The 143,675-nt window shown below is 37.2% G+C and overlaps 11 protein-coding genes, 1 long non-coding RNA gene and 2 pseudogenes across 15 annotated transcripts; 3 read left to right on the forward strand and 11 right to left on the reverse strand.

Annotated features, from left to right (window-relative positions):
• Positions 1-42,214: 42,214 nt before the first annotated feature.
• LOC113310004 (NAC domain-containing protein 72-like) lies at positions 42,215-42,861 on the reverse strand. The gene is made up of 2 exons (XM_026558539.1): positions 42,615-42,861; positions 42,215-42,501 (listed from the first exon to the last, which is right to left on the reverse strand). The coding sequence occupies exons 1-2, from the start codon at positions 42,859-42,861 to the stop codon at positions 42,215-42,217; spliced, it is 534 nt and encodes a 177-aa protein (XP_026414324.1).
• Positions 42,862-46,275: 3,414 nt separating this feature from the next.
• Positions 46,276-49,470, reverse strand: LOC113310609 (CAX-interacting protein 4-like). Of its 2 annotated transcripts, XM_026559329.1 has the most exons (3): positions 49,350-49,431; positions 49,156-49,236; positions 46,276-47,622 (listed from the first exon to the last, which is right to left on the reverse strand). In XM_026559329.1, the coding sequence occupies exon 3, from the start codon at positions 47,605-47,607 to the stop codon at positions 46,645-46,647; it is 963 nt and encodes a 320-aa protein (XP_026415114.1). In that variant the 5' UTR covers positions 47,608-47,622; positions 49,156-49,236; positions 49,350-49,431; the 3' UTR covers positions 46,276-46,644. The 2 variants fall into 2 exon arrangements, with proteins under 2 accessions (XP_026415114.1, XP_026415113.1); XM_026559328.1 differs by lacking the exon at positions 49,156-49,236 and having other exon boundaries at positions 46,283-47,622; positions 49,350-49,470.
• Positions 49,471-62,935: 13,465 nt separating this feature from the next.
• LOC113310008 (putative disease resistance protein RGA3) lies at positions 62,936-64,712 on the forward strand. The gene is made up of 2 exons (XM_026558545.1): positions 62,936-63,900; positions 64,583-64,712. Exons 1-2 carry the CDS (start codon positions 62,936-62,938, stop codon positions 64,710-64,712), a joined length of 1,095 nt encoding a protein of 364 aa, XP_026414330.1.
• Positions 63,681-66,903, forward strand: LOC113310011 (putative disease resistance protein RGA4). The gene is made up of 2 exons (XM_026558547.1): positions 63,681-63,900; positions 64,583-66,903. Exon 2 carries the CDS (start codon positions 64,749-64,751, stop codon positions 66,309-66,311), a length of 1,563 nt encoding a protein of 520 aa, XP_026414332.1. The 5' UTR covers positions 63,681-63,900; positions 64,583-64,748; the 3' UTR covers positions 66,312-66,903.
• Positions 66,904-73,117: 6,214 nt separating this feature from the next.
• On the reverse strand, positions 73,118-74,503 carry LOC113310015. Its single transcript, XM_026558551.1, has 2 exons — positions 73,874-74,503; positions 73,118-73,756 (listed from the first exon to the last, which is right to left on the reverse strand). Exons 1-2 carry the CDS (start codon positions 74,501-74,503, stop codon positions 73,118-73,120), a joined length of 1,269 nt encoding a protein of 422 aa, XP_026414336.1.
• A 5,925-nt stretch (positions 74,504-80,428) lies between these two features.
• LOC113310570 (serine/arginine-rich SC35-like splicing factor SCL30) lies at positions 80,429-83,368 on the forward strand. The gene is made up of 9 exons (XM_026559291.1): positions 80,429-80,493; positions 80,586-80,620; positions 80,740-80,940; positions 81,029-81,106; positions 82,065-82,232; positions 82,331-82,374; positions 82,485-82,563; positions 82,655-82,828; positions 82,915-83,368. Exons 3-9 carry the CDS (start codon positions 80,747-80,749, stop codon positions 83,039-83,041), a joined length of 864 nt encoding a protein of 287 aa, XP_026415076.1. The 5' UTR covers positions 80,429-80,493; positions 80,586-80,620; positions 80,740-80,746; the 3' UTR covers positions 83,042-83,368.
• Positions 83,369-83,797: 429 nt separating this feature from the next.
• LOC113310572 lies at positions 83,798-85,671 on the reverse strand. Its single transcript, XR_003341241.1, has 3 exons — positions 84,243-85,671; positions 84,027-84,121; positions 83,798-83,939 (listed from the first exon to the last, which is right to left on the reverse strand). It is a non-coding gene; the product is annotated as an uncharacterized LOC113310572 (long non-coding RNA).
• A 9-nt stretch (positions 85,672-85,680) lies between these two features.
• LOC113310019 (putative disease resistance protein RGA3) lies at positions 85,681-87,437 on the reverse strand. The gene is made up of 3 exons (XM_026558554.1): positions 87,152-87,437; positions 85,847-86,536; positions 85,681-85,730 (listed from the first exon to the last, which is right to left on the reverse strand). Exons 1-3 carry the CDS (start codon positions 87,435-87,437, stop codon positions 85,681-85,683), a joined length of 1,026 nt encoding a protein of 341 aa, XP_026414339.1.
• Positions 87,438-88,050: 613 nt separating this feature from the next.
• Positions 88,051-91,075, reverse strand: LOC113307652 (probable dual-specificity RNA methyltransferase RlmN). The gene is made up of 10 exons (XM_026556101.1): positions 90,850-91,075; positions 90,649-90,724; positions 90,345-90,442; positions 90,018-90,119; positions 89,827-89,913; positions 89,622-89,738; positions 89,432-89,535; positions 88,958-89,097; positions 88,716-88,852; positions 88,051-88,569 (listed from the first exon to the last, which is right to left on the reverse strand). The coding sequence occupies exons 1-10, from the start codon at positions 91,057-91,059 to the stop codon at positions 88,390-88,392; spliced, it is 1,251 nt and encodes a 416-aa protein (XP_026411886.1). The 5' UTR covers positions 91,060-91,075; the 3' UTR covers positions 88,051-88,389.
• Positions 91,076-93,757: 2,682 nt separating this feature from the next.
• LOC113310020 (receptor-like cytoplasmic kinase 176) lies at positions 93,758-96,050 on the reverse strand. The gene is made up of 7 exons (XM_026558556.1): positions 95,899-96,050; positions 95,834-95,847; positions 95,251-95,537; positions 94,870-95,005; positions 94,646-94,788; positions 94,411-94,537; positions 93,758-94,206 (listed from the first exon to the last, which is right to left on the reverse strand). Exons 1-7 carry the CDS (start codon positions 96,048-96,050, stop codon positions 93,872-93,874), a joined length of 1,194 nt encoding a protein of 397 aa, XP_026414341.1. The 3' UTR covers positions 93,758-93,871.
• Positions 95,790-98,871, reverse strand: LOC113313150 (annotated as a pseudogene).
• Positions 98,872-106,094: 7,223 nt separating this feature from the next.
• On the reverse strand, positions 106,095-111,564 carry LOC113313146 (receptor-like cytoplasmic kinase 176). Of its 3 annotated transcripts, XM_026561876.1 has the most exons (15): positions 111,332-111,564; positions 111,014-111,134; positions 110,207-110,273; positions 109,986-110,072; positions 109,803-109,879; positions 109,623-109,723; positions 109,185-109,325; positions 108,946-109,088; positions 108,279-108,523; positions 108,126-108,180; positions 107,631-107,917; positions 107,229-107,364; positions 106,991-107,133; positions 106,756-106,882; positions 106,095-106,542 (listed from the first exon to the last, which is right to left on the reverse strand). In XM_026561876.1, exons 9-15 carry the CDS (start codon positions 108,477-108,479, stop codon positions 106,208-106,210), a joined length of 1,284 nt encoding a protein of 427 aa, XP_026417661.1. In that variant the 5' UTR covers positions 108,480-108,523; positions 108,946-109,088; positions 109,185-109,325; positions 109,623-109,723; positions 109,803-109,879; positions 109,986-110,072; positions 110,207-110,273; positions 111,014-111,134; positions 111,332-111,564; the 3' UTR covers positions 106,095-106,207. The 3 variants fall into 3 exon arrangements, with proteins under 3 accessions (XP_026417661.1, XP_026417663.1, XP_026417662.1); XM_026561878.1 differs by having other exon boundaries at positions 109,628-109,723; positions 111,014-111,564; XM_026561877.1 differs by having other exon boundaries at positions 110,172-110,273; positions 111,014-111,564.
• A 5,920-nt stretch (positions 111,565-117,484) lies between these two features.
• Positions 117,485-120,438, reverse strand: LOC113313149 (annotated as a pseudogene).
• Positions 120,439-122,764: 2,326 nt separating this feature from the next.
• Positions 122,765-125,708, reverse strand: LOC113313148 (receptor-like cytoplasmic kinase 176). The gene is made up of 7 exons (XM_026561879.1): positions 125,403-125,708; positions 125,079-125,181; positions 124,611-124,936; positions 124,172-124,307; positions 123,939-124,081; positions 123,709-123,832; positions 122,765-123,470 (listed from the first exon to the last, which is right to left on the reverse strand). Exons 2-7 carry the CDS (start codon positions 125,128-125,130, stop codon positions 122,995-122,997), a joined length of 1,257 nt encoding a protein of 418 aa, XP_026417664.1. The 5' UTR covers positions 125,131-125,181; positions 125,403-125,708; the 3' UTR covers positions 122,765-122,994.
• Positions 125,709-143,675: the final 17,967 nt, after the last annotated feature.

A 143,675-nucleotide genomic window follows, 5' to 3' on the forward strand; every position in this document is an offset into this window, starting at 1 on the left:
TAGAAAATGCCAGGATCACTAGTGATTCGCACTAGTTATTCGAAAATAAAGGGAGAGTATACTACAAATGAACCATCTTGAAGAAATACAAGAAGCTCGTTGAAGAATTGTCAGCGAAAATCCCAAAAATAAAATGGAGGCACATTTCAAGAAAGGATAACAGACTCGCAGACGCTTTTGCTTTCATCAAGCATGATGACAGATCCAACTGCGAGATGATAAAAATACAAACACTTATATCACCATATCAATAAAGAAGAAGAAGAAGTGGATGTGATGATAATAGACAATGAAGAAGAAGAACAAACGAACAATATCACAGACTGGAGAATGGAACTTCATGCATATTTGGCGAAAGGAGAAACACCAAGAAATAGATTGGAAACACACACAAGTTAAAAATCCGCGCAACGAATTATGAATTAAGAGATGGGCTGTATACCGAAAATCCTTTAACGGACCTTCACTCAGATGTTTGACACGAGAGGAAGGAGAAAAAGTGCTAAAAATGTTACATAGTGGGGATGCTGGCAATCATAGCGGGGGAAGATCTTTGGCACATAGAGCAAAAATGCAAGGCTATTACTGGCCATACATGCACGAAGATGCAAAAAAATATCAAGGCGTTGCGAAGATTGTCAGCGGCATGGAAAGAAAATACATGCACCTGGAGCACCGTTATCATCTTCAACCAGTGTGTGGCCTTTGGAAAGTGGGGCTTAGATATTGTGGGGCCATTTTTACCAGGTTCTGGACAAAGAAGATATTTAATAGTCGCAACAGATTATTTCACAAAATGGACAGAAGTGAAGCAGTACAACATATTGCGACAAAGATATCTTTACATTCATATTCGAAAATATCATTTGCAGATTTGGAATTCCTGCAGTTGGTATCTGATAATGGGAAACAATTTGAAGGACAAATATAGAAATGATACTTAATGCATTCAAGATAAAATGTGGAAAGTCTACTCTTTGTATCCACAACAATGTGGAAGGCATAATATAGAAAGCTAATGGGCAGGTAGAAGCAACAAACAAAACAATTGCAGATATATTAAAGAAGAAATTGGAAGGAATCACAGAGCATGGTGCGAAAAGTACATAATGCAGTATGGCTTATAATACAACTAGAAGAGAAGCTACTGGAATGTCACCTTTTTGTTTAACATATGGAGTTGAAGCGGTGTTACCAACAGAAGTTGTTATTCCAACAAAAAGAGAAGCTTGGGAGAAAAATCTTAGTGCGGGTTTGATCTTAAATAAACTTGATGAATTAGAAGAAAGAAGAGAAAAGCTTTAAACTATGGAGAATTATCAGCGAAGATTAGCCCGAAAAATAATAAACGTGTCAAAGTACGCGAATTCCAACCAGGAGATTTAGTTCTGCGAGAGACACCAATATATCAGCGAAAAATGGTGGAAAATTAGCGAAAAAATGGGATGGACCTTACATCATTAAGGAGATAGTTGGAACAGGAGCTTATAGATTAATGGATCCAGAAGGAGAGATGTTGGTCATAGACTTGACAGACCATGGAACAGGTTGTATTTAAAAAGATATTATCCGTAAGAAGCTTTGAGAAGTTATGGATTCTGAAAAATAATTGCAAGATTATTCATATCAAAACAAGATCATGATGTGCGAAATTTTCGCAGAGATAATCACAGAACAATGACATAAAAGAAAGGGGCGAACCTTTATGGCGTACACCCTAGTTCGCGAATAAAATTTCGCAAGAGGAAATATAAGACCTAAAGTACGTCATATTAGGGGGTACCTGTTGCATGGCTCAGGGAAAGGCTACACCGCCACGGAACCTGAGTCATGGAGATTTGGGGTCAATAAAGCCCATCCGGGAGAGGCACCTTGGATTCTCAGCTTAAGCATATGACTTAGGTTGGGCGACTAAGGTAATAAGGACTCTCCCAAGGAGTGCAGATCTGATCAAGGCGCCGAGGTACACGGTTGAGTCAAGAGTGCCAGGGACGTTTGAAGCGTACCTTGCCATTCTTGACAAGTCTTGGCTTATACTGCACTCGGCCCGAAGAAAACCCCACTTAGGGTGCAGTCTCGTAACCATAATCCCTATAGGTAAAAGGGATAATAGACTGCGAAAACAACTGGTTGTTGTTAAGACTGGATGGGAGGAGCTAACCTTGTATGGTAGAAGTACGCCTCCTTGAAGGGGCAACCAGGGGGAAGATAAGGGCGGCACCCTCCATTAGGGAGCTGATAAGTGTCATGAGGCTTTCTATTCGCAAGAGTATTAAGGCTTGTCATATTTGTGCAACAATCCTGAAGAGGCAATAATACAAAAGAAAAAGATAAGACGAGTCAATGGGTTTTCGCATGAAAGTGCGAAGACGTCCTGCGATTTCGTCGCAAGACGACAATGTCATGGGGCTTTATTTTCGCAAGAATATTTAGGCCTGTCATATTGTCGCAACATTCCTGAAGAGGCCATAATACAAAAGAAAAAAAAGTTAAGGCAAGATCATGGGTTTTGCATGAAAGTGCAAGACGTCCTGCGATTTTGTCGCAATGACAAGAGGTGGCATAATAAGACCTTTAATTAGGAAGGCAAAATAAGACCACATGATAAAACAAAATATTTATAAGTATTCGTAACAGATTATTTTTGCAAGAAAGATAATGAGAGGCAAGTATGGGAATCAATAAACAAAAAGCATTATCTTTCTCATCAGCAAAATACTAAAAGGAAAATTGATTCCAAAGTTGGTTGAAGAATATTATTCGCAAAAGTGATAAAAGTAAGACAATTCAAGAAGATAAAGCTAGTAAGAAGCTCAAGCTTCAGTATTAATTCCAGTAGTAGAAGATAACAGACGTTCTTCGCCAATGTTCTCATTATCGCAAGCCTCTCCTTCATTTCGGTTCTGATCTTCGCCTTGACTAGCACCTTGATTATCACCAGCAATTACTTCTTCAGGAGAGATTTCTTTCTCATTTTGATTAACACCAGCAGATGCTTCTTTAGAAGGAATTTCTTCTCACCTTCCAAGAGATCATCCTCTGCACCACTTTCATAATCATAATCACTATCAGCAGGACGAGGAACTTCACCATCATCTACTTCCAAAGGTTCAATTGATGTAGGAGGAAGAGATTTGGACAAAAATAGCATTTACAAGGACTTCAGCCCGGAGATGAACTTGACGAAGAAGTGCTCTCTGATGATTCCTATCTTGAATATCCTTAAAATAAGCAAGATAATCAAGTTTTTCTGCTCGGTCGCGGGAACCAGTAAGGGTAGAGACGAGCAATGCATTTTCTTTGCGAATTTTGGCATATTTAGCCTCCAAAACAGAAATGGAGGAATGAAGATTCTTCTCAGACTCTGCGAAAGTAAATACAAAATTTAAATAAGATGAAGAATTCAGAAAGATATGACAAAGAAAAGATAGTTAAGGCAGTCAAACTATTATGACTACCTTCCTTTTGCGAAATAAGGTGTTGAATCAAGGACAAAGAACTATTCTCCCAACGGTCCATTGCGTCATCAAATTTATCTCCAACTAAACCTTTAAGTCGAGATTGAAGATTTTTCTCTTTAGAAATAAGAAAGGCATTTTTCTTCGTAAGAGAAGAATAAGATTCTTCTAATTTGGAATATTGTTCTTTACGTTGATTCACCTTTAAACTTAAAGTTATTCTACCTTGAATGAGTGTATCTCTTTCAGCGGTAGATGACTCTGTTACTTCTTTTAGTTCATTTCTCAAAGAGCGAAGAGATTGCTCTTGGTCATCACATACTTTCTGAAGAATGCTAAGTTGTTGCGAAGATATCGCCATCTTTTTTAAACAAGTTCGCTTCTCTTGAGATAAGGTTTTATTCTCATATGATAAAGTTTCAATCCCTAAATTATCTTTAGTTAAAGAATAAGAAAGGTGAGATACTTCATTACTTAATAAATATTGTCTCTGAACTAATTGGGTATTTTCATTGGTAAGATTATTTATATGATCAAGAGAATATGAATAGAAGTTATCTAATTGGTTATATTGATCCATCAAAATTTCTTTATCAGCACGTGCTTCTTCAACAACAGATTCAAATTGATATCTCTTCATTATTCCTTTCTGGTTTAAGGCTTAACATGCGAAAGAGGGATTTCAAGGATAATTAAATATGGGAAGGATAAAACCATTAAAATGGAAAATTGAAGACACAGATAAGAAAATCATACCTCTCAATTCATCATTCTTCTTGCGAAGATTGTCAGGATCCAACAAAACATTCTGAAGCTTTTGATTTTCGAGACGAAGAGCATTACACTCTTTTTCCAAAGCTGTCTGCGAAGCAGCTCTGTCAGAACCTAAATTCTTTCTCAGAATTTGGAAAACATTAGACTTGATAGGATCAATAGAAGAATTCTTTCCATCATCCAGGACTTCAGATAAAACTTTAAAAGCAATATCTATTCCTTCCACGGTTTCTTTCGAAAGATGAAGAGACTCAGGTAGAGAACTGACAGTGATAGAAGGTTGAGAAACATTCTCAATAGGAAGAGAAAAAGTTTCATTCATAGAAGGATCAACAAGGGGGGTTTCAATCATTGAAAGGTCAGCTGAAGAAATTAAGTCTGAGGCAGCTTTTTCGCGAATGGGAGATAAAGGTTTATCTTGCGAAGATGTCGCAGGAGATTTAGAAGAAATGAGTAAGTGGAATGGAACGGAAGTTGGAACAGTTTTAAGGTTGCGATATTTCTTAAGAGGTTTATTGACATCATTATCACCATGTGAATTACAATCTAGATAAGAAACAAAGGCAAAAATATTTTTATTAGAAAATGATAGTGTTTCTTACTACCTTCTCATTCGCAGACTTTCTTTTATGCGCGACAACCTTATGCTGCGATTTGGGAATATTAGGGTTATGAACTTTAAATTTAGTATTAGAGGCGCTTTTGCTGAAATAACAAGAGTATGGGAATCACATAAACAACATCAAATAAGGAAATAAACAAGATCAATTTCAGCAAAACCCATAAAGAAGAAAAAAAAAAAGCTAACCTTGATGAATCCATGGAAAACAGTAGCAGGAAGATTATTTGGAAGAAAATTACGAACGATGAAGATATGTAGAAGAAATAGTATGAAGATGAAGAAGAACTTAAAAAGATTGAAGAAGAAAGAAGAAAAATTGCAATAACGGATTTGAAGAAGAACGATGAAGTTGCAGAAAAAATAAAAAGAAAGAAAAAGAGACTGAGAAAGAATATATATATAGAGGGAATTTTTCCTCGAGAAGATAAACACTATTAATACGGAAAAATATAAACGGTTAAAAAACAACGGTTACAAAAGACGTGTCAAGAAACAAATGGAAGAAAAAGTACATGTGATAAATGCAGAATTTGAAGAAATGAACAGTTGCGGCATTTCTTACATCATTCTCTACTTCGCAGAAAAGATATGAGAAGAGGCAAGATGTAGGATCAGAATCTCGCAACAATGATATCTTAGCAAAATTATCTACAACACAACACGACAACGTCGCAGAACAATTTTAGAAATGATATGATAAACGACGTCAGCTAAAATCATGAGAAAGATGTGATGGTCCTGCGAAAATTAGAGAGTTTTCGAGATTAACATTTGTAAGGTTGCGAGAATGTCGCAAGCCATATTCGAAAATAAAGGACAGATTAGATGTCATCCACTTTGTACTTTCCTATAAATAGTCGTTCAGTTGTAAAGGAAAGAGAGAGATCTTTTTGAATAATAAACAAGTAAATAGGAGAGAGAAAGTCTAGAGCAGAAGTCATTTTTGATTCCTTTATCTTTTCTTGTAAGAACATTCAAAGATTGATCAATAAAATTAAAAGTGTAAACATAAAAATGAGTTGAGTAATAATGAAATCATATGAGGGGTGTAGTGTAGGATTTCCTGCAACTACAAGGATGTAACTATAACCAACTTCCACGTCATATTCACATTTCTTTTAGAGGTTCCCGTTGGAGATGATTTTTTCTCAGAATATCCTAAAATCCTATGTGTCCTACAATTTAGGAAGTGAAGAAAGTCTCGTTGGAGATTCTCTAAGACCAAAAAAGGGAAGTCGTGGATTCTATTTGGAAACCGGTGGTCCCGGCTAAATGCCATAACAAAAACGTCATTCAGGGGATCCATCTAGAGATTTTGACCACAACCTCAATACGACCACAACCTCAACACCCTCTAGTTACCTAGGAATTCAATTGAAGCATGGAAGATCCTCTCGTCACATTTATGAACCTCTGCGAAATCGGTTAGCGCGCTAGGCTAAGGGATGGATGACGAAATGTCTAAATCCTTCAGAAAGATTAGCTCTCATAAAATCTTCCCTAACCCCTACGTCAAATAACATAATTCAAGCACAACGTTTGCATGTCAATGTGAATAAGAAAATAGATCGTATCACCAAACACTTTTTGTGGGGACATGACTCCTCAATCAAGAAGCTTCACCCACTGGGTTATGATAAGTTGACTAGGCTCGAATCAGAAGGCGGTCTGGGAATATTCGAAGAAACATTGATTATAATAAATATTATACATGAAGCGAGTCTAGAACATCCATGAGAAACCAAATTCAGTCCATGCTAGCCTTTGCAACGAAAAATATCTGAAGTAACAACCTATCTTTTTAGGAACGTCGGCTACCCTATCTTCAACCAGTCCCCAATTGAGGCATTTAGCATCCCTCATCCCCGTTATCAAACAAGAACTTTTCCATAAAATCGGATATGGATTAACAACCCCTATTCAAGAAAACTGGATCCCAGAATTTGATAACACCCTAAACCCAACGAGCTATTACCCAATCCAAACAGTGGATGCCTCATTGATCCTTTCACTCAGACATGGAATCATGATAAACTAAACCTCCTGCCACCCCACATAATCCAACGAATCGTGAATATCCACCTCCCCCAAAACCATCCCGCTGATAGAATCATCTGTCCTTTCACCAAATATGGAAGGTACACCACATCATCTGGATATCATTGCTTATCCATCTCACGAAATCATTCCCACCAAAACCCCTTACCACCATCTAAGTTTCTCTACACACTCCCATGTCCTCCAAAATTACAGCTTTTCTTGTGGAAAACAATCAACGAAGGCCTCCCGGACTTCACCATTCTAAACAATATCCACCTCATCGATACTGACATTTGTCCACAATGCAGTTCTAGTCCGGAATCTGTTACCCACATTCTCCTCTATTGCCAAGTGGTTGTGGTATCCTGGAACAGTCTTTTCACAAGTCTCCATACTCAATCTACCACAACCCACAATCTTCCAAACTTTCGAAACCCGAGATGAAAATCACACAACTTTTACAATTGAAAACTTACAATACTTTCAAAAAAGCCATATGTTTCCTTTTCTGGTCCTTATGAATAACTAGAAACGACTACATTTATCGAAAAAAGAAACCAAACCCAGGTAACATCACCCAAATGGCTCTCTCTCTTCAACAAGAGTTCTCCTGGGCACAAGAAAACCTCCCTCATGTGCTACCCGGAATACCATCTCCCTCAAATTCAATAAATAGAGTATAAATGACTATAACAATATTAATAGGCTAGATCAAGATCCACACAGACGGAGTAGAACGAGGACACCCCGGAGTAGCTGGAGCAGGTTTCATTTGCAGGGATGCTTCTGCCAACACCTTGGTTGACGTAGCACAACCAATTGGAATTTCCACCGCCCTCACGTATGATCCTGGGTAATGCTCATAGCCACTAGGACGACAAAAGAACGAAACTAGCTAAAGGTTCAATTCGAAACCGTCTCGGAAAACATACTTCGATTCCTGACCTCAGAAGCCGACCCGCCTTAGTACATTTCAGGATTGATCTCTGAAATAAAAAAACACATGGTTCAAATCCCACACTGCACAGTCAACCACAACTACGGAGAAAGCAATCAAGTAGCAGACGGACTGTCCAATGTGGCAGTAGACAACAACCAATAGAGAACCTTGCAACTTTATTTTGGTACCACACAATCCCACCATGCATCATGCTAATTGTAATGGATGACTCCTTGGGTATCACCTACTCGTGTAATTGCAGCTTAATTTTAGTAATATCATCATGCTTCAAAAAAAATATAGAGATTTTGACAAGAAAAAATAATTAAGAAAAAAAAATCACAAGAAAATTACAAGCAATCTAATTTTTGGCAGGTTTTTACTTTTCACTTGAAAGAAACATTTTTAATTTCATTAGTACTTAGGTTTATTCCTATGAGGGGTGGCTAAACCATCCATTTTCCATGCCAGCTGGCAAACTGGTCGTGCCACCATGGGAAAAGAGTTAAGCGATCGAGTCTCAACCGAACGGTAGAGACTAAACCGGTATCTCTCTACCGTTCGGATGATTTTAAATCTCCAGCAACTCTTTCTCCATTGCTATAAAAATGTGACATTCAAACACAAAAGTTACACCAAATTTTTTATTTTAAAATTTTCATATTTTCTTACAAAACGGCAAAGTTTGAATCCCAACTTGACTTGGATACCCATTGATACATGTGTATCTTCCTCTCTCCGGGAACTAGTGATCCTCAACATGGATTGAGGATAGATTTCTACTTTGGGAAGGAATATTGATTTTTAGGCTGTATTCTTAGATAAAGAAATATTCTTAGATAAGGTAATATTCCTAGATAAGGAAATATGCCCAGAAAAGGAATATTTCCTTGACAAGGTAATATTTCTAGATATGGAAATATATACCTAGATAAGGTAATATTCCTAGATAAGGAAATATACCTGGACAAGGAATTCTTTCTAGAAAAGGAATTATTCCTAGATAAAGAAATATACCTAGAAAAGGTATTATTCTTAGATAAGGAAATATATTCCTAAGAGGTTTTGGAAACCATTAAAGCTATAAATAGAGATGTTTAGCTCATAGCTAAGACATATAGTGTGTGGTTTGTGATACAGACACACCTAGATCAGAGAGGGAGGTTTGTGAGACAAATCACCTTGAGAGAAGTTTGTGAGGCAATTAATTATTGTAAAAGCAAGATTAGAAAATATTTTAAGGTTATTTACCTAGAGAGATTGTGAGCGTAACAAAGAGAGAATTGTAATAGTTTTCTTGTTCATAATCTATAGAAGATATATTTCTTCGGAACTGGTTTCTAGTGTGTTCTGTTTTCTAGTTTTCGTCTATTATTATACTGAATTCCACCTCTATAATAATATTCACCAAGGTACAAAGATCAATAAGTATCAAGTTGGTATCAGAGCAAGTTCCTTTATTTAAGGAAGATTCCTGTGGTTTATGGTCGTCACTAGATCTTTCTACAAACATCTTGGTGAGTTACTCGAGAAGCAAGAAGACGTTTAAAGAACAAGGGAACCAAACATGGGAAAGTCAGTTGATGATCCTAAGCAAAGCGAAACACAAACTACGGAAGAGAAGGTGGCTGCGCTACAAACAAACATGGAGTCTTATACACCCAAGCCGAAGACGAATAAAAATACTACGTTTTCATCTGGTGTTTTTGAAGCAAAGAACGAAGAATAAGAACCATCGAACAAGATTGTGTTATGGAGCGAAGAGTGACTAAGACAAGACGAAGAGATATGGAAGCTTTTCAAATTAGACGTCAAGGTCTAGTTTCCGGTAAAGAGAGATGGTTCAACAGGGTGAAAGGAACCCTCGAGCTCCCTAACCTCCAAATCTAACTTTCACGGGAGTTCAACTTCTTGAGTGGGGGAACATGATACATGTGTATCTTCATCTTTCCGGGAACTAGTGATCCTCAAGACGGATTCAGGATAGATTTCTACCTTGGGAAGGAATACTGATTTTTAGGCAGTATTCTTAGATAAAAAAATATTCTTAGACAAGGTAATATTCCTAGATAAGGAAATATACCTAAAAAGGAATATTTACTAGACAAGGTAATATTTCTAGATATGGAAATATATACCTAGATAAGGTAATATTCCTAGATAAGGAAATATACCTGGACAAGGAATTCTTTCTAGAAAAGGAATTATTCCTAGATAAAGAAATATACCTAGAAAAGGTATTATTATTAGATAAGGAAATAGATTCCTAAGAGGTTTTGGAAACCTTTAAAACTATAAATAGAGATGTTTAGCTCATAGCTAAGACATCTAGTGTGTGGTTTGTGATACAGACACACCTATATCAGAGAGGGAGGTTTGTGAGACAAATCACCTTGAGAGAAGTTTGTGAGGCAATTAATTATTGTAAAAGCAAGCTTAGAAAATATTTTAAGGTTATTTATCTAGAGAGATTGTGAGCGTAACAAAGAGAGAATTGTAATAGTTTTCTTGTTCATAATCTATAGAAGATATATTTCTTCGGAACTGGTTTAAGTGTGTTCTGTTTTCTATTTTTCGTCTATTATTATATTGAATTCCGCCTCTATAATAATAGTCACAAGGTACATAAATCAATACGTATCACCCACCTTGATTTTTCTGGATTAGTGCTCGAAGCCGTTGTTAGTAAGATATGTGATGGTTATAAAGAAATAGGTAAAAACCAAAGAAGTCTACAAGTTTTGGATATTAACCAAATTAAACCTCCAACTATAAAAAGACAAAGAAAAGTTCAAGGAAAGGAAAATTTGAAGGAAAATAAGAAGATAAACAAATGAAACTCCGTTCATGAGCGCATTGATTGGAAGTTTGGTGAAATGAAGAAGATAAACAAGATGAAGAACATTTGTCCCAATTTTTTATTTTTGATTTTTGTTAAAGGGAGAGCAAAACCTGATCCGAGGAGAGAGAAAGTCGTGTTTGACTCATTAACTAGGACCAACTCATATATTTCCCCGATTCAGACTAAAATACCCTTACTTACCATATCTCCCAGCACACTTTCAAAAACATTGATCATCTTCTTTTTGATTTAAAAAAACAAACTTAAAAACCCTAGATAACTTGCCTTGCTGCAAAAAAGGAGAGGAAAATACAACAGCCATGATGTTTTTCATCATCTTATAATAACTATACAGATTATAGTCGCGCAATCGCCCAATCTTTGAGTTCAATCGCATAAAACTAGATCTCCAAAGGATCCGAAATTTGGTGATTCTCTTTTGTTCTTGTTGGAAATATGGGCACCTGATGAGTGCCAAATATTGTATATATTTATCCCTTTTTGTTGGCATTTAACTCATCTTTTTTGCAGTAATTCTACATTTTATCCCATATTCTGTATTTTCATTGTTTTCAAGAATAAATATTTTTCTTACTTAATTTTGCATTTTTAGGTAATAAATAAAGTCTGGATAACTTGCGGAGCGGAAAAGAGCTGAAGAGTGGTGAAAAGCCGGAAGAAATTACGTAAGGAAGCCGCAAAGAATGGAGCGCACGTCCAAAAAGCTAGGAATGGGCTCAAGAAGGAAGAATTGTTCTTAAAGAAGATATGGGCTTGGCATACCGAAGGCCCAAAACCCTTACCCAAACCCATTTTCTATATCCATACCCGCCTCCATTCTCAGCCGTTAGATCGGATCCATCTCATCATCCAATGGTCGCTTCTTCATCGTTCATCAAAATCTGAAGTCCCTGCAAAACACCATAGTGCCTAAATTCCAAGCCTTCATATTAGATCACATTTAGATCCTACGGTCGCTTCTTTGCCTGTGTATCAAATATCGATACTTCCGCTTAACACTACAACACCTAACCTCGATCTTCGCCGTTAACTTTGTTGTATCAAAGCATCCGACGGTCGCTACCAGCCTCTTCAGGGGTAGCCATCCGATTCACCTACCAGCTTCGCATCCAGTGACTCAGATTCGCCAACATCGAACTTTGATATCCCGCCTCACACACTAGCAACCTATACCTATTAACCTAAAAACATCGACCATTCTCTTCTCTTTCTTCTTCTCCCTCTTTCTCCCCTACCCCGACAGTTGCAGAGCCACCACCACCTTCTCCACCTGCTCTGACTCCATCACCACCTCTACCTGTCTCACACCATCCCTAAACTACCAACCCATCATCACCCCCTAACTATCTAGCCCCCTATTCCCTCAATCTCTCACGTTTCTTCCCTGAAACCCTAAGCGTGATAGGTTGATGAAGTAGGTGACCTAGAGATGAAATTGAAGCATGGGAATTACGCAAGGGAAGCAGAGAAGACATGGGTCGATGCTAATTGAAGAGAAATCGCATCAAAGAAGGTAAAATCTGAAACCCTAATTTCTCTGCCAAATTAGGTATTTGGGAAATTGTCCCCAATTTTCAATTGAAAATAAAAACACATGGAGAAGAACAGAGATGATAGGGGTATGGTTGAATTAAGTGAATTAGGTGAGAAATCCTAATTATGTACTGTTTGATTTTGGGGATTTTTGGGGAAGAACCCTAATTTTGTAATTTTGGGAAATTGGGTCTGTGGGTATAAATAGGAACTGTGGTGTGTGTAATGTGTATCTCTGGACTAGCCAGTGTATCCCCATGAGGGCTGGACTAGCCAGTTCCTCTTGGGTAGATTTTTCTTCCCTGTTTTGTATTTGTAGACTTAATTTTAATTTGCAATTTTAATTCCAAATTCAGTTTTAGTTTGTCTTGTTTTCAATTCATGTTTTGCTATCCATGTTTTTCCATGTTCTGTGTATTGTTCAGTTTCTCCATTTGATGTAATGTTCTGTACTGTTTCTGTTATGTATGTTATGAATCCCAAATGCTAGGACTAGATGAAATCATGAACCAGCTGAGATAGTCTTCATCATGTGCAGCTCATGTTCAGTGTTGCTAAGCCCTTAGACTAGTTGTGCTTTAATCAGACAATTAGCACTTTGGTAATTCTCTTAGCTGTGAGTAGAATATCCTTTAGGTTAATGGTGGATTCAACATCCTAGTGTTCTTTCATCACTCTTGATTACTGTCTCCCTTCATTGCTGTTTTCTCAATAGTTCACTGATAGTTTAATGTTTAGTTTTGTGTTTAATGTTAGTTCACTTTTAGTGTCAACTGTCAGTTCACTGTAGTGTTTAAGGTTTAGTTCCTCAAATGTTAAGTTTGTTCATTGTGAAGTAATGGAATGTTAGGCTAGAAGCCTTAGAGCATTGTGTTGATTGAGCAATGGGGAGAAACTAGTGCTCACTAGTGACTGTGAGCAAACTAGTTCTCTTCCCACTCTAGTTGTATGCCTAGGCTCCCAACTTTGCCTTGCATTTTTTTTGTTCTTGCTCACCTTCACCATCTCCACTGCCCTTGGCTCATAGCCTTGGTTTACTTCAATACCATTGCTTCACATCATCTTCACTGCCACCTTTCTTTTACCACTTTCTTTTGTAACTTACTTTGCTTCGTTGGCACTTTGCCACTGTTAACAATCACCATTTCACTGCCATTGTATATGCTTCCATTGTTTCATTGTCTTTACCACTGTCACTTTAGTGTTTTTGTCTCACTGTTTTCTTATTCACTTCATCTGTTTTCTTTCTCTGTTTCTTTTCTGTTTTCATTTCACTGTCACTCTTTGATACACTATATCTTTGTTACTCTTCACTACTGTTTCTTTACCTTCACTGTTCTTTCTTTGCCATTGTTTTTTTTGTCCTTCCTGGTTTGTTCTCTGTTTCTTTGTCATTGTAGACTGTTAGGTTAAGGCCAAAAGCCCAGCTCATTGCTAGGGTGAAGCAAAAGCCCAGATCACTGTTAGGGTGCCCAAGGCTCAGTTCAGTCCATCTGTAGTCCAAAGGCCCAAAGCCCAGTTCATTCTTATAGAATAAGGCCAAAGCACAAACTCAATCAAGAGCCCAGTGCACTTCAAAACCAAAGCCAAGCCCACTGTGCCTAGAAGTTACCAAAGCCCAATAGCAATTTAGAGCCCAAATAGCTAGAAACTCCAAACACCCCCAGTCTCTGTGGATCGACCCGTACTTGCACGAGCTACAACTGACGACCGTGCACTTGCGGTATTACTGTAGGCCCGTTTTCATTTCACTTCAATTTTATACGCTTTCCCGGGTCCACCAAGTTTTTGGCGCCGCTGCCGGGGACTGGTGCTGTGTTTTTCTTGTAGTTTTCTTGGCTATTTTGCATTTCACTGCATAGCATTTGCATCTGCATCTGCTTCACTTCATTTGCTGTTAGACCTGCTGTTCTGAACCAGTTTTTCCTCTGCTGGGACGCCACCAAGGAAAAGAACCAAAGCCCAACTGGGTTTTTGCAACAATATCAGAGCAGCTGGGCTGTGCTTAAAAGGTAACCCATTTAAGAGAACCCGAATTGTGGGCTTCCAATTTTTAATTGTGGGCTTGTAATATTAAAGCCAATTTTTGGGCTTTTTATTTTCTGTTGGGTTTGTAATTAATTTTTGTGGGCTTGTTTGTTTAATTTGTGGGCTTGTTTAAATTCTTTCATTGGACTTGTATTTTGGACTCTGGGTTTAAACCCAGCTGAGCTTGTAACCGATTGTGGGCTTGTTTCCACTCAAGAGTGGACCTCAAAACCAAAGTTTTAAAACAAACGTCGGGCCTTAACCAACTGGGCCAAATTAAACTTTCAAAATTAAAACTTAGTGTTTCGTGGGCCGCAGCCTTCCTCCCATTCCATTAGAGGACCAACAGTGGGCTTGCTCCCAATTTCAAAAACCAAAAATTTCTCCCATAAAAACCAAAGTTTTCCAAATGTTTCCCTAAAAACCAAAATTTTTCTTTTTCCCATCAAAGCCAAATGTCTCCCGACAAAACCAAATTTTCCCAAAAAGTCCAATCCCATTAAAAACCAAATTTCTTGTAGATAATGTGTTAGTTAAAATTCCTTTTGTATATATTTGTGCTCATCCATTGTGACTCCGAATATGTTGGAGTTTTGCCTTGGATAACGGAGTTTTCACTCTGCTTTCGCCGAAATCGGGTATTCTCTCTCCTTTTACTCTACTCAGCATGTCCCTTTCCATATGTTGCATTCTAATTCTTTTCATATTTTGAAACATTGAGGACAATGTTTAGTTTAGGTTTGGGGGTATAGAGTAGATACCACGATAATATGCTATAATTGAAATTGAACTCCTTCTTCTTTTGAAAAAATCGAAAAAATTCAAAAAAATTAAAAAATGAAAAAATGAAAAATCATAAAAAATGGAGCTCATTTACCTTGAAATGTTGACTCTTGTGCAAATATGTAATTATTAGGAGTCTTAGTCTAGATATTTAGGCACCCTGATTCTAGCACAATTCACATAGTGATAAGAAATTTGCACGCGCACGATCTACCAATACATGTATGGCCTCGATCTTCAAGGTGTTTGATAGGAAGTTACGATTGCCAATCACTTTAGAATACTGAACGAAACTTGACTAGCTTGTTCTTTGGTTGGTTGGGATAGAAGGTGGAGGTTACATTAAGAAAGACAACCATCGAATTTAACTGGGTGCATCAAAAAGGGCTACCTCTTGCAAAGTGTCATGTAATTTTTGTTTCCTTTTGTATATGTATCAAAAGTGTTTCCTTATTCAAAAAAAAAAAAAAAAGTATCAGAAAATACAAAAATACAAAAAATCAAGTATTATCAATTCCATTCTCTCTTGTTCCAAAAAATAAAAGAGAGTAGTCAATGTAAATAAGAGTCATGTAAAGAGTCATCTTTTGTGTTTATTTAATAAGCAAGGAGGGTGTATGCCGTTGATGTACAACGCGAGTAATTGTGAAATACCTCCAACTCATTCACAATTCTCGTAAAGTCCGGACAGCTAGCTAGATTTCGACCTTGGTTCTTAGCCTGAGAAACTATCTCTTGGTGATTAGTAGTCATAACTTCAGATCTTTCTTTACACATGTGTAGATACACTTTACACTCTTATCACATGTCTTTTTTTTGTTATCAGTGCTAGGATTGTGCCTTACATAGCTAGATTGACATCTCCATTTTGCTGTGAGCTTAAACTGTTTTGCACATGTCACTTTGAGGAATATGAGCTTATATTTTGACCTAGAACTTTGTAGGTACGTTCTAAGCAAACCTTCACGAGACTTCAACTCGTCCACTAGGGACACTTAGTGGTTTAAAAGGCTTAGTGCATACGCTCCAAATGCATTCGAGAGACCAGCGACAGTGGTATAGTTAGGATTCCTTAGTTTTGTTTTACTTGAGGACAAGTAAAATTTGGTTTGGGGGTATTTGATGAGTGCCAAATATTGTATTATTATCCCTTTTTGTTGGCATTAACTCTTTTTGTGCAGTAATTCTACATTTTATCCCATTCTGTATTTTCATTGTTTTAAGAATAAATATTTTTCTTACTTAATTTGCATTTTAGGTAATAAATAAAGTCTGGATAACTGCGGAGCGGAAAAGAGCTGAAGAGTGGTGAAAAGACGGAAGAATTACGCAAGGAAGCCGCCAAAGAATGGAGCGCACGTCCAAAAAGCTAGGAATGGGCTCAAGAAGGAAGAATTGTTCTTAAGAAGATATGGGCTTGGCATACCCAAGGCCCAAAACCCTTACCCAAACCATTTCTATATCCATACCCGCCTCCATTCTCATCCGTTAGATCGGATCCATCTCATCATAATGGCGCTCTTCATCGTTCATCAAAATCTGAAGTCCCTGCAAAACACCATAGTGCCTAATTCCAAGCCTTCAGATTAGATCACATTTAGATCCTACGGTCGCTTCTTTGGTGATCAAATATCGATACTTCCGCTTAACACTACAACACCTAACCTCGATCTTCGCCGTTAACTTTGTTGTATCAAAGCATCCGACGGTCGCTACCAGCCTCTTCAGGGGTAGCCATCCGATTCACCTACCAGCTTCGCATCCAGTGACTCAGATTCGCCAACATCGAACTTTGATATCCGCCTCAACACTAGCAACCTATACCTATTAACCTAAAACATCGACCATTCTCTTCTCTTTCTTCTTTCCCCTTTTCCCCTACCCCGACAGTTGCGAGCCCCCACCTTCTCCACCTGCTCTGACTCCATCACCATCTACCTGTCTACACCATCCCTAAACTACCAACCCCTCATCACCCCCTAACTATCTAGCCCCCTATTCCCTCAATCTCTCACGTTTCTTCCCTGAAACCCTAAGCGTGATAGGTTGATGAAGTAGGTGACCTAGAGATGAAATTGAAGCATGGGAATTACGCAAGGGAAGCAGAGAAGACATGGGTCGATGCTAATTGAAGAGAAATCGCATCAAAGAAGGTAAAATCTGAACCCTAATTTCTCTGCCAAATAGGTATTTGGGAAATTGTCCCCAATTTTCAATTGAAATAAAAAAAACATGGAGAAGAACAGAGATGATAGGGGTATGGTTGAATTAAGTGAATTAGGTGAAAACCCTAATTATGTACTGTTTGATTTTGGGGATTTTGGGGAAGAACCCTAATTTTGTAATTTTGGGAAATTGGGTCTGTGGGTATATAGGAACTGTGGTGTGTAATGTGTATCTCTGGACTAGCCAGTGTATCCCCATGAGGGCTGGACTAGCCAGTTCCTCTTGGGTAGATTTTTTCTTCCTGTTTTGTATTGTAGACTTAATTTTAATTTGCAATTTTAATTCCAAATTCAGTTTTAGTTTGTCTTGTTTTCAATTCATGTTTTGCTATCCAGTTTTTCCATGTGTCTGTGTATGTTCAGTTTCTCCATTTGATGTAATGTTCTGTACTGTTTCTGTTATGTATGTTATGAATCCCAAATGCTAGGACTAGATGAAATCATGAACCAGCTGAGATAGTCTTCATCATGTGCAGCTCATGTTCAGTGTTGCTAAGCCCTTGACTAGTTGTGCTTTCAGACAATTAGCACTTTGGTAATTCTCTTAGCTGTGAGTAGAATATCCTTTAGGTTAATGGTGGATTCAACATCCTAGTGTTCTTTCATCACTCTTGATTACTGTCTCCCTTCATTGCTGTTTTCTCAATAGTTCACTGATAGTTTAATGTTAGTTTTGTGTTTAATGTTAGTTCACTTTTAGTGTCAACTGTCAGTTCACTGTAGTGTTTAAGGTTTAGTTCCTCAAATGTTATGTTTGTTCATTGTGAAGTAATGGAATGTTAGGCTAGAAGCCTTAGAGCATTGTGTGATTGAGCAATGGGGGAGAAACTAGTGCTCACTAGTGACTGTGAGCAAACTAGTTCTCTTCCCACTCTAGTTGTATGCCTAGGCTCCCAACTTTGCCTTGCATTTTTTGTTCTTGCTCACCTTCACCATCTCCACTGCCCTTGGCTCATAGCCTTGGTTTACTTCAATACCATTGCTTCACATCATCTTCACTGGCACCTTTCTTTTACCACTTTCTTTGTAACTTACTTTGCTTCGTTGGCACTTTGCCACTGTTAACAATCACCATTTCACTGCCATTGTATATGCTTCCATTGTTTCATTGTCTTACCACTGTCACTTTAGTGTTTTTGTCTCACTGTTTTCTTATTCACTTCATCTGTTTTCTTTCTCTGTTTCTTTTGTTTTCATTTCACTGTCACTTTGATACACTATATCTTTGTTACTCTTCACTACTGTTTCTTTACCTTCACTGTTCTTTCTTTGCCATTGTTTTTTTGTCCTTCCTGGTTTGTTCTCTGTTTCTTTGTCATTGTAGACTGTTAGGTTAAGGCCAAAATCCCAGCTCTTGCTAGGGTGAAGCAAAAGCCCAATCACTTTTAGGGTGCCAAGGCTCAGTTCAGTCCTCTGTAGTCCAAAGGCCCAAAGCCCAGTTCATTCTTATAGAATAAGGCCAAAGCACAAACTCAATCAAGAGCCCAGTGCACTTCAAAACCAAAGCCAAGCCCACTGTGCCTAGAAGTTACCAAAGCCCAATAGCAAATTAGAGCCCAAATAGCTAAACACTACAAAACACTCCCAATCTCTGTGGATCGACCCGTACTTGCACGAGCTACAACCGACGACCGTGCACTTGCGGTATTACTGTAGGCCCGCGTTTCATTTCACTTCAATTCACACGCTTTCCCGGGTCCACCAGCACCCATTGTGTGTGTACATGCCCAAAGTCCATCTTGGGTGGATGAGTAAAGTCATATGGTTGACTTTGTCAAACGAAAAATCCTTCTCCAACTTACCAAGCCATGGTGAAACATGTGTCTTGTTTCTTGCCACCATGTGTTTGCATGATGCTAACAAGTGTTTGATCACTTACTCCATGTATTTGATTTTTGCTTCCAAAAGCTTGACACTTGCCAAGAGTAGAGGCTTTAAATTCAAGTATAAATATACTCATAATTCTCATATGTTGAAAAGTAACTAAGGTAGAAAGAAATGAGTTTAGCAAGTAATAAGCTAGGTATGGAGATCAATCAAACTAGCTAGAGAGTATGTAAGTGAACATTATAGTTAGCTAGAAAAATATTTTATTATTCAAACATTAGTTGTTGAATCCACCAAAATCCCTTAGTGTCCTTTGAAGAGAAAATTGAAGTTCAATACGGTACTTAGTTTGTGCTCGTTTTTGTGCACCTACTCACCGCCGAGTTTGGAGGTTCAAGAACCCGAAATGCAAGTGACCACCGGTTCTTATTCATCCGCTTTTGGAGCAATTACAAGGCATGAATTAATAACCCGCTTCCGCATTTGATTTGTTCAATTTACGTATATATTCGTTATATATGACTAACATTGGTATCAGAGCCCTTTTTTATGCATTTTAGTTTTTTTGAATGAACCATGGACTAAACGGCCACTTCCCGAAAGGACCATGACCCAAAATTAATTATGTGGAGACATCACCTTTGTGGTTTAATGTGTTCCAATTTCTGGCCTTACACAGACCATCCAATGGACCATGGACCAAATGGCCTCTGCCGGAAAGGATTATGACCTAAAATTAATTATGTGAAGCCATCACCTTTGTGGTGATTTAGTTAATTTCATACATTACCTTTGTGGTGATTTAATTAATTTCATATAAATATAACATGATATTAATATTTTTAAAATGATTAATTTGTTGAATCATGTTGTTTAATTTAATATCATAAGTTTGATCATAAGTGTCTTGGTCAAGAAAAATACTTAGTGTATGTGTTTGCGTATATATTACTTTGTGTATTTTCAGAATTTTAGAAAAATCTAAAAGTGGATTTTTACTTCTGAAACGGGATATTTTTATTCTATTTTTCATTAGTTGAAAAATTATTTACTTGTTTTTGCATTAGCTGAAAATACTTTCAATGATATATGTTTCCGAAACAGTGCATTTTTGCTTTATTTTCGTTAGTTGAAAATAATTCGTGAGCGAGGTACTTTGAAAATTAGTAGCAAGAAACTCCTGATTTCGTGTCCGTTGTTCCACATGATGTACTTTGTTAGCTTATTTATCTATGTTGATAAATAACTAATCATCATATGTTGGTTGATTTTAAGTGGTTTTATTGGCTTAAGTTATGTGCTTTACCAATATTTCTAGTTCAAATTAATTGATAAAGGTTATATTAAAATGCATATTTAGGTGATGATTATGAGCCTAGCGAAATTTTGGATCTCGGATTTGTGTGTAGATGTGATTTTATCATTTAGATTTTGAGACGATATGAGTGTGTACACATAATAATAATGTCCAACTTTGTGAAACGAACGTGTAGAAATGGCTAGCAACAATGTGATTGATGATCTCAATAAGGGTGACAAACTTAATGGGAAGAACTATGATGTGTGGCATAGAAAAATCCGATACTTTTTGGATGAAGGAGGAAAAATGGAACTCCTAACAAATGAAATGGTCCGACCCGCAGAGGGTCATACTGCCCAACACCGTCGTGATCTTGAAGCCTACGAAGCTTGGTTTAAGAAAGATCGTAGTGCATGCCACACTATGTTTAGTAGCATGCACAATGATCTTATTGGAGAATATGAGGATTTTCCTACTGCCAAGCAAATGTGGGACCAGCTAAAATTTGACTTTGGTGGTACGTCCACCACTAGACTTCGCAGCTTAGTGCTTTGAGGTCTACCGAAAGGATCCAAAGCATTCAATGACAGAACATCTAAGAAGGATGTCGTCAATGATTCGTGAGTTGAAATCTGTTGGGAATGTTATAAGTGATGAACAACAAGTTTTAGATGTGATAAGGTCATTGCCTAATTCTTGGGTGCATATGAAGCAAATTCTGACTCATAATGAAAGCACCAAGAATTCTCTGACATCTCTCGACACGTTGAGCTTGAAGTTGAGCGCCAAGAGGCGGCATGTGTGGCTACCTTGTATGCTCAAGGTGAGCGCAAACCATAGGGGAAGCGCAAGAACAATAGCCAAAGGGATGATGAAAAGGAAGAAAAACCAGCTAAGCGCCATCGTGGCAAGCGTGCGATAAAAGAGATAAATCTAAGATGAAATGATATAACTGTGGAAACAAAGGAGATTTTGGCCGTGAGTGCACTGAGATGAAAAAGGTACTTGTTATTTAACTCTGTTTACACATATGTGTGTTCACATGTAATGGTTGTTCACTCTCTCCCTGAATGGATTTTAGATACGGGAGCAACAAAACATGTAGCTCGAGATCGAGCGGGGTTCATAGATTATCGACGTGTTTCACGTGGTACATATAGAGTTTAGATGGGCAATGGCACATGTGAGGATGCTATGGGAATTGGCACATATCAGCTCTCTATGCGCTATGGACGCATTTTAACACTTCACGATGTGTTATACGTACCAGGAATTCCTCATAATCTACTATCAGTTATTTCTCTTCTTAGTTTAGGATACTCTTTTAAAATAGAAGACGGTAGGTTGGACATCTTATTTTATGGTACATTGTTTGGACATGGCTATTTATGTAATAATTTCTTTAAATTAGACTTGTTTAATTCTATTTCTTCTGAGACTTTAGTGTCTGATGCTAGTAGTAGTAGTGTTATTGACTGTGTCACTTGGCATGTTAGACTAGGACATATTGGGAAATATAGGATGACTCGGTTAGCTCGAGAAGGCATCTTGGCTCACTCGCTAAAGTTTCCTTACCCGTATGTGTGTAGTTGCAGGAAATCCTACACTACACCCCTCATATGATTTCATTATTACTCAACTCATTTTTAGGTTTACACTCTTAATTTTATTGATCAATCTTTGAATGTTCTTACAAGAAAAGATAAAGTATCAAGAATGATCTATGCTCTGGACTTTCTCTCTCCTATTTACTTGTTTCTTACTCAAAAAGATCTCTCTCTCTTTAAACTTGAACGGCTATTTATAGGGAAATACATAGTGGATGACAGCTAATTGTCCTTTATTTTCGGGTATGGTTTGCGACATTCTCGCAACCTTACAAATGTTAAGAACTATCACATCTTTCTCGTGATTCTAGCTGACGTAATTTATCGTATCATTTCTGAAATTGTTCTGCGACGCTGTTGTGTTGTGTAGTTGATAATTTCGCTGAGACATTATCGTTACGAGATTCTGATCCTACATCTTGCCTCTTCTCATATCTTCTCTACAAAGTAGAGATGTGAGAAATGCCTCAGCTGTGCTCTTCATATTCTGCATTTATCACACGTATTCTTTCTTCCATCTGTTTCTTGACACGTCTTCTATAATCGCTGCTTTTCAACCGCTCACATATTTTCATCTTAATGATGTTTATTTCTTCGAGTAAAAAAAATCTCCTTTATATACTCTTCTTACTTCTTTCCACTTTCTTTTTACTTTCTCTTCTCTTTTTATTCTCTCATCTCTGCAACTCTGTTATTCTTCTGCAAGTTTGCTACTGTAATTTTCCCTCCTTCAATCTTCTTATTTTATTCATTCCCATACTCTATATTCAAATATGGATCCAAGTGGTCATAGACATGAGAAGAATTTAAAAGATGTCCAAAAAGATCTTGCTGATAAAGGTTTCGCACTCTCTACCATTCCTGGTGAAAATGCCAAATCAATTCTTTCTGTCAAACTTTTCTCTGATCAGTACTGTGATGATCAATCAATCACAATTTCGCTAGGTCAGATTCTCGCAGGTCTCCCTATTCCTCTTTGTGACCCAGATCTTCCTTTATTCTATGAAATTCTCGCTCACCCAGGATTTTCGCGAGCTATCTTCCAACTGAGTGGGGATTGCATCCGTTGATGCTAGAGTTCGCTAACGTGGTGCTGGTAAAGGATCTCTGTACTCCAAAGAACTTAGGGATCCTAAATTCGCAGACCTAGAGATAATTGCTGAGAAATACACAGTAGCGAGTTTCTTTGAGAACTATGAACTTATCTCCATGAAGAAAGAGAATACTCGCTGGGGTATTCGCTTAAAAAGGAAAGATAACATTGATGAAGCTAAAATTCTCATGCAAGATATTAGATGGAACTCTGGTAAAAACAAACTCCTCGCCAATCCAAAGATGATAAATGGTGTGTTTTTCCTTTAATGCTAAAAGGACCTTACATTGCTGGGTCAAATGTTCTTCCTGCGAATCTCGCTGCTTATCAACCTTGGGTTTTCTCTTGGCCCGAGAAGGAGAAAGAGGTATGTTTCTTCCCATTTAGTTCACTTTACATTTCTTTATTTGTCTTATTTTGTTCGCTAACTCTTGCGACATTCTGCAGATCCAAAAACTGAAAGATAGTTATAACAGGACTGGGAAAGCTAGTACTCTGTTAGCTTCGTTCATACACAGATGATGTAAGAAATTTTTCTTATGATTTTAAACTGTATACTGTTGCTTCCATTTCTTATTTCTATATGTGTGTGAAGATTATTGCTGAAATAGAAGAGCTGCTGATGTTGCGAAGACTGGTGATAAAGGTAAAGGTGCTCTTCGCAGAGAAAAATCAACTGCTCCTCCTCAAAGAAAAGGAAAGTTCGTTCTTCCCTTCAAATATTCCTCCTCAAGAAAATTCCGAAAGTGACAAGGATGATGAGGAAATGATGATCTTGTCGCAAGTGAAGATTTTCCACCTGAATCTTCTATGGCTAAGCTCTCTGGCCTCTTTTCTGATTCTCTGCAAGGAATGGGAGATAGCCAATTCGCCAACACCTGCAAGGCTCTCGCTACACTTTGCGATGTCCCTTTTCTAGATCAGTGACTCCCGACTTCTTGCATTCCCTCAATAGTCTGGTATATTTTTATCCTTTTATTTCTTCATTGTCAACTCAAAATTTCTTTCTATATTAATATTTTTATATTTTCTCGCAGGCTGGAAAAGCTTCTTTCGCTGTTGCCTCGGATCTAGAGAGGAGACGCGAAAATCTTGAAAAGAAGAATCTTCAATTTCGCACAAAGAATGAAGAATTGGAAGCTGAAGTTAAATGTCTTCGTGAGAAAAAGATTCTTCTTCGTATAAGAACAAAATCTCTAGTCTTCAGCAAGCTAATAATCAGCTTTACGGTATGTTACTTTTCTCTTTTCCCTTCATTCATTCATCCTGTTGTTTTATCTTATTTAAATGATCCTTTTTGCAGACATTTATGGTCTGATGAAGCTACCCTTCTTCGTTCATTTCCTAATGCCTTGGTAATGATACCCTTCTTGACGTCTTAACAATTCCTTAAATAGCTTCTCAAATGATAGAATTTCATCTCTTTCTCTAAATGAGCTTAGATCTAAATTTCGCCTCTTAGAAATTGACCATAGATCTAGTTTAGGCTTAGCCAACCGATTTAAGCGTCTTTCTTGATTCTAAAGAGAAAACCAATGAGTTAAGAACCAAAATTAGTGGTCTCATAGATGATAAGGATCGCATCTCTGATCAAGGTGCTAAGGCTTTGGCGAAATTCCAAGAGACTCTTCTTGAAGTTCAACTTGAACGAGATGAAGCTAGCCGCAAGAACATCGCTCTGCGAAAGAAATCAAATTCGTTCTCGTCTTCTTATAAGATGAGGATGAATTTGTTTGGGATGCGAAAATCTTAGATGATGCCAGAAAAGATTTAGGTGTAAATGTTAGTCTCCAAGTTGAGCATAAGCCTTGATTAGAGATATGATTTCTGACATAGAAGGTTACTAACTTCTTCTTTACTAATTTTTGCTTCTTATGAATTTTCATCAAGTTAATAATTGATTGTCTTTTGCTCGCAGATTCTGAAAGTAGATATCGTGAAAAGATTGAGGAACTCGAAGCTGAAAAGGAGGAACTCGCAAAGAATCTTTCTTCTCGCAACGACAAGTATTCAAGATTAAAGAATCAAATCAAGATCACTGTTGCGAATTTTAAGAATGATGCTATGCATTTTCGCAATCAAACTATCCAAATGGTTTGTGACGATCATAATATCCCACATTCTGATTATCCTTGTCTCTTGGAAGAAATCCCACAAATACTAGTTTGATTATCTCTGATAGCGAAGCTGATGATGAAGAATCTGATGGTGATGAAGGTTCTGATGGTGATGAAGATTCTGACGCAGACGAAGAAGGGAACAAGTCTGATGAAGATAATGAAGGATCAACTAAGAATAGTCTTTATTTCTTTTTTGATTCTTGTAATACTTGTACATTTATTCCTTCTTTCTGTATATTTGTGTTTCTTTCATTTTGACCTGCATTCATTAAAACAATTCTTCCTTGCAATACAGTTAATCAATATAATCATTAATTTTTGAATCTTTGAGTAAATCTATCATATGGAGACAAATAACATTTTCTAATTTCATACATTCCCATACTTGCCTCTGTTAATTGTATCCAAATGAGAGATTTTATAAATTTCGCAGTTAATTATGTATAATTTCGCTATCTTATGCGAAGTGAATTTTGATTATTTTCAAAATCTCATTCTTGTGTGGTCTTATTTTGCCTTCCTAATTAAAGGTCTTATTATGCCACCTCTTGTCATTGCGAAAAAAATCGCAGGACGTCCTTGCACTTTCATGCAAAAACCCATTGATCTTGCCTTAACTTTTTCTTGTGTATTATGGCCTCTTCAGGAATGTTGCGACAATATGACAGGTCTAAATATTCTTGCAAAAATAAAGCCCCATGACATTGCCGTCTTGCGACGAAATCGCAGGACGTCTTCGCACTTTCATGCGAAAACCCATTGATCTCGTCTTATCTTTTTATTTTGTATTATTGCCTCTTCAGGATTGTTGCAAAAATATGACAAGCCATAATACCCTTGAGAATAAAAAGCCTCATGAAATTTGCGTCTTAAGACACTTATCAGCTCCCTAATGGAGGTTGCCGCCCTTATCTGCCCCCTGGTTTCCCCTTCAAGGAGGCGTACTTCTACCATACAAGGTTAGCTCCTCCCATCCAGTCTTAACAACAACCATTTGTTTTCGCAGCCTCTTATCCCTTTTACCTATAGGGCTTATGGTTACGAGACTGCACCCTAAGTGGGGTTTTCTTCAGGCCGAGTGCAGTATAAGCCAAGACTTGTCAAGAATGGAAAAGTACGCTTCAAACGTCCCTGGTACTCTTGACTCAACCGTGTACCTCGGCGCCTTGATCATATCTGCACTCCTTGGGAGAGTCCTTATTACCTTAGTCGCCCAACCTAAGTCATATGCTTAAGCTGAGAATCCAAGGTGCCTCTCCCGGATGGGCTTTATTGACCCCAAATCTCCATGACTCAGGTTCCGGTGGCGGTGTAGCCTTTACCTGAGCCATGCAACAGGTACCCCCTTATATGACGTACTTTAGGTCTTACATTTGCCTCTTGCGAAATTGTATTCGCGAACTAGGGTGTACGCCATAAAGGTTCGCCTCTTTCTCTTTTGTCATTTTTCTCTGATTATTTTCTGTAAAATTCATTATCTCTGCGAGAGTCTCGCACATCACCATATTGTATTTGGATTTCACAATCTCAATTTTGTCATTCAATCAAATGTATTTTGAGAATTTTACTTATTGCGAGAGTGTCACAACAACTTAATCATTCATACATTTCTTGTTTTTATTACCTTTGTCATCCTCTGCTTCTTTATTATTTTCTGCTACTGCTTCCTTGGTAGTGGTATGTTCATCATTTTTATTCTGAGCTAGCATTAGTTTCGCAACATCTCTTCTCTTTTTTCGATTGCATCCACCATCAACCTCTCACTTCTCTGTGTATCTTTGATTTTGTGTCGCCAATTTTTCTTGTTTGCTTTCCTTCGCAAGATTCTATCTCAGTTTCGTAACACCTCTTTCCTTCAACAATCTCCCTTTATGATACACCTGGGGTGAGGGAATTTGATCACTGGTGGAAAGTTGAAGCTACACCTAGAATCCCATGTAGCCAAGGTCGACCAATTAACGCATTGTAGGGTGATTCTACATCAACGACACATAATAAGATTTGGAAGATATTCCCTTCAATGGAATTCGCATAGTAACCTCCCCTTTAGGCTTGTTAGCAGTACCATTAACCATATATCTATATGTTGATGGTATAAGATCATCATCTCTTCCTCCCATAGTTTTATAAGTATGATAAAATAAGATGTTACAGAGCTTCCAGTATCGATTAATTCTATTAATTCCCATGAATCTTCAGCTTCATCATCCTCATCTTTCGGTTTTGGATTAATTTCTAATTTTACCACCAATGGATTATCATGCACCTCTTCACCTTCGGGAATCTCTTCTGTGGTAAAAGAAATAATTGTTTCTGCCATTCCTCTAGTGGCGAGATTTTCGCAATATTCATAATTTCTCTTCCATCGTTATCTCTTGCGAACACTCTACTCAAAACATATCATGAAAATCAATGTCTTATATGAATGTACGATAGAGTGACAGAATAGATTTTTTGCTTTTGCACCAACTTCTATGAAGAATGTTTCCTTCTTTCATCGTGTTCACTTTGTGATACTCTGGTGGTGGTGGCAGTGGTTGAGATTGTGGATGCCCTACCAAAAAGTGGTTTAGTTTTCCTTGATCTATCATTCTCAAAATAATTCTTTTTACATTTCTGCAATCATTTGTTGTATGTCCATGAAAATGATGATAAGAACAAAACTCATTTCTGTGGTTTGGAGGTGGTTCCGTTCCCATGTTCCATGGTGTTGGTATATTCTCCATCAAAATTATAGTTCCCATATTTTCTCCACACTTGCATTTAGAGGTGGCATCTTGATTTCTTCCCATACTACCTTGTGACCTCCTTGTCCTCTATTATAGTTTTGTCTTTGACCTCCATAAGTTTCTTGTGGTTGATCGAGTCTTTGAATCTTGTTATTTCCACCACGATTGTAGAAATTTCTTTCTCTTTCATACTCTTGATCTCGGCTTCCCATAGCCACCAGTTTCTGTTGATTGTTACCCGTCACCTTTCTTGTTTTTGAAGTATTCGCTACTGTGTTTATTAGCTTGGGTAATAAGCTTGCATTAGTTGTTGTGAGTTGGTGTTCGCAACTGGATATGATTCCATTTCATTTTCCTTTCCTCTAGAGCAATGTATTCTTCTTGAAGTTCTCGCAATTCAGTCATTGTGATCGTATTCTTGACTCTGAAAATTTGGACATACAATAGGTTTGTTGCAAACATAGCATTGATAAATGATAATATAAGATATCTCTCATCTACACGGCCAGCCATTTCACTACACATTTCTCCATCTTTTAGTCAGGTGTTTCAAACTTTCGCCAATCCTCTGTTTTAATCCAAACACATCTTCTATACCAGGTCGCGAAGAATTATTACTTATATATGCCCCTAGGAATGTAGTCTGCAAATGATTGAAGGATGTTATTGTATCTTTGGTAGACCTTCAAACCATTTTAACGCCTCTCCTATTAAGCTGGATGCGAAATATTTGCACAATACGACATCATGATTTTCCCATTGTAACATGCACCTCACATAGGCTTTAATGTGTTGAATTGCACAAGTTGTTCCATCAAAAATGCTGGTTAAGCGGGAAAATTGCATTTCGGTGGTATTCCTCCTAATTGTACTTCCCTTGTAAATGGAGTTTTCGCAGCTTCTTCTATTGCTTCATCCAATCTTCTGCCTACTTCTCCTCTATTATTTAGCATTCCTCTCATTTCTTCTAATTCTTTGAAGATTTTTTATTTACACCTGAATCTTGATCCATTGGTCTTTTTAATTTCGCCCCTCTTCTTCTGCGTTCATGTCTATCTTCTCTCGCGAAATTTTTCATTTCTTCTTCATTATCCTCATCTCGTCTTCTTCTGCGATTTTCTTCCTCATCTCTATTTTGAATTCGCATATGATGATGCCTTTCATTTTCCCCTCCATGATTTTGTTCATTTCTTATCAATTCCATTCGCTGTCTTTCAGCCATCCTCTGTACTCTATCATACTCCTCATTGAGATTACCGTTATTCCGGTTTTGTGTACGCCTTCTTTCTCGATTGTCGTGATTGTTCTGGCGAATTGTCTCCTGAAGCTCTTGTTCTTCCATTTTCGCTCTCAATCTTTCACGTTAGCAGATCAAACGTGCTTGTTCAGCATAATGTCTATCAATTTCTTCTTCAATTGTCTGTTGATTTCTTTGATTTTCTCTTTCATGTAAAATTCTTCTTCCTTCCTCTCGATTTCCTTCGCTATCTTGGTCATTTCGTCCCTGACGTTGTCCGTTCTCTTGGTTTCCACCATTTTTCCCATCATCAAAAGTTTCATTTTATGGAACGTAACGATCATCAGCTCTTTCTCTATTTTCCCGATATTCTTCATTAGGATTTGATATTTCTTATTGAATATTGTTTCCAGCATTGATTGTGGGTGAGTTTCGCCTCATTTCTCTTCTAGTCGATCTTGAATATGATTTTGTAATACTTCTCGATCTTCTATTATGTAGTCTTATATTCTCCATCCTTAATTCGTGATTTTTCCTTGTTAGATTTGCACGTTCTTCTGCCTCAGCTCTTCTTTCTTCATGTATTCTTCGTCTCAATGTTTCTAATGCTCCAATTTCCTCATATCCATGAATTATTCCTTCATCTGCTTCTTGATTTCTCTCTTCCTGTCAATGGTTTCTGTTTTGTTGCTCTTCTTCTACTTCTTCTGCCGAATTGGATTGCCAAGTGTGTATACTCACCCTATCATAATCTGTATTCCTCCCTTGAACTAGTGTTTGTTGAATTGGTGGTTGATTTTGATTTTCTCTAATACTTCTCATTCTAGTATATTCTCCCATTTCACTTCTTTCTCTCCCAGCAATTCTCTTGCTTCTTCTAACAGTAGTCGGTTGTTCGGATGTATTTCTTCTTCTATCCATTTCTTCTATGTTAACAATATTGCAAGAAATTATGGAAAATTCTTAATCAATCACTCTAAATCTTCATTCACAAATCTCAATATTAATTTTCAGCTTTTTCTAGAATAATATTCAATAATCTTCCCTGTTTCTAGCGCCATTATGTAGTTGCAGAAAATCCTGCACTACACCCCTCATATGATTTCATTATTACTCAACTCATTTTTAGGTTTACACTCTTAATTTTATTGAACAATATTTGAATGTTCTTACAAGAAAAGATAAAGGAATCAAGAATGATCTCTGCTCTGGACTTTCTCTCTCCTATTTACTTGTTTCTTACTCAAAAAGATCTCTCTCTTTCCTTTACAAATGAACAACTATTTATAGGAAAATACATAGTGGATGACAGCTAATCTGTCCTTTATTTTCGGGTATGGTTTGTGACATTCTCCCAACCTTACAAATTTTTATTTCACAAGCTTTCTAATTTTCGCAGAACTATCACATCTTTCTCGTGATTTTAGCTGATGTCGTTTATCGTATCATTTCTGAAATTATTCTGCGACGCTGTTGTGTTGTGTTGTGTAGTTGATAATTTCGCTGAGACATTATCGATTCGAGATTCTGATCCTACAACGTGAACCTTGTCTAGAAGGAAAAGCTTGTAGAAAACCTTTTGGTAACGCCAAACGTGCTGCTCAACCTCTTGAGCTGGTACATTCTGATATTTGTGGACCTATGAATGTTAAAGCTAGACATGGTTATTCTTATTTTCTCACATTTATTGATGATTATACGCGATTTGGTTATGTATATTTGATTGCTCACCGCTACGAAGCCTTGGATTGTTTCAAGAGCTTTGTTGCAGAAGTTGAAAATCAAACTGGGAAGAGTTTGAAGACTCTTCGTACGGACTGTGGACGCGAATATTTATTCGATGTGTTCATGGAATTTTGTGAGAGTAAGGGAATAACTAGACATCTTACTATTCCAAATACTCCGCAACAAAATGGTATTGCAGAGAGGAATAGAACATTATTAGATATGGTTAGATCAATGATGGCGCAAGCCAACCTCCCAATATCTTTCTGGGGGGATGCTATTATGACTATGGCCTACATTTTGAATCGTGTCACAACTCAATCGGTTCCTTATACGCCCTATGAACTTTGGAAAGGCAAAAAACCTAATTTAGGTAATTTGCGCCCATGGGGTTCAGTTGGTTATGTTCACAACGCTTCTCATGTGTATGGAAAGCTAGGTCCTAGAGCAAGAAAGCTTGTCTTTATAAGATATTCTGATTGCTCAAAATGATATGTGATGTATGGTGAACATCCAAGTGGAGGGATGACTGAGATAGAGTTCATAGATACTGTTTTCATTGAAAATGATTTTCCTCGAATCAGTGACATTAACAAAATCTTGGAACTCTTTGAAATAGAAGAGAGTGAAGATATCTTACCATCTTCGAGCGAAGGTAGAGAATTAGCTTCTCAACCTATAATCGCTGAAGATAGTAGGAGTGGTCTACATCCTAGTGGGAGTGAACCGCTAGAGACACGAGTTTTTGAACCACGCAGAAGTAAGCGTGGAAAAGTACCCCGTCGTCACTTTGAGATTGAAGGGGAAATATTAATGTACGTTGCGAGTATTGAAGATGAGCCTACTTCCTTTAGAGAAGCCATCTCTTCAGTCGATTGCAATAAATGGTTTTTTGCAATGCAAGAGGAAATTAAATAAATGGATAAGAATGACGTTTTGGAGTTGGTTGATCTTCCGCCTGGGGGAAAGGCCATTGGAAACAAATGGGTCTTTAAAATTAAACGTAAGGCAGATGGTTCAATCGAAAAATACAAAGCTCGTCTAGTGGCAAAAGGATATACTCAACAAGAGGGTATTGACTATGAGGAAACCTTCTCTCCTTTGGTAAGGTTTGCCTCAATTCCCCTCGTGCTTGCTATTGTTTCATATTTGGATTTAGAATTGTTCCAAATGGATGTTAAAACTGCATTTCTCAATGGGAAACTAGACGAAGAGATTTACATGTCTCAACCAACGGGTTTTGAGGTCAAAGGACAAGAGCGCAAAGGTTGTCGTCTCAAACGTTCCATTTATGGCCTTAAACAATCGTCTAGACAATGGTATATGAGCTTCCATCAATCTATCACCTCTGCTGGTTATGAAATGATTGAGGAAGATCATTGTGTGTATATTAAACGATCCCAGGAAAGCATTCTTATCCTATCTTTATATGTCGATGACATTTTATTAGCAGGTAATGATCCAGAAGGAATTGTCGCCACTAAGAAGTGGTTGTCCTCTAATTTGGAAATGACGGACCTGGGTGAAGCTAATTATGTGTTAGGTGTTAAGATCACGCGAGACCGCTCAAGAAAGACTCTTAGTTTGTCTCAAGAGACTTACATAAAAAGGTTACTTTAGCGCTTTCGAGTGCATGATTGCAAACCCATTTACACTCCTATGGACAAAGCATGTGTCTTAAGTAACGATCAATGCCTTAAGAATGAAGAAGAAAAGAAATACATGTCCAACGTACCATATGCATCTGCAGTTGGGAGTCTTATGTACATTATGTTGTGTACTAGATCCGACATAAGTTTTGCAGTAGGGATGGTAAGTCGTTACCAAAGTAACCCTGGACCAGATCACTGGAAAGCAGTTAAAATGATATTTCGTTATCTTAAAGGGACTGCTAATGTCCCTCTTTGTTACCATGGTGAAGACATTAGACTCAGAGGACTTCGCGATGCCGATTGGAGCAACGATAGAGATGAGTTTAAATCCACTTCAGGATACGTTTTTAAACTTGGAGGTTGTGCAATCACTTGGTGTAGTCAGAAAAAAAAGTATATTGGTCTGTCTAGCACATCAGCTCTATCATATGTGAAAGATCTCAAATACCATGGAAAAACCAAACACATTGGTAGGAGATTCCACTTTATACGCGAGATGGTTGCACGAAGAAAGGTTGTTCTTAGACATATCTCCACAAATAGAATGTTGGTTGACCCTTTGACTAAGCCCATTCCGAGAATTTCTTTTCAATCTCACATAGAGAACATGGGATTAAACAGGATTTGATATGTAGAACATATGATAATGACATTATTATTATAAGTATTTATGCTTTCTTAAATGATTTTTTTTGTATAAATCATATACTTTTGATGTGTACACAGATATTAAAGTTGTCAGCAGGAAAGAATCGGCCTACTCATACAGGTGATTCGCCTTGGCGCTTAGTATAGCGTGCAAGATGAGACAAAAGAAGAGATTTTTTTTCGGAAGATATGTTTTTCGAAAAACCACATGCTTTTAATAGCAAAATCTTCTATACAACTATAAGTCCCCTTAATATGTTTAAGATGAGATCTCACAAAGAGATCGATCATTAAATGTAACCACCATTCAATGAAGCCTGTTACAAAGCCAGATGTGATTTTCTGAACAATTACTATGTGAATGATTGTTGGAACAGAAAGTCAAGATAGGCGCCTAAATGGCGACTAGACTAAGATATGTATGGTGTATGCTTTTTATTCTGGACATGCCCATTTGAGTGGGAGAAACGCCATAGCATACACTTTATGATGTATGTGCTAAGTCAACCGACTGTGAGAGCAATGAATGATTCCCTGCTTCATTGTTGTGTGAGCCACTGGATTAATATCCTATTCATTTACCCTTTGATTTGAGTTTATGTCATGAAGAGGATACTTAATGATGCTACTTTAGAAAGTTTTATAATACGATGCAACTTCCCTTATGATGATACATGTCTAGGAAAGTTGTTAAGTTGAATTTGAACGGTATGAATTTCTTGGAAGAAAATTTGATGATACACCATGAATTGCGACTTATAGCTGGCCAACGTTTTTCGTCTGTCGAAAATCATGAGTACAATTGATAAAATGTACATGGGTGCAATACTGCTTTCTAAAGGGATTAAGAGTATTGTGTCAGGTGTAGTCAAATTATCTGAGGTAATGAGTTACCAACATTCTTAGTGAAGGGTTGATGTCTCCATGCTGACTCGTAATGAGGTTCTAGTACGGAGCTCCCAAAATGAAGGTATCTCGGGGGTCGCACAAACTATTTACTAATTTGAACATTTTTCTCTTAGGATTTTGATAGAGAAGCATGCTGGTTTTACACACACTATGTGTGAGTGGGAGATGTTGGAAATATGGGCACCCATTGTGTGTGTGCATGACCAAAGTCCATCTTGGGTGGAGTAAATTCATATGCTTACTTTGTCAAAGGAAAAATCCTTCTCCAACTTACCAATCCATGGTGAAACATGTGTCTTGTTTCTTGCCACCATGTGTTTGCATGATGCTAACAAGTGTTTGATCACTTACTCCATGTGTTTGATTTTTGCTTCCAAAAGCTTGACACTTTCCAAGAGTAGATGCTTGAAATTCAAGTATAAATAGACTCATAATTCTCATATGCTGAAAAGTAACTAAGTGGGAAAGAAATGAGTTTAGCAAATAATAAGCTAGGTATGGATAGCAATCAAACTAGCTAGAGAGTATGTAAGCGAACATTATAGTTAGCTAGAAAAATCTTTTATTATTCAAACATTAGATGTTGAATCACCGAAATCCCTTAGTGTCCTTTGGAGAGAAAATCAAAGTTCAATACGATACTTAGTTTGTGGAAATATAGTTTGTGCTCGTTTTCATGGCACCTACTCACCGCCGAGTTTGGAGGTTCAAGAACATGAAACGCAAGTGATCCACCGGTTCTTATTCATCCGCTTTTGGAGCAATTACAAGGTATGAATTAATAACCCTCTTCCGCATTTGATCTGTTCAATTTACATATATTCGTTATATATGACTAATAGTTCTAATAGCATGCAATTTTTCCTTGCTCTTAAATGTTGACAATGGCAACTAGATACAATACCATTTCCCTCTTAAACAATTGTTTTTAGGGCAAACGTTAAAGAAATAATATACAAACATAGATATATATATCTGATAATTATGATGGTCGTATAGTTCTCATCACAACAAACCAAGCATAATCACTGAGCGTAAATGATTAATTTTTTTTCTTGGTTGATTTGATTGATATGGTTTCATGAATGTTGATTTTTCATTTTTGTTTTCATTTTCTTTGGATTATTCTTCTTCTGTTTTGTGGTTTTGGAGTATTCTTGACATCTAGCTAAAGGAAATCAATCAACAATTTCACTTTCCTTGACTGATTCATTATTTTTGGTATGGCTCCAGTATTTTATTTGAAAGTGTGCGAGGAGCACAGGTGGTACATAAGGGTGTTTCAGTTTGAGTTGGAAAAATATATCGAGTTGACCCTAGTTAACGAGTCGAAAACGATTTTTGCGCTCCTCGAATCACATTTTGCTCTCCCTTTAACAAAAATTTTATTTTTAAAGTCTTTATTGTAATTTATGTCTAGTTTATATTTTATTATCTAGATTAATGAAAGAGGCACTAATGTAAATTATCTAGACTGATGAAAGAGACACTAATGTAAATTAACAAACTTAATGAAAGATGCACTGGTTTATATTAATATCTTAAAATTAAACATTGATAATAAATGTTGATTACATCTAAATGCATCATATTACAACTGAAAGATGCATCATACAAATGCTAATCTAAATGCATCATATTTGGGCAACACCCTCAAGATAAGATAACAACTATCTAATTGAAAATTGTTTCCCACTCTGTCGCGCCATTCAGCCCAACACATTTGCTCTACATCAAATTCTTTTTGACCATTTACTCGATTTCGATTGCCTTCAATAAGCGCAACAACAAACAAGCTCACATCCTTACCGATTCCTCCAATGCAACGACCCAAAGTATTTGCATCTAGATTATTGAGGTTCAATGTTTCTACTTGAAATATCTGAAATATGTTTTTCCATAAAGTAATTTGATGTTGGTGTGAACCATTGATTTGATTTTGTGTAACAATAACATAATTCCTGCAAATGCATTCATCTTCATCTAAGCTAAATTTACGATCTCGAACTAACATATTGGATTTGTGGAGTGAAAGAATGAAGATTGAAGAGATGATGTGAGTTGAAATGAAATTGGATATTGTATTTATAAGGTAATGAAATGGTGACAGTTGGATGAAAATCAGTGGGAAGTCGAGTTTACACCGTTGGCGGTTTAACTTTGACTGATCGTTTTATATTACACCGGGCAGTCGAGTATCGACCGCTCGGTAGGGACTCAACTTGGCTTGGTAAAAGAGGCATGTTTGCTACTTTTCCATGCCCATAATATGTGCAAAATTTGCCATCTCATGTCTTTTCCATGCCCATAGGAAACGGCCTAAGGTACCAGATGATATAAAAAATGAAATTTCAAACATACTGCTAATTACAAGAATGTATTTGCAGGAAAAGTATTTGGGAGTTCCCGTACCAGTCCTTTGCGCATCTGTTAGGTAACTTTAGAATAAAATTGGCATTATGAAAATGAAATTCTTTTGCAGCCCCTGGTAAAACTTTTCAAAACCAATCTGTTTTGGGCACTCTAACTTCAATCACTTAGCTATCTTTCACATGCCGTAAAAGCTAATGCAAAAAATGTATACAATTCAAATGAAGTTTTATTGGGTAAACATGAACGTGAAAAGGCTTTCTATCCCAAAAGGTGGAGGGACATTGCTCTCCCAAAATAATTAGGAGGTTAAAGCATTAGGAAAACTGATATTCTAACCAAAGCCTTAATAACTAAATTTGCATGGACATTGATTGACCAACCTAATGTATGGGCTACTATTACGAAATGCAAATATTTTGAGAATGCTAATCTTCTTATTGATGGTATAAATAAATAGGGTTCTTGGATTTGGAATGAAATACGCAGCGGACTATAGTTTGTCTGGAAACATTATATTTGGGAGGTACGGGTACTGGTGAGGAAGTGCACATTTGGAGAGACAACTGGATCCAAAATACGCAAAATCCTCAACATGATGTAAAGTATTTGTCGCAGTTGATTGATAGTGAAACCAAATCTTGGCAGCAAGAAACCTTAGAAGCTTTGGTTGACCCTGTCATTGTCACCAATATCATTAATATTAGGATTCTTGTAAAATGGAAATTATTGGTTAAGGTGGGAACCACCTTATAATGGTACTTTTACTGTTAAGTCAACGTATTGAGCTATCTAGTTCAAATCCCAAATAGAAATAATTTGAACATACTTAGGGAGTTGTTTTGGAAGCAGAAGTTTCCAACACTTAATTTGGAAGTGCTTGCTCGGCCGTGATTCCAAAATTATATAAACCATTTTAGAGTTCAACACTTGACCATTTCTTTCTTAGCATGGCAAGGTTTAGGCATCAAAATGATATAAACCATCCTCGCTCTTTGTGGTGCTGGTTTGATTCTACGCAGCAGGGACGGAGCTATGTAGAACTCAGGGGTGGCCCCCGTCCTTCCTGTTTTTGCTTAATTCATTAGTGATCCTTCAAAATTCTTACTAATTAAAAGCAAAATTTCTTAATAAGCCCCCCTAAATAATTTTTTTGTCTATTAACCCTTCCTATATGAAATTTCCGGCTCCGTCCCTGCTATGCAACATTTAATAATAGATTGTTCAGTTCTAGAAGAATTTGGGATGATGTTCACAGCCATCAGCAACATCATGCTCTTCTTGTTCCACACTTCTTCCAGAAACATCATCAATATCGATATACAACTCCTTATCGACGTTGCTTGACCTGACATCTTCAACTTGTACTGTATTCCTATCCTTGTACAGTTCATTCTCATTAAAAGTGACATCTCTACTTCTAATAACTTTGTGACCCTCATAGTCCCAAAGTTTATACCCAAAAGAGTCAATTCCATAACCAAGGAATATACACTTCTTTGCTTGAGCACCTATCTTAGACCTCTCACCGGGACTAAGATGAACATAACCAACACAACCAAAAACCTTCAAATAGGAAAGATTTACCTTTTTGTCAGTCCAAACCTCCTCTGGTATCTTCATATCTAATGGACTACTAGGTGTCCTGTTAATTAGATAAGCAGCCGTCTTTGTTGCATGTGCCCAGAAGGTCTCGGGCAAACCAGACTACAACCTCATGCACCTTGCACGTGCATTCAACATACAATTCATACATTCTGCTACTCCATTATCCTGTGGTGTCCTTGGAACTGTCCTCTCCAAACGAATTCCATTTGTAGCACATAACTGTAAGAATTATGTTTTGTCATACTCACCACCGTTGTTTGACCTTAGACACTTCAACTTCAGACCAGTTTCTGTTTCAACCAAAGCTTTCCACTTCTTAAATGCTTCATACACCTCGAACTTATTCTTCATGAAGTAAAGCCACACCTTCCTTGAGTGATCATCAATAAAGGTGACATAATACTGGAACCCGCTGTGAGATGCAACATCAATTGGTCCCCATACATCCGTGTGAACCAAATCAAGTTTTGCACTTCTGAAGTCTCTTCCTCCTCTGCTGAAACTAACCCGTTTTTGCTTTCCAAGAACACAGTCTTCACAAAAACTCATATCAACAGACTTCACCTTAGGTAGATATCCTCCCGAACATAGAGTCTTCATGTTCTTCTAACTCATGTGCCCTAATCTTCTATGCCATAAGTTAGTGTCTTCACCACTACTAGCCACTGCTAAAGTAGTTCCATCTGAAGTCCGGTATAGAGTACCGAATCTAGCTCCACGATCTAATACGATAACTCCTTTCTTCACTTTCCAATTGTGTTTCGTTAACACAACTTCACAGTCATCATCACAAACTTGGCCCTCAGACACCAAGTTCTTCTTCAAATTTGGAACGTGTCGTACATCCTTCAATTTCCATGTCGAACCATTGACTTTCAAGATCACATCACCCAAACTGATGATGTCGCATGCTTCACCGTCACCCAAGAATACTTGGCCATAGTATCCTTCTTTATAAGAGATCATAATACTCTTATCACCCGTTGCATGGAAAGAAGCTCCCGAGTCTATAATCCAAGACTCATCTTGCTTGCCCTCAGAGAGTAGTAGAAAACCTTCCGTAATCATCTTCTTGTTATCAACAAGGACCTTCACCGGTTCCGCAGCTGCAAGTACGTTGACCTCTTCTTGATTACCTTTGTTTCCACCATTATTAGCACCTTTGTTTTCCGGACAGTCGCGTTTGTAGTGTCCTACTTTCTTACACGCCCAACACTCAACAACACCTTTAGGCCAGGATTGAGATCTCCCCCTAGACTTTCCTCTAGACTTCCATCTAGTCTTGTTGTTGTTCCTATTTGAACTCCTGCCTCTATCTTCTTCCCGCATACTTAAGGCCGAGCTTAATGAGTATCCATATATATATGGACCATCCGCGATTAGTGGAGCCAAAACATCCATATCTTAATGAGTATCCATATATATATATGGACCATCCGCGATTAGTGGAGCCAAAACTCACCGCGGGAAAAAAATTAAAAATTTGGTCCATCCGCGATTAGTGGAGCCAAAACTCACCTCATAGGCCGGATCTTTAAAAAGAAAAAAAAGACAACAACTCATTCGTTGAATGTGCATGGTATCTTCTCTTAAATTAGCAACACTTACAAAATTTGTTGATCATCAAAACCGTTGCTACACTATAGGAACAAATATATTTACATCATTTTAAACCATTAAAATTCCCATCCGGTTATCCAGTGTCCGGATGGATATAGAGTATCTGCTGTATCCGGTCACTAAGTGACCGGATTGTAGAAAACGATAATTAAAAAAAAAATATCCAAACACTTAATGTCCGGATGACATATCCGGTCATCCAATGACCGGATGGACTACTCCACAGCCTACTCACTATATCTGTGGAGTACCATCTGGACTTCAGAAAGATATGGATCTACATTCTTCCCATAGTGATATTTTTTATCCATAAAAAATGGATGATCACAAAGATATGGATTTATTTTTACACCATAGGAGTTGCCGTAACATAGTCGACATGACCGGTTACTGCATTGGCGGAAACCAGATATATTTTGTTCACGCCTTAAAGGTCTACTTACACGGTAAGATATATGGCCTCCTAAGTCTCTTTCTTTCATTGACCTTTCTCAGTTGGGACTAAGATGATTCAAATTGTCATCATGTTTTCCTAGATAAGAAGCCTCTGGACTGGAATACAAGGATGAAAATTGCAGCTGGTGCAGCTAAAGTAATAAATTACATGGTGAATCAGTAATCCATGGATATTTCAAACCCTCCAACATTCTCATATGCGAAGGATATCAACCCAAATTGTCAGATTTTCCCGGGTTCAAGGAACCGATACCAGAACCTGCGGAGTCTAACCGTGCAAGGTGGCAACTCATGATCAGCCGTCAGTGTTATCGCCATGCACCAGAATTTTATTTCAATTTTTAACTCACTTAATCATTCGACATATATCCACAGTTTTGGCTTAGTCTTGCTAGAACTGATTTCAGGGCGCACTGCAGATATTACACCTAGTCTCATCGAGTGGTAGAACTATTTAGTTGTTTATTTTCAAGCATTATTAAGAGGAAAACAAATAATCAACAGATGCATGCTTGAGAAAATACCATCCGCTGATAGAATTTCTTGTTTGGTGAGTGTGCATGCAGGCCAAATGTAAATTGGTGGGCGGTGAGGAATTCACTACGGTGGCTGATCCACTACTAAAAGGCCATTATCCAGAGCAAGGCTTGTACCAAGCTCTTTCTCTTGCAGCAGAGTGCTTACAAACTAAAGATGTCACTCGGCCTCGTATACAACCCAAGTGCTGTCCCAATCAATCGAGCAGGCACATTCAAAAGCAACAGGTGGTTGATTGGCCGCCGCATACAAGAAAATGAAAACCATTTAGTACAATTATGAATCTGAAAATTTCTGCTCTCATTTTGCATCTAGGGAAAATGAAATCTGAGATATTTATTCTTTGCTGTAGCGTGTCTAATTCTGGGCAATAATCTCTTGTGCCTTTGATGCACATTATATATTGCTGAAAAGTACCCCAGATTCATAAAAATTAATCTCTTTCATTTCAGTACCTGTTCAGATAATCCTTAGTAGCATGGAACTCTGGGGTCGGGGATCATGGCCTTGAGCAGCATTTGCAATCTTGACTACATAAACCACGTTAATTTAGTCTGGTTTAGAGATGTAAGAAGATAACATGCCTCAGTGAAAATAATATACGGCCGGTATGGGAAATTTGATCCCCTTGACCAAGCCCTCTTTAGAGCTTTTATGGTTAATTCATGTTTAAGTTTACAAATTCTGTTAAAATCTTAACATAGACGTAGCCTTGGCCAACCGTTGAGTTGAGCTCTAAACTTTCGCATGCACAAGAGGTTGGCTCAGCGATAGCGTCAAGAATTAGATTTACCCAGCTCTCGTCATTTGCGATTGTTATATTAGCAGAAATTTTGATCATTGAACAAATTAGATTAACACATCACAAGACTTGTTAAAGAAATCTATAATAGGGGCGTCACATGTCACATTCCAATAGTGGGGCTTCAATAATAGGATAGAAAAGGATCACCAACTAGTAATTTCAAAATCCTCATATATAAAATATTTTTGTAATGACTAAATAACCCTCATTTAATGAGATTAAGGAATTTCGTATTAGTTTATTAAAATATATCAATGATTTTGGTTTGTAGATTGAGATAGAAAATTAAAGTTAGTGTTTTGGGTTTTTAAAAGGAAGAAAAAATAGATTCTTTCGAAAAACCCTAAACATTAATTCACCCAAGGACTTTTTTTGTTTTTTAATTCTGGTGGGAATTTCAGGTTGATTGAAGTAACAAAAAACACTGATTTTTTTTAACTTACGGTTCGGTGAGATGAACTCCTAACCGTAACAAAATCCGGAAGAATTGAAAAAAAAAACCATAAGCTCTGTCGGAACTACACATGGAAAAGTGAGACCTTTCAAAGAAATAAAATCAATTAACCTTCAATATGGAAACCACATTTTCTCATTTTCTATAAGCATCACAAGGGATAGACCCCAAGGTCCAACCACAAAGCTCAAAAATGTGTAGGGAATCTATCTATATCTAGCTGTAGTGCATGGCCTCGAACATGAGTCGATCTATATATTCAAATAGATCCAACACAGTGTCCAGTCACTACCAGGTATATGGTACTCTTCCATCAACCAATTGGTTTCAGTAATACGTTTACAATCTTCTCGACGACCGGTATGGAAGACGAGGCCACTCTTCTCCCCAACTTCGGTATTTCCTGCCATGACGGGCTCTGTTTTTGTAATCATTCGCCAGTACCCACGTCCTTTCACATTTCGATTGGGTCTCTTTCCATTGGGGTATTTCATGGTCCTCTTGGTATAGAAATACGCCGGTTTTTGTTGGTATTTTTCTGTAAATAAACATACAGTTAAACGTACAACCGATGAATGTGGTAGCCACAGTAATTAACCAAAATTAATTGAAAAAATAAAAATAAACACAATATACGATCAATGTGCTTACCTAGAAGCTTTTCAGGATGATATTTATAAACATCGACATCGGGTATACAAGGCATCAGTTCAAACTTAATTTCAGGATTGTCTATCTTCGGCTTCAAATACATAGACAACAACTTTGGATCCGGAGGAGCAAATTGTACGGCAGGAACATCATGATTGCAATTTCCTAAGCAATGATGACGAGGAACATCTTGACTCTCATAGACGTCCTCTATCTTTCTCTTTCCTTTCAAATCTACTTTCTCCATTATTATTATTTCTTGCTTAAACAATATAGGAAAATTAACAAAACCAAATACTTTTTTTTTTACCTGACTAGCTAGGTTAAAATTCATGTAACCAAATAGGAGACTCTACGAGGGTATTTATAAGCTAGCAAGTCGTCAAGAGGCAAGTGCCCTTTGTTCCCTTTTCCTAGTTGAAAACAGGTTTCCGCATATTGGATCTGTACTTTTGGACGGGGAATCGGCAGGCGATCTTTGACACATGTGCCTTTTTGACCTAACCCAAATTGGTTGTTCATTACTCAGGCCCAATAAGGTTAAATCGTACGTACACTTCGCAAACTTCTTGGTTCTTCGGCATAAATGAAGCGGCCAATTGAAGTTCGTCTTTGGCTTTTTTTATATATGAAAAGGAGTCAGAGTGTCTAGAAAGACAGCCCATTCCTGGTTACATCCAGGATATTGCCTATGCTCGCTCTAGCAACAGGGTTGTTTCTCAAAATAAAGTTAACGTTATTACAGTAATCCTCATCAGAAGTGTTTATGGGATTTCGCAAAGCATGCATGATAGCATGTAAGTTCGTTCCTCTCCAAGTAGAATCAGTAAAGAGAGAAGACTGTCTGGCCAGTCTTGCTAGGTTGATGGCCGCATAGTTTTGTTGTGTAGTAACTTTGGAGAGCTTTCCTAGTACAAAATCGACTGGATCATTGTTGTTGTTGTTTCCTTGTTGTTGATTACTCCTTCCTTTGAACCTTTGTTGAACTTCCCCTTGGTAATTTGTTTTTATTACTTGGTGAGTGTCTTCAGACTCAGCAGCAAAGTTGATGTTAGATTGCTGCATGGTTTTTCCCCAGGTCAGTGCTAGTTTAGCCCCTCGACTTGATCTGTCTGCTCTGTTGGTTCCAGTGGTAAAGTCCTTGAAGTTTCTGGTTCCCAAGCATTGACCTGTTAAGGACACAACAACAAGGGAGTAGTTAGTATAAGGCTGGGCATCACTAGTAGCCTGGTACAAATCAGCTGGATCAATGTGCATGCTAATAGTGATTCCAAATTTATCAGTTGTGTGTCTTTGTTGGATGTAGTTCTCAGGAGGATAATTAGAGTTGTTAGACTGATAGTTAAGATTATTGATAATATGCCCTGGCTTATGATGAATTCTTGAGTGACTTCATAAGTGCTGAGTTATTTCTTTAGTAGTAACAGAGGCAATAGAAGATATTTTCCTAAAGACCCAGTCACATCTGGCTTTCTAGATGAACCAGCATATAGTGGCATAAGTTTCATTCCAGCTGGCATTAACATTATCAGCCTGGAACCAGTTGTTGAGCCACTTATGAAAGGAGTTGAAGGAGGAGAAGAGATTATGATGAGCTCCAAAAAGATGCCTCCAAACTTCAGAAGCAGCAGGGCAGTATAATAGGACATGTGTTGTATCTTCAGCTCCATTCTTGCAGTAAGTGCAAATTGGATCAATGTAACTCAGGATGCTAGCTGTCTTAGCATTAATTGGGAGAATGCCATTGACACATTTCCAGATGAATAGATATATATCATGATTAGTATCAAGTCCCCAGATTTGATTCCAAGGGGCTATTTAAGTATCCTTAGCATATTTGTCTTGTATCTGTTTATCATAGAGAGGCTTGACAGAGAACTTGTTGTTAGAGGTGAGAGACCATCTGATCTCATCCTGCTCATTTGGGAAGTGGGGTGTTTGAAGAATAAGATTTTGGATATCAGGTGTGAACCATTGGTTTAAGATGATGGTGTCCCATTCCCCATAGGTGTTGAATAGTTGGTTAAATGTTATGAGATTTTTTGGGCAGAGGATAGGTTTTTGAAGTCTTCCAGAGTTATTGGGAATCCATCTGTCATCCCATATTTGGATTTACATTCCATTGCCAACCTTCCAAATGTAGAACTGTTGGATTAGAGCGATGCCTTCCAAAATTACTTTCCAGATCTAAGAGTCAGTGTTCTTTGGGTTTGTGTCCAATCTTATAACTTCAGTGTTGGGGTAGTGAGAGGCCTTCATAGTGCTGCTCCATAATGAATCTGGTTCTGAGATTAGTCTCCAGGCAATCTTTATGAGCATAGCCATGTTGAAGAGTTCCATATTTTTGAATCCCAGACCACCCAATTCTTTAGGTTTATTTACTACTTCCCAAGCAAAATAGTAGACCCCTTTGGATTTGTTTGTTCTTTGTTCCAGAATAAGTCTCTTTGAATGGCATTGATCTTATTGCAAGTAGTTTTTGGGATTTTGAAACAGTTCATCTGGTAGAGACTAGATGTGGAAGTCATTGATTGGATCATTGTCATTTTTCCAGCAGTTGAGAGATTTGTCTTCCATCCAACAAATTTGAACTTGAAACTTATGGAGCGAGTAAAAGTCCACGTATATTTAGTCAAAAGGGATGTAACTTTTACAAGTTGTAAATCCCATGGGTATTGCCTCACATATTCGTATAGGAAGAAGAAAATTTGTTCCATATTATATTTGGAACTCCGGACTAAACTAGGCTTCCGCTACTTGATTAAGATTGTTAATTCAATGACGATCGAACTGTTTTTCTTACCGTTGAAGGGGTAGAGTTGTTGGGAGTATAAAATATGATAAAAGAGGTTGTCTACTGCCATCTAAAAAGATAAAAAAATTATACTAAAAGAAAAAGGAAACTTTGTTATTATGGAATCATGTTGGTAAGGAAATTGTGTTGATAAGGAAACTGCATCACCACGAGGCAGGGCAAAACCCCGCGCACACCAAATCACCGACATGGGGCAGATCGAATCCTGCTATACTAAAAATACATTGCCACGGGGCAGGGCGAATCCCCGTGCACACCAAACTGAAAATATCGTTGAAAGAAAATAAACCCGGTGCGTAGCACGGGCACTAATCTAGTACTTTCTTCTTCTCTCATTGATTTTTACCTGACTAGCTAGGTAAAAATTGACCCAACTAAATAGGTGCCCCTATATGGGTATTCATAAGCTAATAGGTCGGTAGGGGCAAGTGCCCTTTTCCTAGTTGAAAACAGGTTTACATATATTAGATCGGTACTTCTGGACCGGGAATCGGCAGAATCTTTCATACAAGGGCTTTACTAACCTAACCCAAATTGGTTATCCACTTCTCAAGGCCCAATAAGTTCAAATCGTCGGTCTCACATAACAAATCATAAACCGACGCATATGTCTGTGCCAAACCAAAGTTTCAGACACTGTAACCTGGAAAGGTAAGCATAACGCCGTGGTTATAATTTTCCTGTTTATATGGAAAGCGTGTAACCTGGCACAAATATGTTATGTACTACACATAAAGGTCAAGTGGTTGGCTGAGCCTGAGGCAGCAGAAATATGAAATTGCCTTCACCAAATCCTAGTTACCATATTTGGACACGCAAACACCAAGAAATAAAAGAAACGAAACAAAAAATCAAAATTACAGTACACGGTGAATTTTAATATACGAGTACAACCCAAGTTTAAAAATTAAAGGGACAACAGCCTGGAAAATTACAACTACATGATGCTGCATAATACTTCAAGGAAATAAGAAAGCAGTATGAGGAAAATAATAACAAGATAATGTTCTGTACTACATTCTTATCATCAGAAAGGTGGGGATCAAGCAAGCCCAAGCCAAAGCCAAAGAAGTCCACAGGGAACAGAAAGAAATACTGAAACACGCATCTTAGAGTTTAACAACAGTTGCAAGCCAAATCACCTATGAAATACAGATCTTAACACTCTGAGATACTGAAATATAATGCCTTCTGAAATAACCTACGCTGTGTTTATCATGCAGCAACAACTTCATGGCGGCGATGTTTACTACTCTTTCGAGTTTGCTTTTTGGACCTCCCAACACGTGAATCATCCGAGTCACTAACATCACAGCTAGAGGATGCCTTCTTCCTATGTCTACGCTTATGACGCCTTCTAGATTCTTCAGACGAATCAGAATCATCTGAATCATGATGACTTCTCCTCCTCCTCTTTTCCTTCGTACTCTTCCTATGACGATGTCGACGTTTATCATCTTCATCTGAAGAATCGTCATGTCTCCTCTTCTTCTCCTTCCTTCTCTTCTTACCACCCTCATCATCATCATCCGTGTCACTGCTGCTCCTCCTCCTACTTGTCCTTTTCTTCGATCTACCTCGCTTCTTTCTCTCTTCCTTGTCATCTTCATCCGAGTCGTCATCCTTTTTCTTACTTAAAGACCTTGATTTAGACTTACTAACACCCTTCTTCCCATAGCGTGCCTCAATTGCCCTCTCCATCTCTGAATCAGCATCAGAATCCGAACTCTCGCTCTCTTCAGAACTCTCTTCAGAGAACTCCTTAGCCCCATTCAACTTAAATTTATCCAAACCAGAACCAAGACCAACCTGAAGAATTGCGGCCTCTTTCTCTTTATCTTCTTTCAAACTGAGAAAATTACGACACTGAAAATAAAGATGACCAACACGACCACATTTTCTACAAGAACCACGAGTCTCATTATCCGCATTCGAACCAGTAATACGAGCAAGTGCAAGAAGTCCTTGGAAACTATTATAAGCGTTTTCAGCATCAGGTTCAGCTGCAGTCGCCGCCGACATTGGCTGAGAAGAAGAAGATTGCTTTGGTTCATCTTTATTCGGTGCATAAGGATCGTACCCAATCGCACTTTGCCAAATACCATGAGTTTGAAGTGCAGCACTACTGTGAACCCGATTATTCGCGGGCATACGAACCCTTCCTGCTGTTGCCGGCATTTTCACAAACAGAAACTGCAGACATAAACACAAGATTAAGAAGATAAGCTTTTTCTAACAGACGACAGAAAACAAAAAAGCTAAGATGTTAAGAATTTTGTTCTCAAATGACACAAAACTTGGTCATGATATTATAATCTTCTATCCATTTTCTGATCCTGAAATTTTCATTCTGGTTTGATTTATCAGTGACGGAAAAACAAGGTAATGCTACTGTAGATGAGAATTCCAGTCACTTAAAATTCCCATCTTACAATAATAATTCCACTTAATTTACCACCAAAAAAAATGTCGACGATGATTGGGGTTAATTTCATCCCGCATCCAAAACAAAATATTCATATTCAACAATTAATCCTTTAAAAAGTAATCAAAGTCGAGTTTTTGGGGTGCTCATCAAATTATTACACACATTCCAAGTAAAGTGAATCTAAGGAAAAAACTATTCCTCTTCTCCTATTTAGGGAAGAAAACTAAAGAAGCTTTACCTCTGTCATTCTATGGGTATTCAATGATGATGAAATAGAAATGTGCAGTGAGTAGTTTGTGAAATCGAATGAGGTATTCATGCACACCAAGTAAGATAAAAACTAAAAGTCTGGCATAGCTACAGGTACAAAGGAATTGTCCTTCACATCTTCCAAACAATCGAATCAGAACGGAGTTAACACAGAATGAAATCTAACTTGGTCAAACAAAAAAGAAGAACCCTAACTTGATCAAACAAAGCCATTGATTCTAATAAAAATTTCACCGCTCTTCACCCAAGTACAGTTACAAATCACCTTTCCACAAAAACTGATACTAATATTGTTCAACAAGATGAGTTTCGAATATTTTTGTATTTCAAAGAGGACTTATCTGGTTTTATTTACTAATCAAAACACTAAATACCTTATCTGGTTTGATATATCAATGGCAGAAATACAAGGTAATGCTGAAGTGGATGAGAATTTCGGTGACTTCAAATACGCATAAGATCAAATAACCACTAAAGATAATATTGTTCATGATGATTGTGGGGTGAATTTCATTACTAATCTCTCATCCAAAACAAAATCTTCATAATATAACTAACCTAATTAGTTTTCAACAATCAATCATCTAAAACCATGGGCTTATCAGTCTGGAACACATTCATCAGACTCATCCTAAAGTGAATCTAAGAAAGATACTATTCTTCATCTTCTATTTGGGGAAACAACTAACAGGGCTTCATCTCTACCACTCTATAGGGATTCAAAAATTGCATAACAATGAGGTTTTCACCCAAACCAATTATATATAAAACCCCAAAAAATGGCCTCACCGTAAAAAGGATTTGTACTTCACATCCTCCAACACAATCGAATCAGATTAGCGCTCATATTGAGTAAATTCTAACTTAATCAAACCAAACGTGATAAATTCCAACTTGAATTGAACAAAACTTTTGGTTTTCCACAACAACAATTACAAATCAACTTTCGACCAAAACTAATACTAAAATTGCTAAAGAAAAACGTCAGTAGCTTTCTAATACTTAGGTTTGTGTCTTTCAAAAAGGACCTCAAAGTGTCTGTCATGATCATCCAAGTGTAACCCCCCAACAACAGCATGGTTCTTAATTCCAATTTCAATTGTCGAACCCTAAATCGAAAAAAAAACTAGGGCATGATGAATTTTACGATCAAAGTCCTACAGAAATTCAATAATTACTATAATCTAAAATGAAATTCAATACAGGTTTAGGATTAGTTTACCTGAAATTCTTGATTGATGCCCTAATCTGATTGATTTGGGGGAAAATAAAATTTCTTCGCGTTCCAAAGGAGGGAGAGAGAGAGAGACGGAAAGCGCAAAAGAGGAAACGATATACAGATGGGGATTGTGTATTTAAATACAAGGAGATAGAAAATTCTCTATTTATACGTGTCGATTTGTGATTGGTTGCCTGAAACCGACGTTTTTATCCTTACTGGGCTTTGTGAAAAGAGCAAACGATTAGGTTTGGTCAGCAAAGCCCATGTAACAAAGATCCTGCCGATTCCCGATCCAAAAGGACCGATTTCTAATCTGTGTAAACCTTTTTTTCGTTTTAACTAGGAAAATCAGTGTAAAGCTTTATTCAACTAGGAAAAGGGCTCTTGCCCCCTACTAGCTTATAAATACCTCTTAGGGGCACCTATTTGGTTAGATGAATTTTTGCCTAAGGTAAAAAAAACGAGAGCAGAAGATTTCGCGAGTAATTTCAAGAAATAATAATAATTATAATAATGGAGAAAGTAGATTTGAAGGGTAAGAGAAAGATGGAGGACGTCTACGAGAGTCAAGTAGCAGCTAGTAACCATCAGTACCAGCATGAGGATGCAGCGATGAACATGGAGTGGTATGTATTTGTGAATCTTCTCTACTTTTCTTTTATGAGTTAATTTCATTTTTTTCATAAATATTGATCAGGAACGTGTTTATATGCATGTGCAGGGCTAATAACTACGATTATGATGACCAAGAACTTCTTAGTGATCAAGATCTGGAGTACCTCGATGATTGTATTAACCAAATACTCGATGCTGGTGAAGATCTGCAATACTTCAGTAATTATAATAGCCAACAACTTGTTGCTGATCAAGATCAGCACTTGTTAAGAGATTGTTATCAGGATGTTCCTTCCGTACAACTTAGGGAACTTCCTCCTGGTTTCGTGTTTGCTCCTTCGGATCAAGAGCTGCTGTCTATGTACTTGAAGCCGAAGAAAGAAAATCCTGAAATTCAGTTTGAAGTCATGCCTTGTATACCCGACATCAATGTTTATCAGTATCATCCTAAAAAGCTTCTAGGTAAGCAAATCGTATACTTATTCTTTTTTCAATCATTAATCTTGGTTAATTACTGTACGTGATTGCGATATTGATCAGTTGTACGTTTAATTTCATGTTTATTACAGAAACATACCAAGAAAAATCGGGGTATTTCTTCACCCGAAGAACCATAAGATATGCGAATGGAAAAAGACCCATACGAACTGTGGGAGGACATGGTCACTGGAGAATGTCTACAAAAACAGAGCCCGTCATGGAAGGCAGTGAAGAAGTTGGGAAGAAGAGTGGCCTCGTGTTCCATACCGTCGGTCGTCAAGGTGATAAGAAAAGTAATACTAAAACCAATTGGTTGATGAAAGAGTACCATATGACTGGTAGTGAGTGGACATTGTGTAGGATCTATTTGAACAAATAGATCGATTTTAGATACAAGTTTAAGGCCAGGCGCACTAGCTAAGTGATAATAGCCAAGTGATTTACGTTGAAATAGATTTTATTTAAATAGATGCACACGTCTGTAATAATGACAAATACTTCTCTTGTTTCAGTTTAACCTTATTTTCAGTGAATCTATATCCAAGTACAATTGTCATTTGATTCTTTTTTTTCTTCTCTTATCAAGTTATCAACCCAAAATGAGCCCAGAAACATCAACAATATTTACAATATTCTCATTAACAAACAATGATTTAAGTACGTCAAGGATATCAAAGACGACACTAGCTATCTGTTTTATTCTTCTTGTGAAAAACATGCTCAATGGGCTAGCTATCTGTTTTCTTTCTTCTTTTTGTTCTTTTGTGGCCGTTAGTTAACTGACTTATCTAGATCTTAATTAAGTTTGGTTTTTCGTCTTGTATGCTTGCCATTGCATTAATTCGGTGGCGGAGCCAGAACTTCAAGACCAAGTGGAGCAAATAAAAAAAGAATCTACAACAAAATGATCCCGCCAAATTGGTTATGAAAAACAAAAACTGGTTTTCTTGTAAGGAACTTGGCGTCAAGCTTTTAAGGAGGCGCATATGTGTTTTAGAATATGAGACAAATCTTCTTCCAGAGTAAACTTAGGACTTGGGGTTCCATTTTTTGAGCATATGTGTTTTAGAATATGAAACAACAGGTAGGTATATATATAATACACGTTTACAACGGCTATATTTTTTTAAAAAAGTAAGAAACATTTGTTCCTAAAATTTCGTGAAAAATGTCATAATTCGGCTAATACGGATTTTGACAAGCAAGCCAGGACCAGATAAGTAACGGCTAGATTTTTCAAACATTTGAAAAATCTACGAATTCAGGTATCAAGTTTTTCCTTTTTAAGTCGAACTTTATCCCGTATTTAGTGCCAATACTCATTTGAATGTAAACTAGCTCGACTACATTGTTTTAGCTTAATTAAAAGCTTAAATAGAAACTTAGATTACACACTATTAATCTGTTTTAACGTAATAATTCAATGGATCTTGACGGGTATATTTTTGACTAATCTTGGCGGCCATTTCTTTAATGAATCTCATAATTCTTCTCCTCAACCACGTATAACATATCCCAAGCTTGTATCTTCCTCCATGGCATATTTCCCAAAGGCTTTGTATTCTACAATCCTTAAGATTTTTTTTTTTTTGCAAGTTAGTATTAAAAGTAAAATACACCTTATTTCGCAACATAAACGCGATTCAATTTGGAATACTCACATTCTCTTCATTACTATATATCATTGGGATGATATTGGTTGACCCATCATAATATTTTGATGTAATCTTGCATTGTATAACAAATACTCTCAAATCTTTCGGCTAATTGCATCCACTTAGGACGTTTTGGATTCACATCTAACTCAAACTGGAATTCCTTAATTGTGACGACCCGAAAATTTTTTTCCCTTCCAGTCGGTCGTGGAGTTCGGTCAACTGACAAGTTTCAAATTCTCTGAGCTGTCATTTGAGATGCACGGATTGAAAACCAGTTTGTAAACAAGAGTAAAAGTCATGTTGTTATTAAACATAACAAAATAAGTTTCGTTTACATAAACCAGTTAACCAAAAAGTATGGAATACAAAATATGAGACATGAAACCATTTAAACATGACCCACACTTATTAATTAATATACTCTTTTGACAAACGACAACAAGAAAAGAGAGTAACACTTTTACAAATCACAATAACAAGCAAAGATAGTATCAATTTTCACAAACTAAAACAATAGGATAATACAATATCTTTTTTCTCAAACTAACCCAGATACATATGAATATATATGAATACAAAGTGATGTACTCACTTTGACCCACAAATCTCAATGCACCAAGCTTAAGAAAGCTTACTACCTCAAGCCGCCCATTAACTCTGTGGAAAACAAAACAAAAGGGTGAGACACAACACAGTAGAGAGTTAACACGAGTACAAAGCGTAAAACACAATAACGATGAGATATCAAATCGTTTAAAGCGTAAACAATGCGTTAAGTTGTTGAGCACATCCAAATCGAAGTATCAAAGGCCTTACAAAGGAAATACACAATCGAAATCATTTAAACCCTGAAAAAGTGGGGGTCTAACAACACCACCCAATATCTCGCTTAGAAATCTTTATGAACAAACTCGAATATACTTTCGAGATAATCAATCAAGACCCAATCAATTAAAAGTATATCAACGAGTTTATATCTCTCTCTTGATTTGATTTACTCAAGCATATCCTGCGAGTTTTAATCAAATACAAGGAATAACTTGGACGGTACCAAAGACCAATCTCCAAGGATCAATCTATGACAATCGACAACCAAAGGTTGGATTATACTAATTGATGATCTAAACGCACAACCTGTGTTATTTTAATTATAAAGATAAAACAATATAATGCGGAAACTGAAATAACACAGACACCAGAAATTTTGTTAACGAGGAAACCGCAAGTGCAGAAAAACCCCGGGACCTAGTCCAGATTGAATACACACTGTATTAAGCCGCTACAGACACTAGCCTACTCCAAGCTAACTTCGGACTAGACTATAGTCGAACCCCAATCAGTCTCCCACTGATCCAAGGTACAGTTGTACTCCCTACACCTCTGATCCCAGCAGGATACTGCGCACTTGATTCCCTTAGATGATCTCACCCACAACTAAGAGTTGTTACGACCCCAAATCCCAGGCTTTGACAATAAAAAAATTTGTCTGATACAGACAAGTCTATCAAAGGATCAATCTGTCTCCCACATAAAAATCCTAAAGTTTTTGTTCCGTCTTTTGATAATAATCAAGGTGCACAGGAACCAATTGATAATCCAGTCTTATATTCCCGGAGAACATCCTCGATTAATCAATCACCTCACAACAATATTAATCGTATGGTAGTGAAACAAGATGTTGCGGAATCACAAAAAATGAGACGAAGATGTTTGTGATTACTTTTTATGTCTTGCCTATCGGAGATATCAATCTCAATCCAATCAATATAATTGTACTCGTACGATAGAAGATGCAAGATCAGATCACACAACTACGATAAAAGTATTATCGGTCTGGCTTCACAATCCCAATGAAGTCCTTAAGTCGTTTAACCTGGTTTTAGAAGAAGAAAACCAAAGGTTAAAGGAGAACCGACTCTAGCACGCAAACTAGTATCACACATAAGGTGTGGGGATTAGTTTTGCAGAGTTGCTAAGTGTCCCCTTATATAATCTTTCAAATCAGGGTTTTGCCTTGGTAACAAAGCAATCAATATTCACCGTTAGATTAAAACCTGATTTAGATTCAAACTAATATTTCTCAACCGTTAGATCAAAAACTTAGCTTGTTATACACAAATGAAATGCACGGTTCTAGGTTTGTTAACCGTACCCAAACGTGTACATTGTTGGTTCAACAATAGTCAACCAAAAGGTTAGCCATATGAGCATTTCATATCAACCATGTTCTTCTTCACCATAACTAGTTCAAATGACTCAATTGAACTAGTTAGAGAGTTGTTCAATTGCAAGGAAATCTTGTGTAACTACACAAGACACAATTGAAGCAAAGATGATTTGATTCACTCGAATCGGTTCATAAACTTTCATAGACCCGGTTTGCAAATAACATTCCTTAGTCTTTTTAAGTTGAAGTTCAGAAATCATCTTTAGATATATAACCTTCTCAAGTTCGCAGACTAGATTCACGGACTTAAGATACCGGACAGAGTTTACAAACTCCAGCAGTAATTCTCGGGATGAGAACTTATCCGGTTCGCGGACTTAGTTCGCGGACTTAGCTTCACGCAAGTAGTTTGTCAACTCCATTAGAAATTCTTGGGTTTGAGAACTTCGGCATTTCCCGGACTGAGTTCGCGGACTTGGCATTTGCCATTCTTCCGGTTCTCTTGATCAACAAAGTTCGAAAATTTTGGTTCAAGGAATCGGACTTATACATAACTGTGTTTCCACAGTAATGCTTATGTCCACCATTGATTATGTAATCTAAACTCTCATTCCAATCATTGAAACATTCTTATAGGACGTTATGCAGTTGTTACACCATTTATCGTCAAAACAATTTTCAAAGTGATTTAAACAAATCATGACTTTCGTCACTAGGTAAAGATAAACTTGGTCGAAGCGAAAAGCTTACCAGCACATATTTCAAGATATAGATAGGCGAGGTATACTCGGCTCGAAATACCAAATGTGTATATTCATAGTCTATATATATAGCAAACGACTTTTTTTCTCAAAGAGTAGGAGATAGAATAGATAGACTTTTGAATGACAGATAAGTTCAAGTCTCCACATACCTTTTTGTCGAGAAGTTCCACCAGTTCCATGAGTAGATCTTCGTCTTGTATGATGAATCGCCATGGAGTCCTTGAGCTCAACTACACTTACCATACTAGCCCGAGACTTAGCTATAGTAGACTAGAAATCAAGACTTATGGTTTTGATCACTAACATTGACAAACATGCTTGAGATTGCAATGCATGCAAGTTCGACCGAGCAATGATCTAACAAACCCAGTGAGTTCGTAATAATCTACTTTGAGGGTCCGAATAACCATTTTTCGAAGTTTATCAGAAAACTACCCCCGGACGATTTCCATAGGTCACCATTAATATGGATTGCCCCTTGTGGGCCCGACAAACTCATCAATAGGGTTCGTAACCAAAAAGGATTCTCAACGCAATGCATAAACAGTTCGCAAACATCGTTAAATACGAGTATCGAATAAACATCAACAAATTATTGATTCATAAACCATGAAAGAAACTTACCTTGGCTTACCATGTATAAGACAAGATCATAAAATCCAAGGATGTATCAAAACATAAAGTTGGGCAAACTCAGAATCGATAAATGCATCAAATCATTGAATTTGTGCAACAAAATCTGTTTCAATTCTAAACCTCTAGTTTTCAAAACTTACCATGATCCACATTTCAAATCAAAACAAGAAAAACCTTAGCATTTTGGAACCAAGAAAAAACTTCCGTTTATACCAAAATCAAATATATCAAATAACAAGAGATGTAGGCATAAGACAACAGTAGAACGTTTCTGAAATTCAGATTGCATAGTTTGTGTTCAAAAAGTTGTGTAGACTTCATTAAATAACGAAAATGAATGATTCTTATCTCATTTTAAAGAAGAAAGAACAGAATATTATATAAAAGAATATGATCAAAAACAATAAATTTATTAACAGGTCGAATTCACTTCAGTAAAACCTGTCAGTGCAATAGCTTAATAAAGAACCTAAGGTTTTAAGAGTCCAAAAAAATTGACATAAAATACATTACTCGACCAAATGCATTGATTCTTGATTCATTTTAAGAAATCATAAGCTTTCGGGTAAAAATTATATGGAAGGTAATCCGCTCTCTCGTTTTATTTTTAATCTTGGCATGGAAGGGTTCTCTCTTTTCCTTAATTTTATACGTAATTTTATACGTAATGGCAATATTCATGGATTCTCGGTCAAAGAAAATAGAAACTCTTTTTATCTTTTACATTACACGGATGATATTATATTGTTCTCAGACAGTAAATGGGAGGAGATACATTTTTTTTTTAAGATTTTAGTGCTCTTAAAGGCTTTGAAACTTGTTTCTGACCTTAGGGTTAACATTTCCAAGACAAGATTAGTCGGTATTGAAAATGTTCCTTCTTTGAAGTTGAACTCTTGGGCAGAGAAAATAGGTGCATGTTTGGGGCTAAGGTTCACTTTTAAATCAATTTGGGATCCACTAATTGAGCTGTTCCACAAAAATTTATAAACTTGGAAGAGAATGTTTTTAACTAAAGGAGGAAGGATTACTCTTATTAAGAATCTCTTGTCAAGTGAGTCTGCCATTACATTATTTCGTGGTCTTTAAAGCTCCAACTGCGATCATTAATTGACTGCCTCAAGAAAAAACTGCCTTCCGCTCTTTGCCTCTCTGGGATTCTGGCAAGGAGCAAAAGAAGAATCCTCTAGTGAATTAGTGGTCGGTTTGTATAGTTCTGTTAAAAATGGGGGCGTTGGAATCCGTGGTTTAGAAGATACGAAATTAGCACTATTGGTCAAATGGAACTGGAGATTTGTGGTGTAAAGTCATCGAAGAAAACTATGGTGTTTCTGCTTCTCATTGGTTACCCGATAAAATTAACTCCCGTCATGGTGTTTCTTGCTAGAAATCCATTGCTTCAGTTGCCAATTTAATTGCTGATAACTCGTTGATGCACGTGCATTAAATCTGGTACCCTTACATCTTTTTGGTAGGATTAAGTGGATAGACGTGAGAAGCCACTTATGTTTTTGTTCCCATCTCTTTTGGGTGATTGGGACTTTCATTTTGGGTGATTGGGACTTTCATTTTAGACGTGGATTAAAATGAACATGAAGTTGCACAAGTACTCTCATCGTTAGACATTGTTGGATTACAACCAACTCATCTCTGTGAACCTGGTAAGCTACTTTGATTACATAAAAGGATTAGCTTTGCATGAAGACATAAAACTAAAAATAAGATGTTAATTTAATGAGAAAATACAAATTTCAATACAAGTGATTAAAGATATAAATCAGGATTATAAGTTGAAAATCATGAGTGAACAGAGAAATGTTCTCGCCCGATTTGCTCTAGAAGAGATGCTGGCCAAATTCGATAAGACATTGGTTTGTGTTCTTCACTAACTACGTCTTAGTATCTATGTCTAAATTGTATATTCGAGTTAGGGATTCGTTTTTTATCTTTTTCAGATTGGCAAAGTTGGGCACATTCCACTGAGTAGGCGGGCCAGTTTAGAGATTTGTTTTCAAGTAATGTCATTCGATCACTTGCATTAAATCAAATAATTGAAGTTGTTGAGATGTTTCTCTAAGGCCTTTACTCACTCAGGCTTGAAATGACTTTTTTACGGTGTTAAGCTTTCTGTGTGGTTAACGACTATTCATTTGGTAGATCATGTCGCCTACTAAACCCGCATATTTAGACGTGCGTGGGTGACAATGCCGATGCCATATGATTGCTGAAGACGTGCAGAAAGATCAGGAAATTAGGTAAAGTGTCTCTTGAAATTGTGCAAAGATCAGCGTGGGCTTTTAAATGCTAAGAATAATAAAAATAGTGGATGGGTGTCACCTATTTATCACCGGCGTTTTTCCTATTTGCTACCCATCTCACAATTTTTAAAATAATTATACTTTTACTTTTACTTTTCCTTGTTTACTACCTACAAACAAAAGTCTTATCTAAAAACTTAAAGTTCTAAACAAATAAAATTTCCACGATGAACGGTAGCGAAGCCCTCGCTTCCTGTTAATCAAAATAAGTTTCTCTTGTGGCTGTTGTGAAATGAGAGTTTTAGAGAGGACACTTGGCAACGTATGATTGGTCTAAAAATTACAAACTGAAAAGGAAAACTTAACTTACTGTGTTTAAATTTTAAGGAAGTCCAAATTCAATTCGGAAGTCGAGTACCTGTCATATTATGACTCTTTTTCCAAAAATACAAGGAAAAAAGAACTTAAAAAATCTTCAGACATATTTTCTGGGAAAATAAAACGAAAAAATAAAATAAAATATATTTTCTCCACCTATTTAATGCATCGAGACGGTGTAGGACGAAGCTCCATGCACGCCAAATAAAAAAAAAAGAATATTGCCCGATGTGTAGCACAGGCACAAACCTGATTTTGTCTTATTCTTCATGGGTCCCTCTTTTTATTAAAAGAAATAATCAAAACCAATAACCACTAACCTTAGGTTAGGATTCGGTTTAATTTTACTACACCAAAAACTCATTATGTTTTATCAATCAATTTGTGGATAAATAGACGAATTAATTTGTGATTAATCCTTAAGTAATCATTACGGAGGATCCAGACCTTGGATGAATCCAACATCCAACAAGATTATATTAATTCAACTGAAAACAAATAGTGCAAACAAGATTCGAAGGTAAATAAGTGATCAACATTGGATGTTTCATTTGATTTGATTTTTTTTCTTTCAAATTTTGTTGAACTATTCTCTGATTTATGGACGACTGGAAGGTACCATCATGTTAATCCAGATTCGAACTACCATGTAACGGAATAATAGGTTATGTCTGAACAACTATGCGTTAGTGAAGTCTTCTTGAGGGATTTTGCACTATGAGATGAGAAACCATATAAAACCAATCTATATAATCATCACCAGAAGCCCAAGGAATACTCAACAAGACACGATCTTAATCCTTCACTTAGAAATTTATTTTTCTATCGTCCCCAAAACTAATATGGTTTGCTATAGTCATCCTGTATGCTGAAGCTTTATCACCCTACGGGTAGTTTATGATGGCGGTGAACGTTCAACACAAAAAAAGTGACTAAACATGGTGGCCGGTTGGTGGAGACGGGAGGTGATGAAAAAAAGACTTAGTTTGAGTTTTGAAATTAAGGCTTAGACTATGTTTGTTTACTCCTGACTCATCTGAGTCGTCTGGATCTGAGTGAAATCACCTGACTCATCTGGATCTGACTCAATATGTTTGTTTTGAGTCAGATCTGACTCATCTGACTCAAAAAACGTGAGTCAGTGGTTTGGTCCCGTGAGTCAGGGGTATTTTGTTACCTGACTCAAATGGGTCCGAGTCAGGAGTTATGTCTGAGTCATAGGTCGAGTCAGATCTGACTCAAAATGCAAAACAAACGGTCTGACTGCTGACTCGGCCCGAGTCAGAGGTTGACTCAGATCCAGACGCCGAGTCAGCTGCAAACAAACAAGATGTTAGTTTGGTATTGTTGCGGCTTTTATAAAAGCACTTATCTGTTTTGCGTTGTTGTGATGTGTTGTGAGAAAAAAGCAGTTAGTCATTTGGTAAAATATTAATTAAAGTTAATACTGATTAGAAAAGCTATCGAAGTGTGTTTGGTAAGATATCAGATTCAACCATTGTTGTTGTGGAAAATGACAAAAACAGACATATCTCTGAAAATAATTTTATTCAATTTTATTGGGTTTAAATTTTTTTTTTACTATTAAATATAAATATATAAAATATTAAATTTACTAATTGTTACTATTATTATGATTGTTAAAATAATTTGTTTCACTTAACCACTTTTTAATATATACATATGTATATATAATTTCGAACAAAAAATCAACCTAAAATTAAGTAATTATTTAATTTTTATTTTTATTTTTTGACGAATTAAATAAAATGGTATCATAAAATAGTTCGAAATAAAATATAATAATATTTAAAGAATACTAAAATATACGAACAAAATTCTCTAGGGACCGAGATAATGAACTACACCAAAACAACATACTCACAATCCTATACATGTGGGGCCCAAAAGTGCCCCCCATCTCCATGTGGGCGGAGCCCACCCCCATGTGAGGGGTGGTTTTTATGTTGTTTATTTTCTCGGTTCATAGAGAGCCGGAATTGATTATTTTTTTTTTAATTCGGAAGTGATGAAGATCATGCTGAAAGTGATGAAAACCATGCCAGAATTGATGAACACCATGCCGGAAAACGGTGCCGGCATGCTTAGTAACTAACATTCAATGTCGTAACTAAATACCGGCATGCTCGATAGAAATCTATCAATGCCGGTAGTCAAGTGAAAAAAAATCATCTTTCTGGATACTATACATCATGTACCGGCATAGAAATTAATGCAACATACTATGCCGGAAACCGGTGCCGGCATGCTCGAGAATTAACTAACTGTGCCGGCAGTGGACTGGTTAAAACCAGAAAAAATTCAAAACGGACTTTTTTTTGCAATACCGGAAGTGATGAAGACCATGCCGGAAGTAATGAAGACCATGCCGGAATTATGAAGACCATGCAGGAAAATGGTGTCGGCATACTCGAGAACATCCTATCAATGTCGGTAGTCAAGCGAAACAAAATCAATTTTCTGGATACTTTTCATCATGTGCCGACATAGAAATTTAAGCAACATACTATGCCGGAAGTGGTGCCGGCATGCTCGAAAATTAGATAATTGTGCCGGAAGTGGACTGATTAGAAAAAAAAAATAGGTTTTGAAGATCAAAACCAGAAAACAATTTATGAAAATTTATGAAAATTTCCAGCAAATGCCGGCATGGTTTTTTGGTTGAATACCATGCCGGCACCGAGCTTTTTCAGCTGCAACAATGGTGGATTCAAAGAAAAAAAAATCAAATTTTCAACCTCTTAGTAGCAATTCTCTCTTCACAATCATCCTCCATTTTCACAAAAAAATTCCCTCTCAAATATGTTTTTTTCTCCTTATACTCTCACCTCACTCACACAAATTCTCATATAAATACACACTAATCATTAACAAATACTTAAGATTTTTAGTAATTATTATTAACCACTAAACCTGATTAATGAGGGGTAGATTAGGATTTAAAGAAATACTTAGATAAGGGGTAACATTGATTTGATATTTGGATCCAGTTTTTGTCTTTTTCCTCTATCCCCCAATCAGTTTTTTTATCCCCCAATTAAATTCCTTTTAAAAGCTCCTCTTCCCCAGCTTTTAAAAATAGTGGAATTTGGAAAGTGCTTTGGGTAAAAAGCACTTTGATTTTGTTTTACCAAACATCAATTTTAAAAATTATTGACATATATAGGTTTTGAAAGTGCTTTTGGAAAAATAAAAACATTACTAAACCCAGCCTAAGTTGTTGTGTTGTTTTTGAACACGCAATTGGGGGATACTTTTCGTGATTGGGGGATATGAATCACTAATCTCATTCAATAGCGTCCGCTAAGGATACTAAGACACCCTTCCATCTAAATTAAAATTTAGGATGAATACCATGCTGATACTAGTGACAACATGGTTTTAGGCTGAATATCATGCCGATAATGCTATTTCAGACAAATTTTCTGTATGTTTTTGTCTTCAAACCGGCACGGTACACTTGGGAATCGACCACGCCGACACTACTACCAGCATGCTCGATTGATAATGAACTTTCTGTGCCGGCAGTGTACTTACAATATCAAAATTGAGGGATATTGTGTATCGGCATGGTGAAAGTATGAATACCATACCGATTGGGTCACTGCCGGCATGGTATTCATATTTTTATTATGCCGACACTGAGTTTTTCAGGCGCAAGAATGACGAATTCAATGAAAAAAATCAAATTTCAATACATTAATACCTATATATATGAACAATTGGAACATTTATATGTTCAGCTTGTTTACTTTTTTGGGTTGGCTCTTCTCCTAAACCTTGCATCAACATATTCAATGATAATGATTTATTCTAATGATTATCAAACTAATCTACTAACTAATTAACTAATTATATTTAACCATTAAACATGATTAGTAATGAGTAGATTATGAATTATATAAATTATCCGGATAGGGGGTGACTTTGATTTACTATTTAAATCTTGTTTCTGTCTTTTTCTTATATCTGCAATTAGTTTTTGTATCCCTAATTACACGTTCTTGTTTTTAAATTTAAGATGTATAAATAAAAATTCAATGAGCAGTGTCTAAGGGATATTAAAAGTTATATGTGTAGTAAATAGGATAGTTAGGTATGGGAATTAAGGTCAGGGACGGAACTACAAAGAAGCTGGACCTGGCTTAAGCCACCCCAAATATCCAAATTTCTTTTTCTTTCATTACCTGTTTTGGGATGAGGAGACAAAACAAGCCTAAATTATAAGCTTAAGCTTGGTATCTATCAGGCCTAAATTTCAAGCTCCCCACTGATTAAGGTGGGTGGTAAATAGCAAAAGTGTGGATTGTAAGTAGGTGAAACCTTATTTATTGAACACGTGGCGCACTACTTGAAAGTGAATATTGCTAAACCATTAATTAACTTAAACAAAACCTATTAAACCGCAGTAACATGGTTTGTGACAGCTTAAAAAGGATTGTCAACGACTTTCTGTCGGCCTTTGGAAGTTTTTCAAAGACTTCATTTTAGCCAGGTCACGTTCTAATTTGCTACATCATAATTTCTCCACAAAGAGAAACACAAATTCGATACCTTTCCTTCATCTTCTTACCCGAGATACAAATTCATCTTCTTACCCGAGACACAAATGGCTGAAATTCTGGTCAGTGTTGTAAGTGAGGCCTTAATCGGCAAACTGGTTTCAATTGCCTCCGGTGAGATTTCTCTTGTTTGGGGTGTCCGAGGTGAACTGTCAAAACTTAAGAAGACTTTATGCAGTATCCAAGCTGTGTTAACTGATGCCGAGAGGCAACAAGTAGAAATGGAGACAGTCAAGCTTTGGCTTCAGAATCTTAAAGATGTAGTCTATGAAGCAGAAGAAATACTAGATGATTTTGAGTATGAAGCTCATAAACGAAAATTTGAAGTTCGCAAACGTGACAAAGCCAAAAAGTTCTTCTCGCGCTCAAATCCTCTTGGGTTTAGTCATAAGATGGCTCATAAGATTAAAAATCTTAATCAACTGTTAGATCAAGTTTCAAAGGACAAAAAGAATTTTAGCCTTAATCATGTTACTGAGGCTGATAGTAAGGGCTATTCCAGAGACAGAGAAACTCACTCGCTTGCAGATTTTTCAATGCTTGTTGGAAGAGAAAAAGAGAAATCAGAGATAATAGATCTGTTGATGGCCAACTCCAGCTCCAGCAATCATCAAATCTACAGTATTGTGCTCATCGTTGGCATGGGAGGGGTTGGTAAAACTTCACTTGTTCAAAGTATCTATGGTGATGATGTTGTAGAAAAACATTTCGAAAAAAGAGTTTGGGTATGTGTATCCGATAACTCCAACCAGCTCCAGGTTTTTAAGCAGCTTTTAGAATCTATTAATGGAGAAAAGAAAGAATATCCAAGCTTGGATGTCGTGGTGAATATTCTGAAAAAGAATCTGCAAAATAAGAGATACTTGATAGTGCTTGATGATATGTGGAAAGATGATCACGATGAATGGGATGATACGCTAAATGTTTTGTTGCTCCTTGGGGCTCAGGGAAGCAAAGTGATCATAACCTCGCGAAGCAAGGAAGTAGTATCACCGATAAGTTCTTTATACAGGTATGATAATTCTGATCCAAGAAAAATACAACTTCTTTTCTTATTTTATGATTTTTTAGCTTGATTTTATAGATGATATATGCATTAGTGATATCCACTAGGTACTGCATATGTTTTTTGCACAAGGATGACAAAGGGAAGTATAAGAAATAGAAATCAACTGTTGTGATCTTCTGGGTTGAATTAGTATGACAAGTGATTTTGATGTTAAAATAGTGGGAAACTTTTTAGTTTCTTCTTGCTAATTTCTGTATTCCATTTTCTTTCTCTATTCTTATTGTATCTTTGCGTCCATTTATTTCTACTACACAGTTACATTTTAGTTGCATTAACTAGTTCCTTTGAGTTATTACTGAGTTCACAACATTACGCACCTGGTCTATAAATCTTTGAAGATAACATCACTTCACACTCTCTTCCTTGATCTGATGCTCTACAACTCCCAGAAACTCACATAAAATTTCATAAAAAATTTCTTTGGGAAGTGCCTAGGTTACACTCATTTATTTCTATTACACTACTACTACTCAACATGATCAGGCATATGTACTTTCCTTGATTGTTGTAATAACTATCCTGTTCGACATATATACAGATTCTAGTATCTTGTTTATTCTGCATATGTTCAGATTCTAATATCCTGATCTTTAATTCTTTATTAACATTGAAACTTTATCAACAGGCATAGTTTGGTTGGATTGTCTGAAGATGATTGCTGGACTATGCTCGAGAAAATTGCTTTTGGGACCGAAGGAGTAGGAAAGACAACAGAGTTAATCGAGATCGGGAAAAACATTGCTAGAAAATGTTAAGGAGTTCCATTAACAACAAAGGTTCTTGGGCGTTTGATGTATTCCAAAAAATCTAAGCATGACTGGGAATTAATTGAAAACAACGAGCTATGGAAGCTCCCAGCAGGCGAAATGAAGGTTCTAAAGGTATTGAAGTTAAGCTATGACCATCTCGAACCACATTTAAAACAATGTTTTAGGTATTGTTCTCTGTATCCGAAAGATTACACTATCAAGAGAAAAAGACTTATCTGGATGTGGATGGCTGAAGGATTTTTTGGTCACTCAAAGACAAGCATGGAGATGGAAACCTTGGGTAATGAATATTTTGATAGTTTGTTGATTAATTCCTTCTTTCAGGAGGAGAGAAAAAGTGACTTTGGTATAAACTCATGCTATAAAATGCATGATCTTGTGCATGATCTCGCACAATCTCTTACTAAAAGTGAATCCTCTGTAGTAACTGTTGACAGGATTAGAGAAGAAGATTTCAGTAGAATTCGTCGCCTAAGTTTGGTCTTTCGGAATGATGAATATGCACCAGTGCCTATAGGGTTGGCTAAAGTGAAGAAACTGCGGACTTTTTTTTTCACCGCATCGGACTATATTAATATTTCATATGCTATGCCAATTTCTCTGAATTTCAGTTATGTACGTGTGCTGAACCTGAGGGGTACTAGGATTCTTGAGTTACCACTATCAATTGGCAGCCTAAAATACTTGCGGTATCTTGATCTTTCAAGCTCTCTTTGCTTAGAAGTATTACCAAGCTCTTTCACTACTCTCTATAATTTGCAGACGTTGATTCTCAAATACTGTTCTGATCTTGAAGAGTTTCCTGAAGAGATGAGCAAGCTAACTAGGTTAAGTCATCTTATATTGCCCAGTGGATATCCGTTGCTAAAAAAGGCAAGATTTTTAACTTCCCTTATTTATTTACCCGTATATGTTGTTGGAAATATAACCGAAGGATGTGGTATTGAAGAGTTGAAAGACCTCAATCTCCTCAGTGGTAAACTGAAAATTTATAATCTTAAAAATATAATCAGCGAAAAAGACGCCCAACTGGGAGGTTTAAATAAAAAACAACATCTACTTCAGTTGGAACTAAATTGGAGCTTTATTGGACGTCGGTCGTACCGCGGGGATGACCCATTTGACGATTTTCTTGTGTTAGAAGGCCTTCAACCTCATCAGAATCTGCAAAGGTTGGGAATTTACAACTATTATGGTTCAAAATTCCCAACTTGGATGACCATCCCGAAATGTTTACTCCCTAATTTGGTTCACGTGGTTTTAGAAGATTGCGGAAAATGTGAATATCTTCCTCCGTTTGGGTTACTTCCTTTTCTCAAGATTCTTTGGATAAAAGGACTTAGCGCCGTGAAAATGATTGGAAATGAGTTCTACGGTGCTAGCATCGATACCAATGTATGTTATTTCCCTTGTCTAGAATCTCTTACTATTTTTAATATGAAAAATTTAGTAGCATGGGAGGATCAAGTATTGTCGCATTCCGGTTCCTCTTTTTCTAGCTTTCCTCGCCTTGAAGAGTTGCGTATTTGGGGTTGCCCCTGGTTAGAAATCTCTCCAACTCTCCAGTCTCTGAAAAAATTTTGATTCAACGATTAGTCTAGTTTGCATTCTTCTCATAGATCCATTGAAATTGATAGTTGCAAGGAACTTGGGCCTTATCATCTGAGATTGGTTACTGGGAAGTGAAAATTGTCAGCTAAAGATTGACAGTACTTTCAAGTATTTAAATTAGTCATAGATCTTGAGAAGGGGATGACAAGGGTAATTTATTTTTTCCAAGCCAAGTACTTTCAAGGGATTATCTCAAAGGAACGACTCTGTAGAATCGCAGCTCTTGAGCATAGATTTACGAGAATTAAATTTTTTATAATTCTGGTTATCGAATTCGGTACTGGGGGCAGAAAATATTTTCACCACATGGAGGCATCTTAGAGCATGAATATAAAGGGAACGAGAGTCCTCAAAAAAGAGTTGGCAAATACTTCAGAGAACAAGAGAGAAAGATGAAAGATCTAGTACTGTTCTTGAGAAGATTCATGTACAATCGCTTGTGTCGCTTACTTATCTACTTTCCTTTCTTTGCATTTCTGTTTGGACTGAACTTTGCTTGAATCTCTACCTATAGTATTTTGGATGTAATTGGAAGTTTTCTTGTAGTCTACATCATGGAGCTAGAAACAGGGACAAAAGTTTAAAAAGGATTTATCCTACACATGGGATGTTGCCATTATTTCCACTTTATTTCTTACTTAAAAAAGATCTCTCATCTTCTTTATAACTTGAACGATTATTTATAAGGAAATACACAATGGATGACAGCTAACCTGTCCTTTATTTTCGGGTATGGTCTGCGACATTCTCGCGACCTTACAAATGTTAATTTTCGCAGGACTATGACATCTTTCTCGTGATCCTAGCTGACGTCGTTTATCGTATCATTTCTGAAATTGTTTTGCGACGTTGTTGTGTTGTGTTGTTGATAATTTCGCTCAGATATTATCGTTGCGAGATTCTGATCCTGCAAGATTAACTTTATATCAATTACCAAAAAACAAAACAAAGAATCCCTGAATACAAATTAAATGAAAAATCAACTTTAGAAACTCAAAGTCACATATCAAATATTAAAATCAATCAAGAGTCGCCTACTCGTTAAAATTGAATTCAATCTACCGTGACCCAATATTACCACTCTAACTTGGTCCCTCTCCTGAAGAAGTTACACTTAATCATGTCACCTCTTGATAAAACATCTCCCACTCCAACTACTACTTCTCTATATGAACGTTGTTGTCCGCGAGAATTCTTGACCAAACTGGAAGGAAAATGGGAAACCCTTGGAAGTAGATAACAATGGGGAAGATCAGAACCGTTGTCAACTCATGTTTGGAAGGTTCTAGCGATAAAGTGATTTATGAAAAACCATGTTGTCAACTCATGTTTGGAACTGTTCTCTTTATCTTTGGTGATTCTTGCCGAGAAGATAAAGAACATAAAATGTTTTCTTGGTAATCCATAGTTGCCTCTGTTCTTTATCTATGAGGGTAGAATCTTTGAGAAAATGTTGAATCTGCAAATTGTTTCTTCATTCTTATCTTGCCTCTGTCTCATGTTTTGTGCTCATGCGATAGTATAATCTCTTCAAGTTGCTTATAATTGTGCGAAATAATTGAGCGAAATAATTGAGCGAAATAATCATATCGTTCGGAATAATCACATTCTGGGAAATAATCACATTCTGTAAAATTAGGACACACTCTGCGAAATTCTGAATAACCCTGCGAAATTCTGAATAACCTGCGAAATTCTGAATAACCCTGCGAAATTCTGAATACTCCTACGAAATTCTGAATAATTCTGTGAAATTCTGAATAGTTCTGCGAAATTCTGTATACTCCTGCGAAATTCTGAATACTCCTGCGAAATTCTGAATAATTCTGCGAAATTCTGAATACTCCTGCGAAATTATGAATACTCCTGCGAAATTCTGAATAGTTCTCCAAAATTCTGAATAGTTCTGCGAAATTCTGGATAGTTCTGCGAAATTATGAATAGTTATGCGAAATTCTAAATAGCTCTGCGATATTATTCCGTAAAGTTTTGTAAAATACTTATGCGAATCTAATGCTTATGTAATGATTATGTTATAAAATGTTTATGCGATGCTTATGCCATGAAATGCTTATACGATGCTTTGATGATGCGAGTGTGATGCTTGTATGATGAGAATTCTTATCTATTGCAATGTATAGTCAATTTTTATGTTACTTAGCTCATTTTTCCGTCTAAAATTGATGTAGCTTTAAATTGCCTCCATTCTCCATTTCTCTGGCTTTTTCTTTAGCGTATGCATTCCTCTTCGTGTAGTTATTGTTCCTCACAAGTTCTTACTTGTGTTTCATCTTTCCTCTTTCCTGCACTATTAGTATCTCATAATAGTATGATCATAATATCAAGTCTGCGATATTTTCACTGCCTCAGTTTCATTTCCATATACATATTCGCAAGCTTATTTGCTTACATATAATCATTTTCGCAAGCTTATTTGCTTACTCATCTTCTTATGTGGTCTTATTTTTCCTTCCTAGTTAAAGGTCTTATTTTTCCACCTCTTGTCATTGCGACAAAATCGCAGGACGTTTTTGCACTTTCATGCAAAAACCCATTGATCTTGCCTTAAATTTTTCTTTTGTATTATTGCCTCTTCAGGAATGTTGCGACAATATGACAGGCCTAAATATTCTTTTGTATTATTGCCTCTTCGATATGAACGTTGTTGTCCGCGAGAATTCTTGACCAAACTGGAAGGAAAATGGGAAACCCTTGGAAGTAGATAACAATGCGGAAGATCAGAACCGTTGTCAACTTACGTTTGGAAGGTTCTAGCGATAAAGTGATTTATGAAAAACCTTGTTGTCAACTCATGTTTGGAACTGTTCTCTTTATCTTTGTCTATCCCATGCAACTTGTTTATCCAGTCTTGAATTCCTCTCCTTGTAATTCAAGCAGTTGAGCCAGTACTCTGAGAAAATAACAAAAGAATAGCAAAAGAACCAACCATGAATTAGTAAAACCTTTGCAAGTAAGCATGAAATATGAATATATCTTGAACCAATAAACAATAGCCTAACAGCGGCAGCATAGAATAACTGAATTTCATGTCTAAATCAAAATGCAATTTTGTAATGCACAAACGATTTTCGGGTACAAATCAACTGTTTAAATTGCAACGAAATGAAAACAACATACTGGAAGACCTCAAAATTTGAGCCTCCATCCAAATCACAACAACCTCACTTATACTAAGATTTGAAGAAAACTCACTTTGTTATAGTTCATGCACAATGCCACAATCTGAGCTGCAGATTAAGCAACCATTTCTTGCTTTGATTTCAATACAATTCCAGCATCTTGCTTTGGCTTCAGTACAAGTCTAAGCATCTTGAACTTTAAAATCAATTACAATCTTACATTTAAAAACAATCAATCACCTGAAGAACTCAAATTAATTACTATCACAGTAACTAATGCCCCATTAAACATGTAATATAGAGAAAACCGTCTTACTTATTCTTGTGTATGCCATGAACCTGAACAAGGATGAGGCCAGGGTTTTGTAATTCTCCCGAATTGACATCAGATGACGTGTAGGATTGAAACATTGCCTTGAGTTCATCTTTCCACACCTAGCCGTGAATCTGAAAATCATCAATCTAAAATTGATAAATTTATAGATAAAACCAAACATAAAGATTGAAACCCCAAATTTTAAATCTTCTCAGATTAAAAGACTACAACAGAACAGTCACTACATACCCAGAAAAACTAGAATCCTAACGAAGATAGAAAAATCTAGATCTATCAAATATTAAAAGTTAAAGAACATCTTACCATAGAAACCTCAAACCCCTAAAAGGAAAACCATTAACATAATAATACTTTTATGTTAACTACTTAAAAGGGAACTTAAATAGAATTTAAAAATCGATTTTACCTTGGTAAGACCTTCAACATCACTGAAATCACAAAGAACAACTTGAATAGATCGACTAATTTTGTTTCTTGGTATAAGAGTTGTATTAACAAACAAGAAAAAATCAAAATCCCTAGCAAATTCCAGATTCAAGAAATAATCCTAATTCACTAAAACCCTAGAGTCTATACCACAATCTTCCCCAAATCGGATTTTTTAATAAAAACCCTAGAATCTTACAAGAAATCTAAATCTAATCAAATCGAAATTGAACAATAGAAAACGAAGAAGAAGAATCATACATGTTGTAAGGAGTTGGTTTAATGAAAAATAAATTGTTGTTGTTGTTGTCTCTAGCTTTGTTGGAGAGCTTGCGTTTTGTGGAGAAGATGAAATTTTTCAGTCTATTCTTTGGGAGATGCAGAAGACGGAGAAGAGAAGGAGAGACTAGGGAGACGCAGAAAAAGGATAAGTTTAGAAGTTAAACGAAAAAATGGGAAATAGATGCTCCCATGGTCGTGCAATCCTCGGTAGCAATAGGTCATTCGTATCAAAAACAAAAAAAAAATCCAATGGGTCATTACCAAACTAGATGAAAGGCCCACGAAAAATTAGTAGGTGTGTAACATGGAATCACATTTGGCTAGCCACTTGTGTGTATGCAACAAAAGATTAGTGGTGGGCGTATAAATACTAAAAATATACGTCGGATTTATTCCGTGATATAATATTTTCTTTATAAATCACACACCTAGTAAATTACCACGTTTGAGAATGACGGTTTTTTTACGTTAAATGATGGGCCCTATTATTTTCTTTTTATATGACAGAATTTGTTTGTGAAACCCTATTCACATGACTAATCCGTCATTTAAAAGCGTGATTAATAGACCTTTCTGTACTAGTGAGCCAAAAAGAATTTCACTCCTCCAGGAGATTTGGGGAGTGGTCCGACGACGTCTATTCCCCACTTAACGAATGGCCAGGGACTTAAAACTGGATGCAATTTGTTGGCGGGCCTTCTAGGAATTAGGGAATGCTCTTGCATGGCACACACTTCTGCGCGTACTCTTTAGCATCTTTCTGCATGTATGGCCAGAAGTACCCCTGGGTAAGTATCATGTGCGCGAGACTGCACCCTCCAGAATGGTTGCCACATATTCCATCATGAGCCTCTGCCGATATCTGTTGTCCTTCCTCGGCTGATATGCATCGCATAAATGGCTCAAAAGCTACAGGTTTGTGGTATAAATGTCCCTCAATCATTGAATATCTCCATGCTAGTCTTCTTCACTTTTGAAGCGAGATACTCATCTTCTGGGAGTTCACTGTTGTCAAATACCAAATATATGATTGACGCCAGTCTGAAGCGTTTTCAGCAGGATTTCCTGAATTATCTATCACTGAACAGTCAACATCCATATTGTTGTCAATGTTGCCGATATCTTCATGTGCTGATGTAGTTACCCTCTCGCCCCCACTAGTGTGTTCGAGATCTAGAACAAAGTGGTTGTCGGAGATGCTAGGTAACTTTTGGAAATCCAATACCACGAAACGAGTGGTATCAGTATCGACTACGGAAGACAGATATGCTAAAGCGTTTGCGTGCCTGTTTTCCAGTCGGGGTCGCTGCCCAATAGAGAACTGGTCGAACTCGTTGACTAGTTTTCTCATCCAATCCAAGTATAAGGCCATTCTCTCGTCTTTGGCTTTGTAGGTGCACAGAAACTGATTGACTACTAGCATAGAGTCAGTGACCGCTTCACGTTCTTCGCATCTAAATGTTTGACAACTTTTAAACCGATAATTGTTGTTTCATATTCAGCTTCATTGTTTGATGCATGAAATCCCAATCTAGTTGCTTTCTTGATCCTTGAACCTTCGGGAGTAAGGATGACACAACCAACACCATCTCCATCAACATTTGATGACCCATCAGTAAACACATTCCACAATGGGTCAGGTGTGTCGAATTCCATAGTGGACTCACCCCCAGTCTGATTAGTGGTTGACTCTTCGGGTTTGTTCAACAGCTCTTCTTCTTCGGTAACTGTTTCTATGTCGTCCACAGGGAAATCAACTAACAATGTAGCCAGTGTGTGTGTCCCTTCTCTGAAGTTCTCGTTTCGTACTTGATTTCATACGCCCCCTCCAGCCGGCTGGAATCATCAGCGCGCTCCAAGATTCTCTTCAGCAGATATTTAGAGTAGACTACGATCTGTCTTCCATGGAAATATAGCTTGAGGTGACGTGATGCATGCATCAGTGCAAGTGCTATTTTTTCAATCTTTTTATACCGTGTTTCCGCCCCCTTCAAAGATTTACTGACGAAGTAAACAGGTTTTTCATGTTCTCAGTAACAAATAGTACTGCACTTACACCGTTCTCCGTTGCATCCAGATAAACTCCGACAAGTTGCCCAGTTTTTGGACTCACCAATATTGGGGGAGAAAATAAATACATTTTGATTTCATCGAAAGCTTTTTCGCACTCTTCCGTCCAACCAAAGTTCACTGCCTTCCTCAAAACGTCAAAGAATGGCTTGAATCGCTCAGACGAGTGCTAAATGAAACGACTTAAAGCTGCTAATCGCCCTGCTAGTTTCTGGACCTCCTTCTTCGTTCTTTGGGATGGCATATTTCTGATGGCTCTGATTTTCTCTAGATTCGCCTCGATTCCTGTGCGTCATCAAGTATCCAAGGAACTTTCCCGAAAAATAGCCCGAATGAACATTTTGATGGATTGAGCTTCATACGATATCGCCTCAAGACATCGAACGTATTATGTAGATCGAGAAAATGAAACTCCTTTTGCTTAGATTTTACTACCATATCGTTGATATATACCTCCATCGTCTTCCTAATCAGATCTTTGAACATACCATCTACCAAATGTTGGTAAGTCGCTCATGCGTTTTTTAGCCCAACGGCATCACAGTATAGCAGTAAACTCCTCTGTCAGTCACAAAGGCAGTATACTCTTGATCTTCTTCGAACAAAGGTATCTGGTTATACCCCGAAAAACCATCCATGAATGACTGTCTCCCGCACCCTGAGGGCGCATCCACCAAATCTCTTATCCGTGGAAGTGGGTACGGATCGCTTGGACATGCTTTATTTAAATCAGTAAAATCGATACAGATACGAATTTTACCATTCTTCTTTGGAACGGGCACGACATTAGACATCCATCGAGGATACTGTACTGGTCGAATAAAGCCTGCTTCCAACAGCTTCTCGACTTCTGCAGCAACTCCATCTTTTTTTCTTTGCGCCATATTCCTAACTTTCTGACGAACTGGATGGAACTTCTCATCGATATTTAGCCTGTGACAGGCTATTGGATCCATCCCAAGCATTTCAGCAAAACTCCATGTGAAAACGTCAACGTTTGCCTTTAATAGTGTAATCAGACCATCACGTTCGTGCGCGGGTATATTTTCCCCTATGAACGTGGGTTTATGCTTCTCATCCCCAATCTGGACCTCGATCAGTTTCTCGACTGTTGGGGGTTCCGCCACATCCTCTCCCTTATATGATTCTGGAGGGAGAGGACTCTGTAATTGCTATTTTTGCTCGGCTCGCAGGATATGGTTCCCGCTGACTTCTGATTTCCGGTATTCATCCATGGAGTTCTCGTGACACGTGTGAGCTTCCATCTGGTCGCTCCTCACTTTCGCGACCCCTTCAGGTGTAATAAAATTCAGGCATTGGTGATACGAGGATGTGATTGCACCGATTGCATGCAGCCAGTCTCTCCCGACGATCGTATTATATGGAGCTCGACAACCCAGCAACAAGAAATTGCCCAGAACGGACTTTTCAGCTACTGTTATAGGCATCTTTACTTTCCCAATTGCTTTTGTAATTGGATTTTCATCCTCTTCGATCAATTCATGGGAGAGATTCATGGAGGAATGGGCTCCTGAAAATAGCACGCTCACTGATCTTCCTGTATCTACTAGAATACGATGTACATGGAACATCCTAATCCAGGATGTTATAACGATATCATCATTGTGGGGGGCGTATACACCTCTCATGTATGCTTCAGAGAACTCGATCTTTGTGCATCCAAGCTCCAGAATTTCTGCTCCATTTCCACTGACAAAATCGATGTGATTTGTCACGTACCATTCCTTTAACTTCCTGAGATTTCTCCTGGTCTCATCTTCTGATGCCCGTCTGGTCATTGAATGGATCCTGGCGTGACTGAAATTAATCACATGTGTTGTGCTAAATTGCCCTGAACTTTTCCCTAAATCCTTTTTCACGTACTCTAGTAGCTTTCCAGCGTCTATCATTCGCTAAACTTCGATCCATAAGGAGCGACAATTCTCAGTCTTGTGACCAACGTCTTTATGATAATTGCAGTATTTTCTATTGTCGCGTTTATCACGTGTATCCGCTGGAAAAGGCCGAGGGGGACTCGAATCCTTGCTTTATTTTCTCATACAACTATGTAATCCGTATATTCAATGGTGTCAGCTTCATATCATGATGTTTATGATATCCAATTTCCATTTGTTCCCTATGGTGTTTCTCTCGAACTTCATCTCGATCATTATGATGTCCACTCAAACGGTTCTTAGACTTGTCTTTCTTCCCGTCATTTGGATGATTAGATGATCTGTTAATTTCTCTTGTTTCTCGATCTTTTGAGTCATCCTCAACTCGAGAGTATTCTTTGGATCATACAGTTCTTCCATAGTCTTTGGTGCTCTCTTGGACATGGAACCGTACACATCTCTTTGATCATATTGGTATGCCTCTTTGTAAGCCTCGATGGCAACTTGATCGTTGGCTCCATCGACATAGGCCAACTCTTGCTTGAGCGTCGAGTAAATTGTCTCTTTCCGAATACCAGTAGGAACAATGAGTGGCATCCCTTCCGATCACGTCTGTTTTGTTTGTAGTTAGAGATGAACTTGTCAACCATCTTATGGTAAGTCCCGATCGACCGTGCCCGGAGCTGATTGAACCACGTAATCGCTCCGCCAGTCGGTGATTGCGGAAACATCTTGCACATCAAATCATCGTTGTGCTGCCACAGAGTCATGGCAGTTTCATAATGTAAAACATGCTGATCTGGATCATCTGTTATTTCATTGAATTCTGGAAGTTTGGGAACCTAAAAATTCATTGGTGGCCGGAATTCTCTGATATTCAGTTTGAAGGGAGCTCCTGCGGCTCGGCACATCCTGTCCATATTTAAATCTCTGGAGAGCTTTTTTGACATCACTTTCTCGATCATCTTGCAAAGACGAGCATCTGTTATTGCGTTCACGTCGCCATCAGAAAAGTTGTGTTTCTTCTCATAATCTCATTCATCTGGAACTTCGACTCTTGATCTTACTCTTCTTCTTTGAAGATCTGTAGATTCGCTTATGATTCGGGTTCGCTCCGGACGAGCGTAGTATTCATGTGAAATCTCTCTATCGTCCTACCAATCTCGTACCACGTCTTCGTCATCCCTGGGGGCTTTTGAGCGGGCGGTGGTTCTGGCGGTACTTTGCTGATTTGTAGCTAGTTGCGCAGGAGCATCTGCTCACTGGTCACGTACACCCTCTGTCTAGGTAGATCTCCAGTAACCACCTGGTGGTTTCTTGACGGATTTTTCTCTGGTTCATCCAGATCGATGACTTCTCTGGGTTGGTCAACAACATGCGGGTTAACACAGTTTCCGAGGCGTTCCACACGGATTGACCCTTTATGTCACGATCAAAATTTGTCAATAGATTTTGACGGTTCAGATCAACAGTCCTTGATCGAGACTGGCTCACATGTTCTAGTCTCAGGAGAGCGTTTTCTTTCATCACCTCATGCGGCTGCTGGCGCAAAAGATCTTCCTCCGTATTAGGGGTTGCGGTTCTTCCATCTCGCAAACCAGCTCTGTCGTCATTCCTCCTTGACGGGCTGTTGAACACCAGTTCTCTGTTAACTAGAGCTCGCAGGTATGGAGTCAATATCCATCTCTTCGTTTTCGATCATTGGTCGTTTTTCGCTTATCTGATTATTCGGATCTGGGGATCTGCCACGAACTCGATCTCGATATCTTATGTTTCCAGTAGGAACAGTGGGTGCTGATTGAACCTCGTTGGGTTCAATTATCGTGCGTTGCGGATTGCTAGCAGAAACGATCCTTCGTGCAGTTAACTTTACTTTTGCCATAATCTCGATCTGGGAAAAACACGATATCTTTTCTCGAATCCCCTTGGTCAGGCGCCAATGTTTGTAAGGTAAAAGATTTTCACCTCCAAACAAGAATTTGATGATGATGTTGATATTGATCGAACTGCTACCTTTCTCTCCACGAAACAATGTTGGGGGGTACCTGCAAAAAACCCTCCGATGCTTAAGTTAGCTAGAGTTTTTCACAGGAGTTTGTGTAGAGAAGATTGTGTACCTTTTAGGGTTGTGAACCCATCTATTTATATGTTGTAGATTAGAGTTTTACCCAAATTTCGAGATAAGCATAACTTGCCCTCCAAGCCTCCTGGAACATTCCAGAATATTCCTTGTGTGACTTGGCCAACAATCCTTCCAGATATATCCATAAACTTCCTCTAGGGTTATGGAATTAACCAAATAATGAATGGCATATAACCAAGGCCGAAAACTAAGTGTAGTTGGTTAAGCCACATAGTGGGGCAGAAACATCATCAGTCCATCAGAGCTGGGGCTCATAAATCACAGCTGGAAACTCTGTTTGAACGAGCCAACTCGACTTGGCTCAGTGGGGGTGTAAATATCCAACAGTTCAACATAACGGGGTGGAAAAATCCAGGGATCATAGACGTAACTACACCGCGAAGTACAAGAGCATTACGATGTAGCCGGCCGGATTTGGTAATCGGGAAATGTCTCCGGGAACTGCCTCCGTACATGGCCGCCGGCCACCAGCTGTCGTTGCCGCTGCCGGAGAAGAAAATGTTGCCTGAGAAGAAGATGACCTGACGTCATTGTGACGTCATCTGCTGGCGTCATGCTGACGCTGTTGACGGAAGAACTAGCGGCGTTATGACGTCGTCACAATGAACGATTCAGATTCGCTGCTTACTGACGTCGTTACAACCCTAACCGAATATTTTGTTTGCTGACATAAATGCTGACGTCGTCAGTTTGCGTTGTCGTCATGCTGACGTCACTGCGCAATGAACTGCTGACTCTATTTTTTGCTGATATGGCACCCCTGGTTGGCCCACTATAATGATGCGGAAATGGTGACGTGACACTAGTTACGTGGCATGCTGACGTCTCAACATATTTGATGACGTTGCATGCTGACTTGGCGAAAAATTTGATGACGTGGCATGCTGACGTGGTGGTGGAGATGTGGCACCTCCTTAGCTTGATTTGGACCTATGTACATGGGCTCCTATGTTAGTGAGGCCTAGTTAGCTATACTTGGCTAATAAGAGGAATATTTAAGCCCAAGTAAGCTCATTTCTTGTGTAAAGTATTAGGGTACAAACAAAGAGTTTTATCATTTTCAATGGTGAATGTTCGTAAAAAGGTTCAACCACCAAAAAATAATGTCCAAACTTCTTAAGATAAAACGAAAAAACATTTAACACCCTTAAAAAAGAATCCCTTAAACTAATGAAATTAAGGGACTTAGGATTTACGAATGCTCACAAATTCAATTCAACAATGATTGCCAAGGTAGCTTGGAGACTAATTCAGGAACCAGACTTTCTATCGGTTTTTTTTTTGAAACCAATATACTTTAAAAGAAGAATCCCTTTAGGAGCAAAACCACCAGATAAAGGATCTTAGACTTGGAAATGGTTGTGCAAAGGACTAGGATAAATAAACCAACGTAGTATCTGGGAAGTAAGGAATGGCGTTAGTATCAATATTTGAGAGGAAAACTGGGTCCTAGGCACTAATGTTTTATAACAACACTTTTAAAAATTCTATAGCACTTGTAGAAGATCTTATTGATCAATTTACTAAAAAACATAATCCCTCTATTATCATGTTTTCTATCCAATAGACATTGCTGCTAAAATCTGTAAAATTTATTTGTTCTTAAACTTTCAAAAGAAAGATAAGCTTAAATGGACCTTGACAAAATCAGGAGTACACACAGTTAAATCAATGTATTTTAAGCTTAATGAAGTAGGAATAGACAACATTGTAAGTTTATCACTTCCTGAAATTTTTTAAAAAGCTGTGTAGAAATCTAACATATCACAGAAAATAAAACTTTCTTCTGGAAATGCATTCAGAATTCGCTTGCAACTAATGCTAAATTATTCAGAAAAGTTAAATACATGATCCTGCCTGTCAATGTGTGGTGAATGAATAAAAACAACTGAACATTTGTTACTTCGTTATAGGTATGCTAAAGCTTTTGGGAACAAGAACCAAACCCAATAAGAATTCAGTTTGACCAATCTATTAGTATCCTCGACTTATATAAATATTGGTTCTAAAATGTGATGAAAATAGAGTTATTTCTTATACAATGTGGTTCGTTTGGAGAGAAATATATAACAACGTATTTGAAGAAAATTCAAAAATAACATCTCAGTTGTCTCTAGAAACTCATAGACACGTACATCGTTGGTCTAGGAAAGCTTCACACAAGAAAGACAACAATAGTTGTGTAAAAAAATTTAAAATACCATGCACAACTCCATATCATCACTGCCTTACGATTAATGTAAATACAACCTGGAATTCTGAATTTTCTTATCCTACCTTTGTTTTAATTCTATGAAATAATACAAATAAATTCGAAGGAGGAAGAGCAAGACCATCATGAAACACAGACCCACAAGAAGCGGACGTTATATGTATTTTGCGATCGAGCCGCATACTAGGCAAAGGAAAAGAACATCGAACAATTTAGTATTGAAGATGACTTTGAAAGTATTTTCAAGCATCTCAATAACAGCCTGTCAAAGGTTTCTTGGCGGAGAAAAAATATACTTTGGAGATTGCGGATAAAGTGGCAAGCTATTGTCTAAACTTTTTGGTTTTTCTTTTATTCTCTGGACAAGAAATACAGTCGCAGATTCTTTAACAAAATTTACAAAAACTTTAAATTCAGAATTGGATTGGAAAATCCTCCGACTTGTATTAAACAAATAATTTTTATGTATAAATCTAATATTTGGAAGAACCATCCCTCTATATTGGATGGCTAACACTAGCTTTGTAACTAAGACTCTGTATGTGTCTTAATTCGGTTTAATAAAATCTTATTTACAAAAAAAAATAAAAAAGAATATTATGCCGAGTAATGTTTTTTTTTTTCGGTTTTTCATTTTTCTTGTTAAGAAAATAAAATAAAATCTGACTCATTACCATGGTGAGTATAGATTACTTTTGGATCCGGTCACTAAACGCCCGATAAGTAATTTATAAGTCAATAAGTACTAAATTTGACGCTTGACTTTGGCTAAGGATAAGTTAGACACCCATCCAGATCCAAACATAGAAGGTGTGTTCACCTTAATTAGAAGCGTTGGCTTGGCAGTTGTCACCCCCCTTATCACCATTTTTTTTTGTGCTTTCTAGTAGGAGTGGGCAAAAATACCCGCATCCACGGATTTTATCCAAATCAATCCGTATTTTAACGGGTGGACACCCAATCTATCATAAAACGGATTATGTGCGAGTGAATTTCTGTAACTGATTGATTTTATGAGTTGAACGTGAATGATACATCATCCATCCGTTGGATACCCAATTTGGAGGGGAGTTTTGTTGTTATATCAAAATATGAAGGATAAGCTAGAACGTGAGTAAGGTACTTACATTTAAGAGCCAGAAAAATAATTAATATCAAAATGAGAGAGGGACAAAATTAAGGGTACCATGGATTTAGTATGCATGATTAATAAAACACGGTGTTAATATTAATCTTTTGTAGTTATGTTAAGAAATCCACCAAACCTATTCGCATCCATCCAGTTCATCGGCTCTTGTGGGTATATCACCCGTTGGGTAATGGACTAGACGTCGGTACACTTCTAATATCCGTCATCTTAAATGGATTGGACACGGGTGGTATGAAATCCGCACCCATCCACCCATTGCTCACCCATGCCCCTTATCACCCTTTTGGTGCTTTGTAGACACAAATTGAATTTAGACCTAGGCTTGGCCTTAGTCAAATTACCAAAAAAAAAAAAGGCCCAAGAACCCAACAGTCCAACACCAAGCAAATCTAGGGTTCTCCTCTTTATAAATTACAGCGTCAGCGACTCTGAACAGACTTGTACTCGTGTTTCTTTTTTCTTTCTTCCTCGTCAACTACATCAAGACTTTGTTCGATCAGGTTCTCCATCTTCTTCTCTACTTTCTCGATCTTCTTCAGAGTAAGAAGAATCAGATCTCTAATTCTTTAATTCCCCTCTTTTGATTACACAGGAACTCGATTTCAAGCCCTAATTTCTGAATTTTAGGTATTTTTTCAATTCTCTATCTCGTAATTAGGGTTTTGATTTTGCACAATTTAGGTTTAATTTCGTGATCTACTCGTTGAAGTATTGAAAACGTGTAATGGGTTGTGTAATTATGGCAGGGAAATCATGAGGAGGGGATATAGTCCACAGTGTTACAGTCCACCAAGGAGAGGTTATGGCGGTGGTGATAGGGGAAGGAGCCCTCCGCCGCCAAGAAGGGGTTATGGTGGTGGTGGTGGCGGACGCGGTGGTGGATATGGTGGAAGGAAGGATTCGAACAATGGGAGTTTATTGGTTAGAAACATTCCTATGAATTGCAGGTACAATTGATTTTTTATGTCTTGGGTATTTGTGGATTTTTGATGATTTTGTATGTTTACTAATGCTATGGTGTTTAATTCTTCGCAGGCCTGATGACCTTCGAATTCCATTTGAAAGATTTGGACAAGTGAGGGATGTGTATTTGCCTAAAGATTTTTACTCAGGGTGAGCTTTTCTAGTGTGAATTTTGTGTGACAAATAGTATTTGATTCCTCTGATTGCTTAGGTTTTTGCTTTAGATCAATTTTTTAATTGGCAATTTATGTTATAGTTTTCGGTTTCATTGATTAGATGGTTCTATATGCAAGTGTGATACTGGTGGGTTATATAGGTGGGTAGACATGGGTTTAGGAGATTTGTCGTGTGAATATTAGGTTCTCAACTTTTAACACGTATCTGTTCTTGCTTGTTCAGCCTAGGAAATTTCTTTAAGGTGTGTCACTTGAGTGGAAATAAATAGTGTTTCTAGGGGGAGAGGTTCTGCTTTTGCTGTACAAGGTCGATTGAATTATTGTGCTTGCTTTTTATGGTGAGTTACTTTTTGAACTGGTTTGTCAGGGGGTATGTTGGTTTGAAGTTAAACAAGCCCAAGCCCCAGTCTTGATGAAGAAGTACTGTCTAGCATTGCCTAATTTTCCCAAGGGTGTTATGAATATTGTTCAAATGAAGAATGTTCCTGTATGAAGAGTAATTGTTTAATTCAAACTTCCTTAGAAGTTTCATGAGGAAGAAGATTGAGCTTCGACCCAACTGAATTTGGGATTGCATAAGAAGATTTAAGTTTGAAGCAACATTGATTTGAAGTACTAAATATATTTTCAAGAATATGAAGAATTTTCAAGTCTCTTGCATTTTTTGAAGTTGCCCTGCATACTTGACTATAAAAAAAGGTCAGCCACTAAGCTTGGTCTGCTATGCTAGCTGCTTTTACATTACGGCCATATGTGAACTTCTTTTGATGAAGTGCGCAAACTAAACTTTGATATAGGTAGGAGAAGCTTAGTAAGTGAAAATAACCTCATAGTATGATGAGATTGCCTTCCCATGGCAGATAATCTCAAGTTGGGGCCCTTATGCTTCTTGGTCAACTAAAATACTCACAAAATATTGGTTTTATATGCAGGGAGCCTCGAGGATTTGCTTTTGTGCAGTTTGTGGATCCTTATGATGCTGGAGAGGCTCAGTATCATATGAATGGACAACTTTTCTGTGGCAGAGAGATAACTGTGGTGGTTGCTGCTGAGACGAGGAAAAGGCCCGAGGAGATGCGCCACCGAGGCAGGCCAACTAGGTTTGTTAGATACATCTATACTTGTGGATCGTACCAAATGCCTTACAAGCTTTATTTGAGTGGCTTCTGTGTTGACGCCTCTTCTTTTCTTTTTGCAGAGGGCCTTCAGGTTATGGAGGTGGTGGAAGACGACCTTATTATGGTAAGAAACCAGTGGTGAAGTTTTTATTTCTGGATCCCCAGGAAAACCGGTTTGCCTTTACTCTTGTTGGTAGGTTTCTTACTTAGTGCTCTATGTCTGGTGTGTTTCAGGGCGTTCCCGTTCTCGCTCAATGTCTCGCTCACGCTCCCCTCGCTATCCATCTGGGTCAAGAGGCAGATGTCGCTCAAGGTAGTAACACATTAAATTCTTTTGTCTACTTGGAGTAGTATGGCTATCAAGTGGCTGATTGTAATGTTACGTTTTGTGCTGATTTTTGCAGATCAAACTCTCCTGCTCCAAGACGGAGAGCTGATTATTCTGTTAGTCCAAGGAGAAGGCCAGAGGACCATTCAAGGTCTCCATTGCCTGTCCCCCGTTCGCAAGACGGTGATCATCCACGTAGAAGGTCTTACTCTCCAGGATATGTTGATGCTGACAGGATTCCAGCTGATGGGTAAGGATAGTTTGTGAATGTTTTAGTTTCTGATCCTTCCATCTACGTGCTAGGTCTAAGTGTTTCTTTTGTCAATCTGTACACAGAAAGCCTGTATATGCTGCTGATGAAGACGGGCCACGGGCAGAATGGAGATCACCTGGTCGTGCCTCGAGATCACCATCTGGATCCCGTTCAAGGTCTGCTGACCTGTCTCCTCGCCGCAACAGATAGATTAATACAAGTGTGACGGCATGGTGATCCAAATAGCCAATAGAACTCTGTAGTATTAGAACTTGCCTTCATTTGAGGAACTTAGTAAGATACTTGGTTTATATATAAACTTGCCTGACAGTTTCCTTCAATCCTTTAAAATACTGGAACATATTTTGCTGTTTTGGATAAAAACTACTGGTGTGCTGTTTATTCTTGTTAGTTTGTTGTTCTTGATTTCTACTATTAAGAAATGGAATGAACTAAAATGGCTGTTTGGCAAATTACGTCCGTTGGTTCTTTATGTTGGTCATGGTAGATATGAAAATTAGTGATATTCATGAGTCAGCTACTAGTGTTTTCTAGTTCAGTTAGTATGTATGATTTTGTTAATTTAACTACCTAGACCTTGATTGATGACCTGAGTTCTGTACCATTATAAGTTTATAACAGTTGTTATGTTTCGTGCTTGAGATTTTGAACTTATTCCACAGGTAGCAGAGCTGCAGAGAACTTCAACACACATGTAAATGATTACTACTTTTTGTAGGTGCATTCCCAATATTCACTACATATGGGAAAAGTTTCTTTGCACATTTGGATAAATAGTACTTTATCTTCTGCAACTGGCAGAAAATGAAACAAAAACGCAGGACTTCCGCCCCATGAGAATCACGGTGATTGTCATCCCAACTATGTTGGCACCACAATTTAAGCCCAAAAATTATTAGAAAGTCAGATTCTTGGACTCTCGGATATCATCCGCGAACAGACAGACCGGCAAGTCGGATTGACTGTGCATGACTGCTTTGAGAAATGATTCAACAGGCATTACCGCTATCTTTGGAAAATCTCAAGAATCTTCTCCGTAATTTACCTGCCTTGATTTAGGCAACCTTTCATTTTACCCGCAGCTTCACTGTTGATTAAGATTCCTATGCTCAGTTTCAAACAAAGATTAACCAACTTCAATATAAGAATTGATTAATAAACATATTATATTTACCTCCCTATATATACACATACATGCATGTAACGTACTGATCCATGGCTTGACATTGGTGTCTTGGATTTGGAGACGACAATACTCAAAAACAATACCTACAGTTACGGTATCATCGAGAGATAAATTTCCAAGAAAATAATCATCTCAAACTAAGAAGCCATTTAAATTAAGACAATGAAATTAAGAGGAACAAAGAGAGATAGAGAAGGGATGGACCTGTTAGGGATACGTAATGATTTATCAGCTGGATACTCATATTCGCTTTGAATAAAATCAAAATCCAAGTGTTGAAGAAAGGTAAGAGTCTTGATATCGTAGCCAATTGACTCCTTCAGTTTGTCGCAATCCCTTATGAATAATTCCCGGAGAGAAGTAAAAGATCGTAAATCCGGGAGTAATTTGAGATCTTTATCTCTTGAAGATTGGGAGTAACGTTTTGGAGCAGCATGCCCAGTGGAATATATATTAGCTCTGGAGAATATGTAATTTCAACGAATGTAAGAGAGGGAAGACCTCCGTTAGCTAAGATTGGGAGTACCACGTTGCTGGTTGTGTCGCGTAATTTCAATTCCTTAAGAAAAGGCAATGGGTTTGGTGCGCTTCTCAATTTTGAACCATACCAGATTTGTAGCTCCTCAAGAAAAAGAAACGAGTTTGGCGTGCTTCTCAGTTTCTTGCAATTATTAATTTCTAGCTTCTTAATACAAGGAAATGAATTATAAATCGGAAGAGGACCAACCCATTCTTCTAGATTTTCCATATCACCGATATCCAAATGAACTAATGAAGGGAATACTGCATTATTGTTGTTGTTGACGATTCTTTCTTCTTCTTCTTGCTGGTAATAAAACTCTTCACCCATATACTTGACTGAATTTAGAGAATCAAACTTAAGTATCCTAAGACATGGGAGCATACCAAGCGCCGGCAGCTTATCACATTTTGTGATACCCACAAGCTGTAATTCCGTTAAATTCGGAAGGCAACCCATCCATTTCGGAAACCTTAAACCCGGGAAGAAATATATATCCAACTCTCTTAAATTAGGGTTAGGCCCTCCAAAACCTCATCAAACGCCATTTCCTCCTCCAACCTAGAATCAATTTCCGGAGGTTTGTCTTATCTTTTAACTTTGCACTCTTTGCATCAGTACCACCTCTCACGTAATCGAGAAAACAAATCCCCAACTCTCGTAAAGAATTTAGATTCGCCAATTCATCGATCCCACTACGAGATATGGTGCCATTATTCTCCTCCACATGGAAATCTAATGATTCAAGGCAAGTTAGAGTTCTTATACCTCTAGATATTCCCTCATTTTCGTGAAAACCAACTTTGAGAATTCTCAATTTTGGCCATTTTTTTATTTCTTTGGGGAGTTTACAATCCCCAAATCCCATTATCTCCAAATTGCCAAGATTATTAATGCACGACTCAGGCAATTCTTTGATATTAGTATGTGTAAAATCTAGGCACCTTAACCGTGTCAATGTTCCGACACCTATAGGTAAAACTTTTAGATTACTACAGGCAAGGCTACTAATGTTCCAACTGTCTTAAATATTTTAAAGCCCCAATATTTACAGGCAAGGCTACTAATTTTCCGCAACTTTCTAGATTTAATGTCTGCAAATTCGTAAGCTGAACTATAGAATCAGGTAGCTTTTGGACATCTGACCTCGAGAGATCTAGGTGCCTTAATATCTTCAGAGAACCAATGCCCAGAAGAAATATTCCAACATTTACGCATCTAAAAAGCACTAATGTCTGGAAATTGTAAAGTTGGTTGATGGACGCATCCTGTCCTTCATGAAATGTACACTGAGACAGATCAAGGTACCTCAAATGCTTTTGCTCAAGTGTCGAGGATTGAATTTTAAAATGAGGCCAACCTGAAGCCCAAAATCCCTTACGAAGTAAACAAACTACCCGCAGATTTTTGCAATGAAGTAAATGTTCTCCCAAATGATCATTTTCATGGGAAAAAATGGACCTCAAGTTTTTTGTTTTTTCTAGGTTTTTTGGAATCAACTTTGAATCTTGTTTGTCTAAAACTATCTTCAACCGACGAAATCTAGAAAAAGATTCCTTGTCACGAGAATTCACAATCTTGAAATCATGAATGCTGCTGACACTTATGGCAAGATCATGTTTCACATGTGAGGGTAATTTCAGTATAGATACTATTTTCATTTTCGCATCATCCATCTTTAAACCATGATGGTCTCTGATTGAAAGCCAATCAGTCTCAGTTTTATGCAAGCGCATAACATTGCCGAGAACTTTCGCAGCAAGTGGTAAACCACTACAATTTCTTGCAATTATCTCTCCTATACATGTCATATTTGGAGTCTCTAATGCTCCCCCTGGAGAAAATGCTTTGGTCTTGATGATAGACCAACAAACACTATCAGGTAGATATCCTAACATGTACTGTGGGAAATCACCTTTAACAACAGAAGCAACTGTGTGGCTACGTGTAGTAACTAATACTCTACTCCCTTGAGCACCTGACTTTAGCAAACTTTTAAGAACATTTTTCTTGTTGGCTACGTGTAGTAACTAATACTGTACTCCCTTGAGCACCTGACTTTGACAACAGAAGCAACTGTGTGGCTACGTGTAGTAACTAATACTCTACTCCCTTGAGCACCTGACTTTAGCAAACTTTTAAGAACATTTTTCTTGTTGTCTGATCTGAAAGTTTCTCTCTATCGAGTCATCTTTGTAGACCAATTGAGCAAGTGCAGTTTTTCCTAAGCCACCCATACCCACTATGGATATGACAGAACATTTTTCTTGTTGTCTAGGATTTATGGAGGATGAGGAGGATGTTGTTGTTGATATGTAAGGTGTAGTTAACATCTTTATTATGTTCGACTTATCATTCTGTCTTCCTAGGACACTTGATTCATCTACAGCGGATGAAATTAGTCAGTTTTGTTGCACTGTATTGTGATCATAAGTGTGACTTTCAGGACTAGAAATTTGGAAATGAAATTTTCCCATGCTCTTAAAAATTTCATCTAGACTTTGGTGAATATGTTTGATCCGACGAGCCATCTTGCAACGAAACAGAAGTGAATTGGAGGATGAAAAAAAAACTTGTACCTTATTTCTATTGCCTCTCATTTCAAATTCACGCATGGCTTTGTAAGAAAACTCGTCCAGAACATCATCCGCATCATAGACCACATTCATAAGCCATTTCAACAGAAGCTTAACAACTTCAGATTTCTCTTGCTGCTTTTCTGCATCGGTTGTTACGGCTGCTATCATCTCCACGGTTCCCTTAAGCTTTTTCAGATCATCATGAACACTCCAAACCTCACTAATCTGTTGGGAAACAACAGAAGTCAAATTTTTCAGTAATTCAGTTGAACCGCTAACAATTAACTCTTGGAATGCCATGATAACAATGAAGAGTAAGTGATGTTAGGAAAAGAAGACTAGTAAATTGGGTTGGACAAGCAAACAGAATGTATATAATCTCAGATTTGTTTTCGAAGTTGGATTATGGTAATAGAGGGGTATAGGAATTAGGTTTTTATAGAAGATGAAACTACGCACACTAATATTCGTATCTCTTTCTTGTTAGAAAAGTCTAGAATGTGAATAAGAAGCCTGACAGGGAAAAGGTAGATGGAACTTGTGCCTTTCGTTCGTTTTATTTGTCTTGTTGGCACTGAATAGGATAAGGTTATATCACTTGATTCTTTTGGAAGTCATTCCGACAGTCGGTTAACTCTATAACACAATTCTTTATTTATTCTTTTCTTTTGTTAAAGATTTCAACTTCGATATTTTAAAACAAATTGTGTGCAGATTGTGCTCAGTATATGGAGAAGACTCACAAGCTGATCCTGGAACACATGTATTTACTGACCACCTTACTTGTTTAATGGCTTTTCATAACTGTGTTTGTGTTGTAGTCTCATACAAGCTGCCATAACACTGTTCCAACTTTCCAGACTGCGGATGCCCTTAGATGTGCAGGGCTTTCACAAATGTAAAACATCTAAAATAGGTAATAAGAATTCTTGTTGAAAATTAGATATGCTTCTCATCAAAATTTTGTAACATAAAAATTCTATTTGCTGCTTAACCAACAAAATTTACAAACTAGCCCCACACCTTTTTATCTGATATGATCCCAACTCCCAAAGATGCGCATCTTAACTAAAAGGACACTTGCACTTCTTGAAATTGCCGGGCTGTAGGATTTGAGTACAAATTACTGTGGGCACTGGAAAGCACCTGATTGGGAGGATGCCCGTGGCAACATCCATTTGACTTGGAATGTGAAAAGGACTGAGAGGGGGAGGTACCGAAGACAATAAAACATCTCAGAACATATGAGTCATCAACCAACAGCTGCGACCATGTCAGGCTCAGTGATAGGCATATCGGCAGCTGCAACGAGAGGACTTTTCTGGAATGAATTTCTGAGCTGCCCACAAGCTGCATTGGCATCAAGGCCTCGAGTCTGCCTTATGCTTGTTGTTACTTTACGGGATTCTAGCGCTGCTGCAAATGCAAGTATCTGCAGAAACCACGAAAAACAGATTGAAATCCCCAAAGCAAACCAAATGATTTGTTATGGAATCTCAGGACACTAAATTCAAACAGGACAACTCCTTTTTCTTTCAGAAAATGGCAAAATTCAAATATAAAAGAAGAGAAGCATACAGTTTTTTTGTATGGACGGCGAAACTCGGTATCTTCTATTGGATTAAAAGGTATCAAATTGACATGGTAACCACTTCCCCAAGCACGGAGTAGTTCTGCAAGTTCTACCGCATGTTCTACCGCGTCGTTGACTCCAGCTGCAAAGATAATAAACAAATACTGAGTATCAACATCACATATGTATTAACACTTTCTTTCTGTTGAAAAAATAAAACTGTTTACAAGTTGAATTCTGGTTTTACCAAGAAGTGTATACTCGAATGACACTCTGCGACTAGTTTCATCAAAATAGTCCCTGCAATCCTTCATAAGTGCGTCCAACGGATAGGCTTTTGCACTGGGCACAATTGTTTCTCGAAGTCTTTGATTTGGAGCATGTAGGCTAATGTCGAGGGAGAAAAATAAAACAATCAGTTGGTAAATAGAGGTAAAGTAAAACTAAGTACTACTAACATTTAAATATTGAAGTAAGCTAAAACGTCAGAGGTAACCAAGGGTATCCTGCAAACACTCAGTGTGAATGTTTTATAGCTTTTATTGTACGAACCCCAACTAAAATAATTTTCGCAAGAGTTGGAAATAAAGTATGGACAGGTCAGAACATGTTATTCACTGGTTCAATGATTCCACTCCTATTACCTTGCGAGTACCACATCTGAATATAATTTGGATAATGACAATTCACAATTAGCTACTTCTGAGAAAATAAGGAGTACCTGACAGCCAAGGTGGATTGGAGTTTGTGAGATGCCAACTTTTTAATAGTGTTTGGCACTCCCACGGTTGAAATTGTAATCATTCGTTGGCCAATTTGTATATCCTGCAAATCAAATTACGAATATTTAACATGAACAAATCCAGATCCCACACCCCAAATGTGACATGCATAAGGAGTTAAGTACTCACCTTATTTAAGCAACGGTGTGCTTCTAAAACTGCCTTTAAGTTCAACATTGGTTCACCCATTCCCATAAACACAACATTGGAAACTCTATTCTTGAATAAATCTTCTATGGCTAACACCTACATCATGAAACTGTATTACAGACCCATAGAAGAATTTATTTATAGATTGCTTCCAAAAACAAGAAATGCGTTTAATAAACATCACCTGCTCAACAATTTCATGCCGCTGAAGGTTCCTCAAATACCCTCCTTTGCCAGTAGCACAAAATGCACACCGCAAAGGGCATCCAACCTGAGACAATTCAGCAAACATCCAGGTAAAAATAATGCTACAACTACAAAGACACAACATACTATCCACAAAGGGGTGTTACTCTATTGGAGTATCAGACATACCTGAGATGAGACGCAAGCAGTAAGGCGGATCGTACCTTTATCATCTTCAACCGGTATACCAACAGTTTCAATAAGCCTGTTATCATGCAGCTTAATCAGTACCTGCAAAACCACATATCACAACAATAGTTTATGTCAAATAGTCCACCAAAAAACCAATAATACTCCAACCCAACCTACTTAGGTATTGTTTCGGTGCACGCAGTGCAATGTCCCACACAGATGCTCTATTCACCGTTGGGGAGCATGCCTGGCATACACGGAGAATATGTGCACCAAATGCACAAGCATACTAACAATTTTGACAAGTATCATTTATTCTCTAACCTTAACTGTGCCGTCAGCAGCCTTGACAACCTGATGAAGCGGTGATCTCCCAACTTTCCATCCAGCCTCTTGAAGATCATTCCTAAATGCTAGAGGTACTGTTTAACACAAATTACACTAAGGGCTATCAATTGAACAATTAAACACACTAAGGGCTATCAATTGAACAATTAAACAGCAATTGGATAAGATAAAAATCAATGGTGCTCGTGGTAGTGGGGGTGGTGGTGATAGTTGGCCCTGCACACCACCACCACCAAAACACACCACCACCAAAAAATTAAATTTTCTTTGGTTTACTTACAATGATTAAAATCCTGAATTTCTTTAACTTTGGACTTGTATATAAGCTGATGTAGTTGTTTCCCCCTATACTTTTGCTGAAATTACCCCCAAAACACAAGATAAAATAAAAAATCCGTACTTTTTCCGTGCAAATAAGAAAGAATCCAAATTATTATATGGGTTTCACTTGAATTTGCAAATGGATTAAGAAAATTAGTACCTGACCTAAATCTGTAGCGAGTTGTTGAAGGTCAAGTTCAGACATTCCAAGAAGAACATGAGAATCGATATGAGGAGTTCTTACGGGTGTAGTAGATACAGCAGGTACAGTTTTTCGAGCTGTAGATGTAGCGGCTATGGAGATTGAACGAGAACGAACTACTCTTACTGCTAGCGACGGAGCAGAATACATCTGTTGGAACAAAGCCATTGGAGCTCTACAAAGAAAAAAGAAAATGCCTCTTTCAGAGTGATAAACCCTCAATAAATATCTCTTTATTGTGTGGATGTTTGCACCCAAATGTGGATTTTCAGCAGAAATGTGACTTTCCGGGTATCCAAAGTCTCTTTGTTGAGTTTATTTTAAAAGTTTCCCAAGTAACTCTGGAAGTTCACTTAAAAAAAAAAAAATTCAACTCAAGAAAATTTGTTACTCTCTAATTTTCTTGAGCCTTTTTTATCTGGTAGCATCAAAATCAACTACTTATATTTCGTTGATTGAGAGTGACAAATGATCTGAAGTCTTATCATTGTCACCCAAAATCTGCTTCATAGTGACCCAAAAGAACATTTTTTTTTTTGTAGAGCTCAGGATTCCAATGGATCAGATTCGTCTGGGTCTGAGTCAAACTACCTGGCTCATGTGTTTGTCTTTTGAATCAGATCCAACTCTATTCAAAAATATGCAATGATTTGGTCTTATAAGTCAAGGACATTTCATTTTCGACTCAAATGGGTTCGAGTTAGAGAGTCACATACGTTTTGACATCTGACTCGACACCGAATCGGATCAAGACGCCGAGTCAGCAAAATAACAAACACTCAAAATAAAAGATTTGCTGATCCAAAGTATTCCACCATATAGTGTTTGCCTTTTAAGGTTAATTTAGAATGATTTTTTTGGGACCATGGTTTTTTTGAGGGGACCATGGTTTTATTAGGCCATCTTCCTTATAGTGATAAGGGGTGTCCTAAAACTTTGAAATGACTAACCTACCCTTAACCTAATTTAATTTAAAACCAACCTAATAACCACCTATATATATATAACCACCACCTCCTCCCACCACCACCGCCGATTATCACCACCACCACCTCCGATTATCACCACCACCACCACCGCCCACCACCGCCGATTACCACCACCACCACCTCCGATTATCACCACCACCAACCACCGATTACCACCACCACCACCTACTCCTACCACCACCACCACCACCACCTACTCCTACCACCACCACCACCACCGCCTATTTAAGAAATGTAACAACGTCAATGCAATCACAATTAAGTTCTGTTACATGATAATTTTATCGAGTATAAAAGACGCCAGCCGCAGCCTGATTCTGCCATGGGACCACTCCGGAGGTATTTTCCAACAAACCCTTCACTTTAATTTGCTTTCGATTGCTTCAATCGAATAAAAATCATCAAAATAGGGTTTTAGTAGGAGTTACAGAGCCATGTTCGGTTAGGCCGATTTTCCAAAAAACCCTAGTTCACTAACCGAACTTCTTGAAAATGAAGAACACGAAGAACAGTTCGGTTCTATTGGATTTAAAACTAAGTCACCGAACTCTCTGTTCGGTTGTTTCGCAAAAAAATTTAAAACTACAAAGTAACCGAACTCCACCCTTAGAACCGAAAAAAAACAAATCCAGTCTAACCGAACTGTGTTGTTGTGGCCACTATGTTGAGTTCCAAAATAACCGAACTTAGCCAATAAAGTTCGGTTTTTTCGCAAAAAAATTTAAAACTACAAAGTAACCGAACTTAGCCAATAGACGCTGAAACTTCACATTTTTTTTGTTTGTTAAGTTCGGTAACTTCACAATTTTATCGCAGAAACCGAACTCAAAGTTCGGTTGGTTAGCTGTTAGGTTCAAGTTTGCGAAAGAACCGAACTTTGTAAACTTATATACTCTTATGTTACGTAAAATTCGGTTAGATCAAAACTGCTTGCAGTTTGCGAACCAACCGACCTTGTACACCAAAGTTCGTTAGTTGAGAACCAACCGAACATAACGCTGTAACTCCTAGAAATTCTATTATTAGAGAGTTCGGTAACCTGCGTGTTTGGAACAAGTAACCGAACTACACTTTCAGATGAGTTCGGTTACTTGTTCATCTCACGGGGTAACCGAACTACAACTTCAGATGAATTCGGTTACTTGTTCTTCATATAAAGTAACCGAACTGTTCAAAATCCAGTTCAAATCCGAATCATTTTGAAGATTAACGAATATTCTAGGAGAGGATGGAGATGAAGAATCAGATGAGTTTTCATCATTTGAATACTCAAACTTAGTGAATTGGAAAAAAAATCTATTTTCCATGTTTTTCTCCTTCATCTTCTCTAACTCTACTCTCTCAATAATTCTACTCAACTAATAATAAACCCATCTTTTAATTTAATCTCTCTAATTGTTTTTAACTAAATCATTCACTAATCATCACCCAAAATTAATCAGGAAGGTAATTTGGGTATTAATATAAATATCTAGATAAGGGTGACCTAGATTTACTTCTAATGTATTTATCCAAAATAAAACCATGGTCCCAAAAAATCGTTCTTAATTTACCATGATTTATATGGACTAAACGGTATCAGCCCATATAAATCGTGTAACTTACTTGGTAAAGAGTAAAGAAAAAAAAACACCTCTTAGTAAACCTTACTTTTGATACAGATCAAAGCATTTTAACATGGAAGATAACTGAAGCAACGCCATTATGGTAGGGAACAAATGAAAAGAAAATTCATAGAACAGAAAAGAGTGCCACATTAGTAAAACCTTAACAGAGCTAAAAATGTTTGGGCCAAAATGTTTCCAGGTCGAACACTTCTTTGTCTCAGATACTCTGCAGTGCTCATGATGCTTCTTCACTCTTCAGAACAAAACGTATGCATAAAAGGATTTTCATTTTCATGTCTACATATCCAATATTACAAAAATTCCCAAAAGAAACAATTGACGTGAAGGACAAGTCAAGTCAGATAAACTAGCCAAAATAAAGAACTATACAGGGATCGAAGACTGATGTCCATTGGAATCCTGAAGCCCTTCAAGTGAAGCTACAACTTCTTCCATGGTTGGTCTGCACTTGGGATTCGCAGATAGACATTGCATAGCAAGGTTAACGGCCTTTAACGTTCCTGGCTGTGTGTATTGACCTTCAATTCGGGTATCTATAATACGTAAAACACTATCTTCGCTGGACAGGGAACCCTTTGCCCACTCAATCAGATTGTGTTCTCCCGCTGGCCGTAACTTGTCTAATGCTTTTCGACCAGATAACATTTCTAAGAGAACAACCCCGAAGCGGTATATGTGGCCCCTTACAGTTTGATGACCTTCAACAATAGAGAGAAAGAGATACGATATAAGAAAGTATCGTAGTGTATAAATCAAATTAAGCGCAGCACAATGCAAAAATTAATTGATTCATTAACTCTAAAATCTTGCAAACTCGGAATCTGGAAAACATCATCTATGCTAGATTTGTGACAAATCGACCATAAACATCTGAAAAAATGCCCATAGAAAGTTAAGATTACCTGTTTCCCGATGCCACGGAGCAGCACAGTCATCGGTGTTCATTGTGACCGTAGCAGACAGATGACTCGTATCACCAGTAGGGCCATCATTCGCAAAACCAAAATCCGAAAGCTTTGCGTTACAAGTCTGTGAGTTTTAACATTACAATAAATATATTATTAGATGACTCAAAATGCTAAAATGATCACCACAGTTTCAGAGTTGAAGCTACATTGTGAAGGAAGAGTTGCATACCAAATCAAGCAGGATATTTGAAGTTTTAAAGTCTCTATGGATGACTTGTCTTTCCGCACTATTGACAAATGCAAGGCCTTTTGCTGCTTCAAGAGCAACCTTCATTCGCAGATTCCATGAAAGTGGTTGCAAGCGGGATCCTCCTGCGTAAATAACATCTCAAATCTATCAAAATAAGCGTAAACCAATATAACAACATAGCAACCGATGTTCAAACAACTTACGCCTGAAAAGATGATTCCCTAAGCTTCCACGGGGCATGAACTCATACACCAAAAGTCGGTGTTCATCTTCCGCACAGTATCCAATCAGCTTGACAAGATTAGTGTGGTATAGTTTCCCCAAGTAGTTCACTTCTGCCTACAGAATCAAAATATTTCACTGAATAAGCAAATTGAAAATTCAAAATCCTATCAATATATCCAAAATAGGAGATTATCACATGTCTGAGAGTAAATTGAGAAGCAATAACGGAAAACCATGGGAATTGCCTTACTTGATCAATGCATACCTACTCAATGTGTAATTTTAACAAATTGCACACTGGTCTAACAGAGTATAAACTAACGATCAATTCCGAAATCAGCGGATTAAGTAGTACTCACCAGCCATTCTGTATGACCCTGAAGCCCTTCTTCGTACAACCTCTTAACAGCAATCACAAGTCCAATCCCTGGCTTTGTAGCTGTAAATGTATTCTCATCTATCCAACCTTTAAAAACAGACCCAAATCCACCTTCACCTAACACATTATCAGGCCTGAAATTCCTCGTAGCAGTTTTCAGATCACTAAAACTGAAACTTCTCAAATTAGAAGATTGTAAGATCGCGCCTTCACTTCGTGGTGTCGGCGGAACCGAAGCACATGATGTCGTACTACTTGAATTCGATTCTACACACATACGAATCAAAAATCTTAAAGTAAATTACCAAATTTCACATACCGGACTCCAATCATATAAACTAGACCAATTTGCAAGACTTAAAGGTATTGTAACTGGCAGGATCCATTGAGATTCAACCTCATGTTGTGCCGGATGTTAAAAATAGAACAAAAATCAGAAATTACAAAATGAATTTGTCTTTCTTTATTCGCTTACTTGATTTGGTGGACTATAGACGTTTCCCTTTTTTCCATGAAAAGAAACCGCTTATCTGAAAGCAGACAACAAATTAGACAAGTGTTACTTTCAAGTTTTAATCTGGAAATGCAAAGAACCAGAAGCATAGAAAAAAAACATAATACTCAAGACCTTAGAGTGACTGCCTGGGTCAATTTGCTTAGGACTGATAAGGTCTGGCAATCCATTCGATTCATTTCTTGGTGGTTGCTTTGGACTGTTGCAAGAAGATACTCCATCAGAGGTAATCTGATGGCGGCTAGTCTTACAATTGCCAGAACCATTTTCTTCTTCAGAATCTTCAGTATGCCAACACTTCCCCATTAGAAAAACTCAGAACTGAAAAAAACTGAAGGAGTCCGTTTGAATCTTCTTCTTTCTCTCTACAAAAAAATAAAAGGAGAGATTTTTTGAGAAATCGATGTTTAGAAGTAGTGGTTATAACCAAAACTAATTTAAATCATCAAATGTAAAATCATAACCCCATTTATCATCTACTTCTTCTCCTTCTTCAAAGTTTATCCATATAATATTAATTTAATTGACTTTAAATTTACTTTCATTGACTAGTACAAATAAAGAAACATAAATTAATCAAATACTAACTCCATTAAGCAAATTAAAATAATATTCGCCTTTTTCTTTCTTGAATTTTTGAGCGAAATTTTTAATAAAAATGAGAAAAAAAATTCTTTTAGAAAGTATAGCTTTTTCTTGGAGAATGAAAAACATGCTCTGTATACTCTATATTGTGCTCGACTTATATGCCTAATTGGATAACCTTACACGAGCAATTCTGAATTTTCTTCTTGTTCTGCTGTGCTAACTTATTTTTTTCTTCTATGAATTAAATAAAGATGTGATAATCTCGAATAAATAGGAAGAGAAACATACAATTTTTTTGCATGGTAACCACTTCCCCAAGCACGGATTAGTCCTGCCAGTTCTACTGCATGACCTACAGCGTTGTTGACTCCAGCTGCAAGGAATACATGAAAACTGAGTGCCAAGATTACATATGTATAACACGTTTCTTTCTGTGAAAAACAAAACTGTTTACAAGTTGAATTCTACTTTTACCAAGAAGCATATACACGAATGATACTTTGCGACTAGTTTCATCAAAGTGGTCCTTGCAATCCTTCACAAGTGCATCTAATGGCCAGCCATTTGCACCAGGCACAATTGTTTCTCAAAGTATTTGATTTGGGGCATGTAGGCTAATGTCAGATGAGAAAAATAAAACAGTCAGTTGGTAAATAGAGGTAAAGTAAAACTTAGTATACTATGACAATTTAGATATTGAAGCAAGTGAAAACATTAGAGTCAACCAGGGCCTCCTGCAAACACTCAAAGTGAATGAAGTATAGCTTATATTGTACGAAGCCCAATTAAAACAACATTCACAAGTATGGACAGGTCAGAAAATGGTATTCATTGGTTCAACGATCCCACTCCTATTACCTTGTGAGTACCACATCTGAATATATTTTGGATAATGATAATTCACAAGTTAGCTACTCCCGAGAAAATTAGAGGTACATTACCTGACAGACAAGGTGGATTAGTGTTTGGGAGATGCCAACTTTCCACGGTAGAAATTGTACTCATTTGTTTGGCCGATTTGCATATGCTGCAAATTAAATTAGCAAAAGTTTTACATGGACAAATCCATATCCCACATTCCATATGTGAAATGAATGGAAGAGTTAAGTACGCACCTTACTTAAGCAACATTGTGCTTCTAAAACTGCCTTTAAGTTCGACACTGGTTCATCCATTCCCATAAACACAGCATCAGAAACACTATTTTTGAACAACTCTTTTACAGCTTACACCTACATTAATGGAACAAATGAAACGAAGTTATAAAACTGTATTACAGATCCGTATAAGAATTAATTCAGAGATTGGTTTCATAAACAAGACGCGCCTTCTATGAAAGATGACCTGCTCAATTCATGCCGCTGAAGGTTCCTCAAATACCCTCGTTTGCTAGTAGCACAAAACGAACACAACGGACATCCTAACTAGAAAAATTCAGGAAACATCCAAGTAAAAGTGCTATCAAGACACGCAACACTATCTTTAAGGGGGTGTACTCTATTAGAGAATCAGTCATACCTGAGATGAGACACAAACAGTCAGGCGGATAGAACCTTTATCATATTCGACCGGTATAGTAACAGTTTCAATCGGCCTGTTATCATGCAGCTTAATCAGCACAATAGCACTTTACATGAAATGGTCCACGAAAAAAAAAAAAAACAAGACTTCATCTACGGTAAATAGGTGCACCAAATGCGCAAGTATTCTAACATTTTGACAAGTATCATTCATTCTCTAACCATAATGTTCCATCAGCGGCCATGACAACTTGATGAAGCAGTGATCTCCCAAACTTCCATCCAGCTTCTTGAAGATCATTCCTAAATGCCAGAGGTACTTTTCAACACAAATTACACTAAGGGCTATCAATAGAACTACTAAACAGCAATTGGATAAGAGAAAATCAATGGTGGTGGTGGTGTTGACAGTTGGCCCTGTGCGAACCACCACCAGCACCAACATCAACACCCACCATCACCAAATAGTTAAATTCTCTTTAGTTTACTTACAATGATAAAAATCCTGAATTTCCTTAACTTTGGACTTGTATAGAAGCTGATGTGGTTGTTTCCCTCTATACTTTTGCTGAAAAATCCCCCGAAAACACAAGATGCAATTATAAATCCAAACTTTTTCAGTAAAAACAAGAGATTATCCAATTTTCTTCGTGGGTTTAAATTGAATTTGTAAATGGAGTAAGAAAAATCGAAAATTTTTATGTGCAAACAAGAAAGAATACAAATTTGCTTGTGGTTTTGGTTGAATTCGTAAATGGAGTAAGAAATTGTTTACCTGACCTAAATCTGTAGCGAGTTGTTGAAGGTCAAGTTCAGACATGACAAGAAGAACACGAGAATCGATATGAGGAGTTGTTATGGGTGTAGCAGAGACAGTTTTCGAGCTGTAGAAGTAGCGGCCATGGGGATTGAACGAGAACGAACTACTCTTGCTGCTAGCCATGGAGCAGAATACATTTGTTGGAACAAAGCCATTGGAGCTCTACGAAGAGAAAAAAATGCCTCTTTCCCTGAAGTAGTTCTGATAAACCCTCAATAAATATCTCGTCGTGGATGTTTCCACCCAAATGTGGATTTTTAGCCGAAAGGTGACCTTCCGGAATTTTTAGATCTATAAGTCTCCCAAGGTCTCTTTGTTTTTTGTTTTTTTTATGTTAATTAAATAACAGAGTACAAGAGATTTATAATCTCATTTTTGACAAAAACATTGGAAAAAACACTAGATTTTGAAACTCTTTGCTGAATATTGGAAGACATGTGCCTAAGATGCTTTATCCAAGCTTCTTTAACGATGTAAGCCGCTGCATAGTTATATTTCCTGTTTATATACTTTTTCTGAGCATGTGGAAGATTTTCCAGTATTGAGATAGTTTCTTCAGTGATTTTCCAGTATTGAGATGTTCCAAGGAGAATCTTTGCATGTCTTGTTGATCGTTTCCGCCAGTGTTTTGAAGTCCGTTGCTATCGAGACACTGGATAATATATTTTCACTTAACCATGAGGAGGCTGTTAACAAGGCTTTTGATTCTGCATGAAAAGCCGAGGAGGCCCCCACTCCGATCCCGCTGCAATATGCACGAAAGATTTGTTGTCCACTGAGTAAAGTAGAAAGGCATATCCCATTGTTGAATCTTCTTTTTTAAAAGCCGCTTCAATGAAGATTATTCAGTCCGACTTTAAGTCAGACCATTTTTCCATGGGGATATTTCTTTCTTTGTTCTTCATTTTTTGTTTGATATTTCCTTGAGAATTCTTGTGCAGGAATTTATTGATTTGCTCTATGAGTTGGTTCGGATTTGGAATGATTTTTTCGAAAACCACCAAACATCTGTACTTCCAAATAAACCAGGATATAGTTGCGATTTTTTCCAACCATTGTTTGAATTCTTGATCCGTAATCCACTCATTTATCCAATTAACTATGGAGTCTGAACCAATTCTCGTATTCACTGCTTCAAGAGAGAGACCAAACCAAATGGATCTTGCAAATGGGAAAAACCTAAATAAGTGTTGTTCTGATTCTTGCTCCTGTGAATCGCACATTGGGCACTCTGTGTTTATGTCTGTATTATGAGCTCCTGGTCGTGAATTCGTTGTGAGGATTTTTTGAGCTAATTTCCAGACAAATAATTTGATTCTCGGAATTACTTGTATCTTCCATATTATTTGCCATGGAAAGGTATTTATTAGGCTATTGTCTTCTTGGTTTTGATTTATGAGAAAGTTAAACACATTTTTCGCCGAGAAGATTCCTGGGGGATGATATTGCCATCTTATTTGTCTTGTTCTTGTCTTTTAGGAGAAGTGGCTGGAATCTTAGCTTTTATATATGGTTCAAAGTAGGTATTGAGTTTATCTTGATCCCAAATATCTTCAGGATTTATCAACTCATTTACCCTCTGTGAAACATGATCTTGAATATTAATGGGTTTTTGAATAATAACTATAATAGGCACCCATTTGTCTTCCCAAATTTTGTAGAAGCTCCATTTTTTACTTGCTAGACAAAATTACATTTAATGAGCTCCAACCCTTTTTTTTTATGATATTCCAAATCTATGATAATTTAGAAGACTTAGAGAATTCTAGAGGATGAGAGTTTGGGAAGTATTTGGCTTTGAGAAGTTGAGCCCAAAGTTGATCTTGGTCTGAAATGAGACAGCTGGCTAGTTTGGTTAGGAGAGCTATGTTAAATTGGTGTGGATTCTTGATACATAGACCCCCTTGAGAAATAAGCTTGTATATGTTGATCCAGGCCTTTATATATCCCCCTTTGCTCTTAGGTTTATTTTTATTCCATCAAAAGTCTCTTTGGATTCTGTCTATTTGATCTAGCATTTCTTTAGGGAGATAAAGCACTTGCATCTGGTAAGTTGGAAAGCCTTGAAGGATGGATTTTATTAGAAATGTTCTACCAGCTTGAGAGAGTAACTTAGATTTCCAACCTTGAGAGTGACATAGTGTTTTTGTAGCAGATGTTCAAAATTTTCTTTTCTATTTTTATCAAAAAAAAGAGGGGTTCCAAAATATCTATCATTTTTTGTCATTAAAGGTCTCTTTGTTAAGTTAATTTCAAAAGTTTCCCCGAGTAACTCGAGAAGTTCGCTAAAAAAAAGTAGCTAAAGAAAATTTATTACTCAATAACCTTCTGGAGCCTTTTTTTTTTATCTATTAGCATCAAAATCAACCACCTCTATTTTTACTAGCGGAGATGATTAAATGCCATCAAAGTTACCCGGTGATCCAAAATTCGTAACATATGACCTAAACTTCTTTTAGAGCAAGGGTGATAGGGGTCGAGAGTCTCGTTCAAAATGAAAAACTTGATCTAACTGTGATACAAGGTAACTCGGTTTCGCACCAAACTCACCCGAGGTTGAAAGTATTTATTACATGGTAAATAGTTTCCTTACGAAGATTGTCGTTCAAACTTAATGTCAGTATAAAATAGGGTATCACATGATGGATCTTCACTCGGTCATATGAGTCCCTTTTCAATTTCAGGAAGACATATTGTAAATAGTCTATCTTATAACCCTTGTTCTTTGAGACCTACATTTCCCTCTTACCAAAATTTACGTCATAATTTAAAGGATGGCAGCTTGAGGCCTATTCCTATGCACATGTCAATAAAAACCTGTTTGGCATACCAGGTGGCATGGCAAACGAGTTGCTCTACTATGGGAAAACCACTGAGAGACAGAGTTTCTAGCGAACGAGTTTAACAATATCGCCAGCGATAGAGTCTTTATTGCCAGCGCTACCATCAATATCGCTCGATATAAATGCTAGCGCTAGCGCTATAATCAATATCGCCAACGTTCGACTTTCTAACGCATATAAATATTGTACCATCTCGTCTATTCCTCACACTTTACCTCCTCTTCCCTTGTCAACTTTTCTCTGCTCTTCTGTTCTCTTCGCTAAATTATCTTTCGTTTTACTTCCTAAACGAATATGGCGAGTGAGAAAAGAAAAAGAAACAAAAAACTAAAAGGATCTACTTGTACCCTAGCCAGTGGATTAAGTTATATTGTGGATAAAGAATATGAGTTTCAAAATGTTAGACAAGCAGGTTTTGATGGCGTGTTCCCTAATCACATATTCGACCATCCGGAGCGAGTTAATTCAGTCAATCTAAGAGGTGGAGCTCCATACGATGTTTTAGTTACTTCCCCCTGTTGTTCAAGAGAGAGTCCGATGATATCCTTGGCGACATTTATATCATATACAACCTAGAAACCACATGAATCAAGGAATTCAAGTTATATTAGAATGATGGTGGAAGACTACAAACACGTTCTTTTTCAAAGACTTTGAATGCGGTAAGTCAGTTTTTTCTAGTAATTAAAATTTTAGATTATGTATTTTGATTTATAAAATTCAACAAACTCTAACTATGAATAAGTGTTGTTAATAGGAGTTACACCAATAGATATGTACATGTTAACGGGAATTCCATGTGCTAGAAACTTACTTCCATTTAACAGACTAAATTGCGTATCAGAAGATAAATGGAAAATAAGACTTCCTTTATACACAAATGATGTAGAAGGAAATGTTTCATACAGAATAATAAAAGCAAATGGATTAAAAATGGTTGGGTTGAAAAGTTTTTTACAATATGCTAGGAGAATGGAACAGTTGAGGTCGGGTAACCAACCATATTTGTTCCATGATCATTATAAGGAGCTCGAACGTCTGTTTGTGTTGTGGATACTAAGCCAATGTCTATTTTCACATGCTAGCTCAGTGGTGTTGATTGGTTTTCTCGAAGCATTAGAAAATTTAGAGCAAGCATCAACATATGATTAGGGGTCTCCAATTTTATCAGAAATTTACATATCCCTCGGTAATTGCTCGACGTGTGTCAAAGATAGTTTTAATGCTCTTTGGGGAGTGTTGGAGGTAAGAACCGATATTTTTCACATTATTTGTTTGTTATTTTCACATGAAAAATTTACTAGCCAATAATTTTATTCTTTTCAGTATTGGTGGTATACATATTTCTGTGTTGCGGAACCTTCTCTTAAGAATCACACCAATGTTTTTCCGGTCATACTGAAGAACGATTCCGAGAATTGGCAAGCAGAACAGATTGGAGATGGTCAACATAATACTATTGTGCATAAGATTCAATAGTCGTGTAGAACAAGCCTTAACCTTGTCTCCCAGCCGTATGAAGCAATCCCTGAGTTCGAAGAAGAACAAGCTCAGAGAATGGTACAACTAAGCCTTAAAAGGATCGTGTTATACATCCTTATTTCTAAAAAGGGTGTTTGGTATTATGGTGAAAGAGAACTTCTTCAGTTGCCGAAAAGATTTGTGATAGCCGTCAACCTCTATCCAAGTTCAGAGGTTTCTGAAGACGACTACTTGAAATTGATAAGGGAAGGTCATCATTGGCAAGAAGCTGATGACTGGATCCAGGAGCCAATGGACAAAAGGGACTATCTAATTTGGTTTACATTATTTTCAAGCCCAATATTGATATGAAATCGCAAAGTTTAGGTCGTCTGGATTTCCCAACTTTAGGTAGGATGCCACTTAGCGACGAATTTCTTCCTTCCCAACCTCCACCAGATGAGCAACGCATTTGCATATCCTTCTTAAGCGGGTTCATTGTCAACTATGCCACCATTTTATTTGGGATGTACAGATTATATCCACCATATCTGGAGAGACTGTTACTTATCCAATTGATTCCAGTGCACTTGATCATACTTATCCATACTGGGGGGTCAATGCTACACCGGAGCAATATCAGACCCAGTTGAACGATTATCGTGCTCTATTACATGAATTTCAGAAATTCCACTTAGATGAGTTGCAAAAACTGAGGGAAATCATGATGTTTGACATGAGTCAAGGATTTTCCGGTCAAGATGGTTCAGGTAGTAGTAGAGGTATGAGTCCCAATGTTAGAGAAATGAGTCCCAATGGTAGAGGAATGACTCATTTGAGTCTCAGTGGTATACGCATGAGTCCCATTCGATCAAGTCGTGGAAGTGAAAGAAGTTTGAGACGTCGTTCTATGTAGGAGGTACCAGAAAGTTCTACTCCAAACCGAGTGTTAGATACTCAAGTAGTAAGTAAAGGTGAAGACAACGTTGGCATGGATACAACTCTTGCACGTCCGTTTAGGCAAATGCCAACTGACATAATTACTCATAGTGGTGGTGTGAACATGGAAGCAATTTGGAAATCGACTTTGTATACCCCAATTGCCCCCCCCCCCCCCAAAAAAAAAAAATTTCCTCAAGCTCATCAACATTTCAACAAATTCCACCAACATATCTACAACACGCATTTCAAGATTTGTATCATGTTCCCCTGCGCCCTGGACCCATTAATTATCAATGTTATGGTGATTTTGATGAGACTCAACCACCAAGTGAGTCTCAAACCGGCTCGTTAAATGATATGATGAACGACATCCTTGATCCAGAAAATGCGAGAAATTGGGTTTTTGGTCAAGAAAGAAATGAGTAGTTTACGGACGTAATTTAGTTTAAACATTTCAAATGTAATCTTTTTATTTTAATTATTGGAAACTATCTTTTATATTAATATTCAAATAGAAACTAGCTTTACATTTCATTAAAAATTAAACTTAATTGCATAACACAATATTTGAAAATTGAATCCCTGCACGTGAACTTTGTAGAGTTCATAACATTGGTCGTCTTCAACAAATTTCGTATGATCTCTAATTTTTGGTTCTTCAGTTGACAACCTAGGTTTATCCCCTTTTATCATCCACATAATTTTCTGATACTTTCTCACATCGTTATTGATGAAACAATAACGATTTTGAAGACACACATTTGTTCTGCTTGACTTAACGTCATAAACCTTTGATACACAGTGTCTCATAAGTTAAAAATTTCTAAATTGAAACCTTTATAACGTCATAAACATTTGTTATAATTGACATATAGGCAGATAAGTTTGGCACTTTGGCATACCCATAGTGGGTGCATATATCTATGGCAAAATCTGATGTTTGCCATATGCATAGGAATAGACCTGAGAGTAATATATGATCTGAAGTCGTCACATAATTCAAAATTTACGTTATGACTTAAAATCTACATTGTTTAAAATGCACAATGAATAGATTAAAATCCAGCTCTTTGACCTAAAATTTGTAAATGACCCAATATTTGCAACCCTAACCCCAGACTCATCTATGACGCAAAACTTTTTTTTTTTTGTGGATCTGATTCGTCTGGATCTGGCTGAAACCACCTAACTCGATGTGTTTGTTTTTTGAGTCAGATCTCACTCAATTCAAAAATATGCAAATCAGTGATTTGATCCCATCAATTAGGGGCATTTTATTCCCGACTCAAATGAGTCCGAGTTAGCGATTAGGTCTGCATCAGGTCGCGAGTCAAATGCGGTCTGACATCTGACTCAGCACCGAGATGGATTAAGATGCCTAGTCAGCAAAATAACAAACACTTATAATAAAAGATTTGCTGATCCAAAATTACACCATGTTTGTTTACTCCTGACTCATCTGAGTCGTCTGGATCTGAGTCATCTGGATCTGAATGAAATCACCTGACTCATCTGGATCTGATTCGATATGTTTGTTTTGAGTCAGATCTCACTCATCTGACTCAAAAACATGTGAGTCAGTGGTTTGGTCCCATGAGTCAGGAGTATTTTGTTACCTGACTCAAATTGGTCTGAATCAGGGGTTATGTGTGAGTCAGAGGTCGAGTCAGATCTGACTCAAATGACTCAGATCCAGATGCCGAGTCAGCTGCAAACAAACAAGGTCTACATTACTTTTGTTTGTTTGTTTGCATTTTAACATCAAAGCATTTTGATGTTAAAATGCTTTGATGTGTATCAAAAGTAAGGTCTACTAGGAGGTGTTTTTTTTACTCTTCACCAAGTTTGTTTGCAGTAGAGCCATTTGTTTTCCATTTTGTGAAAAGTAAGGTCTACAGCTGCAAACAAACTTGGTGAAGAGTAAAAAAAAACACCTCCTAGTAGACCTTACTTTTGATACACACCAAAGCAACACGATTATGGAAGGGAACAATCAAAAGAAAAACCATATAACTGAAAAGAGTGCCACATTAGTAAAACCTTAACAGAGCTAAAAATGTTTCCAGGTCCAACACATCTTTGTCTCAGATACTCTCTGCAGTGCTCATGATGCTTCTTCAGCGTCAACAAAACGTATGCATAAAAGGATTTCATTTTCATGTCCACATATCCAATGTTACAAAAATTCCCAAAAGAAACAATTGACGTGAAGACCAACTCAAGTCGAATACACTTGCCAAAATAAAGAACTATGCAGGGATCTCAGACGGAAGTCCATTAGAATCCTGAAGCCCTAAAAGTGAAGCTACAACTTCTTCCATGGTTGGTCGGCACTTGGGATCCACGGATAGACATTGCATAGCAAGGTTAACTGCCTTTAACACTCCTGACTGTGTGTATTGACCCTCAATTCGGGCATCTATTATATGTAAAACACTATGTTTGCTGGACAGGGAACGCTTTGCCCATTCAATCAGATTGTGTTCTCCAGCTGGCCGGTTCTTGTCTATTGCTTTTCGACCAGATAACATTTCTAAGAAAACAACCCCGAAGCGGTATATGTTGCAGCTTACAGTTAGATGACCTTCAATAATAGAGAGAGAGCGCATTAGAAAGAAGATTTACCTAAAATCTTGATTCATTAACTCTAAAATCAATAATAGAGTTAATTGATTCATTAACTCTAAAATCTTGCAAATCCGGAATCTGGAAAACTTCTTCTGTGCTTCGTTTGTGATAAATCAAGCATAGACATCAATTTACAGCTGAAAAAATGGCCAGAGAAAGTTAAAATTACCTGTAGCTTGATGCCAAGGAGCGACACAATCATAGGTGCCAATGACCCTAATAGTAGACAGATGACTATTATCACCAGTAGGATCATTGCTCGCAAACCCAAAATCCGAAAGCTTTGTGTTATAAGTCTATAAATTTTATCATTACAATAAATTATTACTAGACGACTCAAAATACGAAAATAATCACCACAGGTGTCAGAGTTGAAGCTACATTGTGAAGGAAGAGTTGCATACCGAATCAAGCAGGATATTTGAAGCTTGAAAGTCTCTATAGATGACTTGTGTTTCTGCACTATTTAGAAACGCAAGGCCTTTTGCTGCTCCAAGAGCAATCTTCATTCGCAGATTCCATGAGAGTGGTTGGAAGCCGGATCTTCCTAGGTGAACAACATCTCAAGTCTTATCAGTCACAAGGTAAGGTCGTACAATGAACCAATGAAACGACACACCAATCAATGCACAAAGAACTTACTCTTGAATAAATGATTCTCTAAGCTTCCACGAGGTATGAACTCGTACACTAAAAGTTGGTGTTCATCTTCCGCACAGTATCCAATCAGCTTGACAAGATTAGGGTGGTATAGCTTCCCAAAGTAGTCCACTTCTGCCTACAGAATCAAAACATTTCACCGAATAAGCAAATTGAAAATCCAAAATAGGTGATTATGATATGTCTGAGAGTAAATTGAGAAGCAATAATCGAAAACTACGGGAATTGGCTTGCTTGATCAGTCTATTAATCTCCGAACTATTCAAAATGCACGTCCATACCTACTCAATGTGTGATTTTAACAAATTGCACACACCGGTCTAACAACAATTCAAGTATAAACTAACGATCAATTCCAAAGTCAGTAGATTAAGAATTACTCACCAGCCATTCCCTATGACCCTGAAGACCTTCTTGGTTCAACCTATTAACAGCAATAACAATTCCAGTCCATGGCCTTGTAGCTGTAAATGTATTCTCATCAATCCATCCTTTAAAAACAGATCCAAATTCACCTTCACCTAACACATTAGCAGGCCTGAAATTCCTTGTAGCAGTTTTCAGATCACTAAAACTGAAACTTCTCAAATTAGATGATTGTAAGATCCCTCCTTCACTTCGTGCAGTCGGCGGAATCGAAGCACATGTTGTCTTACTACTTGAATTCAATTCTACACACATACGAATCAAAAATCTTAAAGTAAATTACCAAATTCCACATACAGGACTCCAATCAGATAAACTACACCAATTTGCAAGACTTAAAGGTATTGTAACTGGCAAGATCCATTGAGATTCAACCTCATGTTGTGCCGGATGTTAAAAATAGAATAAAAATCAGAAATTACAAAATGAATTTGTCTTTCTTTATTCGCTTACTTGATTTGGTGGACTGTAGACGTTTCCCTTTTTTCCATGAAAAGAAACCGCTTATCTGAAAGCAGACAACAAATTAGAAAAGTGTTTACTATTAAGTTTTAATCTGGAAATGCAAAGAAGCAGAAGCTTAGAAACAAATATAATACTTAAGACCTTAGAGTGACTGCCTGGGACAACTTGCTTAGGACTGATAGGGTCTGGCAATCCTTTTGATTCCTTTCTTGGTGGTTGCTTTGGCCTGCTGGGAGGAGATACTCTTATCTGAACATCACAGGTAATCTGATCGCCGCTGGTCTTACAATTGCCAGAACCGTTTTCTTCTTCAGAATCTTCAGTATGCCAACACTTACCCATTAGAAAAACACAATAATACTCTGTTTGAATCTTCTTCTTTCTCTCTACAAAAACAGAAAAAGAGAGATTTTTTGAGAAAACTATGTTTAGAAGCAGCAGTAGTAACCAAACCTAGAAAAGATGTAAACCATAACCCCTTTTTCATATACTTCTTCTTCTTCTTCTCCGAAGTTTACAATATTAATATAACGGACTTTACAAATTTACTTTAGTTCACTAGTGCAAACAATGACCAGACAAGTCCAACAAAGAAACATAAATTAATCAAATATCAGCAAATTAAATTAATATTCACCTTTTTCTTTTTGGAATTTTTGAGCTAAAGTCTAATAGAAATGAGAAAACAATCCTTTATGAATCTGTGCTAACTTATCTTTTAATCTGTCGTTGGTTTATTGGTTTTCTTTTTCTTCTATGAATTGTATAAAGATGTGATAATCTCAAATAAATAGGAAGAGAAGCATACAGTTTTTTTTTTTTTTGCATGGACGGTGAAACTCTGTAGCTTCTATTGGATTATCAGGTATCAAATTGACATGGTAACCACTTCTCAAGCACGAAGTAGTTCTGCCAGTTCTACTACATGCTCTACCGCGCCACTGATTCCAGCTGCAAAAAGAATACATGAAAACTGAGTTTCAACATTACATATGTATTTTCTGTTTAAATATATAACTGTTTAAACAAGTTGAATTCTGGTTTTACCAAGAAGCGTATACTTGTATGATACTTCGCGACTAATTTCATCAAAGTAGTCCTTGCAATCTTCCGTAAGTGCATCCAACGCTCTGGCACTTGCACCAGGCACAATTTTTTAGCGAAGTACTTGATTTGGAGGTATGTAGGCTAATGTCAAGGGAGAAACATAAACAGTCAGTTGACAAATAGATGTAAAGTAAAACTTAGTCTGACATTTAAATATTGAAGTAAAAGAAAACATTAGAGTTAATCAAGGTCTCCTGCAAACACTCAAAGTGAATGATTTATTGTACAAAGACCGATTAAAGTATGGACAGGTCAGAACATGTTATTCATTGGTTTAATGATTCCACTCCTATTAGCTTGAGAGTACCACATCTGATATAGTTTGTCTAATGACAATTCAGAAGTTAGCTACTTCTGAGAAAATATAAGGTAGAGTACCTGACAGCAACGTGGATTGGAGTCCTAGATGACAACTTTTTAATAGTTTTTGGCACTCCCACAGTTGAAACTGTAATCATTCATTGGCCAATTTGTATATCCTGCAGATTCAATTAGCGAAAATTTAACGTAGACAAATTAAGATCCCACATCCCATACATGGAAGAGTTAAGTACGCACCTTAAAACAGCCTTTAAGTTCAACAATGGTCCATTCCCATAAACACAACATTGGAAACTTTATTCTATCGCTAACACCTACATCATGAATGGAACAAACGAAACAAAACTATATTACAGACCCATACAAGAATTTATTGATAGATTGCTTTCAGAAACAAGACACGCATTCTATAAAGATGACCTTCTCAACAATTTCATGCCTCTGAAGGTTACTCAAATACACTCCTTTGACTGTAGCACAAAACGCGCAACGCAATGGACATCCTACCTGAGACAGTTCAGCAAACATCCAAGTATAAAAAAATTCTCCGAAGACACGCAACACTATCTATAAGGGGGTGTTACTGTATTAAAGAATCAGTCATACCGGAGATGAGAAGCAAGCAGTGAGGCAGATAGTACCTTTATCATCTGCAACCGGTATACCAACTGTTTCAATCAGCCTGTTATCACACAGCTTAATTAGTACCTGCAAAACCATATACAATTGTACATTATGTCAAATAGTCGACCGGGAAAAAAAATGCAACAACACTCCATCCTATTCATCGTTAGGAGAATGCCTAGCATATACGGTGAATAGGTGCACCAAATGCACAAGTATTCCAACATTTTTGACAAGTACCATTCATTCTCTAACGTTAATTGCTTCATCAGCAGCCTTGACAATGTGATAAGGCGGTGATGTCCCGACCTTCCATTTTCAGCTTATTGAAGATCATTCCTAAATGCTAGTGGTACTGTTGAACATAAACTACACTAAGGGCTATCAACAAAACAAGTAAACAGCTATTGGATAAGTTAAAAATCAATGGTGGTGGTGGTGGTGGTGGTGATGATAGTTGGCCATTTCCGAACCACCATCAACCACCAGCACCAGCACCACCGCCCACCGCCACCAAAAAATTGAATTGTCTTTTGTTTACTTACAATGATTAAAATCCTGAATTTCTTTAACTTTAGACTTGTATAGAAGCTGATGTATTTGTTTCTCTCTAAACTTTTTGCTGAAAAATTCCCCCAAAATACAAGACACAAAATTTTTTCTGTGTAAATTAACAAGAGATAATCCAATTTTCTTTGTGGGTTCAAGTTGAATTTGTAAATGGAGTAAGAAAAATCCAAACTTTTTCAGTCCAACCTAAAAAGAATTCAAATTTACTAATGGGTTTTAGTTGAATTTGTAATTGGAGTGAGAAAACTCATTACCTGACCTAAATCTGTAGCGAGCTGTTGAAGGTTCATAATAGCATAGGCTGTGATGGATAGTGTTTGTAAGTGTGCTGAGTAAACAGAATTGAGTGAAGGAAGTTCATAAATAGTCGAGTCCCTGTAATGAACAAATTATCTTCCTTTAATCAATATTGATTCAAACCGTCAGCAATGTAGACATGAGATTTCTCAATGTTACTAGTTCAGAGCCAAGAAGAACATGGGAATCAGTATCATGAGTTCTTATGGGTGTAGTGGAGACAGTTTTTCGAGCTGTAGATGTAGCAACCATGGAGATTGAACAAGAATGAATACCCTTACTGCTATTGATGGATCAGAATACATTTGTTGGAACAAAGCCATTGGAGCTCTACAAAGAAAAAATGCCTCTTTCAGAGAAGTAGTTCTGATAAACCCTCAATAAATCTCTTTGTTGTGGATGTTTGCTCCCCGAATGTAGATTTTGACCGATATGTGACTTTCCGGAAAGTTTTAGATCTTTTAGGCCATGCTGCAGATTTGAGTCGCAAGTTTTTCCGGTCATTGTATTTCTAGGTTGGAGTGGGAGATTTGGTGTCCTATGCTATGCAGCTAAAATACTTCTACAAGGTCGATTTTCAAGCAGAGTACTCTCCTAAATTTTTAGATCCAATCACTCTCATGAACCGAGTCAATGTGATTGTTTTTTTTTTTTTTTTTGTAGGAATTACCTATAGGTACTATTATAGTGTTCTTAGTTAGTGGCAGGTCCATCCACTAAAGTCCAGTAATCGGAGGTCCATTTTTATAACAAATAAAAATTTTGGACCCGAATTTTTATCCACTGGTCCAACCACACGTGTAATCTTTTTCAAAATACCGAAAAGAACCTTAATATTCATGAATAACAGAACTAGATCCTAATTCATTTGTTTCATTCTCTCTCGGTCAGGAAAGCTCTGGCGATTGGCGATGAAGATGCTTCCAAGGTCTTTGATCGATTTGATCAGATTCCGCAAGATTTTATGCCATAGATTTACTCCTCTTTATCTCTTTCGATTGATCCTTTCTAGCACCCCAAAAAAATGGTGAGATTTTTAATTTTTCTTTAGGGTTTTAACATTTTCAGTCTATTCTTCTTCCTTGATCGAGTTTTGTATTTGTTATGATAGTTTGTTTTTGTAGGTTCTTGCTGAAATCTGGGTGATTATTGTGTTAGATCTATTAGTTACAGTAGTATAGATCTAATTTTGAATGTTTGATTGTTGATCTGTGAATTGGTTTGTATTTCTGATGAATAATGGAATTTGTTTATTGAGCAGTTCATGTGTTTATTAGAGAACGAAAATTGTTTAGATTATTATAGATCTTAGTTTTTATTTATTGATGGTAGTACACATAGATCTTAGTTTTAGGTTTATTTTGTTTTGGTTTGTTTTTTATGAATCTTGATCGTAATTACTCAATTTTTTGATTAGATTATGTTTTTTTTAACATATTTGAACTATCGCTTTGATTATCTTGTTGTTTTCGCTTCTTTATTTTATCAAATTCGTGCTTGTTTGTTGTTTCAGGGATATTATCCAGCAGTACATATGTTGCATACTGATACAAATTGCTTTTGATTCTGTTTTATTCTTAGTTTTATCTTATCACTTGTTGTTGTTCGATCCATAAGTACATATCTTCGATACTGAAATAAGACTCTCTCGATTCCGTTTTTTTGATAGATTCATTACATATGGTTGTTTTTTAGTTCATGAATTAGCAGTACATATGTGTCATACTGATACAAACTGCTTTTGATTCTGCTTTATTTCTTAGTTTTACCACTTGTTGTTTGATCCATAGGTACATATATGCGTTACTGAAATAATACTCTCTCGATTATATTTTTTTTTATAGATTCATTCCATGCAGTTGTTTTAGTTCATGAATCAGCAGTACATATGTGGCATACTGATGCGAACTGCTTTGGACTTTTTCATTTGTTGTTGTTTCATCCATAAGTATATATATGGATTATGTTAGATTCTACTACCCAATGTAGTATGTTCGAAACTAGAATAAAACATGGAAAACATATAAGGTACATAAGAACTGTACTGGATTTTTGAGCAATGCATAACAACTATACTGGATTTTATCTTGAAGTAATTTTTCTTCTTACTGCCTACCCGTCTTCACACTACCGAATCAGTGCATAATCATCCACACACATATGAAATATTGTACTATGTGTTTCGATTCTCTTACTTTATACAAACCCGTCACTTGTATTGTGATACAGTTGATATGTAGTTCATGAATCCTCAGTACATATATCGCATACTGATAGAAATTGCTCTTGGTTGTGTTTGATACCTAACAGGAGGAGACTACTTTTGTGAAGAAACATCTACTGGTGATCTTGAGAAGAAATACGAATGTAAGTATGGTTGATTTAATTTTTGGATTGCTTTGTTTTGATCTGTGCATGAAAATAGATATTGATTGTTGAGATTGAGTGTGGTTTTTAACATACTAAGAATGAATTAATTGAGTGCATATTTGATATACTGAGAATGAATTGAATACATTTTGGGTGCACCATATTTTGGCAACATGGATCCATGGCAATGTAATGCTGCCAGACCCAATGTTATGTCCAATTAAATGAAAACATTAATATTCAGATGAATTGTTTGTTCTTTGTGGTAACATGTTGCTGGAATATAATGGTTACATCATTTTGTTTACAGTTGTTTATTTATTTTGTTTGTTAAATTAATGAAAAATCATAGTGCATAGGTGCTGCACCTCAGAGAAAGTTGGTGCTAAATAGCACAAACACAAATCCAGGGTTCACAACATGGTATTTGTATGATCTATTTTCTAAAGTGTCGTTGTTTGTGCAACAGTTCATACAAATTAGTCAACACCATTGTTTGGAAATATATGCATCCCTAATAAATTAGTGTAACACCATTGTTTGGCAGTATTATTTGCATCTGTTCTGCGGCGGAAGGAAGCTTTTTCGGTCATTGTGGATGGATGGGCACAACATTGTGATGATTTGAGGACCGCATAGATTGACAGGTACGAGTTTTGCTAATGAAATTTATATGTACTATGCATACTTTTGACATTTGAGGATCGTATCAATTGCTGGACAGTGTATAAACTCTGGATTCCAGATAAAAGCAGTGTCTAAACGATGTACAATGTTATTTTGTCAGTGTATAAACGTTGTACTGTGTTATTTCTCGGTGTATAAACTCTGCACTCCGTAGAAAATCAGTATCCAAACATTGTTCATAAGTGCTTTTATTTCTATTTCGATTTTAACCCATAAATATAGGGAACTGCTTGGCTTGTTGTTGCACTATTATTTTGATAGAGAACATGTTGTTTTTCCCTGCAGAGTTGCGTTTGATGCAGTAGGCGGTGGTAATATTCAGCTCATCAATATTGTGCGCCTCTGCAATCTCTGTTGTTGAACACAAACTGAGGGTGATGTTCAACAAACATTTAAGTCCTGAACATAGAGTTGCTCTACTTTCCCTGCGAGAATACTCTTGGATTCATGATGCATTAATGTAGAATAGACCTGAATCCTTCAAAGTTTATATATTTGTGAGAGGTCTCGTATTAATTGCATTAATTCAATTTATACACCATGTGATTTGTACTATCTTAGTCTAGTTTATTGTAATTAATAGATCATTGGTTCAGGGTTCGGTGAGCTCATGTAATTTTGTCTCCACTTTAAGAAAAGAGAATCTAATTGTAACTGATGTGCCTGTCGGTTATTCGTTGTCTAACAAATTTAATAAAATCTGATTTTTTTTAGTATCACTATTTATACACCATGTGATTTGTACTATCTTAGTCTAGTTTATTTTTTTCAGTATAGCTAATATGTACTGAAAAGTTGAGGGCTATTAGGAGGCGTGTTAGTACACACGTTTGGAAACGATGGGTATTCCGGTCATTTCCATGTTTTAATTAATTTTGGACCTCCGGATAATAAAAAATTCCGGTTGGACCCTATTATAACTAAGTATATGGTCTTAGGACCAAATAGCAAATTTTCCTTCTTGAATAACTCTTCCATAGATAGCACCTATATTAACGAAACAAACAAAACAAAACTTTATTACAGACGCGTACAAAATTTTTATTCAAATATTACTTCCAGAAACAAGACACATTCTATAGAAGATGTTTTGTTCAACCATCTCATGCGCTGAAGGTTCCTCCACTACTCTAGTTTGCGAGTAGTACAAAACGCGCAACGCAATCGACATCCTACCTGGGACAATTCAACAAACATCCAGGTAAAAAAAATGATACAAATGATAAAGACAAGCATACCATCCAGAAGGGGTGTTGCTCTATTAGAGAATCAATCATACCTGAGATGAGACTCACGATCTGAATCTGAGTCGATCCTCGACTCGATGAGAGTCAGACGCCAGGCTATTCGCTACCTGACTCAGACCTAAATCCTAACTCGGACACGTTTGGGTTAGGGAACCAAAAAATTTCTTTTTTCTGTGCACGTGAAAGAATGTATCACAGAACAGTCACCCGAATAATGTTCAATAGCAAGAAATCATACAACACAAGAAAATGTTAACTTGTTAGTTCTTCGATCATGTGTTATTCTTTAGTACGATCATGTATAATATTTCAAGCATCCACGAAGAAGGTATATCACTTGTGATGTAAAATATGAGACTATTTATGAAACACTACCGATTGATCAACAAAAACAACAAGGATTTGATACTGTTGGAGCTGTAAATAATTCAAGCTTTCACTGTTTTCGTGAAATAATTCAATTTTATCACTTAACAGGATGTATACTCAATACATTTCTCTTTAAGCTAAGTCTTATGGCTAGATTGAGCTGCTAGATAAGCATAAAAGTGTTACAGTTCAAAAAAAAAGTGTTGTCTATTTGTTAACATTAGTTCTCTCTCTTAGCATTTGCTCGCAGCTGAACTAGCAGCGAGATAGTAGCGCTGAATGGTTAAGCGCTACAAAAATTACGTTTCGCTGGATGGTTCAGCAGTGAGCGATTTACTTTTTGATCTGAAGACTGAGATTTAAAGCGCTTAACCAAATAGCGCTGGGTGCTGAACCAAACAGCACTGGGCTGACCTGGACTGCTAATCTAACTGCTAGATTAGCACTCCCATAAGACTTAGGAGGTAGTCCTAGTCTCCTAGCTGACCTTGACTTTGCCTTAAAAAGGATAAGCCGCGGTTTTTTTTAGAGGGTAGGCAAAACATTATAAGCCTGGTGGGAAAATGGGGGGCCAACGATTGGCCCATGATAAAATGCCCTAATTTATGGGACCAAGCAAGTGACTCGTATATTCTTAAGTTAGTTGATTCAGACTTGATTCAAAAAATAAACATATTAAGTCGGATTTCAGATAAGTCAGATCCTGAAAAGAAAAAGAAAAAGAAAAATAATTCAAGTCCCATTGTGACCCAGTAAAGAGGCCTGGCTTGATTGGGGTATACCCAAATTAATTGGAGTATACCAATTGAGACAAAATAAGGTCATTTTGAAGTAAAACACAAAGCCCCTTATCCACATATTTACAAAAATGGCTAATCTATCCTTGATTAATTAACACTAATAAATGTGATTAGGATAATTAATTTAAATAGTTAATTAGTAGATTAAAATTTTGAAATTAGGTTTTATTTTAGATTGAACTCATGGATGTGGGTAGATTTTTGAGATTTTTTGTTTTTTAAGAATTCTAATTATAATGGAAATGAAATCGTACTACCCAAGCACTTAAAAATATGAGATTGTAAAGCTGCTGGGCGATTTTATACTCAAAATTATAGAAGGAATCAACATTTTCAGTTCTGAAAATATGAAAAGTTGGCAAGGTCTACGGATGAAGAACATGACGACTATATCTGGCTGGCAAGGTCTGCGGATGAAGAACATGCCGACAACTTATGGCCGGCAAGGTCGATAAAAAAATACCCTGCCGACTATAGGATTTTTGACATACAGAGAAGGTGTTACAAATGCATGATTAGTCGGCAAGGTATTAATTTCATAACCTGCCGACTAAAATATAGTCGACAAGGTATAGAGATGGATATCTTTCTGACTCTGTAACTGCTAATTTCAGAGATGAAAAGTCAGCATGGTATTCAACCTTATACCTTGCCGACTATATTTTTGTCGACAAGGTTGACAAAAAATACCCTGCCGACTTTTGGTTCGTTTGCATTCTTCGTGTGTTTTTTTTTTTTTTTTTTATTTCACATGTATAGTTAGAGTGTAGAAGAAAGATTTTGATTTTTTTGTAATATATTTTGGTCGGCATGGTTTTTTAGTATGGGCAATTTGGTCTTTTAACACCTTTTAGACACCCCTTAGCACACTAGTATGGATAGGAATAAAATGGGTATACCCCAATTAATCTGGGTATACCCCAATCTCGCAAGACACATCAAAACTTCATTTTGGAAAGAATTCACTCAAAAGCACTGAAAAGAAAAATCAAAGAACAAATGACTAGTGTGCCACATCAATAGAACCTTAGCAAAGCAAAAAATGTTTCCAGGTGCAACAACTCTTTTTCTCAGATACTCTACAGTGCTCATGATGCTTCTTCAGTGTTATGCATAAATGGATTTCATATTTATGTCTATATCCAACTACAGGCCAAAATATAGAACTATACAGTATCGAATAAAGACGGTACATGTCTATGTGCCGTTTCAATTTTGATTATCTTGTCATACCCATTTCATAAGAAAGTTTCTGGCTTTCAATTTTTCTCTTCCACGCTCACCGAGCATAGAAAGGGTTCGGAGATGGCCATGGATAAGAATCAACCTTCAGTGTATCAGAAGCTTCATTGGTGCTTCTTTTGTGATGATGCCTACCTCTATTTGTATGGTACGATGATTAAGGTTTGGGTTTCGATCACTGTGATAGGTTCTTGCATGTCCATTGGAATCCTGAAGACCTTCCAGTGAAGCTACAACTTCTTCCATGGTCGGTCTGCACTTGGGATCTACAGATAGACATTGTTTAGCAAGGTTAGCCGCCTTTAACGCTTCTGCCTGAGTATATTGACCCTCAAGTCCGGTATCTATAACGCGTAGAACCGTACGTTTGCTGGAAAGGTAAGGCTTTGCCCATTCAATCAGATTCTGTTCTCCAGCCGGTCGGCTCACGTCTATTGCTTTTTGACCAGATAACATCTCTGAGAAAACAACCCCGAAGCTGTATGTGTTGCTCCTTGCAGTTAGACGACCTTCACAAACAGAGAGAAAAAGAGCGCCTCAAAAAGAAAATACACTACCGATTTGCAATGAAAAAATTAATTGATTGTAAACTCTAAATCTTGCAAATTCAGAATCTGGAAAATGTCTCAAGTACTTGTTTTGAGATAAACATCCAATTTTCAGCCTAAAAGATGCCCACGGAAAGTTAAAAGTACCTGTGGCTATAGACTCAGGAGCTGTTTCGTAGGCGAACAAGACCCTAGTAAGACCATCTTTTGCCAATCCAGAATCCGAAAGCTTTGCGTTATAAGCCTGTGAGTTTTGACATTCCAACATATATTCATACTATTAGATGACTCGAAACACTAAAGTAATTGCCACGGGTGTGAGATTTGAAGCTACATCGTGAAGGAAGAGTTGCATACAGAATCAAGCAGGATATTTGAAGTTTTAAAGTCTCTATAAATGACTTGTGTTTCTGCACTGTGAAGAAAAGCAAGGCCTTTTGCTGCTCCAAGAGCAACCTTCATTCGCAGATTCCATGAAAGTGGTTGGAAGTAGGATCCTCCTGATAAACAACATCTCAAATCTATCAATCACTAGGTAAGGTCGAAAAATGAATCAATGAAACAACACAACAATCAATTCGCAAACAACTTACTCCAGAATAAATGGTACCCTATGTTCCCATGGGGCATGAACTCGGTCACCAGAAGTCGGTGGTCGTCTTCCGCACAGTATCCAATCAACTTGACAATATTTGGGTGGTACAGTTGCCCAAGTAAGCAAATTTAAACATCCAAAAATAAGCAAATTTAAACATCCAAAAATCCAATTATGAATTGCAACATATCCAAATATGAGATTACGACATGTCTGAGTAAATTGACAAGCAATAAGCGAAAACCATGAGAATTAGCTTAGTTGATCAGTCTATTAACCCTTGAGGAATTCAAAATGCACTCACCAGTGGATGATTCTAACAAATTGCACACCCCAGTCTAACAATAGTTCAAACCGTAAATTCTGTAACCAGCGGAGGATTAAGTAGCACTCACCAGCCATTCTCTATGACCCAGGAGCGGTTCTTGGTTCAAACTCTTAACAGCAATAACAATCCCAGTCCCCGGATTTGTAGCTGTAAATGTGTTCTGATCAATTCATCCTTCAAAAACAGACCCTAATCTACCTTCGCCTAACACACCATCAGGCCTGAAATTCCTTGTAGCAGTTTTCAGGTCACTAAAACTGAAACTTCTCAAATTAGAAGATTGTAATATCTCGCCTTCACTTCGTGGAGTCGGCAGAACAAAAGCAAATGATGTCTTACTACTTGAACTACTTAGTTCGTTCCCATCTCTACTTACATACTTCGAATTCAATCCTACACACATAATCAAAGAATACTTGGTAAATCCCTAAAATTCAAAATACCAAATTCAAATCAGATAACAAATTCCAATCCACAAGGCTTAATTATGTGACGGGGTACTGTAATTGGGAGGATCTACAGGGATTCAACCCCGTGTTGCGCCGGGTGTTAAAAATATAATAAAAATCAGAAATTAATTTGTGTTTCTTTATTCTTTACCTGATTTGGTTAACTGTAGACGTTTCCCTTTTTTCCACGAAAAGCAACCAGTTATCTGAAAGCAGGCAACAAATTAAAAGTGTTATTATCAAGTTCTACTCTGAAAATGCAAAGAACCAGAAGCATAGAGACGAATATAAAACTGAAGACCTTAAACTGACTGCCTGGGTCAACTTGCTTAGCTTTGACAGGGTTTGGCAGTTGCTTTGGACTGTTGGGAGGAGATACTCCTATCTGAACATCACAGGTAATCTGATCGCCACTGGTCTTACAATTGCCAGCACCGTTTTCTTCTTCAGAATCTTCAGTATGCCAACAATTCTCCATTAGAAAAACTCAAAACAGAGAAAAAAGAAAGAAAAAAAGGAGAGATTTTCTTGAGAACCCTGTGTTTAGAAGCAGTAATAGCAGTAGTAGATGGAAAACCAAAACCCGTTTTCATCTCCTTATTCTTCTTCAAAGTTTGGTTGGCGTCTATACAAAATTATTTTATTGACTTGAGAAATTTTACATGTTTTGACCAGTACAAACAACAACTCCGTAAATCCAACAACAAAGAAATATAAATTAATCAAAAAGCTACTCAATAAACAAATTAAATCAACATTCACCATTTTTTTCTTGAATTTCAATTAGCCTGTTAAACGTGCAGCTTAATTAGTACCTACAAAACCACACATCATAACAGTACCTAAGTAATGTTTTGGTGCATGCAGCACAAGTGCCACGCGGATTCACCCTTGGTGTGTGAATGCCTGGCATCTGCGGTGGATTGGTTCACCAATTGCACAAGCATACTAACATTTTTGACAAGTACGATTCATTCTCTAACCTTAATTGTGCCATCAGCAGCCTTGACAACCTGATGAAGCAGTGACCTCCCAACTTTCCATCCAGCTTCTTGAAGATCATTCCTAAATGCCAGAGGTACTGTCCAATACAAATTACACTAAGGGCTGTCAACTGAACAATTAAACAGCAATTGGACAAGATGTAACCAATGGTGGTGGTGGTGGTGATAGTTGGCAATTTGCGAACCACCACCAGCAGCACCAACACCACCGCCCACCACCACCAAAAAATTGAATTTTCTTTTGTTAACTTACAATGATTAAAATCCTAAATTTCCTTAACTTCATACTTGAAGTTGTTGCAGTTGTTTCCCTCTAAACATTTGCTGAAAAGTTCCCCCAAAACACAAGATAAAATTTAAAAAATCCAAACTTTTTCGGGGCAAACTAGAAAGAATTCAAATTTACTAATGAGTTGAGCTGAAAAATCCCCCAAAATAAAAGATAAAATTAAAAAATCCAAATTTTTGTGCGCAAACTAGAAAGAATTCAAATTTACTAATGGGTTTTAGTTGAATTTGTAAAAGGAGTAAGAAATTTCATTACCTGACCTAATCTGTAGCGAGTTGTTGAAGGTCAAGTTCAAAAATTCCAAGAAGAACATGAGAATCAATATGAGGAGTTCTTACTGGTGTTGCAAAGACAGTTTTTCAAGCTGTAGATGTAGCAGCCATGGAGGATTGTACAAGAACGATCTACTCTTACTCTTATTGACGGAGCAAAGCCAATTTTGTGAGAGACAATAAAATAAAATGCTGCTTTCAGACCAAGGTTGTTAATCTCGGATTCCGGTTTATCTCGGTCCCGAGCGGGACACTGGTACAACGTTGTCTCGGAGAGATTCCGTTTTCAAATTTCGGTGTAATTTCGGTTCCAACTTTTATAATAAGAAGTGTTTGTTGCCAGGTTCAATTAATTCCAATCCTACTTTGAGTCAGACTAGAAGATTGAGGGAGTATTGACCCACTTAAAAGAAACATAGTATTAGTAAATCTGGTTGTTCACTTTCCTCATCATCAACACCAAATGATAATTTTAGGTCAAGAAATTCAAACACAACAACAAGCAATAATACTAGTGAGTGAATTAATCTGTTTAATTTTTGTACTTGAGATTAATTCACTCAATTTAAAACGCGTTTCCGGCCGAAATTTTCGCAAAGATTTCGTCCGGCCGAAATTAACAAAATCTCGTCTTCTTGGACCGAAATCCGGAATTTCGCCGAAATTTCGGCCGAGATGGCCGAAATCGACTACATAGTTTCAGACGACTATTCTTTGTTGTGGATGTTTCCACCCAAAGTGGATTTTCAGCCGAAATGTGACTTTCCGGAATTCTAAAGATCATTACATACCGGAAATGTGACCCGAAAATAGCCCCAAGACCAAAGTATTTCTCATAATCCAAAATTTGCCTATGAGACCCAAAGTTTTTTTTGGAATGGTTTCACTTAAAAACTGGAGAGTGCTGCCACATTAGTATAACCCCTTAGAGCAACTGCAGTGATACGATCAAAACCAAAGACCAAATACCAAAAAAAGGACCAAATTTTGGGTTTAGTCCGTATTGGTACGCTACGGTGTACGAGTAAAATTTAGTCGAGCGTACATTATACCCCGCCTGATCCAGACGCACATATAATATCCGCCCCACCATCAGGCTCACATATAATGTCCGCCCCATTTTATTCAAGATCACATATAATGTGATCCCCACCATCAGGCTCACATATAATGTCCGCCCCCATTTTGAAACCATCAGGCGCACTTTATACTTACACCCCACTCCAAACGGTTATTATATCAACGCCCCACGCCAGACGGATTTTTAATCTATGCTCGACCAAATTTGGTTTTGGTCTTGGTCCCATACCAAATATAGTCTGGAATTTGGGTTTAGTCTGGTTTTTGATCTTTACTCTCTTCCACTGCGTCATGTATTTGGACCAAATATTTGGGTTTAGTAGTCCATTGTGGACGCTCTTAGCGGAGCAAAAAAAATGTTAAATGTTTCCAGGACTAGCACTTCTATGTCTCAGATACTCTGCAGTGCTCATGATGCTTCTTCGGTGTTATGCGTAAAAGGATTTCATTTTATGTCTATATATCCAATATTACAAAAATTTCCAAAAGAAACAATCGACGTTAAGATCAAGTCATGTCGAATACACTGGCCAAAATATAGAACTATACAGGGATCGAATAGAGACGGTACAGGTCTATGTGCGGCTTCAATTTTGATTATATCTTGTTAAACCCATTTTATGTGAAAGTTCTGGCTTTCATCTATTCTCTACCACACTCACTGAGCATAGAGAGGGTTCGGAGATGGTCTTGGATAAGATTCCACCTTCCGCGTAGCAGCAGCTGCTTCTTCTGTGCTTCTTTTGTGATGATGCCTACCACCATTTGTATGAGTATGGTGATTACGGTTGGGGTTTCGATCACTGTGATTGGTTCTTGCATGTCCTTTAGAATCCTGAAGACCTTCTAGTGAAGCTACAACTTCTTCCATGCTTGGTCTGTACTTGGGATCCACAGATAAACATTGCATGGCAAGGTTAGCTGCCTTTAGTGCTTCTGCCTGCGTGTATTGACCCTCGAGTCGGGTATCTATAATACGTAGAATCCTACGTTTGCTGGAGAGGTAAGGTTTTGCCCATTCAATCAGATTGTGTTCTCCAGCTGGGCGGTTCTTGTCTATTGCTTTTCGACCAGACAACATTTCTAAGAAAACAACCCCGAAGCTGTATATGTCGCTCCTTGCAGTTAGATGACCTTCACAAATAGAGAGAAAAAGAGCACATAAGAAAGAAGTACACTACTGACTTTACGAAATTATCGCAACGTATAAATCAAATTAAACACCGCACAATGCAGAAGTGAAATGATTCGTTAACTCTAAAATCTTGCAAATTCGTAACCTGGAAAACATCCCAAGTTCTTGTTTTGTGATAAATAGAACATAAAACACCCAATTTCCAGCTGGAAAATGCACAGGGGAAGTTAAAACTACCTGTGGCCAGATACTCGGGAGCAGCATATCCGTAGGTGCCCATGACCCTAGTAGACACATGACTCTTATCACCAGTAGGACCATCTTTTGCCAACCCAAAATCCGAAAGCTTCGCATTATAAGCCTGCCAATTTTAACATTACAATATATATTGTTAGACGATTCAAAACATTGAAACAATCACCGCAGGTGTGAGGTTGAAGCTGCATTGTGAAGGAAGATTTGCGTACCGAATCAAGCAGGATATTTGAAGTTTTAAAGTCTCTATATATGACTTGTGTCTCAGCACTGTGAAGAAACGCAAGGCCTTTTGCTGCTCCAAGAGCAACCTTCATTCGCAGATTCCATGAAAGCGGTTGGAAGTAGGATCCTCCTGAGTAAACAACATCTCAAATCTATTAATAACAAGGTCGAACAATGAACCAATTGAAACAACACAACAATCAATGCACAAAGAACTTACTCCTGAATAGATGATTCTCTAAGCTTCCACGAGGCATGAACTCGTACACCAAAAGTCGGTGTTCATCTTCCGCACAGTATCCAATCAGCTTGACAAGATTAGGGTGGTATAACTGCCCCAAGTAGTTCACTTCTGCCTACAGAATCAAAACATTTCACTAAATAAGCACATCCAACATCCAAAAATCCTACGTATTAAGAGTTGCAACATATCCAAATAAGAGATTATGACATGTCTGAGCGTAAATTGAGAAGCAATAACCGAAAACAACCCGACTCAGCTTATTTGATCAGTCTAATTAATTATCCCCGAGGAGTTGAAAATGCAGCTCGATACCTACTCAATGTATAATTCTAACAAATTGTACACACCAATCTAACAATAATTCAATTATAAACAAATTATCAATTCCGAAAATAGCGGATTAAGTAGTACTCACCAGCCATTCTCTATGACCTTGAAGCCCTTCTTGGTTCAACCTCTTAACAGCAATAACAGTTCCGGTCCCCGGCTTAGTAGCTGTAAATGTATTCTCATCAATCCATCCTTTAAAAACAGACCCAAATCCACCTTCACCTAACACACTATCAGGCCTGAAATTCCTTGTAGCAGTTTTCAGATCATTGAAACTGAAACTTCTCAAATTAGATGATTGTAAGATCTCGCCTTCGCTTCGCGGAGTCGGCGGAACCGAAGCAAATGATGTTTTACTACTTGAACTGCTCAGTTCATTCCCATCTCTACTTACATACTTTGAATTCAATCCTAGAAATACAAAAATCAAAAAAATTCAATTAAATTTCCAAAATTCCACATACCAGACTCAAATTAAACAACAAACAAATCAGAAATTGAGCAATTTAAATACGCTATCACTGAAAATTTCATACAAGAAAATTCTACATACCTCCATGTGATGGACTAACAGCTTTGATTCTAATAGGCCAGCAATTCCCCATTAGAAAAACTCAAAACAGAGCCCTCTGTTTGAATCTTCTTCTTCTTTCTCTCTACAGAAAACAAAAAGAAAAGGAGAAATTTTCTTTGAGAACCCTTTGTTAAGAAGTAGTAGTAGAAACCAAAACCAGATCAGATGTAAAACCAAACCCCTTTTTTCATCAAAGTTTGGTTGTCATCCATAGAAAAGTATTTTATTGAAATTACTCTTTCTTTGACCAAATACAAACATCAACACAAATCCAACAATAAGCAAATTAATTTAATGATTTACCTCTTCTTTTCTTGAAATTTTCAGCTAAATTTTGATAGAAATGAGAAAGGGTTCTTCTAGAAAGTATAGCTTTTTCTTGGAAACTGAAAAACAGAGAAGTACTCTGTATTGGGCTTGACTTATGCCTGGTTGTATCACTTTACACCGTCACACACACAAGAGTCAAGATATAGAGAAAGGGTAATCATGGAATGGTGGGTGTGAACCCTGAATTTTCTTCTTCTTCTTGTGCTGCTGTACTAAACTTATCTGTTTTTTGTTTATTGGTTTTGCTTTTCCCTATGAATTTTTATTTTTTTGTTTCTCTCTCACTGTTGTTTGTTTGACACGGTTTGGTTGAAAGAAAAAGTGTCAAGTGGATAAGACATTAGATTCCCTTTTCAATTAATGGTATGATTGGTTTGTTAATAGTAAAAATCTAAAGAATGCTCCAAAATATCTCAAATTGTTTGGCTCAAATGGGGAATGATGTGAATGCCAATGTGATGATGATCCAGGAGTATCAGTGGTAAGATTTAAGCTTGAATTTTATAAAATTAGCCTGCTTGAATACCAGAAGTATAGCCTGCTTGAATATCAGAAGTATAGCGGGAACTTTATTTCTTTTCCGGAAATAAAAAGATTTTATTTCATAAGAAATTAACATTTTTATTTTCAGAAAAACGTTTGAGTATCTATTGCCCAACTCTTTAGAGCATCCAAAGTGGGCGAGTATAACCAAAAATTTGGGATGAGATCGTAACACAGTGGGATGGAGTAAAGATCAAATCTCAACCAAAGATCAAATTCCAGACCAAATCCCAAATTCTAATATAGTCGGGCGTAAATTTAAAGTACGCTTGTTGCTAGGCGTAAATTTAAAGTACGCTTGTTAACGGGCGGAGATTTAAATTACGCCCGATGAAATTTTAATTAAATAAAAAAAAAGAAAAGTTCGCCTGATAAAAGTTACAAAGAATGGGGCGGACTTTTAAAGTCCGCCTGATGAAATTTTAATGGGGCGGACTTTTAAAGTCCGCCTGATGAAATTTACAAAAAATGGGGCGGACTTTTAAAGTCCGCCTGATGAAATTTTAATCATGTACCGCTGCGTCACAACACGGACTAAACCCAAATTTTGGTCTTTTTTTTGATCTTTGATCTTTGGTTTTGATCGCACCACTGCAGTTGCTCTTAGTGTAGTGAACAAAAAATTATTTAACATATAAGAATTGGTTAATCATTTATTTTTGATGACAAGACCTGGACTTGGAGATATCAAAAATGAGAATCCTGACATGAATAACGAGAAATCCTGTGAAAAACAACATCACCTGCCAGTTGAAGGTCTTCAGCATAGCTATACTTAATTCTCTCATTTCTTGAACCTAGTAAGTATTTCTTAGCTAAAATACGTTTTTTATGGGAAAATAAATAAATTAACTAGTAAATATAGTACATAAGATTTACAATTTCGTTTCTATCAAATACATTAGAGTTAATGCTAGATTGGTTAACTTTTTTTTGCAATTTCTTAGACATATGTTGAAGGCTCTTTATTCTTGTTTTCTTGGCAATTTGATCCGCTGACGAGTTGTATACAAATGAGTGAAGGTCAAGAAAATTTGATATTTCATAAAAAGGGGCGGCCACCGTCCGAATCCTTAAAAGGGGCAAATGTGTGCGAGTTAGACTGGGTTAAACCCTCTCTACCATCTAACAAATCAACCATCTCTTGGTCTCCAATACGAGGGATGTAAAACTTGTTTTCTCTATCATACAAAGATTCACCACCTCAAATTGGTAACTTGTTTCATTCATTTTGGTTGAGTGGATCAAAATCTAGGGTTTGAAAGAAATCTCCAAAAATTTTCTTTTTTTTTTCTTTTCTCTAGTATTTTTTCCCACAAAAACTTTGTCCCAGAATTCATCAAAATTCATTAATTTTATTATTGTCTAATTAAGTTAAATTAAAATTAAAGAAATAAATATTATTTAGTCATTACAAAATTATTTGAGATAAGGTGTTTTTGATATTACTTATGGATAATCCGATTTTGTCATATTATGTGACGTCCCTTTATTGGAATGTAACGCCACAAGAATAGCTTTCTTTAGATAACATGGGATGGTGTAAAATATGGTCAAGAATGCACTAAAACTCAACTCTTGTGGTACACATTAATGCACATCGACCTATCCCCTCATGGATCATGGATGTTGCATTTCCAGTAATAAATATACATACATTGTCAATCAAGAACCATGTGATCATGACGCAATTGTTATTAAATACTGCTTATGTAATAAATCAAAATTATGAAGTCAACATATTCATGTGAGGGTGGCCCCATTTCATGTGGACCAAGTCTATATAACCCACGGCTCACGACATTCATTCAACTCAAATCACAATTATTTGTGTCAACGGTCAAAATTGATCAAACAAAATTAATTAATTCTTGAAAATATTGAATAGTCTTCAAATAAAATGGGCATTGTGTGTGGAAAAAATTGACATATTTTGAAAGGTCATGTTGACTCCTATTTCGTATCACCAAATTCGTTCTGCTCTGGATTTTGTACGAACAACAGTACAAAAGTACAGTATAAATTCTTTAAATTAATAGCCTTGGGATGAGAAAAATTTATTAATTTAGAAAATTATTAATTTAACAAGTAAAATTTTAGTTTGCACAAGTCTAGTTCGGATCATAGAATTTTATTATTTTAAAGAAATTATTAATTTAAAGAGTTTCTATTATATATTGTTTAACACCAACAAAAATTATTTCTCATAAAAACTAATGATGTCGACTGGCATAGCAATTTGAAGAACTCACCGGTGGAGTTAGAATTGAAGGCAAGAAGATGAAAATACTCAAATCGAAAAGAGATGATCCAAAGGATAAAATAAAGTGTCTGAATACATCTTAAGAATTGATTTTTCGACTTAATTACGTCAAAAATTAAATAAAATCTGAGAATAAGTTGAGAATTAAAATTAAAATGGCTTCCGGAACCCAAAAAATGAGCAACTTTGTATAGCAAACTTTTGCTTCTAACTAGTGTAAACTATTATTAATAGCAATTCTGCTCTTGGTTGCTAATTAGGTTATTAAAAGCAATTCTGCTATTGGTTGCTAATGAGTTGGAGCAACTACCTCACTTATTCGTACATGGCTCACCTAAACTTGTGATAACTGATACAACACAAACGATACTGCAAAATCCAAAGTAGTGCATAACCTAAAGTTGGAGACAAGCAGCATCTATCTCCTTTTCTCCTCCAATTTTTCGTCCCAACGACAAGTAAACTTTGTCTCTTTGATTTGATCAGGTAGGTCCAAAGACTCCGAGCCACCATGAACGGTCAAAGACAAATAAATACTACTAGAAAAGAAGAAGATAAGGCCTGATTGTTGGTTTAGTATTAGTTAATCATCCTTTTATTCCTCAGAAGCAATTAAGATTCGATTTCAAATAATATGCTACTTAATTGGTTATTTTAATGCACTCTTGTTTGGTAAGCAGTTGCAATTTGCATTTAGATATTCATATTCTTGATGCATGGATTACCATTTGCTACTAAACAATCACAGAATACTCTTTTTACGCATGAATACTGAAATCATGTGCTGATACTCTGGTATCTAAATAGATTGAGAGTTTCGATCCGAACTGTATTACTATGTTAATGCCAATTAACCCCAAATCAGAGATTACATTATATGGTTGACTACTTATTTTAGTACCAGTCCAACTTTGAACCATCCCAACATCTAACACCTCTGACTAAAATTGATGACTACCACACACACACACAACTATGCAAGGACAAGTAATTAAGGTGACCTTGTCCTTTAATGAGGAAAAATCTAAATGTTGGTTGGGCCTATGGCGCCATTACTGCAATAGAGAGCAGAAGTCATGCATCCCCCTCCTAGATAGAAGATTATCAGTAAGAAGACAATTAATAAGCTTATAAATGCCGCAAGTCAAAAGACAGTATGACACGAGAAAAAACACAGCACAGAATCATAGAATACTATTCAGATATGGCTAACCAAAGCTTAAACGTTAACCTCGATGGCCATTGGAAACCTGTAAACTATCTGTTGTCAATGGCAGCTTTAGTTCCGATCAGATCATCACCGTGTTACATTGATGCAAAACTAAGGAACCTTTTTTCCCCTCTAAATCAGAATTTCTTATTACCACACTGGCACAAATGAGGATTAATATATAAATACATGGTTGACCATTAATGATAGTGTGAGCCAAAGTTTGAATCATTCTAGCTTCAAATTTTTGAATAAATTAAATTTATGATGACCAAACAACTACTCAAGCAAGAACAAGTAAAATGGTTATCTTGTACTCCAATGTGGACAAAACACAAAAGGCACCTAGTCTCTTGATCGAATCTCTCCTTGGCCTATATAATGTTGGCTGGGCCTATGCCACTACTGCAATAGGGAAGAAAATAAGCAAGTCAAATACACGAGATTGAGAGAAGGTGGCAAGTTGCGTCTGAGAAGATGCTATGCTTTAACGTTATGGTGATACTGGGTAAGGAATTCAGGTAAGAAGCTAGAAAAGGGCCTTCACATTCTGCTGATATATAGTCTGTGAAGTACTCTAGCATGTTTGCTATATGCGTCGAACGACACTATTTATTGCATATTTAGGGGCACACGCAGAATCCAACTTAATTACAGTACCAATTATTCTCCACGATGGAAAAACCCATAATACGGTACCTAGCGAAATCAATTCGGCACAAGGAGAGATTTATGCATGACAAGAGGAAGTTACAAGAAACTCTCATGAAGACAACATGCTAGAGGATTTTTGAGATTTGCTTGATAACATCAAAAGTTAAAAGCATAGGTCACTAAACTACTCGGAGTTAGAAGAGATACAATGATATTAAGAAATTGGTTTTCCATCGTGGAAGATAAGGTCTGATTGTTGGGTTAGTATTAGTTAATCATCTTATTATTCCTAAGAAGCAATTAAGATTCGATTTCAAATAATATGCTACTTAATTAATTATTTCAATGCATGCTTGTCTGGTAAGCAGTTGCAATTTGCATTTAGATATTCATATTCTTGACGCATGGATTGCCAATTGCTACTGAACAATCACATGAATACTGAAATCATGTGCTGATACTCTGGTATCTAAATAGATTGAGAGTTTCGATCCGAAATGTATTACTATGTTAATGCCAATTACCTCCAAATCAGAGATTACATTATATGGTTGACTACTTATTTTAGTCAGTCCAACTTTGAACCATCCCAACAAGTTAGAACTACTGGGTTTAGGTTTAGTTAAACCAGAAGATAAAACTGCTAGGTTTAGGTTTAGTTAAACAAGAAGATAAACAAAAGAAGAGATAAACTGACAACGGAGTTTCTATTGATTTTTCACACACAATTATCGAACAGAGTACATCATATATACATAGATTTCCTTGAACTACAAGGTGCATTGTTTCCTAAATAACTTTGATTTCCTAATATACAACAAGTCTTCTTGTCTGGTAGGGTATCGTGTGTTATTTCACACACGTACCATATGCTGTGTTAACACCCACCCGCAAGCATAATGGATTATCTTGAACCGTTAGCTTGAACCGTAAAGAAGAAAACCGATCCTTAGATAATGGTTTTGTGAATATATCCGTTATTTGATCCTTAGATGATATAAACCTGACATCAAGAAGTTTAGAAGCAACCTGATCACGAACAAAATGATAATCAATCTCAATATGCTTTGTCCTTGCATGAAAAATAGGACTGACAGTGAGATAAGTAGCTCCAAGATTAACACACCATAGAACAGGAGGGGATTGAGTAGAAACACGAAGTTCTGAAAGAAGTGACTGAATCCACATAATTTCAGCAGTAGCAATTGCAAGTCCCCTATATTCTGCTTCAGTACTAGAACGAGATACTGTTTTCTGCTTACGAGCACTCCAAGAAAATACAATAACCACTAGTCGAACGTCGATCTTCTAGAGAACCAGCCCAATCTGAATCAGTATATGCACTGAAAGATAACTGTAGAGAAGGAGAGGGCCGAAGAAGTATACCAAAGGTAGGCGTATTTTTAAGATAACGGAGTACAAGCTTTACCAGACCCAAGTGAAAAACAGTAGGTGCATGCATAAACTGACATACCTTATTAACATCATATGCCAAATCGGGACGAGTAAATGTCAAATATTGTAAGGGTCCAACAATACTATGATATTCATTAGCATCAGATAATAAGGTACTACGATCATAGGAGATGTCACTAGAATTACTAAGTGGCGTTTGAATAGGTTTAACACCATCCATTTTTGCTCGAATAAGAAGATCATGAGCATACCTTTGTTGAGAAAGAAACAATCCTGAGGAAGTACAAATCGCTTCAATTCCAAGAAAATAAGACAAGGAGCCAAGATCTTTAATTGCAAATTCTTGTTGCAGACGATCAAGAGTGGATTTAATACTAGCAGAGTTGGAACCTGTAACAATAATATCATCAACATACACCAACAGATAACTAGTACCGTATGAACCACTATAGATAAATAGAGATGAGTCACACTTTGAAGTGACAAACCCAATTTGTAATAAAAAAAGTACTGAGTCGGTGGTACCATGCACGAGGAGCTTGTTTAAGACCATAGAGAGAACGACGCAACTTGCAAACGTGTGTGGGAAACCGAGAATCAACATAACCTCGGGGGTTCTTTCATGTATACCTCTTCTTGAGGTTCACCGTGTAAGAAAGCATTTTGCACGTCAAGTTGATGAATAGGCCAATTGGAAGACAAAGCTAATATAAGAATAATACGAATAGTACATGTTTTAACAACCGGACTAAACGTTTCAGAAAAGTTTATTCCCTCTTGTTGAATATAACCTTTAGCAACCAAGCGAGACTTACGACGTTCAATTTCACCATTAGACTTGCGTTTGATACGAAATACCCATTTACATCCAATAACATTCATAGAAGGATCATATGGTACTAATGTCCAGGTACCATTTCGGAGCAATGCATTGATCTCATCATCTGAGGAGACACGCCAATCTGGATCCTTATGAGCTTCTGAAATACAAGTGGGTTCGCGAAGAGAGTACCAGTGCATATTTGGAGGTACTAAGGGATTTGTAAGAGAGTTTAAAAATTCCATCTTTTTCCATGGTTACCATCGGATGAGTACCTAGAGTAGATGTAAAGTCGGAGCTTGAAACTGGATCTGTAGTTGACACGGAAGCTAGTGCAGAACTGGAAGCTGGTGCAGAGTCCGAAGTTGACGCAGAACTCGAGCAGGAGGCTGATGCTGTATTCAAAGTGGCATCTGGTGACAGGCTCGGAATGTTTGGTGGGATAGTAATGTTGTCCAGCATAACTGATGGCTCGTGGCTAGGAGAAAAAGTAGTAGCAGCTGAATCCGACTGAACTGTGAGTGATGAAATATGGGAAGATGAAGACGAGTCATCAGAGACTGCTGGGAGCGACTGTGTAGCTGTGCTGCGGCTGGAATCATATGAACTCGGAAAAACTGTACCAACTGGTAGTATGGGTGTAGTAATAGACCGAGGAATTGAAACCAGCGGTAATGAAACCGATAAGGGTGAAGAATTATTTACCTGAGAAGGGATCCATACCGGTGAAGGTGGTGTGGAGGCAAAGGGAAAGGTAGTCTCATCAAAAACGACATGACGACTGACATATATACGACCCGTAGGAATATGAAGACACTTGTAGCCTTTTTGAGATGAACTATAACCAATAAACACACATGGAGAGGAAAGAGGCTCCATTTTGTGAGACCTATACGGACGTAGGTGAGGATAACATAAACAACCAAATACACGAAGGGAGGTGTAATCCGGTGGAAGACCAAAAATAGCTTCATATGGAGATGGATTATTAATAAAAGTGGAAGGAACACGATTCATTAGATAACAAGCAGTGTAAAAAGAATCATACCAATATGAGGATGGTACATAAGCCATGTTTAGAATTGTAAGTCCAGTTTTACGAATATGACGATGACGGCGTACCACTAAACCATTTTGTTCAGAAGTGTGTGGACATGAAAATCTATGAAAAATACCAAGTTGCTGAAGATGCGGAGTAAGTTTGCGATACTCAAGTGCATTATCAGATTGAACATTTTTGATTTTTCGATTAAAAAGATTTTCAACATGCTTTTGAAGCAAAAAGAAGATAGAAAAAACATCAGACTTTTGAGACATAGGAAACATCCAAGTAAAACGACTAAACACATCAATAAAAATAATATAATATTTGTATCCTTCATTAGATAAAATATGAGAGGGTCCCCATACATATGAGACAATTAAATCTAACGGATTCAAATAAGTAGTTTTACTAGGATTGAAAGGTAACTTATGACTCCTATGTTCATGAAAAGATGAACAAAACTTAATAGTCTGACTGGAAACCGGAAGTGAAAACTGAGAGACGAATTTACGAACTGTACGCATCATTGGATGTCCCAATCTAGAGTGCCAGTCTTGTAAGGTAGCACGTTCTCCTCTGCAAACTTTAGGAGACTTAAACGAATCATCAAGTTGATAGAGACCACCCCTCCTACTTCCGCTAAGAAGAACCTTCCCGTTACATCGATCCTTCACAAGATAAAAATTCGGATGAAATTCAAATAAGACATTATTATCAGCAGTAAAACGAGATACTGATAAGAGATTATGAGAAATTTGTGGTGCAAAGAGGACATTACGAAGACGCAACTTACGATTGGGAGTTCCCAAAACAGAAGATCCAACATTAGAAATTGGAATAGAAGAGCCATTACCCATATGAATTTGATCAGGACCAGTGTACTCGGTTGAAAACTGAAGACGAGAAAGATCATTCGTTATATGATCTGTAGCACCACTGTCAGGAGTCCATGGAGGAGTTGGCAATAAACCAGTTTGAGCAGTATAGGTACGCGGTGCGGAAGCAGGTGGTTGACGGCGCGGAGGACGAAAGCTTCGATCAAACCGGTTCCAATAGTCTGATGCTTCATGATTTGGACGACCACAGAGCTGACATGGGAGTTCCGAACGGCTACGTTGTGCTTGAGGAGATGGAGGACGATTGGACACAGGGAACCGAGACGATCTTGGTGTAGTATTGAAACGAGTTGGTGCAGCATCGAACTAAGTTGGGGAGGAGTTGTATATGCCAGAGAATCGAGTTGAACTTGATGCAGCATTACGAGATGGTGCAGCAAGGTTAGCAACAGGCTGAGCAGTCAACGTTTTTGCCTGATGCTCTATACGCAGTTCAAAAGTTAGAAGAAAAGTAAGAAAATCTTCCACAATTAGAGAACTCATCGTGGTTGAAAAAGCGGGGATCTAACAACACCACTGATAGGATCCGGAGATACCTATATGTAATAACCGCAATCGCACGGTGTCTAACTAGTAGACAGAGGCAAGTACGGGTCAAACCCACATGGATCGGTGGAAATACTGATAATCAATATATCTAATCGGGAACAAAAAGAATATTTTTGGATTTTTTGAAATGAAATGAAATAACAAAATTAAGTAAACTAATAAAATGAATCCAAAGGAAAAGTCGGTAACCAGGGTTTCATGATATCCACTACTATTTATGTTTAATTACTGAAATGAAACGTAATTATGAATATGTGTTTATCTTTCGTTCTATTGACATCACCTATTATAAGGATAGTATCGCAAATGTCACTAGTATACTAAAAGCATAACACATCAAAAGATTAAACCCAAGCATGCACTATCAAATTGTATTAGCGAGAAAATCATACGAAACTAACATGTTGATTCACAAATTGTATCTGGCTCTTCTAAGTATAACCCATCAAAGGATTCGACCCAAGCATGGACTATCAAATAACGAGACCAAAACTATTTGTAAAACTACCCAATTATGCACAAAGGTTTATAAGACCGGTAACCCAACAACTCATACTTCAATTAGTCGATAAACAATAATCAAAAATTAATCAAATCAAATCATATTGGTCTATTACTTCATAATTCAATTCAATCAAAAATGGCCTAATACCCATGTAGTTTCAACCATAAAAACCCTAATCACAAAGAGTTTAGCAAGACATGGATTTCTTAAAATCCATAAACATATTCAAGAGAAATTGATTCCTCAAATCAAAATGGAACTAGGAAAATATACTACAAACCCTATTCCTCTCCTCGTCTCTGTCCGCGGCTCTCACAACAAAGAAAACGCAGCCACAGCCGCCTCCAAAGAATCCCAGTCCGGCCTCCCTTTTCACTTTCTGTTCTTTTCCTCATATAGGTGCTACCTCCACTTGAATATAAGACCTAGCAACATTTGCCAAGGCCCAGTCCATTCGGGTCCATTACCAACTACGATTGCCAGATCCAAACACAGAACCAACTTCTTAAGCTTCTGAGTCTCGTCACCACTCGTTGTACAAGCACCGGCAAGCCCTCTCGGATCAAATCAGCCAACATACTTCTCAACCAACACCACTGGTCCGATTAACCCACCAACTGCAACAGCTCAATCAATCACCGAACATGTTAACTGCATCACCACTGGTTGCTTTTCTCCCTGGATTCCAGTTCAACTCCAACTGCAAAACTCAGCTTTGCTGCCAATCGATCACTATCATAACCAACACCAGTTAACTCGTTGCTGCATTTAGGCAAAACCCTCTCGCACACGATCAACCTTGGCAGCAACACTCAACTTCAGTTCATAGTAATATCTTGTTCGCAGCATAATCAAATCACCGATTGCAAACATCACCAGCAGATCACAACCAAATTCCGGACCTTGTAAGCCTATTCCTGTTCACCGTTGCATGAAACTAGACAGCCATTCAAACCACGACCAACCAGATTAGTCAACACTTTTCTCCATCTCGGCCACAGATCCATTCTTTCACTTCGCAGGCATCTTGTCTTCGAAATCCCAGCTTAACCTTCTCGTACACAGCCCAAAACCAAGGCTATAACTTCACGTTTCTATATCGAACTGAAAGCAGCACACTCGAGCCAATATCCAACATCCATTAATCCACAACACCATGTCTTGTTGCTGCCAATCATTCTCCATCTCGGCTTCAAATCACCAGCTACGTACAACCCAACTCGGCACCAGTTCAGCCAGCCCATAGCTCCTCCTTCATCCAAGACGAACTCCTAACTCCATCATCTGTTGTGTGTATTTCTCGGTCAAGAAGTTCAGCTTATACACATTCAAATCATCACCTGCAAGCACAAGACTTATTCCACTTCCCTGATATATCGAACATCATCATTATCCATCTCTTCTAACTCGTGCGTATCTCCTTTCCCGACAGTCACAACACCATTTCAAACCAAACCCGTTACATGTAAACGAGAGTCGACCACCACTGCCTTCACCAGTTTCTAGCCGAGAGAGACGAAACAAATCCAAGGAAATGAGGCAGATATGGTGGGGGAGCTAGCTGGACACGTAGTCCATTACATCGTTAACTCCTATGTGACTTTCATGTGTGAACAAAGAGAACATTTCTCTGCTTCACTGATTTGATATCTCTGGCCATAGTTGTTGTCTTAAGCCTCCACGTCCCATTCACTTGTTAACTTCCAGTGGACATCCTTTTGGTGTCGTGAGTAATATGAGCGGTGCTGATATATAAAGAATACCAGGCCAGCCTTAAATTGTCATTTTTATCAATTAACTGCCATTTTATCCGCTTAATCTTCAACGATCGAATTCGTTTGTATTTCCTATAAAAGCAATAAAATAGAGTCATTAGTCAAAATATCGAGTCCTGTCTAATATAAATATGGGTATAAAATGTAACACTTTCGTGCTTATCAACCACCCAATATTTCGCTTAGAAATCTGTATGGACTAACTCCGAAATACTTTGCTAGAGAATCAACTAGACAGTCAGACTCAATCTATATAAAAGTATCTCAAGGAGTTAATATCTCTCTCTTGTTTTTGATATTACTCAAGCTAATAGAAATCAGCGAGTCCTAATCAAACACAAGGAATACTTGGACGGTACCAAAGACCAATGTCCAAGGATCAATCAATATCAATTAAAAACCAAAGGTTGCATTTACAATTGATGATCACGAACACACAACCTGTATTATTTCAATTATATAAAATATAATGCGGAAAAGAAATAACACAGACACCAGAAGTTTTGTTAACGAGAAAACCGCAAATGCAGAAAAACCCCGCGACCTAGTCCAGATTGAATACACACTGTATTAAGCCGCTACAGACACTAGCCTACTCCAAGCTAACTTCGGACTGGACTATAGTTGAACCCCAATAAGTCTCCCACCGATCCAAGGTACAGTTGTACTCCTACGCCTCTGATCCCAGCAGGATACTACGCACTTGATTCCCTTAGCTGATCTCACCCACAACCAAGAGTTCCTGCAACCCAATATCGCAGACTTGATAATAAACAAATCTATCTCATACAGAAAAGTCTATCAAAGGATAAATCTGTCTCCCACAGATAAACCCTAGGTTTTGTTACGTCTTAAGATATGAAATCAAGGTCAACAGGAACCAATTGATAATCCGGTCTTATATTCCCAAAGAAAAACCTAGATTAATCAATCACCTCACTACAATCCTTCCTGACTACATAGGTGGTTTGGTAGGACTTAAAAGAAGCCTACAACTATGTCTAACTGCAAGTGCACAGTGTCTATTGGAGACAGGGCAAATACAGGTCGATCCCACAGAGACTTGGAGGGTGTAAAGCTGGAACTATAGTCTTATACTGATTCAAAGCAAGAGTAACACAATAGTTGTTTGGTTGGGTGTCGATACGACGAAGATGATTGATAGTAACAGAAACGGTAAAGTAATATGCAAAGCAAGTAAATAGAGCAAATGATGAGAATGGTACTAGGGCCTTTGAATCCACCACACTTGCACTAGTTATTATGCTCATAACACTAACCTTGTCCTTATATCTGATAACAAAAGGGATGTAAATCCTTTGTATATCTAAGGTCACCTTGATATGAATGATTCAATCACAATTAAGGTATTTCTCCTAAGCATTAACTGTCTTTTCAGGGCACAGCTAATCAAAAGATCAATATATGGGATTAAGTATGAGTTGTACTTCTTCAACATAGTATTATTCTAACTACAATGGATACATGACATACACTGTGAAAGTAAAGTACTGAAGTCCTAAGATTGAATTTTATTCTAAAACAATTAAGCACAACAAGGTTACGGTCATTAACAGGAATAACAAGTAGCAAACTAGGGCTTCATATAAACCCTAGCAGGTTAATTTAGAACATGATGAAGATGATTAAAACACTATTGAATTAAGATTACTAGTTGGTCCAACTGAAAATTGGATGATTTCTTACAAAACAGTTGCTCTATTTATACACCAATTTCTTCTCAAATACTAGAATTGATAAATTAGAGAACAACCACTCACTTAAAATGCGATTAACCGACAAACCACCTCTGCAATTCTGCTCTGCAACCTTGATTTGATGTTTGCTTTTTCCATTTGAGATGAACCCTAACTCGTCTCTCTCAATCATAGCTCCTAGGGTTACTATTTGAGAGAGGAAGCTATGAAAGAGACTAGGAGGTTGATTGATAACATAGAGTGGCTGATAGGGTGATTGTGATTCAGAGAGTTGGTCGGAGAGGAAAGTGATTGATGTGAACTGATGGGTTTTCAGGGTATGGAGGAAACGAGTACGAAGAGAAGGTGGTGTTTGGATCTGCTCGAGTAGGAAAATGATATGAGATACTCGAGTGTGAGACGGACGTATCAACATTTGATGAAAAGTGTGGAGACGCCTTGGATACTAAGGATTTGTATCAAATCCAACGACTCATATGATAGAAACGGGTTTGGATATAGGATCTTGGTATTTGTCTCTTGGAAGATTTTCTTCTAGGCCCAATCCTTCTTCAAAGTTAATATCTCAAGCCCACTTCTAGTCTTTGAGTCTTGCAAACAACATTCTTCACTTATGGACGAGGTGCAAAAGACATTCTTCACTGCTTTCCAGGGGAGCCGTCGTTGTCTCTCTTCCATCGTCACCATTTATATGCTCTTTTGGCTCATCCAAGCTTTATTAACTACCTAAAAACACAAAATTAATTAGTACAAGTATTTATTCTTGAAAACGAAGAAAATACCGAATTTGGGATAATATACGATTTTAAAGCACAAAAGATGAGTTAAATGCCAATAAAACGGTGTAGAAATATGCACTATTTGGCATTCATCACGGTTTGTCGAGGAATCACAAACAGTGAGAAGAAGATGTTTGTGACTTCTTTATCTTGCCTATCGGAGAACTCTCACGATCTCAAGCCAATCAATCGATTGTACTCGTACTATAGAAGATGCAAGATTAGATCACACAAATACGATAAAAATAGTATCGGTCTGGCTTCACAATCCCAATGAAGTATTTAAGTCGTTAAACTGGTTTTAGAGAAGAAAACCAAAGGTTAAAGGAGAATCGACTCTAGCGAGCGCACTAGTATCACACAGACGTGTGGGGATTCGTTTTGACGAATGCTAGATGTCTCCTTTATATAGCTTCAAATCAGGGTTTTGCCTTAGTTACAAAGCAATCCATATTCACCATTAGATAAAAACCTGATTTATATTCAAGCTAATATTTATCAACCGTTAGATCGAAAAATTATCTTGTTACACACACTTGGGTAGACGTTTACTGGGTTAGCGAAAACCATTCCCAAACGTGTACGTGTATGTTGGTTCAGCATAGCAACCCAAAAGGTTAACCATTTGAGCATTTCATATTAACCTTGTTCTTCTTCACCATAACTAGTTCAATTGACTCAAATGAACTAGTTAGAGAGTTGTTCAATTACTATGAGATCTTATGAAACTACACAAGACACAATTGAAACAAAGATGATTCGATTCGATTGAATCGACTCATGAACATTATAGCCACGGTTTGCATAAAGGATAACTTAGTAATTTAATGTTTCAAGTTCATAGCACATCTTTAGTTGTAACCTCTTAAGTTGACAAACAAGTTCGCGGACTTAAGTAAACCGGTTGAGTTTTCAAAACTCAGCACAAATTCTCGGATAGAGAACTTCCGCCAGTTCGCGGACTGGGTTCGCGGACTGAGTTCGCGGAACACAAACGAGTTTTGGAAAATCCAACAGAAATTCTCGGTCGAGAACTTCCGACAATTCGCGGACTGAGTCTGCAGACTGGGTTCGCGGACTTGGCAAGCCAATTCCACAATCCTTCCGATTTCTCTTGATCAACAAAGTTCGAAAACTTCGGTTCAAGGAATACATGGTTATGTAATCTAAACTCTCATTTCAATCATTGAGACATTCTCAGAGGACGTTATGTAGCCGTTATTCACAGAGCGATTCACGTCAGAGCAATTCTCAAAGTGATTGAAATTTTTCATGACTTTCGTCACCAGGTGAAGATAAACTTGATCAAAGCGAAACGCTTTACCAACACACGATTTCGAGATATAAATAGGCGAGATATACTCGGCTCGAAATATCAAATATGTATGATCTAGTCTATATAACATACGAATTTTTGTCTCATGTGAAGTAGGAGATAGAATAGATAGACTTTTGAGTGATACATAAGTTAAAGTCTCCACATACCTTTTTGTTGATGAAGTTCCACATTTCCTTGTATAGATCTTCGTCGTTGTATGATGAATCTCCATGAAGTCCTTGAGCTCAATTACATTTTTCTATCCTAGTCCAAGACTTAGCTATGTAAGCTAGAAATCAGGACTCATAGTTTTGATCACTAACATTGACAAACATGCTTGAGATAGCAATGAATGCGAGGTTGACCGAGCTATGCTCTAACAATCTCCCCCTTTGTCAAATTTAGTGACAAAACTATCAATACATATGGAATACAAAAAAGACAAACTTTAATGGCTCCTATTCCATAGTCTAATCTTCAGCGATCCCTGAAATCTTCGTCCTTCCAAGTACTCCAATGATCCCAAAGGTTGTAAGTTTAGCATCACCGTTGTTGAAGATCCGTAGATATAACAATGAGAGAAATCGAAATTCTCGATCATCATTATACAATGACATAGTATTATTATGTAATATCAAAGTCCAATTGTATCACGACTTTAACAATAATACTACGGTGATATGTATCACTCCCCCTTAGTCAATACTCCATCTCGATCATGGAAACCACTCCCCCTTACACAATGATCCGAAAACCATATGTATTTGTAGGGTGAACTACATTATTTCTCCCCCTTTTTGTCAATAAAATTGGCAAAGGTACAAGAACGGGATCATAATGAAATTTCCACAAGAGACATTTCATAGACTAAAAGAAAAATACATACCAACTTAATTTAGATGCAATCATAAAGCCGAAGCTAAATGCATTCATCAAGGAGTTTTAAGATACAAGATAACCCCTATAAAATTCCACAGCCGCACACCCTGCAAGATATTACCATTAAACACAAGTTCAAAAGAACTCTCCCCATTTGATGTCATTCCCTAAAGAACAACAAGAGCGACCTTAATTTCGAAAGAAAAGAAGGATTTTTTTAATTGGACACCAAAAACCATAGAAATGATTTTCTATATCCAAAACTCAACCAAATTAATCACAAGTAAACCCATGATTAATTCAATTAGAATACGCAACTAAATCAAACCAAAAAAGTGATCGATTTAATTGAAGGTGCTCAACATAAGTAAACTTACGGAGCTACGACTAAGATAATCATACGGAGATGACTAACTTAATCACTCACATACTCAACATAAGGAAAACCTTACGGAATATACGACTACATTAACCAAAAGAACATGATTAGTATAGCCGTTCATATACTCAACACAAGAATATGTGGAATATATGAAAACTCAACTAGACTAATTACAAGAGAACTTATAATTAATCTAATTGGAATACAAACAACCAAACTAATCACAAAAGTAATCAATTTAATTGCCAAAAAGTTTTGCTCGACAAAAGAAGACTTTCGGAGCAAATAACTAAACAACCAACCAAGATGATTAATTTAGTTCATAGTGCTCGACATATAGAATTTTATGGAACAACTAACAAGCCAATAAGAATAATCGACTTAGTTGTATCATGCTCAACATAAGACACACAATGGAGCCTTCACGGTAATACATAACAAGATGGATTAATGAATATCAATACCGTGGATAACATACAAGGATCTATTCTATTTTCCATCATAACGACATAATAGACTTTATCCTTGTCAAACAAAAGATTTTATCCTATTTTCCATCAAATACATGACTGCATAGGCATAACTTTTGTATTTGTCAAAAGCCCATTCGTCCTTTCATCAATACGAATACTAATTCATGAACGACTTTACTTTTGACCGCATATGGGACCTTCAAGTTCACGGACGCAAACAATACATATCCCATAATCAAATTGCAATATCACAAAATCATAAAGATCAATACTGCAATAACATCATCTTCCAAATATTTTTAGAATTTAATAACCAATAAACCGAAAAAATAACATAAGAAGATGAAAACAAAAATAGCTATGTGTAGTCACAATCATTACAATTCAAGGCACTAGTTATTCTTCCAACTAATCCAAAAAGAAGACATACTAGGCATATAAGAAGATGCATTACTCATCACCTTCATCATCGGACAATTTCCAAGTAGCTTGAATTGAATCCAACTCTTCCTTGAGCTCGGGACACTTGGTTCCAATTAAAGACACTTGATCTTTTAAGCACTTTACTCTTGCATTTACCTTGCATACACCCTTGTAAAATTTTTGAATAAGCGTCAAGGTGGTAGGGTCTTCAACATCAATAGGAGTACCTCTTTGTCGCTTGCGAACATTTTCCCTTATACGCCGAAAGGTACATGGACGAACAAGTTTGGGAACCCCAAGAGAATTTCCAATAAAATCAAGTCCACGACCACGAAAAATTTGGCTAATTAAATAATAATAGCCTAACATCTTGATGTGAGAAGTCATCGTCATCATTTGAAAGATGATAAAACCACAAATATCAAGATTTGTATTGCCGGATGCAAGGAAGAAGACCAATTCCGCAAACTCATAAATCCACCAAGAATTCACAATTGTAGAGGGACAAAGGTTAGAGATACCGAGTTTTCCAAACGCTATTGAAGCAATACAAAGATCATTAGTAGGAAACCTTCCTTGACTCCAAACAACCTTCTTT

Source organism: Papaver somniferum, chromosome 9, assembly GCF_003573695.1.
Source record: "Papaver somniferum cultivar HN1 chromosome 9, ASM357369v1, whole genome shotgun sequence".
Classification (NCBI taxonomy): domain Eukaryota; kingdom Viridiplantae; phylum Streptophyta; class Magnoliopsida; order Ranunculales; family Papaveraceae; genus Papaver; species Papaver somniferum.

What these genes read in the sequence shown, in the direction of transcription:
- LOC113310004 (XM_026558539.1), bottom strand. Translation starts at nt 42,861, where the DNA reads ATGGAGAAAGTAGATTTGAAAGGAAAGAGAAAGATAGAGGACGTCTAT. An exon ending in TCATCCTGAAAAGCTTCTAG is followed by an intron (nt 42,502 to 42,614) that starts GTAAGCACATTG and finishes GTTTATTTACAG; the next exon opens with AAAAATACCAACAAAAACCG.
- LOC113310609 (XM_026559329.1), bottom strand. Translation starts at nt 47,607, where the DNA reads ATGCCGGCAACAGCAGGAAGGGTTCGTATGCCCGCGAATAATCGGGTT.
- LOC113310008 (XM_026558545.1), top strand. Translation starts at nt 62,936, where the DNA reads ATGGCTGAAATTCTGGTCAGTGTTGTAAGTGAGGCCTTAATCGGCAAA. An exon ending in CCGATAAGTTCTTTATACAG is followed by an intron (nt 63,901 to 64,582) that starts GTATGATAATTC and finishes CTTTATCAACAG; the next exon opens with GCATAGTTTGGTTGGATTGT.
- LOC113310011 (XM_026558547.1), top strand. Translation starts at nt 64,749, where the DNA reads ATGTATTCCAAAAAATCTAAGCATGACTGGGAATTAATTGAAAACAAC.
- LOC113310015 (XM_026558551.1), bottom strand. Translation starts at nt 74,503, where the DNA reads ATGATAGACGCTGGAAAGCTACTAGAGTACGTGAAAAAGGATTTAGGG. An exon ending in CACCTGAAGGGGTCGCGAAA is followed by an intron (nt 73,757 to 73,873) that starts GTGAGGAGCGAC and finishes TAGCAATTACAG; the next exon opens with AGTCCTCTCCCTCCAGAATC.
- LOC113310570 (XM_026559291.1), top strand. Translation starts at nt 80,747, where the DNA reads ATGAGGAGGGGATATAGTCCACAGTGTTACAGTCCACCAAGGAGAGGT. An exon ending in CCTAAAGATTTTTACTCAGG is followed by an intron (nt 81,107 to 82,064) that starts GTGAGCTTTTCT and finishes TTTTATATGCAG; the next exon opens with GGAGCCTCGAGGATTTGCTT. An exon ending in GACAGGATTCCAGCTGATGG is followed by an intron (nt 82,829 to 82,914) that starts GTAAGGATAGTT and finishes ATCTGTACACAG; the next exon opens with AAAGCCTGTATATGCTGCTG.
- LOC113310019 (XM_026558554.1), bottom strand. Translation starts at nt 87,437, where the DNA reads ATGGCATTCCAAGAGTTAATTGTTAGCGGTTCAACTGAATTACTGAAA. An exon ending in GCGTGAATTTGAAATGAGAG is followed by an intron (nt 86,537 to 87,151) that starts GCAATAGAAATA and finishes TGCTAAAGTCAG; the next exon opens with GTGCTCAAGGGAGTAGAGTA. An exon ending in GTACCTTGATCTGTCTCAGT is followed by an intron (nt 85,731 to 85,846) that starts GTACATTTCATG and finishes GGTTCTCTGAAG; the next exon opens with ATATTAAGGCACCTAGATCT.
- LOC113307652 (XM_026556101.1), bottom strand. Translation starts at nt 91,059, where the DNA reads ATGGCTTTGTTCCAACAGATGTATTCTGCTCCGTCGCTAGCAGTAAGA. An exon ending in TCGCTACAGATTTAGGTCAG is followed by an intron (nt 90,725 to 90,849) that starts GTACTAATTTTC and finishes GGGTAATTTCAG; the next exon opens with CAAAAGTATAGGGGGAAACA. An exon ending in CTGCTTGCGTCTCATCTCAG is followed by an intron (nt 89,914 to 90,017) that starts GTATGTCTGATA and finishes GAATTGTCTCAG; the next exon opens with GTTGGATGCCCTTTGCGGTG.
- LOC113310020 (XM_026558556.1), bottom strand. Translation starts at nt 96,050, where the DNA reads ATGGTTCTGGCAATTGTAAGACTAGCCGCCATCAGATTACCTCTGATG. An exon ending in AGGGAATCATCTTTTCAGGC is followed by an intron (nt 94,789 to 94,869) that starts GTAAGTTGTTTG and finishes TTATTTACGCAG; the next exon opens with GAGGATCCCGCTTGCAACCA. An exon ending in CAAATATCCTGCTTGATTTG is followed by an intron (nt 94,538 to 94,645) that starts GTATGCAACTCT and finishes TAAAACTCACAG; the next exon opens with ACTTGTAACGCAAAGCTTTC.
- LOC113313146 (XM_026561876.1), bottom strand. Translation starts at nt 108,479, where the DNA reads ATGGGTAAGTGTTGGCATACTGAAGATTCTGAAGAAGAAAACGGTTCT. An exon ending in CAAATATCCTGCTTGATTCG is followed by an intron (nt 106,883 to 106,990) that starts GTATGCAACTCT and finishes TAAAATTTATAG; the next exon opens with ACTTATAACACAAAGCTTTC. An exon ending in TCCTTGGCATCAAGCTACAG is followed by an intron (nt 106,543 to 106,755) that starts GTAATTTTAACT and finishes CTATTATTGAAG; the next exon opens with GTCATCTAACTGTAAGCTGC.
- LOC113313148 (XM_026561879.1), bottom strand. Translation starts at nt 125,130, where the DNA reads ATGGGGAATTGCTGGCCTATTAGAATCAAAGCTGTTAGTCCATCACAT. An exon ending in TGTTAGTCCATCACATGGAG is followed by an intron (nt 124,937 to 125,078) that starts GTATGTAGAATT and finishes TTGTATTTCTAG; the next exon opens with GATTGAATTCAAAGTATGTA. An exon ending in AGAGAATCATCTATTCAGGA is followed by an intron (nt 124,082 to 124,171) that starts GTAAGTTCTTTG and finishes TTGTTTACTCAG; the next exon opens with GAGGATCCTACTTCCAACCG.